A 142,614-nucleotide genomic window follows, 5' to 3' on the forward strand; every position below is an offset into this window, starting at 1 on the left:
CGCTGACAAAACTAGATCGACGACCCCCCACTTTTTTGGGGTCTAAATAATCGTCTCGTCGAGCCCTACCTTCTGGACTATACCCAGGATTTTTCCGGTGGAAAACAGCCAGTGTAATCCGGAATTTCTGAAAACCACGTGCTACCGAGATCGACTCCCAGGACACCTGGACAGGCGTGTGGCACACCAATAGAAGCGTCTTGACAAGGCGAATCTTTTGACACCTGGATCATCGAGATCAGACAACCCGGGACAACACAGTGAAGCTTTAAAGGTCGACAAAATTTTGAAAATCTTTGGTGTCATTTTCCAGCTAAAGTAAATCGACAACCCCCCTTTTTTATTTTTTTATTATAAAGTAGACCCCTTAAAATTAAATTCTCCAAATTTTTAGATTTTTTTGAATGTGTAGTTTATTAAGAAATTAATTTTGAATAGTGTACTAAATAATCAGTTCAATATAAATGGAGTTACACCCCCCTACCGATAATATTTTAAAAATTAATTTTGTTAAAAGTGTTCAAAAATAGACCTCTGAAGAAAGTTTAATTTTGTTTTCTAATTAATCTAGTTAATTTATAAAAACAAGGCTTTTTGCGGTTGGGCGGGAAAGTGACACCAAAGCAAACCCCTTTGAAGAGGGTAAAAAAATCACGGCGCGCAAATTATAATATAAGTATAGTATAGTTTAGGTCATAAGGAACACATTACTTTTTAAATGGTGAATTTTGGACAATTTTTCGAATCGCGATCTTCGTTAGCATCTTTGTTTACATCAGAGTTCACCCGCAAATTGAGGCTGTCGCGGAGATCGCGATCTGAAAATCTACTTTTTAGATAATAATAAATTCGAGATTTTCTTATAAGGACTGGATAGAGCGTGGTTAAAAACCACCCTCCACGTTTTTAAATTTTTGGAAAAACTCTTTTTTCAGCAGAAAAAATAGACCTAAACTTAAAAAATTTAATAACAAATTTTACCCGATATATCGGGCAGTGTTGAAAAGGGAAATAATGTTTTGCACGACCCAGGGCCGTATCCAGTAAACCAAGGGAGATAGACAAATTTTTGAGCTCGAATTCGACTTCAATTAGATAATTCAATCAACTAAAAATATTTTAGTATTCTTTGTCATAGAATAGACAACCATTATTTATAACAGGTACATAAGGGACTACAAAATTTTTTAAATCGACTTAGCTAGATTTAGAAATCTACTAAACTAACTTCGACTAAACTTCGACACTAAAAAAATATATCTTTATTAATTTATAATTTTAATTGCACTGTATTAACATTTACATTTGGACACTGACCCCCCTATACAGGGTCCGACAGACATATACACTCGACAACTTTCCCCGCTGTACTCGCACTGCATCACATCACACTTACATCACACTCTCTCACACACATACACACAATGTTCCATACACCAACAACATCTGGCGCTGCCAAAAAACCTCAAATTCCCAGCCCCGCTACCTCACCTTCGGTAATGCCGGACGCTGCCAGGACTTTCATTAAAAGACCGGAAACAAAAAGAAGGTCGCTTGATAATATGGACCTGTATAGAAAGCAGCAGCAGTACTATGCTGACACACCGAGCGACCAATTACTCCAGGAAGTGATGAAGACGTTTGAGGATATACCCTCAAAGGTTCAGCAGTACCCTCAGATGAGGCGGGACATCAAGTCCTTCCTGGAGTCACAATCGGACAAAAGTATCCGCATACTCTTTGAGTTGAGTAAGCGGATGAAGTGTCTGGAAGCAGCGGCGTCCGGGACTAGCATACATACAGTAGCGTCATCTTCTAACAAAGAAGAAAAACTGCTGGGAAAATTGCAAGAGGTGGAAAACACACTAACTTCACGGCTTAGTCAAATGGAAGTTAACCTGAAGCATGAAATATCAGAACTTAATATAGGAAACGACGATCGAGGCGCTGACATCCTCGAACATATGTTCAAAAATTTCGAAGAGACCAAAGCCGAAATAGTTAAATCGACCGAAGGTGTCGTGGGACGGACGCAGGCTCTCTTTGAAGATCTGGCTGGTACTGTCGCCAGAGACGTCGTCGAAGCCAAAACACAAATAAGCCAGATAACAAAAGGGTTGACAGCTGAGAGCAACATGGTTCCCCAAACATATGCCAGCGCCGCAGCAACAAAACCTGGGCGTCGTCCGGCGCTTCACTCGATGGCGGTGACCTTCGAGGACAATCAAGAGACTGCCGAAGAGGTACTCGCGAGAGTGAGGAAAGCGGTCGACGCCAGGGGTACTGGCCTTAAAATAAATAAAATAAGGAAGGCAAAGAATAGCACAGTCATACTCGGCTGCGATACGGAAGTGGAACTAGATAAGGTGAGAGAAAGGATAAAAAGCCACGGTGATGGGTTAATCGTAGCGCCCATGAAGAATAAGGACCCACTCGTCGTCCTTAAAGACGTCTTTATGGACAATGACGACAACGAAATGGTTAAGGCCCTTTACGCTCAAAACGCCGACATCTTCATGGGTCTATCACAAGAGGAGATGGATTTGACAATTAAATTTAAAAAGAGGACCAGAAATCCTAAGACCTCTCACGTTGTCATCCAGGTGAGACCGAAGGTATGGCAGAGGATGACGGAGGCTGGCGCCCTCTATCTGGACCTGCAAAGGGTCAGAGTGGAGGACCAGTCTCCGCTCATCCAATGCACGAAGTGCCTCGCCTTCGGCCACGGCCGCAAATTCTGCACCGGGAATGTAGACAAGTGTAGCCACTGCGGAGGCCCACACTTGCGCGAGGAATGCGCCGACTACATCGCGGGAATTAAACCGCAGTGCTGCAATTGCTTGCACTCCAGGTTGCAGAGTACGGATCACAACGCATTCAGTGTCGATTGCCCAACCCGCAAAAAGTGGGACTACCTGGCGCGATCAAACACTGCATATATATGACCCATACACTCAGCGGAACGCACACACATGACAAATATAAACACACACACACACACACACATACACACACACATACACACACACATACACACACACTGATATAAAAGTATATAATAAATATATATGGATATATCAACCCAGCAAGTCAAACAAACACTGAACACATATGCAAATGACTAAATAGAAAAAAGCCAAAGAAATAACCCCGCAATAAGAAATGACAATAAGTATATATACTAGAGTATATATATACTATTGACGAAGAAACAATGGAAATTATAGAAACACTGAGTCAAAATGTCACTATCCCTAAGTTTAAATAATAGTACCTAACTAAAAAGACATCCTTAGATAGAGTAAATACCGGAAGAAACCATAATAATAAGTTAAAAACATATTGTTAATAGAATAAGAAACAAAAACTGTACAAAACTAGATGTTAAGAATTATGAAAGAATGAAGACAATAAACTGTGAATAGAATAAGAAATAGATAGTAAACTCTAGACATAACAACATAATACTGTACTGTAAGAAAATTAAGTTAAAACATATTGATAAATAAAGTAAGAAACGAATAATTGTAAAGAACTAGATGTTAAGAATTATGAAAGAATGAAGACAAGAAACTGTGAATAGAATAAGAAATAGATAGTAAGCTGTAGACATAACATTATATAATTGTACTGTAAGAAAATTTAAGTTTAAAAATATTGTAGCTATGTTGTATTGGACAGTGTCGTCAAAGGTGTTAAGTAAAAAAGTTATGTAGTAACATCAGTAATCAACAACATTATGTAGTAACAGGTTACAATAAACGGTCACATACGTAGTACAATTATTACCCCAACAGATAAAAATACAAGGTAGTCAAATTAGCGGGAGTCCCACCCGGCAAAGAAAGTAAGGTGATGGATAAAAGAAATAGTATGAGGCATGTCAGTGCGAGAGGCATACAAGCGAGAAATAGTATGAATGTGTTACATAGAATAATAAGGTCCTGCCGAGCCTATGGGCGGGGAAAGGCGAAAAAAAAAAAAAAAAAAAAAAAAAAAAAAAAAAAAAAAAAAAAAAAAAAAAAAAAAAAAAAAAAAAAAAAAAAAAAAAAAAAAAAAAAAAAAAAAAAAAAAAAAAAAAAAAAAAAAAAAAACCTAACCTAACCTAACCTAACCTAACCTAACCTAACCTAACCTAACCTAACCTAACCTAACCTAACCTAACCTAACCTAACCTAACCTAACCTAACCTAACCTAACCTAACCTAACCTAACCTAACCTAACCTAACCTAACCTAACCTAACCTAACCTAACCTAACCTAACCTAACCTAACCTAACCTATAGAGTAAGGAATTAGATAAATAAAGATGTAGAGTTTAAGAACAAATCGTTAAAAATAGGATGTAAAAATCACTGTAAGAATAAAAAATCAAACAATGTACATAAAAAAGTCCTGTAAATATTATAATATATTATATAAGAAATAAGTAGAATAGTAAGAAATGTTAAACCTAGCAGCTAAAGCTCCGATTATGTTGGAGGTAGGACGCAACGCCCTGTGAGGACGGGTGTATTAAAAAAAAAAAAAAAAAAAAAACCTAACCTAACCTAACCTAACCTAACCTAACCTAACCTAACCTAACCTAACCTAACGTAACCTAACCTAACCTAACCTAACCTAACCTAACCTAACCAAACAAGAGACACCATCAGACGCTGCATGCTCCAGAACAAGAGTGTCTCCTTGTTCTGGATAAAGGCCCACGTAGGATTGGAGGGGAACGAAAGAGCCGACCAACTGGCCAAGGAAGCTGCTCTGCGGTCAAAACGAAAACCGGACTACGACCTGTGTCCGATATCATTCGTCAGGCGACAAATTCGATTGGAGACGCTTGACGAGTGGGATCGGAGATACAGGTCGGGGGAGACCGCATCAGGAACAAAATTGTTTTTCCCGAGTGCGTTGGGGGCATATGCGGTCGTGAGGGGGATGGAGCACTCCAGCATTACTACCCAGATACTAACAGGGCACGGTGGGTTCTCTGCATACCTGAAAAGATTCGGGTGTAAGGAGAGCTCATCGTGCACCTGCGATCCAGACGCGGAGGAAACGGTTCCGCACGTACTGCTGGAGTGCCCTATTTTTGCCCGGGAGCGCTATGACCTGGAACAGGAGCTGTGCGTCGAACTCAACAGGGCAGTTTTACCTGAACTAATGAAAGACAAAGAGTCAAAAAAGAAATTTATAGAATTCACTATTAAAGTAGCTCAAAAAGTAATAAATAAAAATAAGACCTAAGAAAACTGGGATGTCAATATATAATCAGTATATATTTGTAACACCCCAGAACCCCCCTAAGGATAGTAAAAAATTTTTTTTGGAAATAGGAACACTTTTATAACATTTGATAATTCATATTAAATTAACATTTAATTCATATTAAATTAACATTAAATTCATATTAATTGATTATTTGGAAACATTTCGTAAAATAAAACAATAAATATAAGAAAAGCAAAAATAAATATAAATGAAAAGTAAGGGCTCTGACTACGTTAGAGGACAATTATGTATTATAAAATAAACAAAAAAACCTAACCTAACCTAACGTAACCCAAACCTAACCCAAACCTAACCCAAACCTAACCCAAACCTAACCCAAACCTAACCCAAACCTAACCCAAACCTAACCCAAACCTAACCCAAACCTAACCCAAACGACAGCCGAGAAAAACGCAAAAAAAAAAAAAAAAAAAAAAAAAAAAAAAAAAAAAAAAAAAAAAAAAAAAAAAAAAAAAAAAAAAAAAAAAAAAAAAAAAAAACAAGAAACCACGTGGCACTTGGTCAGCAATCCAGGACACTGCGGCTATCTTTGATGATTTATTCTGATGCAGAACAACAAATAGCAGATTTAAACGTTTGCGGGTGGAAGAGAAGTTAAGCTTTCATAGAGTTATTGCCGTTTAAATTTTTCTAAAACTTTAAATAAAAATATCTCAAGAAAGCGATCGATGACACATAGTTTTTATTACTAATTTGAAAAGAACTAGTGTAGTTCAAACTCTCTACAAAAATTCAGATTTTTCGATCGACAAAATACAGAGATATTTATTTTTGAAAAATTCACCCCCAGCGAAACAACCCCCTGGAAGACTTAAAGAATGTTTTTGGCCATTTTTTGTATTTTTGTGCCTAATTTAAGAATTTATTTTTTATTTTTTACAAATTTAAAATTGAGGAGTTCTTTACAGACTGTGTTGTGGAAAGAATCTTACGCTATGTAAAAAGCCTTATCAATAGAGCCCAAACACGACCTATTTTGGCCTACATTTGACGATTTTAGGAAATTAGCGGCCATTTTGACCGCCATATTGGAAACCTAAAACAGGCTATAACTTTTTAACTCGTAGGCAGATTGAGACGAGGCTTTCGATATATTATTGTACCTAAAAATCTCTAATCTACATCCTCAAATTGACTCATGTTGACTATTGGGTAGAGTTTAGGGTACTGCACACTTTGTGACTGTTATTCAGAACCAAATCTGTGATTGACGTAGCTTCTGTTGGCAGCTGGCATTTCTGCCAATACTTTGACACGGACTCTCAGTAGAGCCCCTGTTTTTTTTAAGCTAATTTATAACGTTAGCTCCAATTTGGACGCGGATAATTGTGTTAGAAATAAGAAACTTAGTATTATGGTTTATTGACCAAGATTGACTCTACATAGAGCAAACATTTTGTGTACTGTATGTTCTCGTGACTTTCTCTGTCAAAGCTCAATCTGACGTGGATTTTCAATTAGCAGCTTTGCCACTACGCTGAGAAGGGCTCTAGGTAGAGTTATTAACGATTTCTCTTTTTCACACTTACCTGAGTTAACGGTGAAGTAAATTCTAAACGCACCATCGGCAAACACCATCTGAAACAGAAAAGAAACAGTTACACAATAATATAAAAATTTTCAAAATTATCTTGCGCCGTACTTGCCGTTAAAACAACACCTGAAAAAGAGAAAGAACAAATTAGCTGTAAAATTAAGACAAATTATTTTAAAACTTATACAAACCTCTTTTACCAATATTTCATATTTATTTATACCTCTCACTACATCATTACTAGTCGTCTCCTCTAAAACTAAACAATGCAGCGTACACCTATCAAAACGCTTAACCTCACCATTGACCTTGACCGAAGGTCCCCTTCCCAGGCCCAAAGGGCAGGACCTTCAGAGGCATTACTGCCTGTAACCTCTGCAGAAACAACTACATCGAAAGTTAGGCGAAGCATAGGAGAGTGGGAGACCGGAAAACCTGGAGTTGTCCCAGCATCCCAATCTCCTGAAGCATGGGGAAAGGGATTGAGTTCGCCAAGAAAGAACACAGCGTCCACGACAAGCAAGCCAAAGTCAAAGGCTCCTATGACCTAAAAGAGGAAGCCCCAAAGGCTCATTGGAAGTCGTAGAGAGCTCACAGTCGGGGAGAGCCAAATACGCATATAGGCTGGCGGAGGCCAAGGCGTGCGTCACGAAGGCAAAAATTAATCTTGGGAATGCTATAAATCTCAAGACAGAAATAAAAGCCGAGGTTACTATTGCGATCGACAGACTCTTCCAGCTTGTGAAAGAGGCTGAAGGTGTAAAAGGAAAGGAAAAAAGGAAGTGATTAGAGAATCAAAAAAGAAGAAAACTATAGAGGAAGGGCCGGCTGCGTGTGAAACAGCCGGCCGGTCAGTACCCACCGCGGCCGTCGGGCCCCAAGGCGGGACGGAAGACGAGGGCTCCCGGTTCCGACGGTGTATCTAACCGCGTTATTAAACTTCTACCCGTCCAACTCATCGTGATGTTGGCATCTATTTTCAATGCCGCTATGGCGAACTGTATCTTTCCCGCGGTGTGGAAAGAAGCGGACGTTATCGGCATACATAAACCCGGTAAACCAAAAAATCATCCGACGAGCTACCGCCCGATTAGCCTCCTCATGTCTCTAGGCAAACTGTATGAGCGTCTGCTCTACAAACGCCTCAGAGACTTCGTCTCATCCAAGGGCATTCTCATCGATGAACAATTCGGATTCCGTACAAATCACTCATGCGTTCAACAGGTGCACCGCCTCACGGAGCACATTCTTGTGGGGCTTAATCGACCAAAACCGTTATACACGGGAGCTCTCTTCTTCGACGTCGCAAAAGCGTTCGACAAAGTCTGGCACAATGGTTTGATTTTCAAACTATTCAACATGGGCGTGCCGGATAGTCTCGTGCTCATCATACGGGACTTCTTGTCGAACCGCTCTTTTCGATATCGAGTCGAGGGAACCCGCTCCTCCCCACGACCTCTCACAGCTGGAGTCCCGCAAGGCTCTGTCCTCTCACCCCTCCTATTTAGCTTATTCGTCAACGATATTCCCCGGTTGCCGCCGACCCATTTAGCTTTATTCACCGACGACACGACTGTTTACTATTCTAGTAGAAATAAGTCCCTAATCGCGAAGAAGCTTCAGAGCGCAGCCCTAGCCCTAGGACAGTGGTTCCGAAAATGGCGCATAGACATCAACCCAGCGAAAAGTACTGCGGTGCTATTTCAGAGGGGAAGCTCCACACGGATTTCCTCCCGGATTAGGAGGAGGAATCTTACACCCCCGATTACTCTCTTTAGACAACCCATACCCTGGGCCAGGAAGGTCAAGTACCTGGGCGTTACCCTGGATGCATCGATGACATTCCGCCCGCATATAAAATCAGTCCGGGACCGTGCCGCGTTTATTCTCGGTAGACTCTACCCCATGATCTGTAAGCGGAGTAAAATGTCCCTTCGGAACAAGGTGACACTTTACAAAACTTGCATAAGGCCCGTCATGACTTACGCGAGTGTGGTGTTCGCTCACGCGGCCCGCACACACATAGACACCCTCCAATCCCTACAATCCCGCTTTTGCAGGTTAGCTGTCGGGGCTCCGTGGTTCGTGAGGAACGTTGACCTACACGACGACCTGGGCCTCGAATCAATTCGGAAATACATGAAGTCAGCGTCGGAACGATACTTCGATAAGGCTATGCGTCATGATAATCGCCTTATCGTTGCCGCCGCTGACTACTCCCCGAATCCTGATCATGCAGGAGCCAGTCACCGTCGACGCCCTAGACACGTCCTTACGGATCCATCAGATCCAATAACCTTTGCATTAGATGCCTTCAGCTGTAATACTAGGGGCAGGCTTAGGGACCTCGGTAACCGTACTCGTCGAACTCGACAAAGAGGTCGACGTGCAACCTAACCCATGCATCAGCCCGCTGAGTTTCTCGCCGGATCTTCTCAGCGGGTCGCGATTCCGATCCGGTAGTAGATTCATTCGCGAAACAATTGCTCTTGAGTTGTTAGGTCTCCTTCGGAGGCGCTCGGGCAGTTGTTAGCAAATCCCACCCCTCTTGGCTGAGCCTTTGCTCGCCCACCTGTCCTGGTGAAACTGGAAAGGCCTTCGGGCCACCAGTAAACTTTCAATCATAAAAAAAAAAAAAAAAAAATTCAATTACAATTAGTTCAATAGCATCATAGTGTTTCTTCTTTACATCACATGGTAGCGAGCCGCTCTAGATAGAGTCTTAAGAACTAAGTAAAATTTTGTAGAGATGATTATTACACGAGAAGAATTAGCATCGGTCAGCGGTCGACCGGCTTGGCGGCACTGGTCTAATACTATCACCTAAGATACAAGTCAAATTGTTTTATCGCCTGCTCTTTCATAAAAGTGGCACTCTATACTCTATAGTCCAGGGGTCGGCAACCTGTTTGTCCTTAAGGGCGCAATACTAAATTTGAAAATCACAGAGGGCATTTTACAGATAATCAACAGGTTATTTATTTGTGCTACTTGCTTGAACATTTTGTATCAATTGCTTATTGAGCTATATTTGGGAAACATTTAACAATGCATTGTGAGGGTTGCACTACAAAATTATGCAAGGAAAAATTTAAGTGCAATAAATGTGCTTCAGAATACTGCTTTGATTGCCTGAATATTGCTCCCGCTTCAAGGAAACAATTAAGCGCTAAGCAAATTGCGTCTTTAAGCTGTCCTTCTTGTCAAAACGTTACGAAACGTAAAACTAACTGCAATACTCCGATCCACAAGCGTCCTGATTTGAATGACACTGTCAATGCTTCTTCCTCTTTTACTTCCTACGACTCGACTGCAGTGGATGCTTCCTCGGACATGGAATCGATCAGCGGGCAAGTGACCTTGGAGAGCATAGGGCAGCTTCTCGGTATGAAACTAGCGCCTGGCTCTTCGTTCATGACTCATTTGCGATCCTCGCTTAGGAAGGATATCACAGAAATGGTGTCTAAGGAGGTTAATCGTGCTGTTGAGGGCTTGAGAGTGGATTTCTCGCAAACGACGGATTTCATGTCTGCTGAGCAGAAAAGTATCCGATCCAAAATTTGTGATAAGGAAAAAGAAATCGAGTTACTCAGACTACAACTTAATAAAACCGGGGAATCTTTACACAGGCTTCAGAATCGAGTTTCTATGGTGGAGAAAATTTCTCGAGACCTCAATATTGAGATTCACGAAGTTCCGGAGAATAATCATGAGAACCTTAATCACTTATTTAAAAAACTTTGTGAGTGTTTGAGTGTCAACATATCTGATGCAGATATCAAATCTTGTCGTCGAGTTGCTAAAATGAATCCTGACTCGAGAAGGCCAAGAAATATACTAATCTCACTGTCATCCCAGCGTCTTCGTGATGAGGTTCTATCTGCGGTTACTAGGTATAACAAGTCTAATTCAAAAGATAAGCTTGGAACCGCTCACGTCGGCTTAACATGCGAGGTTTCAAGGATTTATGTATCTGAGCATCTTTCTCCTGAGGCTAAGGAACTTCATAGCATGGCTAGAAAACTGAGCAAAGAGAAAAATTATAAATTTGTTTGGGTTCGTTTTGGTCAAATTTATATTCGAAAGGACGAGAAATGTCCCGCAGTTCATATTAAAAATATTGAAATTATTAATAAACTGAGAAACGAGTAATTGCAAATAATTGTGCTATTGTATTTAATTATTATTATTTTTTCTTTCTTTAAAAACTTCTGTTATATTGATTATTAAGTATTTAGTTAAGTAGTTATATCTTTATTAATAATGAATTAGTGTATAACTTTAATATTAACATAATTTTAATTATGCTTTCAATATATTACCAGAATGTAAATAGGATGCGCAGTAAGCTTGTAGACTTTCGTTTGAATCTACTTACCAATAATTACGATGTAGTATGCCTGACGGAAACGAATCTTAATAAGTCAGTGTTTGACGGAGAAGTGTTCGACTCGCGTTATGCTGTCTTTAGGAGAGATCGTGTGGATTCCTCCTCTCATAAAATTGAGGGAGGTGGTGTTTTAATAGCAGTCCAGAAAAAATTTGAGGTTATTCGTCAGGCATCTTGGGATAGTAATATGGAGGATGTCTGGGTAACTCTGTTTATGAAAGGATCTTCGTCGCATCTTAACATATGCGTGTGTTATTTGCCTCCAGATTTAAATTATGATAAGCTGAATGAATTTTATTCTAATTGTCAGAAAATAATCTTGAACGATCATCCTGATGACGACTATTTGTTATTGGGAGATTTTAACCAACCAGATTACATCTTATCAAACTTAATATTTGTGCTGGAGATCAGCCTTGTACCAGTGGGAAACTCTGCTTACTGGAAGAGTTTATGAATTCTTGTAACTTAATACAGTTTAATTACATACAAAATAATATCGACCGCATTTTAGACTTAGTGCTCTCAAATCTTATTAATGTTAAAGTTGGTGATGTAGAATCAATGAGTAGGTTGGATAAGTATCATCCAGCGATCATAATAAGCTTATCACCCCAGCCAGTCTCAAGAAGTTTGGCAAAATGCAATAATAAACAATTAAATTTTAACAAATGTGATTACAATAAAATAAAAAATGACCTACGTTTCGTGGATTGGAGCATGCTTTTATCATCGTCATCGGATATTAATAAAAATACACAAATATTTTATGATATGTTATTCGAAATAATTGCTCGCCATACACCTTTGACCTCGTATAAATATAATACTTACCCTGTTTGGTTTAGTAAACCTCTAATTAATTGTATAATAGAAAAAAATAAGTATCATAAAATGTACAAAAAATTTGGAAATCCACGTGATTATGATGTGTTTTCAATGTTACGTCATCGTTGCAAAATGTTGACCAAAGAGTGCTATAAAAGATACATTGCAAGTACAGAAGAATCTTTACAGAAGGACACTAATGCATTTTGGAGATTTATTAACAACAGGAAAGGTCACGTTTCTATACCAAACGTGGTTACTTATGCTGGCGACTCCGCTTCTAACGGTCAGTCAATAAGTGAACTGTTTTCACGGTATTTCGGCTCTGTTTTTGTTAATGATCACAATCAAGATGATTTTCTCAATCATAGCTGCACGGAAATCGATAACCATATTTCTTCCATACTAACGCAAGTTTCAATAAGTGAGAGTGACATACAACGGAAAATTAAACAGTTAGATGGAAAGAAGGGTCCGGGCCCCGATAAACTTCCTCCTTCTTTTATTAAGACATGTGGAAAGGAACTTTCTGTTCCGCTTAACATTATTTTTAATAGTTCTCTTAGATCTGGTACTTTTCCAAGTTATTGGAAAACTGCGCACATTATTCCTATACACAAAAGTGGTGATAAATCTTGCTGTGAAAATTATAGACCCATTAGTATATTGTCGTGTTTTGCTAAACTGTTTGAGTCGTTAGTATATGTTTATCTTTACAACCATATGAAACCATTGATCTCTAGCCGGCAGCATGGTTTTGTTAAGAACCGATCTACGATTTCCAATCTCCTTGAGTATAAGCATTACCTGTGTCAAGCTTTTGCCACTAGAGGACAGGTTGATTCTATCTATACGGATTTCTCTAAGGCTTTTGATAAAGTTTGTCATCGATTACTTTGTCGCAAGTTGTTTTCATACGGTGTTCATGGAAATTTGTATCGATGGATTTGTTCGTATCTGGAGAATCGAAGTCAACTGGTGGCATTGAAGGGTTTTGTTTCTACTCCGGTGCAGGTTGGTTCTGGTGTTCCCCAGGGATCCCACTTAGGACCCCTCCTTTTTATTATTTTTATTAATGATTTGATTGAGAAATTATCTTGCAGTTGTCTTTTGTATGCCGACGATCTAAAGGTCTATAATGTTATCTCCCAGACATCCGATTGTCTCGCCTTACAAAAAGATTTGGACTTTGTATCGGAATGGTGCAAGGTCAATCACATGCATTTGAACATAAATAAATGTTCCATAATTACGTTCACTAATAAAAAACATAAAATTATTCATACATACACAATTGAGGGCGAGACACTAAAAAGACTATTCATAGTTAAAGATTTGGGTATCTACTTCGATGAAAAACTTTCATTTAGGGAACACTATGAACAGATTACTTCTAGGGCAAATAAGTTATTGGGGTTTGTATTGAGATCATCAAAAGATTTTAAGAATCCTCGGAGTGTTTTGTATCTGTACTTCAGTTTAGTGAGAAGTGTATTGGAATACGGCAGTCCAATATGGTCCCCTAATTACACAGTGCACATTAACACTATTGAGCGTGTGCAAATGAAGTGTTTAAGATTATTAAGTTATCGTATACAACCAGGCCGCTCTGAACTTAAATACGAGCAAAGACTATTAAACTATAACATGCAGTCACTAGAAGATCGACGTAAATGCACTGATCTGATATACTTATATAAGATAATTCACTCTCTGTTGGATTCGCCTGAACTGTTATCTCAGATTTCATTAAACATTAAATTTAGTGCTCGGAGGGTCAACCAAAACAATTTGTTTGCATTGCTAATTTACAAAAACAATATATCTTATTATAATCCCATTACCCGAATGTGTCGTACCTATAACGAACTGGCAAGGTCGTCACCTGAGTTAGATATTTTTACTTGTAGGTTAGTTACGTTTAGAAAAATGTTCAAGGGCATCCTCCACTTTATTAATAGGTAGGTTAATGTAATTGTTTAATGTACTATATTGTGAATAATTTTTTTTTCTTCCTTACATTATTCGTTAGATTAGTTTTTGTTATTGTGTTGTTTTGTCATAATTGTAAGGAACATTGTTATACAAATTCAGCACTATATGTCTTGTTTTGTCGTGCGCACATGTCTTATGTTGCAAGCCAGATTTTGTTTCTTTTTATTTGTGTTTTTTGTGTATCTTTAGCTTGTGATGTGTGTTGTGAGCCTAATAAAATAAATAAAATAAAATAAAATAAAAAAATATCAATAGGCATTAAAAAAACAGATTTTTTATAACTATTTTGTTGGTGTCATACATAATGTTACATATTTTATAATTCAATATGAAACTTGGGGGTCCATATTTTCAGCTAATTTCTTATAATTGGGGATATATTTAGAGTTCCCCGTCCTTAAGCAATTATCTAAATGTGAGTCATTAAGCTTTGTTCGGTATTGAAAGAAAACAATTATTTCGGATTACTTGGCAGTTTTAAATGCCCGGTCTACGCGTGGTCTAGTCGAAATACGATCACACACTAAAAAAATATACGTGCGTGTTATTAGATACGCTCAAGGTTAGCAAACTGCTAATCTATGCACAATCCTAAGCTCAACTGACTGCTTGTTGTATATCGCCGTTTGACAAGAGTAAGTAAATCGCTCTGGCTATCATAGATTTACATTAGTCCAGCGAGGGCGCATTAGAAATCGATCGGGGGCGCCGTGACGCCCGCGTGCGCCTCGTTGCCGACCCCCTGCTCTATACTATTACTAATTACTAGTCATTTATGTAAGAATCACAGGTGGGCAGTTTACGGGGGGAGGGGACCGCGCCCGCCATTATTTGGGCCAGCTTCTACAACATAAGATATTGTATAATCAGGTATCTCTGAATTCTCGTGACATTTGATGTAGGTACTGGATGTGACGCAGCACGGCAGCTGGTGTCGCGCCCCGAGGCCCGCTCTGCTGCTGCTCACGTCGCCGCGTCGCGTCGGTTCTCACACAGAATACAGATATTAGCGTACGGTCCCACTGCGTCGGTACATTTAACGCTTTAATTATGATTTCAAGTTTCAAGCCAGATGCCCGGGTGGGGTACCACTTACAGCGGGACCAGTCTATTTACTTATTGAATCAGTGTCTTGTTTATCGAAGCACTTGTGTGTTGTTGCTACTTCAAGCTGTTACGAAAAATTTACTTAATTAAAAGACATTTATTTTTATATATTATAAGATTTTAAATGGGAAAGTTTGTAAGTTTTCTGGTCAATCACGGAAATTGATCCAATTTAACACGTTGACAGCCATATAGGTCACCGGTGCCCTATGTGGCGCACTCAAGTAATTATGTCGATGGCAACAGCACTATAGCACCGGAACAGCTCGTACACTCTGGGAAAAACGAATCCGAAGATACTCAGAATTAATCTATTTCTAAGAGATAAATAGAAAAGAATACTAACAAAAATATGCAAATATCGAACTGAGAAATTATAAATTTTACAAACAGTTTACAAATACAGTGGATTTCATTAATAACGACCCGGTTATAACGACTTTTTGGTTATAGTGACGTCAAACTTACGTCCCTTGAATATAAAGCATACTTTCCTAAGAAATTCATTCGATTATAGTGATTTTGGATATAGCGTCAATTTCGGTTATAGCGACTTGTTTTATGAACCACTAGGTGACCCGGCGAACTTTGTTCCGCCTTAGAGGCAATAAATGAGCAGACTGATTTTATCAAGGTCAATTTTTTATTTGGATAATTAATGTAAATTCAAAAAGCAAGTATTTTAATGATATTTTATTGGCCATGTATTTTAGTTGTTATAATTATTATTATTATATTTTCTTGTTCTTCTTCAGTCCTTTCACTCGGAATGTTTCGAATCCTAGTTGCATTACGGCTTCGTCGGGAAAGATTTGATCGTGTTGGTCCCGACATGGCTTTTTTAATGATTACCTATCTCGGCACAATAAGCTAATAGAAACTCGAAACAAACACATCACCCAGTCAACTTCAAAATTCTACTATAATTAACCATAGACTACATTACATTTAGCTGTCAGTTGCTTTTTGTTATTCCATATGAGTTGCGTTTTGTTTATTCCACGTTGTATGTCACGTCCCACGGGAACGTGATAAAAAGTATCCCATGTCCTTCTCCTGGTTCTAAGCTACCTCCCCACAAATTTTCAGCCAAATCAGTTCAGCCGCTCTTGAGTTATAGATAGTGTAACTAACACGACTTTCTTTTATATATATAGATTTATGACAGATTCCCAGAACTCTCTTACGGATATTGCTTTTTTTTTTTTTTTTTTTTTTTTTATGATTGAAAGTTTACTGGTGGCCCGAAGGCCTTTCCAGTTTCACCAGGACAGGTGGGCGAGCAAAGGCTCAGCCAAGAGGGGTGGGATTTGCTAACAACTGCCCGAGCGCCTCCGAAGGAGACCTAACAACTCAAGAGCAATTGTTTCGCGAATGAATCTACTACCGGATCGGAATCGCGACCCGCTGAGAAGATCCGGCGAGAAACTCAGCGGGCTGATGCATGGGTTAGGTTGCACGTCGACCTCTTTGTCGAGTTCGACGAGTACGGTTACCGGGGTCCCTAAGCCTGCCCCTAGTATTAGAGCTGAAGGCATCTAATGCAAAGGTTATTGGATCTGATGGATCCGTAAGGACGTGTCTAGGGCGTCGACGGTGACTGGCTCCTGCATGATCAGGATTCGGGGAGTAGTCAGCGGCGGCAACGATAAGGCGATTATCATGACGCATAGCCTTATCGAAGTATCGTTCCGACGCTGACTTCATGTATTTCCGAATTGATTCGAGGCCCAGGTCGTCGTGTAGGTCAACGTTCCTCACGAACCACGGAGCCCCGACAGCTAACCTGCAAAAGCGGGATTGTAGGGATTGGAGGGTGTCTATGTGTGTGCGGGCCGCGTGAGCGAACACCACACTCGCGTAAGTCATGACGGGCCTTATGCAAGTTTTGTAAAGTGTCACCTTGTTCCGAAGGGACATTTTACTCCGCTTACAGATCATGGGGTAGAGTCTACCGAGAATAAACGCGGCACGGTCACGGACTGATTTTATATGCGGGCGGAATGTCATCGATGCATCCAGGGTAACGCCCAGGTACTTGACCTTCCTGGCCCAGGGTATGGGTTGTCTAAAGAGAGTAATCGGGGGTGTGAGATTCCTCCTCCTAATCCGGGAGGAAATCCGTGTGGAGCTTCCCCTCTGAAATAGCACCGCAGTACTTTTCGCTGGGTTGATGTCTATGCGCCATTTTCGGAACCACTGTCCTAGGGCTAGGGCTGCGCTCTGAAGCTTCTTCGCGATTAGGGACTTATTTCTACTAGAATAGTAAACAGTCGTGTCGTCGGCGAATAAAGCTAAATGGGTCGGCGGCGACCGGGGAATATCGTTGACGAATAAGCTAAATAGGAGGGGTGAGAGGACAGAGCCTTGCGGGACTCCAGCTGTGAGAGGTCGTGGGGAGGAGCGGGTTCCCTCGACTCGATATCGAAAAGAGCGGTTCGACAAGAAGTCCCGTATGATGAGCACGAGACTATCCGGCACGCCCATGTTGAATAGTTTGAAAATCAAACCATTGTGCCAGACTTTGTCGAACGCTTTTGCGACGTCGAAGAAGAGAGCTCCCGTGTATAACGGTTTTGGTCGATTAAGCCCCACAAGAATGTGCTCCGTGAGGCGGTGCAGCTGTTGAACGCATGAGTGATTTGTACGGAATCCGAATTGTTCATCGATGAGAATGCCCTTGGATGAGACGAAGTCTCTGAGGCGTTTGTAGAGCAGACGCTCATACAGTTTGCCTAGAGACATGAGGAGGCTAATCGGGCGGTAGCTCGTCGGATGATTTTTTGGTTTACCGGGTTTATGTATGCCGATAACGTCCGCTTCTTTCCACACCGCGGGAAAGATACAGTTCGCCATAGCGGCATTGAAAATAGATGCCAACATCACGATGAGTTGGACGGGTAGAAGTTTAATAACGCGGTTGGATATACCGTCGGAACCGGGAGCCTTGCGAGGACGTAGGTCTTTGATCAAGTCTTTAACTTCCATCGGGGTGACGGGTGGTAACGCATCAGAGGGTGGCAAGGAGGCTCTGCGTTCTACCTCACTGTCTACTAATTCTACATGAACAGGGTCCACGGATTGAGTGCTGGGCGTGCACTGGGTTTGCAATGTATCGGCCAGCAGCTCTGCTTTTTCGTCATCATCGAACGCCGCGAGTCGGCCTGAGGGGCCTACGAGGGGGGGCATAGTTACTACCGTATCCGATTTGAGAGTACGAGCTAAGCGGTAGTAAGACCTTTGAGAGGGCGCGAGTCCTTCTAAGAAATCAGACCATCTGGCATCTCGGACTTCGGTGATGCGAGACTTTACGTCGCGTTGTAGGGCACGCATTCGAATACGATTTTCCGCGGTAGGATACCTATCGTACGCACGGATCGAGGCGTTCTTAGCTCTAAGGAGTTCCCTAATATCGTCGGGCAATTTGAAGCGGTGAAGGAAGTCCTCCGCTACAACTTGCTTCGATGACCTATCTAATGTCGAGGTGATGTGTGACGTTACGATGTCTATGGCTTCAGCGGTATCCTGAGGAGACGGGATAGAGTCCGGACTAAACGGAAGCGATGGTGGATCAGATTCAGCCAGGCTGATGCCCAGCGTGTGCCAATCCACCACAGTCCTCGTGACGGGAACGGAATCGGGAGCGCGACCGAGCTTCATAACGACGGGACGGTGGTCTGAATCTAACTCTGAAACTACTTCGATCGAGTGTAAGCGCAGAGTTACGTTTTTTAATAACGCTATGTCGAGTATATCCGGGCGATGCGCGACATTTAGCGGGTAGTGAGTCGGGGTTAGCGGAGCGACGATATCGAAGGCGAGATCATCGACTAACGCGTCAAGCCGCCTGCCATTCGGGGTTGTGGTGTGTGAGTTCCACCTGATGTGTTTACAATTTAGGTCGCCCGCCAGAATGACAGAGCTCCCCATACCGAGCAGCGCCTCGATATCACTGCTTAGAACGATCTTATCCGGTGGAAGATAAACGGACGCGATAACGATCGGCGCGTGTCCCGTCAGTGAGATTCGGCACACTGATGCTTCGATATTAGCGAGCGCGGGAGGATCGAGCGGGACGCAATGCAGGGCTCTTCTATAGTAAATGACGGTACCACCACCACGGGCAGAGAGCCTGTCGTTCCTGACCATGTTATAGTTCGCGATTTTAGGGTCACGGATATTGCTATTGAGTCGGCAAAGGCACGAAGACTCATTCATAAAATTATTAAGCTTTCTTATCCTTTGTTTACATTCACAGATGGTCAAACAAATGCTTTGTTTGTATGTAGGAAACATACAAATAAAGCATTTGCTTGACTATCTGTGCTAAGTAGTCCTCTACTCAGCACGGGGAAACTTTTGTGAATATTGACGATAATGAAATTATTGAGTCTGTGATATTTATATTTAGATACATAATTAAAATTATAAAAGGCAACAATTAGCTACTGCAGAATTAATAAAAGCACATAAATAAAATAAAAATATTGAGTTTAACAATATATTTATTGTTGAATCATTTAAAAAGTAATATGACACTGATTACGACCCACATATAGTATAGTCTAGTATAGTATAGTAGCCATCCGTGTGAACGTGACTACAATATGTGCGTACGTCCCGCTCGGGTAACAGTAACCCTCATGTTTCCTTATTTCCAAAAGTCTGTATAAATATTTCGCGTGTCGTTTGTAATACTCGTAGTTCACGAGCGGGAGGGCTCCCGCGGACACTGGGGCCCGACCCCGGAGAGCGAGTCCACGCATGCGTCCTTAATTAGGTATTCGAGCGGCGCGGCGGCGTGGGGCTGCGTACGCGCAACGTCGGCGGCTCCTTTGTGCCCGCCGCGCCGCGAGCTCTCCCGCTCGCACACTGGAACTATTCACGAACTGTCCACTGTAGCTGGGGCCGCGCCGCCCTTTCAATATCAAACGATTACTCTTACCGGTCTAGATCAACGTACACTGGACGGACCTTACCAAGAAAATATTCGCTTTCGCCATTATCTTCTGTACTTTAAGGTTTATATTTGTATACGTGCCTTGGATGTATCGGAGGTGTTATTAGAGTGATGTAATGAAGAGCCTTAATTGTATATTCTACTTGTTCCGTCCGTCCCGAAAGATAAAAAGAGCACTGAGCAGTACTCGCTCGCTCGCTTTCATCGTATTTGTGGCGGCGCGGCGGGTTCTCGTTACATTTGTAACTTCCATCTGACCACTAACAAACACAGTACTTAAACGACAACGGAACCGATATTCATTGTCGTCTTGTTGTCTTTCTACCAGTCTTAGATCGGTATCGTCGTGGTTGCCGGAGTCGTGTCGACAACACTGGAAGCAAAGCCTGCTGTAATGCGGTCGGCCCGTGTCTGAAGACTTTACCGTGTGTACTGTGTTCCTGAGCTGAGAGGAGACGGCGCAGCAGCACGGCTGGTTCCTTTCTTAGCCTTTAAATTAAATATAATATTATAGTGTGGCGGACACTCGCTCGGCGCTCACTCGGCTCTCACTCGGCGCGCCAATTGGAGCGAGAGAGGTTAGACAAGAGCCGTCAACAGCGCCTCGACTCGCACTCGTGTCTCGTTTGTTTCGTTGTTGTTGTTCGTTCGTAGTCGAGTTCAGTCCCCGGAAGTCTCGCTGCGTGAGCGCACGTCGGTCGCACGTCGGACGCCCGTCGATCGCTCGTCGGTTATCAATGTTGTGTTTACGATCCTCGAGCGACATAGTGAGCTATGACTGAACATGACACAGAATACTTTTCAATATTCGTGATATTGATACAGTGAAGAGGTTACAATGGCTCGGATCGTTTGCGTGCTGCTGCTGGCGTGGCTCGCGGCCGCCGAGCAGGAGGAAGCAGAGGGCGGCAAGTGCGAGAGGATCACCCTGCCGCTCTGTCAGGAGCTAGGCTACAACTGGACCTCCATGCCCAACCTCATGGGTCACAAGGACCAAAAGGAAGCCGAACAAGCGGTAAGAAAGCGTTCTATTTGAAAACCTCTGAATGAATCCACTAACGTAGCTCTTTGTACGTGTTTCATACGGCTAGTTACAATGGGATCGATTCGCACTGTTAGGAGGTGAAGACATGTAACAAGCCAGCAAATGTAATGTATTATATATTGTTCGTATCTGTTGCTGTCGCTTCTTGGACGTTCACTCGACGCTGGGGGTGCCACTAAGGGTATACCAGGTTCTAAAAGCGCGGCCTGAGGTGGTATCGCCAACTGAACAGGACCACTTTGAGTTAGTTTAGTAGTTAACTTCATAGATATTACTAAACATTTCTTAAATTTTAAGAAAATGTTTAGTAAAAATTAATTTATTTCCATTCGACTTATCAAAATTATCGTGATTATTGGAATTTGGCCATACTCGTATAACGTATTTTAATAAAACACTTGCAAACCATAATAATGTAGGTATGTGTAGGAGACGAGAGGCACTGCGCCCTCGCCGCGAGATGTCGAGAATTTTTCATCTACTCGTATTGTCACGTTTGTAGGTAATATCAACGCAAACACACAGCCGCAGTTGCCATGGTAACCGTTGCCATGGATCTCGTCGGCTCCAGCCGTCGTTGGACCAGAGAGTCACACGAGCAATACTTTGTTTGAAGTTGACGCGGGTGAAGCCGCGGGAACAAGTGTGCTTGCTTGTGTGACCAGGCGCCCCAGGCCTCGTACCAGTAATCATTCTGATCCTACTCGAACCATGTTCCGCTGTTCCACGCTACTTTGTGCGCGGCACACAGTAGGTACTCGGCCTGCAGTGAGACGCTGCGTGGTGTCGTCTCAAACAAGGAGCCGCCAAGACAATCTGAGTGCGAATCAAATATAATTTCGTGGAACAATGTATATCGGTAACGTTTAGGCGGCGCACACCGGCGCGGCGGCGCGGTGGACTGGCTACAGACGACAGTCGTGAGCGATAACACAGTACAAACAAGCGCTCGCTTATCGAGGCGGAGATCAAAGGAGCCGCCGCGACCGGCCCCGTCTCTGCGCGTGAGGGGTCACGGAGCCCGCCGCGCCTGGCGAGCTCAGCAAGCAGCCGGCAGCAGACCGGCGCTTTCTTCGCAAGTCCAGAGCGCGGCCGCGGCGGAGCGTTGTTTTATATTTATAACTCTGTTATCGGAACGCCGCGCCGGTATCTCTGCCTTAAGTGGCGATGTGTATCGGTTAATGCCACGTTATCGGCGGCATCGCTTTAAGTCTGCATTATCTGATACCTCCAGTTATAATGTAGTCATTTCGCGAGACCGACAACTCTTTGATGGGCGGCTCGTGTTACCAGCTTCTATAGGTTCAAATGAGTTGCTGACAGTTAGTTACAGCACCGCACTCACTGTGGACAGGTGCTCTACTCGCACGCACACGCAGGCCCTGCGCGTCGGACTAATGTCGGACTAGTGGCGCACTCATCAACATAGTCATTGTAGAACTGATATTAATGACGAGGTTTACGAGACTATGCCCACGTAGTTTTGCATAAACCGACTGAGAACTCAGTAAGCACGAGCTGCAGCGGGCAGCGCTATCAGCTGGACCTTATCTGTAACAACAGCCCTAACATAAACCGAACGTAATATGCACGTAATATGCACACACCACATACATACATATTATTATATTGAATTCTGAAATAGGCCACATCTATTAATTAATTTTAGCAGCGTGAGGGAAGCGCCCGCGCGCCCCACGCGTCCGACCAGTTCGTGAATAACTTAGCACGTTTCGTAATAAAAAACTGGCTCGTCCGCGGCCGCCTACCTGCCGTAATTAGGGCCGGCAATTTGTGGCGCTCCGGGCCCGGCTCGCGGCCCTTTGACGCGCCGCCGACCTTGCTACGTTGCTTCTCTTCAATTTATACGAGTATTAGTTTGATATCTTGCAACCCCTGCACGTCGCTACTGTGCCCTCAGTAGTTTGGTAGTGCAAGAGTACGCCAAGTACGACCGATCGATCTGACCGAGAACTGAACATTCTAGTCTGACAGACGCCTGTTAGAACCAGTCAGTCTTGTTTTCTTTCTATGAGTGGTAATTACACGAATCCACCGGTTAATATGGAATCAGCACATAGCTCAGTGGCCGCAGCAGACCCGCGATATGCTCGACACGTTAATGCGCCCCTAGACGCGGCAGTCGCTCGCAACCAGGGTATGTACGAATACTTACAATATCCTGCAGCTATCTACGAATATGGTCAACTTAACATAAGAACCAGAATAAACAACCGGTGCTTGGGGTACCTATAAGCACTGTTAGTGGGTCGGGAGGATCCGAAATGGCCCGCGGTCTGCTCACAACACCATGCAGACCGTTGAGTCTCACATACCCCGCGCGCCCCTTTTGCGCGGGGACCTCGTAGGAGGTTCGGCCTTCTAACCGAAAAAAAAAAAAAAAAAAATGGATCCGAAATGACATGCTTTGGGCGACGTCGACTGATTACTATTCGGTTTGCAGGATCGGGAATGTACCTAGTTATCGGCGGCCACGATGAGAGGGTTCTTTTGTCCGTAGATACTTACTGATGGACTCGTGTAGGTCCATGCGTCATGGAGGGAGCAACCTTAATACTCTCCCTAAAGGCGGGCTGCTCCTACATTGTGACGTGGCCACGCAAACTCGACTTAATGTTTGGTTGCATAACTTCACGAATGAGCGCCCATATTAAAGCTATTAGGGACCATTTTAATCGGTTCGTAATTACGGTTTTAACAATCACAAATTACCTGCAATAAACTGACGGATAAATGTATAGCGGGTGGCGGAGCGGGAGGTGCGGGCTCGAGCGGCGAGATCAAACGAATACGAATACGGCAAGACGCGCGGCCGCTTTCGTTTTATTGCGACGATCCGGGGGTCGTTCACCCCACATACTCTCCAACACCCGCCTGCACCACTACGCTACATCCGACTCAGCTACGGGAGTACTTATATTACCACGAACAGTAACAATTATGTAGGTACATGTAGATATAAATCTGTGTAATCGCAAACTGAAACAAATGCATCGTGTACAAATAAGTAAAACTTGTTTGTTGGGTAGGTATTGCATAATTATGTTTATATCTACTTAGAACAACTCAGCACATAAGCGAAGAGCGAGCGGCAGCGCGGGGATCCCGAGTTCCCGGGGAGAGCTCCTGGAACAGTAATGTTGGAGATGCAGCGCGGCTTCTGGGATTCACTGTCAGTCGTCTAGTCGCCCCGGGACGCAACGAGTGACAGACTACTAGTCTATGGGCATCACCAGCCCGTAGAGCGTTTCCGTCGTGTGTGCCTGCCCACCTGCTACCTCGAGGTTGACAACGTACTTGATTAGCTCGAGACCTGTAATAATAATAATATAACTCTTTATTTAACACAACATGTACAGAGGAAGCATATAAAGCAATTAATAGACGGTGACATAAATTGGCGACCTTATCGCTGAAAGCGATCTCTTCCAGGCAACCTTGCAGGGAGAGGAATAAGCAAACTGGACGGTCCTATATCTTAATAAACTTACATAAAAATATATACTTAAGTATATACACATGTGAAAAATAAATACCATATAAGATAGACTTACATACGATTAAATACAAATAAATACTAAAAATACGCAAGTAAATACAAAATAAATAGCAACTTGTACAGCTAGGTATATCGTAGGAGAGCCATATTATTGTGCAAGGTAGTGCGATTTTAATCTGAACTTGAAAATTCTAACTTGAAAACTGTAACTTGTACTTGTAATGTTTTTGCAAAGAAGAGCTCGCGACCGGCTGTGACTGTGCCTGCGGGACACGAACAAGCACGGAGCCCCCCATTTACGTGATTACATTGGGTAATTTTATTAGAGGAATAGTCATATTTATTAGTAAGTTTGTCAATAATAAACGAAACAAACATAACAGCTGAACGGTGACCCCGCAGCGAAATTGTTGCCATTGCAACGCTCCGGAATGCTTCACCACGAGTTCGGTCCGGCGCGGGGCGGCGCGGGGTTACGCTTTAGCGAACTAAATTCGAACGATTCGAAAATCTCAGATCCTCAGTAGGTACCTACTATGAAGGGAATCTTGAAGGTGATCGCTTCCACTGTCATTAAGAATTGAAGCGCTTCCCGCCTAATCACGGCGCGCAGTCCTTTGTACCGCCGCCACCAATCGAACCAACAATACAATCCCGCAAGCGAAACTAGACTCTGTACCTCGCACATAACGTCCATCATGAAACGTGCGTTGTGTTCATACTCTGAATACCGGCAAGTATCATCGAAGCGTGTCCCGGAAAGCTATTATAGTCTTTATTTCATGTGAGCTAAAGTAGACATTAGAGTGCCTTGCGACGGTCACGACTATTATGAATTGGCCACGCTCCGTCGGCAGACGATCGGTTCAGTAACAATGCTAGGGATGCACGCCGGCCTGCCTGGTCTGCGTGCGACAACAGGACATCGTATTCAATATACATAGTCAGGTCATAAATTCTGTCACATGTTTAATGTAAAATAATTGAAACAAGTTTATTCATTATGTAACCATTAATATACCAAAATTAACTTAACAAAACATAGATTCTTATGACACTAAAGTTTATTCAAAATGGCCTCCGTGATTTTGAATACAGGCCTTCAATCTGCGCGGCCAGTCGTCTATCGCAGCACGAACGAGGTCCATGTCAATATCGGCGGCTGCCTTAATCAAGGATGTCTTGAGTGACTCCAAATTGGGATGAGGCTTTGAGCACGCCTTTTCCTCCAAGTGTTGCCATATCTTGTAATCTAACGGATTCAAATCTGGACTGGAGGAGGACCAGTCTTCGTGCCGGATGAAGTCGATTTCACGCGCCGCCAGCCAGTCTTGTGTGCTCTTCGCTCTATGAGCTGGCGCCGAATCTTGTTGGAATACCCAGTGCCTGTTATTGAACATGGTATGAGAAACAGGTACCACAAGGTTCGTCAGGACTGTATTTTGATACACAACTGCATTCGTTTTTACACCTTTCTCACAAAAATGTACCTCTGTTAAGCCCCAATAAGAAACTCCCAACCATACCATGAGCGAGGATGGAAAATGACCTCGTTGGACACGCGGAATAAGGTTGCTCGCTTCTTCACTACTGTGTGCGTACACCTTATCATTTTGTTTGTTGTAGCTCTCTTCTACGGTAAAAATTTTTTCATCCGAAAAAAGAATTTCCCGATATTTTTTTCCCGCGTACCGCTTCAACAAAGCGCGGCATCTCTTCAGTCTCAGGTCCATTAGACGAGCATTCAAACGATGTCCTGTTTTTCTTCGATATGCCCGAAGCCCTAAGTCTTCACTTAACACCCTTTTCACCGTGGTTCTGCTTAACCCCATCTGAAGGGCCAACAGTTTCTGCTTACGTTTGGGATTTCTTTGAATTCGCGCCTTCACAGCTTTTATCACTGCTGGAGTCCTAACAGACCGAGGGCGACCACTTCTTGACCTGTCATCTACACTAGAGTCTTCATTGTATCGTTTGATGGTACGATAAACGAATCTTTTGGTTGTATTCAAATTTTTCAGTATGTTAAAAATTTGAATTGGCGCGTAACCGCAACGATGCAACGCAATAACTGCAACACGGTCTTCTTTAAGCGTCCACTCCATATTTAAAAATGAGTAAAATTCTAAATGTATACTATTTTTATTTTCATGAACAATTCGAAATTCGAATTCAATAAACTTTTTTGTGGCCAGCATTCTAAAAGAAAAGTTTTTACTGTGTGACAATACTTATGACCTGACTAGGTATTATCTAATTTTAAACATCATTATTACTTTGACATCGGTGCATCTTGAAAGAGTAAAAAAAGTCACATAAAGGAAACTACGTTGTTAAATACATATAATAATTAAGTGGGAAATATTTTGTGGCCAAGCTCTCACGCCTGGCTTGTCGCGGAGCAGGCCCGGGAGGGACGCGAGCCCTCTCGAGAGCCCTCGGCCCGGAGTGCGGCTCCGAGCGGACTCGCAAGGCGCCCTTCACAAGTAAAGGCACAATGAAAACACTAACAGTGAAGACGCAGGACGCAGTAATGAATGCGACATTCAACTTGGTGCAGAAGAGCCGCCTAGCCGCCTAGCCGTGGAGGAGTCGCTCTGTCATGCCTCGAGGCAACCCTATACTAAATATTGTACTTTTAAGAAAGTGTCGAAACTTGTGTTCCCGATGACACGCGCACGATTTGATCAAAGATTGTTATATTGTTATATATATACCACGGGTGTAAATAATATAGTTCATAATGTGAGGCGTGTACAGTCCATACCATTACTTGCAACTTATCCCCTGCGCCGCGCCCGCGCCGATATATATTATAATTGTACATTCAAACAAAATAAACCAGAATAAGGGCGCCACCCGCGCCCTGAGGTGTCCAGGCATCTCTAATACCTCATGGAGTACTATATAGTATTATTAGTACTATATTTTATTTTGCTTGAAAATACAGTTTGGAATGAAATCAACTAAGCGTGTATGTGTTGCCGACCGAGAGGGCTGGTGGTCGTGGCGCCGACGACCGCCAGTCCGGCGTCCCGAGGGGGAGGGTGATGGGAGAGATGTGCTCCGCACTAAACGCTTCACTTTCCCCCCCTTGACTTTTCATGAGTTTTGTCTCATGCGAGGTTTGGACGTTGGTTGTTGAGAGACAGGAGGTTTTAGTCGGTTCGACTCCGACATGCCCCGCCCTCCATCCCCAGTGAAGGGCGGAAGTCCGGCGATTTCCTCCTGACAAAAAAAAAAAAAAAAAGCGTGTATGTGTGTAATGATCGTCGTACTGTAACAGATAAGAGCGACCGAGCGACAATGCGCATGCCGAGCCGCCGCCGACTGTTCTACTCACAGTACTCACAGTACTCACAGTACTCACGATACTCACAGTTCTGCTCGTAATGCGATACGAACTTGACACACTCGTGTGTACCTACACGAAACTTACACTACGAAGGAATAACTCCGATGGGCCGTATGCTCGTTGAGCTCTCTACGCAATATATGAAAAAAACGAAACGATAATATAATAGTATCGTCACAGTGTATTTCTCTTTCCTTTGTCGTATCAGTGTTGTCAGAGCGGTCGTGATCGTCATTCAGTATCATTGCTGTGTGCAGACGTTATGCGCCTCAGGAGCAATCGCCACTTCTCCCGGCTTGTGGTGAGCTTTGTACCTGTAAACAACCGCCAACTGCCGACAGTGTAATGAATATACAGTATAGCAGTGAGCGGCCGCGGGCAAAAACAAAACAAAGACGAACAGAACGATTCTTGGAGGCCATTGATTCGTTTGTACACCGGTGCGGTCGCGGGGCCCGGCTCGGCGTCCGCTCAGCCGTGACGACGCCGCGACGCCGAGTAGACAAACAACAGTACACGTTTATTTATCTTTTAAAATATTCAACAGGTCTGATTGCTCCTTTTGCTACGTCGGGGAATCCCATATATGGATATCCGGTTGATGGGGGATCAGGCCGGGCTATGTCGGACTCCAAACGGCTACCGACTAAACCCCATCGATCCGGGCCCCGTCACTGCTGCGGTTCACACTCGACTTTTGAAGCGAAACGATTAATTTTCCATATTCGTGATCGGACCCGTGACCTCTGTCAAGCAACTGACACATCCATACAATTAGTCAGACTAGATAATTCCGTTGATGACGTTGACGCTAACAGAAGGCGCTACCGAACGTAGAGTCAGCATCTCTCTCGGGTGTCCTGTTGTTGATGTTCTACCGACTGGATCGCTAATCAGTACCTGACTGTCATACACTGACACGAGCAGTGTGCGGCCCGGGGACCACAGCCGCAGTCTGGTCGTCGCTCTCTAGAGGCGTTACATGACATACAGTTGGTAGGTGGCGGATGGTAGGTGTCTGTCTACATAAAAAAAACCAGAGAGTTTTGTAGAGTCTCACCTTATTACGAAGAAACAATTCACTTCGCTTGCAAATCATGAGATAGAGGCGTCCTAGTATGAAAGGGATCAACATGTCATCCTTCTGTCGAAGGTGACGCCTAGATATCTGACCTTCGAGGCCCACGGTATGGGCTGGCTAAAAAGAGTAGTGGCGCTAACGGCGGAGGTGTTAACACGCCTATTAACCCCTTTTGAAGGACACCGCTGTGCTTTTCGTGGGGTTGATGTCAATGCGCCACTGCCACTTCCGTAACGACTGTCCCATGGTGGCTGCTGCGATCTGGACTCGCCGATGCAATAGCGACTTCTTCTTACACGAGTAGTACATAACCGTGTCATCAGCGAAGAGCGCTAGATAGGTCTCCGGGTATATTGTTGACATTATACAAGCAAAATAATAACCTTGCGGGACTCCGGCCGTCAGATGAGGGAGGCGTGAACGAGTTCCCTCTACCCGACATTGAAATGAACGGGTCGACAAGAAGTCTCGTATGATGAGCACGAGTCTGGCATTCCCATGTTGTACAGTTTGTAAATCAAACCGTTATGCCAGACTTTGTCGAACGCCTTTGCGATATCGAAGAAGAGGGCTCCGGTCGGGATGGGTTTCCGCCTATTTAGCTCTATTAGGATGTGCTCCGTGAGGCGGTGCAGTTGTTGAACGCGCGAGTGCTTGGCGCGAGTGCTTGGCGCGGAACCTAGACTGCTCGTCGATTAATAATTTCTTTTCGGTAATGAAGTCCCAGAGGTGTTTCTGTGAAGGAGTCGTTCGTATATCTTGCCTATCGCTGGGAGGAGACTAATCAGACTGTAACTAGCGGTTTCATTTTTCGGTTTGCCCGGCTTATGTATACCGATAACGTTCGCTTCTTTCCACACCGCGGGAAAGATACAGTTCGTCATAGCGACATTTAAAATGGTAGCTAACATTGCTATCAGTTGGACTGGTAAAACGCGACTTTAGCGCACGATTGCGGAAGCCATCGGAGCCGGGCGCCTTCCTATCGGCCAGCAACTCTGCCTTGTCATCGTCATCGTAAGCCGGTGGTTGGCCTGAAGGGCGTACGAGGGGAGGCATAGTAACGATAGTTTCGGACTTGAGAATCCTAGCTAGTCGCCAGTATGCTTGGTGAGTTAGCGTGAGTTCTTCTGAATAGGCTATAACAATCAAAAACCGTTAATAGACACATCGGTTTGTGTAACCGTAGCGGCGACTCTTTGATCTCCACGCGCCCGCGCACATCGCACGCGGCGCCTTTGATCTCGCTCTTCACAAACACGACTCGACGCAGTGACGTAGTGACGTACATCTTACTTTAGTTATAAATAGTTGACTGCGGAATAACACATTATTTTCTCGCCGGATCTTCTCAGTGAGTCGCCTTTCCGATCCCGTGATAAATTCTGCAAAGCACGGCTCTTGCTAGGGTTCGTGCTAGCAACGTCATCAGATTTGAACCCCGTGACCTACCTACTAGTTAAGGTTACGCTGATATGGTCTCTCTAGACCATCAGCTTAGGTAGGAAAAACTCCGTATTGACAACTCCGTAATAATATACATGACTAAGTACGGCCGGTATTCCCTATGTACACATTTCAACGACAATCCGTTTTGACAACGCGATGAGCTGGATCAGATCTCAGGTACATAACCTTTGTAACCGTTTGTAAAGAGCAACAGCAGAGTTCGATTGTATTGTGTTTCGCCGCGCAACGAAGAGGGACTCGGGATGATGCTGCGGAGATTCGTCTTATTCAAAGCCACTTCGTCCGCACGTATCTACCTCTGTGCGGAAATAGATTACATAGATAATATGTTTTTGTCGGTATGGAGTGGAGTAGTGCCCCCTACACCGCCTACTCTCACCTAAACTCTCTAATATAACATAAACAATAGCTTGTTAGAACGAAATGATGCAAAATAATAAATAGTAAAGGGTAGTATTAATATGTAGTAGTAGTAATCCGGTAATCCGGTGCGCTGTACGGAGTGAAGGACGGTTCGGGTCGGAGGCAGCCTCGCCGGACTCCACGCGCTGCTCCAGACGAGCGCTGTCGGTGGATGCTTTCGATCCTACATATTGTGTATACAAGTACATTCATTGACAGTATCCACTAACAATGCAACTATGTACCTACTTACATCATGTGAACCGTATCCCAACGACAGAACAACCATCGCTCGTGCTATGAGGATCAACTTAAACTGGTATACGTGCAATTCGTTTGAGAATGTTTACTTTGGCTGGCCCATTCAGATGTTCGATTCTAAGAATTACTTGTTTGCCGCCCCGAGGTCCTCCGAGCGAGCGAGCCAGCCAGCCGACCAGCCGGCCTGACCTGCGGCTCCGTCTTCCAACGACGGTGTCGAGGGTTTGCGTTGGTGGCGGTTGCGTTGGAAAATGTTCAGTACTGAAATTATTCAGTAAGTATGAAATAGACTATAGTGATGAAATAAGTTCTCATCACGAACGGGTTTGACGTGTGCGCGTGCGGTACAGCATGGGCACAGAGCGAGTTGAGTAGGTTGTAGGTATCTATAACGTTCCTCCCAAACTAATTAAAATGAACAATGTTTATGAGCACGACACCGACACGCTATCGTTTCAATCAACTTCAAAAATAACTTTAGTTGAACTATAATTCGTTCGAATGATTTATTTACAAGAGTCTCGACTCGACTCGAGCCGGCGCGGCAGCGCGCGGCGAGCCCGACGAGCCCGACGAGCGACAACAAAAGCCGGCGAGCGACAAAAAACTAATTAGGGGCCGGCCGAGAATATCCCAGTGATCTCACACGAGATGTCCCTTTGATCTCACGAAGACGCGACGCTGATATTACAGACTTGAGACGCTTTTGGTGGAGCGACAGTAGACACCCACTTCGCTATCCTGTGTCCTGCCAAGTCCTGCGCCGTGGACGCAGCGCCGCGGAGCCAGCTCGCTGAGATTACCGGATGGATGAAATGGAAAATTTAATTCAATAAAATAAAATTAATCCTCATCAGCTATAAAATTCTAAAATATTTGTGGAGGAACAAACACAACACAGAAAAGTATTCACATTGAACATCTTCAGTTCCTAAATTGCTTATAAATATTTTTCTGTTTGTAGGAACTATTAACTTTATTTCATTTTTATTTCTTAATACAGTACTTTGATAGACGTTCCTGATTTAATTACTCAAAAAAAAATGTTTTTTGGGAATTTATTTATATACCTTTTCCTTATTTACTATCCCGTACCTAATCGTTGGTAGCTTAAGGGGCTATTCCAACTTCGGGCGGACCGGTCCGTGAGCTCACGAGTTCAACCTGAGGGATCTGCTAACACTGGACCATCAAGAGCAGTGCTTCGCTGGAACTACTACCGGATCGGAATTGCGACCCACTGAGAAGATCCGGGGAGAAACTCAGTGGGTCGTGTCTATGGGCTAGGTCGGTGTATGACAAGTTACTGCGGACTTGACTAGTGTTCAGGCGTCGCTCGTGTACTGCTCAAGCGGCTCGGAGTGGAGCGCGGGGCGGGGCTGGCCAGCAGCGCACGGCACAGCGGCCGTCTCATCCTCTGCCTCACCACTTCTATTCACGCTCGTAGTTGTTTTCCTAATTGCACACTAAACACTTCCCCCCTCCCCCCCCCGCACTCCACCGCGCCCGCCGCGAGCTCTTGCCGCAAGCACGGCAATTATCTCAGAACAAAGACAGCGCGCCCGACTACGAATCCGGTTTTTTTGTGAACATTTAAGCGAATTATACATCGGTGACTCTGTTACTTCGTTATGATAATAACATTGACAATGGGCATGTACTTCGGTGCCTCATTCCCCGCTAATTCTGACGACGTACAGACGGTACATAATTTAACATTTAGTGACAATTCACAACTGTAATGAGAACCAGCGTTGGAAAACACCTTCAAGATATATATTGATATTACGAGTATGTATATAGAAAGTTGAATACTTATTGCGTTTTATTTCATAAAGATAATGAACGGCTTAAGATTAAAGTGTCATCGCCGGCGAGTCGTGGCGGCGTCAGTGAGCTTCGCGGTGGGAAATAAAATTAAATTCCAAACTGGTTAATTGGTTTTTTATGCTTCACTATGTGGTAAAAGATAAATAATTACAGGTTCAATCTCGAGATCCGATTAAGTAACGTTGAGTGGCCGGTGTCGATGCGTCGATTGTAGATTAATCAATTCATGACATCGATTCGATTCTCTACGGCCGTTTCAATCTCCGCTGTATCTATTACGATCTGCGATAAGATACAGCCGGCCGCTATCCGAGGACTTATCTTCCAACTGTATAACAATTTAATTGAACAATTCTAAAGAACGATACGAGTGCGCCCGTACGACACGCCTGTCGCGCCGCTGTCCGGGGGCGACAGGCAGCCGCGAGCTGCTGTGTGCTCACACACTGCAAGGAGCGCTCCTGGCGTCCTGGGAACAGTCCGCCTTGTCGTGCAGCGGCCAGCGGACGCTACAAGAATGTTCACGAACATTTATATTGAAACCTTGATTATGAATGCTTATGTATGCTTAGCTGCCTTGTCGTTTGTTTGTTTACCAGCTTCGCACTCCTTTATTACGATTACCTATACCTTTGTTTATGTAATTATATAATATTCTATAATAATGATAATAATAAAGCATTCTTTGCTGCTGATGTTTCTCGTGCAGTACGTTCGATGCCGAACTGGAGAAGTCCAGGACCGGACGGACTGCACAGTTACTGGATCAAGTGGATCCGGGGTTCACAAACGCCTGGCAACTCAATTGCAATAGGTTCTTGAGTTGGGATCACTCCCAGATTTCATGACATCTGATATCACTTATTTTATTTATAAATCTGGCAATACCTCGGGTCCTAAGAATTACAGACTAAAAATAATTACATGCTTACCTACCATCTATAAGGTTACATCCATTTTGAAAATCAAAATTCAAAATCACATTATTAATAATAACATCTTATCACCAACTCAGAATGGGTGTAAGGCTCACTCATTGACATGACCATTACTCAACAAGTTCGGTGGGGTAAGAGGAATGTTCTTAGGACTTGGATTGATTATAAGAAAGCGCATGACTCTGTGCCTCATACACGACTAATGATGTCTTAGAACTATATAAAAAATATATCATACTACGCTCCTTTCTTAGCTTATGAACGGGTCAATCAATGGTCTACGTTTCTTAGTCAACCAATGATTTGGTGACGACTTCTTCTGCTGCCCCGTATTGTTTGGCGCTTAATCCTTTAAGCATTTAAGCATTAAAGATACTTAAAGATTCAACGCTAGGCTACCGACTTTGCAGAGGAGCTGAGGCTATATCACATCTCTTGTTCATGGATGATCTCAAATTATTTGCATCCAAAAAATCTAACCTAATGAGTTTACTTAAAATAACCGACAATTTTAGTAAAGCCACTGAGATGAAATTTGGTGTTGATAAATGTGCGCTCATAGATGTAGGTACAGAGAGGTAAAGTTGTAAACCCAGATTGCTTACAACTTAACCATCTTCAAATCTCTTTGTGAATCGGAAACCTAAAAGTACCTTGATATTTATGTTCAAAGTGCTGAATATTGTTGACGCAGATATGAAACAATCGTTTAGAGATCGGTTCTTTGGTCGTCTTATAAAGATCTTAAAAAGCCATTTATTAAGCGGAAACAAGATTCGATCCTTTAATGGTTGGGCTATGCCTATTTTAACATACTCTTTTGGCATATTCAGCCAGCCCAGCTCTCAAGGTGGACACAATCGAGCTGGGCGCACTGGATCTGGATAGTAAAGTCAGGCGATTGTTAACGGCATATAGAATTTTGAAATACTGAAAGTTGTATATGCCTCAGAAATGTGGGTCGTGATATGTTGAACACCGAGAATCTGCATAACCGAGAGTTATACAACCTTAAGGAATAAGACTTAAACGTGAGCATGTATCGGGATGTCGTTACAGTCGATAAGGGACTAACTTCACTATCCTTAGCTAACAGTAATTGCACGAGGCTGAAGGTGGAGAGCATTTCGGATCGCATAGCCGTATGGAGGAGCAAGTAGTTACACGGTAGGTTCTACCGGGCTTTCACAGGGCCTGATGTAGACCTGATGTAGCTTCCGTGGCCTGGTTACGATTCAATAACCTCTTTGGGAAAACTGAAGGTTTCATTTTTGTAGTTATGGACGAAATTATCATGACGAACAACCACCGGAAATAATAATATGTATATACTAAAGGATGGGACGGTGGAAATTTTTTGGGCCTGCCAGCGTCCGGGAGAGTGTTAGACATATTGTTTCTAGCTGTTCTCGTGTTGCTAATGCCGAACTTTCATAGACATAGACGTGGCTAGGATTATCCATCTTCAACTTGTTCTGAATTATAGTTTCCTTGATTGTGCTGTACCTCATTACCAATACCAATCTCCACCTGTTCTCGAAAATGGTCACGTTACCACTGTACTGGGACCTATCTATTACCACAGATAGGTCTATGGTTGTCAATAAATCTGATATTGTGATAGTAGATCGGTCTGCGCATCGAGTGGTGTTGGTTGATATCACCATTCCTCATAACGAGAACCTCGCGAAGGCAGAAAAGGACAAATTAAAAAAATATTTATACCTGGCTCACGAGACAACCGCCATGTGGCATGTTAATTCAACCTTCATTGTTCCAATAGTTGTGTCGGTACACGGTTTGATAATTCATTTCGATAAAGCGACACGACACCAGAACCCTGACATTGTGGCCGCCGGTAACTACATAGCCGATCCTGCGGACCAAATGGTAAATAGTCGACGTCGCCCAAAACACGTAATCTCGGATATTCCCGATCCTCTAACGGTGGTTTTAGGTACCCCAAGCACCGGTCATCGTTCTCGTCGAACCCGTCACTTGCGACGAAGGGCTCGGCGAGTAAATTAACCCACAGACACAGCCCACTGAGTTTCTCGCCGGATCTTCTCAGTGGGTCGCGTTTCCGATGCGGTGGTAGATTCTGCGAAGAACGACTCATGCTAGGGCGTGAGTTCACCTACTAACCCGGCGACGCTGACATGGTCTCTCAAAACCATCAGCTTGGGTAGGAAAAAAATATTTAATAATGAAAAGTCTCAATCAATATCTTAAGAAACTTTCGTTATCCAGCTATATTAGGGGCCTGATACAGAAGGCAGTACAGGTAGGCATATTTGGTACGGCGCATATTGTGAGGAGGTTTCTCACTCTGGAGACCTAACCACTCGGCAATCTATTTCCTGTGTTCAGTTGCCCCCTTTTTAGGTTAGGTTAGGTTAGCTTATGAGCAGGATCCGAAGGCTGGTTCTGGCGTCTTGTCGATGGAACAAAGTACATTGCTGTCGTTCATGAGGCCCACGCGCCGACACCGAGTTATTAAGTTCCACTAATGTCATGTATTAATGGATAATCTGGATCTGTATAACAAGTGTGTAAATGTAATTTCAGATGTCACCGTTCAGCGACATCTTGGGCAGTGGGTGCTCGCTCCACGCTCGCTTCTTGTTGTGCTCGGCCTTCGCCCCACTGTGCTCGGAGGAGGTGTCGGGTTCCGTGAGCGCCTGCCGGGCGCTTTGCGAGACTGTCGCTGATGACTGCAAGGAACAGATAAAGATACTGTCGCCGACGGTGATGCTGGACTGCTCTGCTTTCCCGCTCCGAGCCAACCGAAAGCTGTGCATGCGGCCCCCCAACGCCAGCGAAGCCGAGCCCGAGCCGGCGCCCCCTTCCCGATGGCCCTTCCGCGAGCACGAGCCGCGCGCTGGGGGCTGTGCGCCGGGCCGGGCCCGCGCGCCCGCCGGCCAGTGCTGGCCCGCCTGCGGCCAGGATGCCGACTACACGCGCGAGGATAAGCGGACCGTGGACATCTGGATGAGTGCGCTCGCGTGGGCTTCGCTGCTGTCGACGTCGTTCGGTCTACTGACGTTCTGCGCGGAGCCCGGGCGGTACCGCTACCCGGAGCGGCCGGCCGTGTGGACGGCGGCGTGCCACGGCGCGGTGGCGCTGGCGCACGTGGCGCGCGGCTGGCTGGGCGCGGAGGCCGTGTCGTGCGCCGGCGCCACGCTGGCCGTGGACGGGCTGGGGGCGCCGGCGTGCGTCGCCTTCTTCGTACTCACGTACTACTTCACGCTGGCGGCGGACGCATGGTTCGCAAACGCGGCCGTCGCGTGGTATCTGACAGCCGCCAGCGAGTGGTCGACGGAGGCGCTGGAGCGGGCCGCCGCCTACCTGCACGCGGGCGCGTGGGGCTGGGCGGGCGCGTGGACGGCGGCGACGCTGGCCCTGCGGCGAGTGTCGGCGGACGAGCTGTCGGGCACGTGCGGCGTGGCGGAGGGTGCGACGGCGGCGCTGGTGGGCGTGCCACGGTGTGCCCTGCTGGTGACGGCGGCTGCGCTGGCGGCGGGGGCGGCGCCGGGCCTGGCGCGGGTGCGGCGGGCGCTGGACGCGGCCGGCTCGAGGCGCGTGGGTCGGCTGGCGGCGCGCGCTGGAGCGGCGGGTCTGGGGTACCTGGTGCTGGCGGCGGCGGGCACTGCGGCGCGCGTGTGGGGCGCGGGCGCGGCGTGGCGCGGCGTGTGGCTGTGCTGCGGCGTGGCGGCGGGGTCGTGGGCGTGGTCGCGCAAGTCTGCGGCGGTGTGGCGGCGCGCGCTGTGCCCGCCCCGCAAGGCGCCGTGCTGTGCGCCGCCGCTGCTGCGGGCGCCCCCGGGCTGCAAGCGGCCGCCCGTGTCCCGGGTGTGAGCGCGCGCGTGTGTGCGTGTGCGTGTGTGACTGTGTGCGGACTCGTGTGGGAGCGCAGTGTCATTGCCTTCTGTGAAGGCGTTCTCGATGTCGCTTGTAAATAATGTAATTTTTGTAATAATATACGGTTTGTTTTAAATATACAAAAGTCGTTTCATTTCAACATTAAATTTATTAGTAATTACAAATGTTCACAATATCCAATAACTAAACAGCAGTACAAGGGCGCGTCGGCAGTCCGCCGCTGCGGGCCGACAGTCCGAACAACTGATCTCGGCGAGCTGATGATTACTCATCTATTGTCTCTAAAAGTATTTGTTTTGTAATTTGATAAAACCTTAAAACGAATCAAATGTATGAAGATCCCGATTGAGATCAATCATTCAACAAATACAAATATTTTTTACACAATTTACTGATAGCTTCTTCACTTAAGTAAATTCGATGAATTCGTTTAAAAGTAAGTACAAAAATATAGATCTATAGACATAACAAGTGCCTCGTCAGAAGTGGAATGTGGTCTGGGCTCGGGGGGGCGAGGGGGCGGGGCGGGGCGCGCGGGGTCGGGGCGGGGCGCGGGGGGCGCACCGACACAGTGGGGCGGCGCCGCCGGGAGGAAACAGACGAACGACAGAAAGTGGCGAGGCTTTACCGCAGACGGCACTTTATTTTTTCTCTCCCTAGATTTAATTTTTTTTTTTGAGGGCTTTTATATAGGTTTCTCTTCTTATTTGCTGTTATTCTATTCTATTATATTAAGTTGAGCTGATGGTCCATCTAACCCCCGCCCCGCCCTGCCCCCCACCCCGGGGCGGACACGCGGTTCCGGAACGTCAATACGAAATCACGCCCGCTTGTACGGAGCAGTATATACATTAAGATGCAACAAATAATGATTTATATATATTCTATTGCGCCGGAGCGCTCAGACGGTCACAGCCAGGTCCCCCGGTCGCGGTCGGCGCGCTAGTTGCGGTCCGCGGTCAGCAGCGCGTCGAATGTGTCAGAGCCGCACGTCTCGTGGCTCGATCCGAAGTACGTGGAAAACGTAAACGTGGCAGAGTCCTCTCTCACGTTGTCAGTCGAACTGAACTGCGTCTTGTTGGTGCGCAGCGGGCTGGCACTCTCGCTGCACGACTTCCGGTCCGAGGGCGCGGCCTCCGTGTAGGGGTCCGAGAGGTACTCGGCGTACAGCGAGCACTGGTCGCCCATGTCCAGCAGCAGCGAGTGCGGGGGCCGCGCGGGGGGCGGCGCGGGGCGGGCGGGGGGCGGCGCGGGCCGGGCGGGGGGCGGCGCGGGCCGGGCGGGGGGCGGCGCCGGGCGGGCGGGGGGCGGCTCGCTAGACGCGCCTATCGGGGTCGATATCATCTGCAAGTGTTTATTTATAATAATTAACTTTTAAAGTGATTCACTCACATGACATACGACGCTATAGTATGAACATGTACCTCGTTTAACGGCTGAAGTAAAACAGACGAAGTCAATCCCATTTGGTCGTAAAGAGGGTTCCTGATGGGCACCATGCCGCTGACCGGGGGCGCGGCGGCCGCGGGCGGTGACTTGGGGCCGCACACAGGGGATTGTGCTGGAAGTACCTGGACAGGATCCCGGGAGGAGGTGGGCGGGACGATGGTGGGGAGCGACGCCGGGAGAGACTGCATGTGGCTCAGCGGGTTCGTGGGCAGCTTCACGTCGTCCGGCACTGTGGAGCGTCGTGAGCATGAGTACACGTGGGACACACGCCGCGGTGCGGGCTCGCGGGGACTCACCGTCGGGGAACATGTCCTGCTTGAGGGTCGGCAGGAACTCGCCGATGACCTCCCATGTCATGAACCAGAGCTCGTTGTAGCCCTCCTCGTTCCTAAATATCTGTTTTGTCAAAAAAAGGTTTATTATTTTACAACCTTAACAAACAAGTGTGCCGCGCCAGTGCGGAGGGCGCGGCGGGAACGAGACATAGTGTGGGACTGACGTGCACAGAGTCCATGACGAGGATGACGTTCTTGAGAGACTCCAGAGCCGCCTCGGCCAGCGCGTCGTGCTGGGTCTGCAGCAGGGAGCGCTGCACGTGCAGCATGCGGGTCCACAGCCGCGAGAACGTGGGGCGGCAGGCCAGCGCCGCCAGGTGCTGCAGCAGCACCTTGCAGGTGAGGGTGTTGGCGCGCGCGGCGGCGTCCGGCCGGCGACCCAGGCCGCCCAGCAGCGGGAACAGCACGGAGTAGAAGCAAGCCTCCCACGCCTCGCCGCCCATGCTGCTGAGCCCGGGCGCCAGCAGGGCGCGCTGCAGGTAGCGCATGGCACACCTCGACACCTGCTTCCGGCGGTCGGTGCAGAACAGCGCAATGGCCTGCAGCAGCGGGCTCCAGGCGATGTCCCAGAGGTCGTGGTCGGCCGGGCCCCGCTGCTCCGCCTCGTCGCGCCACCACGCGAAGATCTGCGCCGTGCGGCTGTGCAGCGTGTGCATCAGGTCCAGCACCTGCAACGGACGCGCTCGCGTGAGGGGACCTGCGCGGGCCCGCCGCGGCGGGGGCCGCACGGGGCGCGACTGACCTGTATGCTGATGAGGTGGTACTGGTCCACGTCCTCCGTCTCCTCGTCGCTGGAGTCGTCGCGGGTCCGGGACGAGCCGGATCGTGACTTGATGTCGTCGCGGCTCTTCTCTTGACCTGGCAATGTGATGAGGTGATGAATACACAGGACCGCCTGTCGCGCGGGGCGTGCGGGCGGCTAGGGTACCGTGTCGCATGGCGGCGCGCGCGACGATGCGCAGCGCGGCGACGGTGGCGCGGCAGTTGTAGGGGGTGACGTGCGCCAGGTCGCGCACCACCAGCGCCAAGGTCTCCACGCAGCGCTGCAGCACGGCCGGGTCCGCCCGCGCCGGCGGGTCCGCCTCGCGCTCCACCTGTTGCGTCCACCTCGTTTAGTGATCTGTACCCGTCTCGACGAAGCCAGCAGACGTCGCTTCACTTCTGTTCACTGATCTTGTTTAAATCGTTTCTCCCGTCATTTTTCATAATTATTATTTAATCAGTCTAAGTGTAATTCAATGCCAAGATCTGTATTGTATAACAATGTGATCTCAAGTTCGGCTGAAGGAGTTTGCAGTGCACTTTCTAACTATTTCCAATCTACTTTTCTTGACTGTGATAACCTCAGTTAATCTAACACCTAGAGTAGCCGATGAACAACTTGCCCCAATTTCTCACTTAAACAACATCTACTTGGACCAAGCTGAGATACATAAGTTAATTCTTAATCTTGATCTATCTTAATTAGCTGGTCCAGACAAGTTGCCTGTCAGATTTAGTATTGGTTGCTCTGATGGCATAGTTTGGCATTAGATGGCATCATCTGCTTCCTCTTTACTTGCGACGTGAGGTTGCCGACATTATATATTATTTAAAGATCGTTAAAGGTTTGGTTGATTACCCGGAGCTCTTATCCAAAGTTGACTTCAGTGCACAAAGAATATCTTTGGGCCATCGAAATCCAATTTCTTTGCCACTAGCTTCCACCAATTATAGGTAAAACTCATTGTTTTTACATGTTTTTTTTTTTATTGCTTAGATGGGTGGACGAGCTCACAGCCCACCTGGTGTTACTTGGTTAAGTGGTTACTGGAGCCCATAGATATCCACAACGTAAATGCGCCACCCACCTTATGAATAAGTTCTAAGGTCTCAAGTATAGTTACAACGGCTGCCCCACCCTTCAAACCGAAACGCATTACTACTTCACGGCAGAAATAGGCAGAGTGGTGGTACCCACCCGCGCGGACTCACAAGGGTTCCTACCACCAGTAATTACGCAAATTATAATTTTGAGCGTTTGATTTTTATTACACGATGTTATTCCTTCACCGTGGAAGTCAATCGTGAACATTTGTTGAGTACGTATTTCATTACAAAAATTGGTACCCGCCTGAGATTCGAACACCGGCGCATCGCTCAACACAAATGCATCGGACGTCTTATCCGTTAGGCCACGACGATTTCAAATCGGTGGTGACCACCACATGTCGGTGGTGACCTGAACAGACTTGGCAGGTTGTTAGATATTGACCCATTTTATTCCTCTATCAGGGGGAGAGACGTCAGCCTAGTGCCTGATGTTTCCCGGGTGATGAGGGGACATGTGCCGGTGATGTGTAGCACAACCACTGAAGTATGAAACCTATGGAAATGAAACGTCAACGAAAAATGCGTGCCACTGTGACGTCATCTGGCCGCTAAACATGGCGGTTTTAGTGCTGCCCAGAAGATTTTAATGTTATTAGGTTTTATCGATAAACGTTCTTGGTTCATTTTATTTTAAATATTGTTGAGTATTTATTATTTCTAGAATTTATACTTTAATAGGAAATAAAAGGAGTACAAATAAGTTTCCGCCATTTTTTGTCGGAAAAATAATATTGATTATGAAAGAACGGTAATTTGAATTTAATCGAAGTATTGTCCATCACTAGCAACTACTTTTTCCCATCTCTCAGGCAGAGTTCGGATTCCACGTCTGAAGAACTCCTCGTCTTTTGAGGCTATCCACGAATCAACCCAAATTTTCGGTATCTTCATATGATGTAAACCGCTGCTCCAACAGAGCATGTGCCATTGACCGGAACAGATGATAGTCAGATGGGGCAATGTCTGGTGAATACGGCGGGTGAGGTAGTATTTCCCAATTAAGTGTTTTTAAATAATTTTTCACCGGTACCGCTACATGCGGACGAGCATTATCATGGAGCAGAATAATTTTGTCATGTCTGGAGTAGTATTGAGGGCGTTTTTCCTTCAGAGCTCAACTCAATCTCATCAATTGCGTTCGATAGAGAGCTCCAGTGAGTGTTTCGCCTGGATTAAGCAACTCGTAATACACCACACTCAGCTGATCGCACCAAATACACAGCATGAGTTTTCTTCCATGAATATTAGGTTTTGCTGTGGATGTTGACGCGTGGCCAGGTAGTCCCCATGATTTTCTTCTTTTTGGATTATCATAATGTATCCACTTTTCATCACCAGTGACGATTCGATGTGAAAAAAACTTTTCTTTTGTGTCTAGCTAGCAGCAGTTCACTCATGCATAATCGGCGTTCAACATCTCTCAACTTTAATTCTTATGGAACCCAATTACCTTGTATATGAATCATTCCTAACGATTTTAAACGATGTGAGACTGCTTGCTGAGTGACTTCTAAAGTAAGTGCAAGTTCCTTTTGTGTTTGAGACGAATCTCCCTCCAATAATTCCGTCAATTCTGCATCCTCATAAATTTTTGGCCTTCCACTGCGATCTTTGTCTTCTACGTCAAAATCACCGTTTTTAAACTTTTGAAACTACTCACGACATGTTCTCTCACTCAAGGCAGCCTCATTATATGCTTTTACGAGCAATCGATGCGCCTCGGCTGCAGATTTTTTTAAATTAAAAAAGGTAAATTAAAAGTTCCCGCAAATGACGTTTATGTGGCTCAAATTTTGACATTTTTGAATAAAAAAATACGTATGATGCTAATACGGAGTTAATAATATGATAGGGTTATGTTCTTAAATGATCAACTTAATTTTCAAGCCGATTATCATCTGTGAATTCAAACGTAAGCCTTGTGCCACGCCATCTTTCTCAAAACGGCGGAAACTTATTTGCACACCTAATAAGTATATTGTTATGTGCAAAGATGATGTGATTTAGATGTGTGAAATCTAAGACAAGTTCGTGCTTCAAATAGAGTGCCAAGTAAACGATATGACGATTTTTAAAAGTTGCTACACTGATTTTATAAAGTTGTCGTTTGACAACTCAGTGACCGCAAAACATAAACATATGGCGTAGTACAATGCCATCTGCCCATTGATATGCTGTTTTGCATATCAAAATAAGAGTACGTGTTTCTTACCTCTCTATTACAATCTATTTTAGTTGTGTTGCTGACTCTAAAGGTGAATTTACATTACGAAATTAGTGGCATGAAATTAATTTCGTGACATTAGTTTTACCAACAGTTTCACGTGTAATTTATGCGGAATTTACATTACTAAATTAGTGTCATGCAACTAATTTCATAGTGTAGACGCGACGTGAAACTAATGTCGCGAGAGGGCCTGCGCTGTGCAGACGTGTGATTGTTAGTTGGGACGCGCTTCAAGCGTTGAAAATGGCAAACCAACGATGGAGTACAGAAAAAAAATTAGATCTTATTAATGAATATCAGCGACAAGGGTGTCTCTGGGACCCGAAACACCTACAGTAAAAAATCATCTTCACTAAATTCAATTATCTTCACTCATTCGAAAATAGTTTTTATAGCTCTCAGGATCTTCATCTGCTAATTCAGAGACTAACTTCATTGCACCTAAATGCCTTCTTGTTGACCATCCTCGAATCTACCGTCTTTTTTTCTTGATAGTCTTTTTTTAAATTTATAGGTATGCATTTCTTTAGCTACATTGAATATAGCAAATTATATATAGCTTTGATGCTGAAGGCGCCATGGTTACTGCGATACTGTGGATTTCGCGACACTAATTTTTTAACGAAATTACTTTCGCACATATCGAAACTACTTTCGTGAAACTGAGTTCAACATGCATGACACTAATTTGAATCACTCTCACTTGAGAGTGATTCAAATTTTAAGCGGACCGCGTGATAAAAAAAAGCACCTTCAGAACATTTATTTATGTAATTACAAACGTCATTTCTGGTGACTCCCTCTTTAAATCACTTAATTATTACAAATTTAACGAATTTACAATAGTTTTTACTCGCTACGGAATAAAACTATTTTATTTAAATAGTTCCGAAGAGAGATTTTGTCAGTAACCTTTTTCCCGAAATATCTAAACAGAATGTCTAAATATGTTTTGATGACACATTTTATTAAGAGGTATTTATGATTAGTGTCATGAGCAATAGATTCCGACCGAAAAATAGTGTCCGATTTTTCGGATGAGTGCTCCATAATGAATTTAAATATATTATTATATAGATAATAGTTTTGGGGCATCGACTTTCTTGAGATCCTATAAAATATGTTTTAATTATTATTTTTATATGTTTTAAACGGGGTAGCATGATAAAATAAGAAATTTTATATAAGCAATCATATTAAATCGATATCAAAGGCAATAAATAATGTACAACCCAAAACAGACGGCCGAACTGACTAAACTAAACATGGCGGATTTTCGGCCTCATTAGACATTTACGTATATTCATGTTTCATTTTATGTACGCACTGAAATACTGTTATATTGTTTTCCTGCGAGTTACAGTGCTGATTAAGAACGAGATAGATATATGTTTATGTGTGTGCCTTCAAAATGGGTGCTATTTGTATAAGCAATTGTACGTATAGAACAATATGTCGCGTCCCTACTTTATAGGTCTATGAGCATAACTGATTTTTATTAATTTGTGACATTTATATATATTTATATATAAATGTCACAAATTTGCTTATGTTGTTTCTTGCTTGCTGATTGTTTTCTATTCCTTTGTTTCTAACTAGTCAGGTCATAAGTACTGTCACACAGTAAAAACTTTTCTTTTAGAATGCTGGCCACAAAAAGTTTATTGAATTCGAATTTCGAATTGTTCATGAAAATAAAAATGTATACTTTTAGAATTTTACTCATTTTTAAATATGGAGTGGACGCTTAAAGAAGACCGTGTTGCAGTTATTGCGTTGCATCGTTGCGGTTACGCGCCAATTCAAATTGTTAACATACTCAAAAATTTGAATACAACCAAAAGATTCGTTTATCGTACCATCAAACGATACAATGAAGACTCTAGTGTAGATGACAGGTCAAGAAGTGGTCGCCCTCGGTCTGTTAGGACTCCAGCAGTGATAAAAGCTGTGAAGGCGCGAATTCAAAGAAATCCCAAACGTAAGCAGAAACTGTTGGCCCTTCAGATGGGGTTAAGCAGAACCACGGTGAAAAGGGTGTTAAGTGAAGACTTAGGGCTTCGGGCATATCGAAGAAAAACAGGACATCGTTTGAATGCTCGTCTAATGGACCTGAGACTGAAGAGATGCCGCGCTTTGTTGAAGCGGTACGCAGGAAAAAAATATCGGGAAATTCTTTTTTCGGATGAAAAAATTTTTACCGTAGAAGAGAGCTACAACAAACAAAATGATAAGGTGTACGCACACAGTAGTGAAGAAGCGAGCAACCTTATTCCGCGTGTCCAACGAGGTCATTTTCCATCCTCGCTCATGGTATGGTTGGGAGTTTCTTATTGGGGCTTAACAGAGGTACATTTTTGTGAGAAAGGTGTAAAAACGAATGCAGTTGTGTATCAAAATACAGTCCTGACGAACCTTGTGGTACCTGTTTCTCATACCATGTTCAATAACAGGCACTGGGTATTCCAACAAGATTCGGCGCCAGCTCATAGAGCGAAGAGCACACAAGACTGGCTGGCGGCGCGTGAAATCGACTTCATCCGGCACGAAGACTGGTCCTCCTCCAGTCCAGATTTGAATCCGTTAGATTACAAGATATGGCAACACTTGGAGGAAAAGGCGTGCTCAAAGCCTCATCCCAATTTGGAGTCACTCAAGACATCCTTGATTAAGGCAGCATATTGACATGGACCTCGGAGTTTATTTTGAATAAACTTTAGTGTCACAAGAATCTACGTTTTGTTAAGTTCATTTTGGTATATGAATGGTTACATAATGAATAAACTTGTTTCAATTATTTTACATTAAACATGTGACAGAATTTATGACCTGACTAGGTATGTTATTATTTCTCTAGTGTTTTAATTTGTTTATATTGGTGAGGACCTTTAATTGGCTTTTTGTTTCTATTATTTGTTATATTATTATATTATGTTAGTTGGCTGTTGGTTCTCCTTGTAGTAAATAAATAAATAATTCCTAATTGTTATAGAGAGCACGTACCAGGATCCAGCCGTGTGCGTGCGGCGACTGCGACAGCTCGTGGTCGGCGGCCTCCTCCTCCGAGCCCGACCGGCTGGACACTGTTGTCACAATTAATCTTGGTTAATTGAATATTCAGTGCCGCTCAGTCGACGCCGAGTCGCAGTAGACACTCACGGTCGAGCGCGGCGCTGTCCGCGGGCCACACGCCGGCGCCGGCCGCGCACAGCAGCGCCAGCACCAGCTGCCACTCCGCGCCGCCGTGCACGTTCTGCGCCGACGTCCGCACCACCTCGTGCAGCCCGCACGATATCTGATGCGGACACGGACACACGGGCTTTACTACGAGCGCGGGGGGCGACAACCTCTAGGTAGACACGTCTGTACGCGAGGGGACTGACCACGTCGGCGTGCCGGTGGAAGACGTCCTGCGGCAGAGTGAAGAGCAGCGCGAGGTGCTGCAGCACGGCGGCGGCGCACAGCTCGGCGCGCATGAGGCGCGCGGCACAGCGCAGCACGGCACACAGCACGCGCCGCGCCGCCCGCCCGCCGCCCCGCGCCGCCGCCCAGCGCAGCGCCGCCGCCTGCGCGCCCGCCGCCGCCGCCCACACGCGCGCCGCCCGGTCCCTGCAACACGCGCCGCTGTACTGTGTCGAGCGCGGATCGGTGCGCGGATCGGTGCGCGGCTCAGTGCGCGGATCGGTGCGCGGATCGGTGCTCGGATAGGTGCGCGGCTCAGTGCGCGGATCGGTGCGCGGATCGGTGCGCGGATCGCTGCGCGGCTCGGTGCTCGGATCGGTGCGCGGATCGGTGCGCGGATCGGTGCGCGGCTCGGTGCTCGGATCGGTGCGCGGATCGGTGCGCGGATCGGTGCGCGGCTCAGTGCGCGGATCGGTGCGCGGCTCAGTGCGCGGATCGGTGCGCGGATCGGTGCGCGGATCGGTGCTCGGATCGGTGCGCGCGCGGGGGGAGGGGGGAGGCTCACCGGTTCTGTATCAAGGTCTGTCCGAGCAGCTCCAGGAAGAACACGGCCATGTCCTCCAGCTCCGGGTTGAGCTGCAGGCTCTCGGCGTCCGGGGGCGCCCCCACCGTCACCATCGCGTCCACCAGCGCCTGGAATGCGCGCCGTATATGAATGACACCCCCGACGTCACACGGGGCGAGGGGGCGGGGGCAGGGGCGGTACCTGCAGGCTGTCGAGCGGCAGGAACTTGGTCTCGGTGACGAGCAGCGCGGGCAGGTTGCAGGCCGCCACGCACTTGGCCGCGGCGTCCATCAGCGCCCTCTCGTGCGGGGTGGGAGCTCGCATGCCTGCCAATGCAACTCAGCTGAATGATCCGCGCGACACAGCACGCGACACAGCACGCGACACAGCACGCGCATGCGCGGGGAGGCCCTCACCCGTCTCGCCGAGCGCGATGTAGGAGTAGAGGCTGGAGAGCAGCCCGGACTCCGGGCCCCGCGCGGTCTCCGGCAGCAGCGACACCTTGCCGTCCGGGGACAGGTAGTCCTCGGCTTCCACCATGCTCTGTAACCGTTGTGGTGACACAAATAGCAGCACTTCGTTTATAAATGGTCGAGTAATATATAAAACAAAATATATTTTTATAAATAAAGTTTATAAATGACGCCGAGGCGGGTCGCGTCTTGTCGGCAGGGGGCGCCTCGGTCGCGCCGTCGTGACGCGGAATGAAACTGACAAAGCTTAACGATCATGGACAAATTCGAACCAAAAACAAAGTAGCAATATTTGTGACCATAGTTATTTAATTAGTTTTGCTTATTTTTCATAAATTTAAAACAAGGAATCAAATGATAAAACCCAAATTAGGGTATCTAATAATTATAGAAAAGACGGGAATAAAATCAAAATGGAGATTTAAAAATCACACATCAAAAATGCTGGGAGTGTTCAACTCAGCCAAGCTTTTCACTGGTGGTAGGACCTCTTGGGAGTCCGCACGGGTAGGTACCACCACCCTGCCTGTTTCTGCCGTGAAGCGGTAATGCGTTTCGGTTCGAAGGATGGGGCAGCCGTTGTAACTATACCGAGACCTCGAGGTGGGTGGTGCATTTACGTTGTAGATGTCTATGGGCTCCAGTAACCACTTAACACCAGGAGGGCTGTGAGCACGCCCATCCATTTAAGCAATAATAAAAAAAAAGCTGCACTTCACGACCGGCCGTGAACACAGACACAAACACCAGCCCGGACTGGGTCTAAGGAGAGACATCGGTTCTCTCTGTGTCGTGTACTGTATACATATCCCATAGAGTGCTCTGAGGAACGGTTTGAGATCATGTTCTGTTCACCCGGCGCCGCGAGAGTCCATCCGTGCCGCATAGAGCCGCGACGTTCCCGGTATCCAGAGAACTTTTTCGCCATGTACCATCCGAATTTGGGATGACCTTCCCTCCTCCGTGTATCCCGAGCGCTATGACTTGTACTTCTTCAAACGAGGTTTGTGGAGACAGCAGCTTAGCTCCGTCTCTGACATTGCTGACGTCCGTGAGCGACGGTAACCACTCACCATCAGATCCGGATCACATTTGGTTTCAGACAAAATCTGGGCTCTTCGGTTTACGCAGTGGTTCTTGCAGCCGCCCTCTGGCCTCTGGTAGTCTTCAATCAGTCTTCTCCGTCTTCTCTCAGATGGAGCAGTTGAGTGGTGCGGGAGGCTCACCTGCGGCAGCAGGCGGCCCCGGTACAGCGCCCCCACCGCGCGCAGCACGTGCTCCCACGCCGCCCGCAGCGCGCCGCCGTGCCGCGCCACCATGCCGCACGCGCCGCCCAGCGCCAGCTGGCTCCGCGCCGACTGCCCCAGCGACACCCCTGCGACAAGCCAGCTCTCGCTTACTGACCGCGTCCTTCAGTGCGGACGCTCGCGTGCGTCGCGGCGCGTTACCTATGGCGATGTAGGAGGAGCTCTGGTGCTGCAGCAGGCCCGTGAACTTGACGAGCGTGAGCACGAGCGAGTCCAGCGTGAGCTCGTCCACGGGCAGCCGCGCCAGCAGCGCGCCGCAGCGCTCCAGCGCGGCCAGGCTGCGCGCGGCGGGCTCGCGCTCGAAGGCGGCGGACAGCGCGGCGACGGCGGGCGGCGCCAGCGCGGCGTGCACGCGCGCGGCGTAGGGGTGCGCGGGGGGCAGCGCGCGGTAGCGGGGGGCGCGGCGCTGCAGCACGCGCCACAGGTACGCGTCGCGCACCGGCCCCACGCGCTCCGCCGGCATCACCATCTCCTCGTTCCTGGGGGCGGCTCCATAATAACGCACCACCGCAATAACATCATATAATAAAATCAAACCTGCAAAAGTTATGATTTGATTGTGAACCCGCACTGGGAGGTACTGCCACCCTTTTTTTCTGTACCGGGGGCCGAATCTCCTGCGAGGAGCCGTGTCAGGAGTCACACCCCCTATGTGGCACTTGACGATCCGCAGATATTGGGAGCCGACCGCGGCCCCACAGAGCCTTCGAGATGAAACGAAGACTCTAGACGGTCGACCTGTCGGGCTGCCCAGGTGGTGCCGCCGGTGTCCCGGGATACCCCGTACCCCGCGGGGTCAAAACCAGCCTATCGGGTCGGGACGCGATATACCACAAACCGATCGCTCTTATAATTCGCGCTTCAGGAGTGATTCCTGAGCGGAACGCTAATGATGTGTTTCATGGTGGGCGGTGGCATCGACGTGGTTGATGTGTGCACTCACCAGCAGGCGGGCGGCCGGGGCCTCGCTGCGTTCGTGCAGCGCGCCGGTCTCTGAGAGACGAAGACAACTCACTTGATGGAGTAGTAGACCTGCTCGAGCATCGCCTGGTCGAAGTCGCCGGAGCCGTTGCACCCGCGAAGGTTTCTGACGAAGTCTTCGACGGTCATGGGCACGTTCAGCTTCTTGGCGTTGTGGTTATGCTGGTCCATGTTCAGCATGATGACTGCGTAGGCCAGTCTGAAGGCGGCGTCCGTGTTCGCGAATGGACATCCGTTTGTGGACTGCGCAGGGGGCATGGCGTCACGCTCTGCGCGGTGGGGGCGTCGCGGTGGGAGACCCCACGGTGGGGGGCCCCACGTATGACAGTACAAAAGCAGGTTGGCACAACGATCAATATAATAATTTCAGAATTTCAGATTCTAAACCAAACAACAGTTATCGAAAAGGGAATAAGAAATAAAAACTCATAAATTGGGTGATAATAAGTCGGGTGGAGGGGCGGGGCGGGGCGCGGCGGTCGCCGTAGCGAGGGCTTGTCGTTGAGCGACGTACATGCTCCACAAGAGTGAGTCGTAGCAATACATCCTGGGACCTGGATTCGTTTTTCGAGCTGAATCAGTATCGTGAATTATAATTAATTAACATTCCGACTGGCGTTAAGTGGACACCAAAAGCTGTCGGCGGTACAGTGTGATTACCGCCCGCCGCTCTGAGACATGAGCTCAACATGTGACCCTAACATTCGCGCAGACTCGGGCGGGCTGGCGACCTGCTGTACCACCGGTAATTATGAAAAATAATTGATTTGAGTTTAATTTTCATTATACGATGTTATAGATCCCGGAAGACGTTCGTGAACAGGAGTAAAGTACACATTTCCTTAGACGAAACAGACTTGTGGACGACACGTGGGCCGCGGCGTGTCGTGTCGGGGCGGGGCGGGGCGGGGCGGGGCGTGCGTACTGACGTGCCAGCGCTCGGCGAACTTCTCCATGACGAGGAAGATGAGCGGCGCCTCGCCGGGCAGCCGGAAGGTCTCTAGGTAGAGCCGCAGCGCCTGCTCGATGCGCAGACCGCCGAACTCGAAGCTGTCGGCGAAGGCGCCGAGCACGCTCGTGTCGCCGCAGTGCTCCGCCGACTCGCCGCGGGACGAGCGCTTGCAGATGTACTCGCCTGCGCAGCGCACCACATTACTGACCTCGCGAGCCGCGAGCTAGACGGGCCCCCGACTCTCAATTGTGAAGAATGAAACCTGTTGCATGGCTCTGGGATAGAGCTGCTTTTGACGTGACAAGCAGTCGTTCGACGAGCAGACGCCGGCGCGCGCCGCGGGTTTATTGACAGAAGAGCACACGGCCCACCGTCGCTCGAGGACATCAGCAATGCCACGGGCGCAGCCAAGGCCTGGCTCGGTTGAAAAAGACACGTCACCGTGGATGGGGTCCGTTCCTTCGTGTTCCATTGTTCACAGTACAATATAAAAGATACTCTAATCACAACTCACCTATCATTTTCTTGTCCAAGTCAGGATTTTCCCTCAAAAACATGGCCACTTCGTGAGGGTCTAGCGGTGTCGCCAGCACGCCGTGCTCCTGCAGGAACTGTATGCCGCGCTCCGGCTTCTGGTTGAAGAGCTCCGTGCCCTGCCTCACCCACTGCGACACACGGGGCGGTCAGCACAGCTCCCGGCCGCGGACTTGCCAGCCCTTGGCCGGGGACGCCGGGAACTAACCATACCTTTTTTAAGTTTCTGATGTTGTCTAACTCGGCGTCCGTGGGCAGCGGGTCCCGGGGCGCGAGCGTGACGTCATCGAGTCCGCCCAGCTCGAGCGACACGTGCGCACGCGGGCGGGGGGGCGCGTCCGAGCGGGAGGGCGCGTCCTGGCCGGGAGGCGCGTCCTGGCCGGGGGGTGCGTCCTGGCCGGGCTGCGCGTCGGCGAGCCGAATACCGACCTCGACCGTCTCCATGACGGCGAGCAGCGCCTCCGTGGACGGCGCGTGAATATTGTGAGCGGCGGAGGAGAGCACGTTGGTGGACAAGAGCTTGATCAAGTCTTCGAAGATGTTGGCGCAGTAGATGTCGCAGTCGTAGTTAAGATAGAGCTCGGCGCAGAAGCCAGGGATCCTGAACAGCTGGACGACGCTCTCCACGGCGAGGAGCTGGATCTCCTTCAGCTCGTAGATGGATTTGCTCGTGTCGGCAGACACTATCTCTATGATCTTCTTGAAGAACGCCTCGATTTGATATTTCAGATGGAAGCGGAGAGCTTCGTAAAGCAGGAAGGTGACTTGGAGGTCCAGAGCGAATATCGATATCCGCTCCGTGCTCAGCAACTGGAAATCAAAACAATAGATATTCAAGTCAGAAGTTTGTCCTTGTTAAGTCTTCCGGCTCGTTGGTCTCCGGGAGGCGTGCGCAGACGGCATTGCTTACACTTAAGAGGTTCCTGCAGAGCGGGTCCTTAACGAGTTGCAGCAGGGACGGACACCTGGCGATCTGATCCACGCCGACCTCCAGCGCCGTGCCCACCAGGGACAGGCCCAGCTGCACCATGGCCGACGTGTTCTGCTCGTCCAGGGGGTTGCACAGCGTGATGAGGAACCTGCGCACAGCAGTTACAGCTCGACGTGGCTACCGGCGGGAAACATTCTCGGAAATTGTAGACGAGCGGCGACTATAAAGTCTGCAGCGAAGCGGAACGAGTCAATTGCGAATTGTGACCTGAGCCTTAAGTGTTGAACAGAGTTGTAATTCATAGTTCGGTATCCAGCGCGGCCCGGACGGCCTGTGCGGGAGCAGGAGGGGGGTATCGTACCGGAAGAGTTCCCTGATGCAGGGCGCTCCGTAGGGGCGGAGGGTGACGGTGTCGTGCTGTGGAGTGAAGCGGATCCCTCTGTGGTTCACGAACTCCTCCGCGGCCTCTGCGTCGTGGTCCGCCTTGCTGCCGGTCGCGCCGTCCCCCTCCGCCGCTGCTGTTACCAACAACTATATATAACTTATATAGATAATTAATCCAAAATCCAAAAATAAACAATTGCACCATATGTTAACACCAATAAATAGTTTTAAGGAAATAAAATCCAGCTCCTCATATCAAGTTAAGCGCTGAGAGCCCTCCCCCCGTCGCCTGGAGCGCGCCGAGGGTCTCATCACTGAGGTCAGAGTGGCTTCGAAGGACCCAGCTCGCGGTACGACGGTCGCGGCTATAGTCCTGTTTAAATGAGAATAAAAAATGCCGGAACATATAAGTTTATGGCACAAGCGGCGGCCATGGACTGTGGATCAGTAAAAAGTAGCTCACTTGTCCGGTCCAACTCTTGTGGAGCGTCGGTCTGCGAGTCCGGCTGCGAGTCGGGGTCCGGCCGCGAGTCCGGCTGCGAGTCCGGGTCGGGTCGCGAGTCCGGCTGCGAGTCGGAGTGTGACTCCCCGGCGACGCACTTCTCTAGTAGCTGCGTGATGGTAGAGTTCTCGGCGGCGAGGTCCATGGAGGAGTGGCGCGCGTGCTTGGTGGAGGCGGGTGCCGACTCGACGGGCTCTATCGTTATTTCCGCTTCATTGATGAGGTTCTTGTCTTGACTAAGAAGCAAGGTTCACTATTTACTACACAAGACGTCTGCATTATAATTTAGAATTAGAATAACATTGAGAAAGATATTTCAAAATATAAATGTTATGGACGTATGTTAGGTTATGGACCTTGTCGGTTGAAATAAATGATATTCCTTGGAATTGTATATCTTTTTTGAAATAAATACATTTAAACTGTCAGTCCACAGCGCACAGCTTGCCGCGCGGGCACAGAATCTTGTTACCGCGGAAGGAATTCGATCGCGCTGTTGGAAATGTATTATATTAAGTTATTTTATGGATTAAGAATTTTGACAGTTTTAATCGAACTATGTCATTGAAAATGAGTAATGTTATAATTATGAATTTTATTATTGAAATCAAAGACCATTTGAACAAATCACGAAACCTATCACACTAGTTTCACCCTGAATATTTCGGTAAATAATTAAAAAGTTATACAAAGAGCTCAATGGCCGCGAGCTAGTTCACGAGAGGCGAGAGGGAGGCGGCACTCACAGCCGTTGCAGCGGATCGGTCCTGTCGGGCTCGGCGTGGTCCGCGGGCGCTGCAGCAGGACTGCCCCGCCCCCCGCCCGCGCCCTTCCTGTCGGCCACAGGACCTGTACAGTAATGGAGTCCGCGTGTAACGGAAGCATATTTGATTACACGTAACGCATCGCGTGAAGGCCTTGGCGGGCTGCGCTGTGGTCGCAATGTATAAATCACTCTATGTAAAAGTTGAAATGAGCATTGTCTGAGTATAAAACATAAATAAACAGTATAACTGGTAACATAACTAGCGATAGTTTTAACTTCGAGTTCGCTGCGTCCAAGAACCGCATCTTAGTGTTAAAATGCACCAAGAGATGTCGCTGCTCGAAATCTGAATCGCGCAATCGTTTAATGGACGAGCTGAATGACTAGGGCGGCCCCGGCCCGCTCTCGCCAAAAGGGTGTTTGCCGCTTGGATGGCACGCGGCCCCTCGGGGTCGTGGGGTATGGTTATCAAGACATACTCAACACATAATTTTTGTCGAGAGGAAGCAGTTGGCTACCTGCGTACCGGCGCTTCCCCCACGTACTACAAGGAGACTTGCGCAAAACATCACTTCCATCACTTCTACAGACAGGTGATATTACTCGAAAACATTACACATTACTCGGTGCGTTCAATAGATACTGTGACGAATACATTGTATCTATGCACCCGAATCATTACCTACCTAACCTAAGTGATGTGTTCATACTTTGTATTGTAATAAACTGTTATATTACTTGGCAGAGATTGACTTACGTAATAATATAATAATTTTATTTTTTACTTAATATAGTTTATTGTGGGATGAACGGATTTCATATGGCGACTTAGACTGCAAACTGAGCTCGACGATAATGTTAATATACGAGAGCAGTAGACGCATTGTTTCGGCGCGGTCTCCTCAAAATGCATCCAAAGAGGACTGTACTTTCATTTAGACGCCATTCTTTCTTTCACTTATTAAACACGCATTAAAACAAATAATAAAACTATCTTCAAACAACTGCTTAAGTAATTCAAACACAAAATGAATATATTAAATATTACTAAAGAATTACTAGCGATTTTACAAAAGTTGCGAATAAAAAATTAAGTAACTACTTGCGGGGAACTACCGGCTGGCCGCATGAAAAATATAAACACAAATACCTCTATTAAAATTCAGACGTACCATCGGTATAAAAATGTACCTAGCGGCCAGGGCATACGGTTCAAAATCACTAGGAATAATTCCGTGTCGCTTGCTCATTTATTTTGCGTAGATCGGTCTGTCTCGCTCGCTCGGTTCCGTTCGTGTATCGAGCAACATTACACGACAAAGAAAGAAACATGTTGGGTGATAGTGTGATGTTTGTTTCCTTCGCGTAATGTGTGATGTTGCATTACATCGTAGAGTAATATCACTCGCATTACTTACACATGTCTAACTACAAGTGCATGACGGCCGGAAGTGAAACTTATAACTTTACTCAATGCTTTTATCTTATCAACACACGGCATCGATGACATTAGTCAAATTAATTGCAAAGTTAATCACGGCCCAGTAGTCAGGGTGAGGGAGTCGATATCATCTAAGATGCAAAATGGTACTGACTACTGAGGGCACTGGCGCTCTTCTTTTTGGTAGTTTTCTCTCTCTTCTTCAGAGAGAGACTGCCCACTGTGGAGAAGTCGGTCGCGGCGCCGGGCTCCGGCGGGAAGTGCGCCAGGCGCGAGAACACGAGCTGCGTCATGTCGCGCAGGCACTGCTCCGCGAACCGTCGCAGCAGCTCTGGAATCCACCAAATCTATATCTCATTTGTTCTATGCTTCCTAGTATTGTAGTGAGCATGAACTAGTAATCTGAGCATACACAATATATTGACAAAAAGCACTATAATACTGTACAATGGTCATCAACTTTACCAACAGGTAATCTACCTGGGATGACCTGATTTGGCAATTGGAGATCTAATATGTGAATACCCAGACCACATGTCTGAATGTGTGGGGTAGAAGTAGTAAACGTAATTGTGTTACTAAGTCATCAGTTTTCATACAATATACATTCAATGAGTATCATACACTCATATAGTTTTATTAACCATAGATCTAAACACACCTGTGAGTCGTGTCTCAAAGCAGATCCGGAAACAGCTGAGCATGATCTCACAGACACTCTCATCAGTCAGCATGGCACCTTCTGGACTTAGCATAAGAGTGCGCAGCACCTGTAATACCATTTTTTTTTTGTTTTTTATTTTTTATTGCTTAGATGTCCATACATCTATCTCTATATCTATCTCTATCATTTCTCTACATCTACATCTCTACATCTATCTCTATCATCTATCTCGCCCATAACGAGCTCACAGTGTTATGTGGTTACCGGAACCCATAGTCTTCAAAGTAAAGGCCGCCACCCACCTTGAAATTTGATTTTACCCATGACACCCTTTAAACCGTAATCCATTACTGCTTCATGGCAATAATAGACAGGGTGGCGTTACCTACCCGTGCGAACTCACAAGACGTCCTACCACCAGTAATTACACAAATTATTATTTGGCCGTTTTTATTTTTATTACACTATGTTACTCCTTCACCGTGGAAGTCAATGTGAACATTTGTTTATTGCTTACATGGGTGGACGAGCTCACGGCCCACCAGGTGTTAAGTGGTTACTGGAGCTCATCCACGTCTACAACGTAAATGCCGCCACCCAACTTGAGATATAAGTTCTAAGGTCTCAGTATAATTACAACAGCTGCCTCACCCTTCAAAACTGAAATGCATTACTACTTCACGGCAGAAATAGGCAGGGTAGTGGTACCTATCCGTGTGGCCTCATAAGAGGTCCTACCACCAGTAATTACGTAAATTATAATATTGCGGGTTTCTTCACCGTGGAAGTCAATCACGAACATTTGTTAAGTACATATTTCATTAGAAAAAATGGTACTTGCCAGCGGGAGTCGAAAACCAGTACATCGCTAGATATGTATGTACAAGTTAAGAATTTCTTAGGTAAGGCATATAGCATTAGAAACCAAATAAGGTTTTCAACAGATGTCAACTAGCTTCACATCTAGGATAGCTCCTGCAAGGTTAAGGATGACACACTATTCCTAACTTGGAGTTCATCTGGTCTCCAGATTAGGTTTTAAGTAAGCCAATAAAAGATAACAATGTCACCAGACACCTAAGTCTAATGATAATATCTAAAGATGAATGTTATCAATACTAAGAAACTCATTATTAGTACCTGCAATATCTTCATGAGTACCACTCCATCTGAGCTATGGTCAGTGCCAACAAATCTAGCATGTGTGACTGCATCTGCAATGTCCTCAACAGTTGCTGGCACACTTGGATGGGCTGGATCTGAAATATATTTTAAGACTGTCAAACTCTTTGCTGAGACTGACGAGTATGATTACCAGGGTCCATAAGTTCCTAGTGTTAGAACTAAAGGCATCTAATGCAATGGTTATTGGATGTGATGGATCTGTAAGAATATGATTAGTAATGTCAGTTCATAGCAGTAGTAACAGGCTGTCAATCACAAGCACTCATGAAACCAGTTCAGATTATAATACATGTTTCATAGCCGGAGAGCTGCATAGATGCTTTGATGTGGTTTAAAACAGAGTAAAAAGTAAACTCATTAATCCTGTATATTATCTATAAATAATTAACGGATGGGTCTTTGGCTAAGGCATAATTTATTGTAACAGTCCTTAGATTATTTTGAACTTAAACTTTAAAAGTTTTAAAATTAACATGAAAGCTACCTTAATACCTAAGGATAGCAGTAGGCAGCAGCTTGACTCTGCTCCTGGCATTGCTGAAGTCCATGGGCGACGGTAACCACTTACCATCAGGTGGGCCGTCTGCTCGTCTACCTACAAAGGTAATAAAAAAATAAAAAATAAAAATTACACAAGCAACAAGTATTCTAACAGTGTTATTATAGGCTATAATATGTTGTATAACTTCAATTTGTAGTTTTATAATATATCAATTAGAATTAGATTGCATACCTATTAGACCATAAGACATAAACTTGTGCACCGCAGAGAGTGCAAGGTTAGTGACGGGGCCAGTTGTTTCTTTACTTCTGATTACTTCCAGAAAAGGGCTGAGATAAGTAGCTGGATCTAATAGCCGCAAGTCATCCACTTGGTACAGTATCGTCTTTAGGTCCTGGAAGGTTCGCATTAACATATCATATTCCTCATTAGGGAATGAATGCGAGCCCCATCTGGTACTCCGTCGCATTGCTGTGACCAGCATCGCCATCTCGCCTTGGACCACGAAAATTCCATTCCCGGGCATCGACATCGTTTTATCAATATGAAACTTAACTCATCAACATCAACAACTTATTAATAAAAAAAATTATTTGAGTAATTTCCGAAATAATTGGAAACAATGCATTATATCTCGCTTATTTACACATAGTTTATTAAATAATTTATAAGATAAATAGTTCAATGGAAATTCACAATCTGATTATCAGATTCCGTCACATTTATATTCTTGGTTCATATTGTGTTGACGTTTCAGGATTTTAGTTCAGCTATTGGCCACCGTGCGGAGACACAGTACTATCACAGTAGATCAAGACCACAGCCTGATAAAATCGGCGGTAGATTTGTACCTACTCTTTTCACGGCAAAAAAGGTACAATTCAAATATAATAAGTGTATAATCTATGAAGGTACATAATTATTGGCCGTTTTCGGACTTTTTGACGGGAACGCGAGGAGTTAAGTTGTGTGATTTGTTTTATTTTGTCTATTTAGTGTTTCTTCGGGTTTAAATGTGTAATAATGGTGGTTTATTAACTGTTTAATATCTGTGAAAGTGCACAAATGTGGAAGAATTAAAAAAAGCCGCTGGACGTAACTTCTCGGGATCCTCCAAAAAGTGCCACTGAAAAAATCTTAGGGAGTGAAATGAAATGAAGACGACTAATTTGAGACATTAATCAACTGGGATGAAATTAAATGAAATGAAATGGGATGAAATATAATCTCAGTAAAATGGTGGTCATTTAATAATATCATTTTTCATGAAAATATGAATATAAATTAAAATAAGACATGACTTAAAGGTCTCAGTTACCAGGTCATAAAATTCCTTAAAAAAAATGGCCGTTTTCCAATTACAGCACAAGAGCGCATTATGCGGCATAATGCTCAACTAAGCTTCAGCATAATTCGGCATTGTGCGTCACTGAGTCGCACTATGCTCTGTAATTAACCATTACTTAATGGCTAATTTAATACATACTTACACTGATATTAATAATGGCCAACATGAACAGCTTTCTTCGTTTTTTATTATTCATAAACTGTAAATAATTAAAACGGCGAATAAATCTTATTACTTGACACTGGCTAATGTACAAACCGTGCAACGAACAATAAAAAAAACTTGAAATTGCTTTTCAGTTAGAAACGAAGTTACTCTTTCTTTCTAAAATTTTGTAATAAATAATAAAAGCATGCATCCACAGTATCGATATATCTCTGCCAACGCAGTGGTCAGTATTTTCAAATTAACTTTTTTAAACTTCAAAAAAGAGTAGAAATTTGTAGGCGCAAGGTCTGGTGAGTACGGTAGATCAACAAAACATTCAATCCTAGCTCTTGTAGCTTAGAGGTGTTTGTTGCGTCGTATGAGCTAGAGCGCTGCCGTGTAGGAGTAGCTGGGATGAGCGATTAACCTGAAAGCTGACTGGAGATTTGCGAGTTTCTCCATTATTGTGTACTCATTCGCAGTAATCCTGGTGCCTAATGGTAAGAAGCCATGATGAATACCAGCACTAGACCACCAACACCAAACAATGACCGTGACTTATTTAGGGGTATGTTTTTGTTTGGAGCATTGCCTAAGTGCTGAATCAAGATCTAACCAACATGATGATCACTTGCGATTTTCAAAAATAATCCAGTTTTTACTGCAAGTGACAATGCGGTTCAAAATCCTTTCGTTTCTGGGTTTACTATGCAACGCGATGTATTACCTTATCGTATTTGTCGCGGTGGCGATCGTTCAGTCTGTGCGACATACCTTTTCAAGTTTTTTACCTTGCCAATTTGACGCAAATTAAATAATATTATTTTGATACTACCGTTGAAAACGCAGCGATAGATGGAGTGTCTTCACTATGGAGAGTTTTCACTATGGCCTTTAATTAGTCGCTCTTGACTATATGTAGTTTTCAAGCAAACAAAGTTACTTGCTACGCCTACGTATGTTGTGACTACATAATATCGAGGCATTCATTCGCGAACTAACTGCCCATAAGTTGATAGGTCTCCTCCGGAGTCACTCGGGTGCCTGTTATCAAATCCCATCGCTCCTGAATGAGCCTGCACTAACATGCGCGCGAACATTCGTACAATGTACAAATGTTCGCGCGCATGTGAGTGGCCGTCAGACATTCATTCGCAAACTTAGCGGCTGTGCAAATGGGTTCGGCACTCAATTTGCGAACCCGTTTGCGCTTCCTCATACACTTGTTTACGAATGTCTAACAAATTTCTCCTCCTTTTTAATTCGTCAATAGAACATTGAAGAGAAAAAGAGTTTTGAATTCTTTCCCAGACATCATTAACAGCCATGCTGTTTTTATGGGATTTCTTTTGATGAAGATACGCTACACAGTAGACGTCACGATCTATGAAAATAGCGAAACGTCCGTTGCCTTCGCAATCGTGGGCGCAACTGGTCACACGAATGTGTGGGAGACTACGCGAAGGATCGCGGCTCGCGCGCTTTTATGTCTGTTAAAAAACGACACAGTTTGGAAAACCGCGAATGCAGCGAAAACTTTGCATAATCATTTGCAAATGTCGTCCTACACTTGTGGGTTTGCGTATTCGTGCGAATGTGAGTGACCAGTATAACCCACCTGTTTTGGGGAAACTAGAAAAGCAACCGGGTAACAAATAATCCATCCTTCCTAAAAAAATGTATCCAGGCGTTATTATATAATAGCTCGGAAAATATTGAAATATTTAAGTGTCAAATGATTCAGTTTAAATATTTCTATAGACGAGAATTGTTGGTCTCCCGTATAGATGTGGTTTGTATATACGGGTCGTCCGGACTTGTGGCGTAATTGAGGTAAAGGTACGTAGGTACCTGAGTAGGCGCCGTCGGTGTTCGGATAATAAATTAAAATCGACACCTCGCACACTAATGGAATGTTTATTACAATTAACACTTAGTCCACACGAAAATACAACACAGTCTATAATTATTATTATAATAATGAAGAATAGAAGGTTACGAGCACAGAGAGATATAGTTTATAGGTAGTACACAGAAGCCACTTTACACGACAGTACAGTAACGCTAAACACAAAGAAAGCGCGTTATCACAAGAGATGCAAAAGCTTCGAAAACAATACAACAGTATATAATTAGCAGAAGCGACGTGCGTTCAGTACGAGGTAAGTTTCGACTGGGCGTGGCTAGCCGCGATCAGCTGCGCAGGAGTGCTTTGTCGATCTACCCGCGACATTCCGTCCAAGCGCGCGTGTCCACAGCGCGAACGAACGGGCGACCAGCTGATTGACGCGGCACGATAAATTGTCGTGTGTGTATGTCTGTTTTATATATAATGTAGTAATAATATATTAATAGATATGTAATATGTGTGAATGTATATTCTGTGTGTATTAATAATTATATGAAATAAATATATTATATAAGTTTTATATTGTGAAGAGTAAATGTGTATGTGCATGGAATGTGGGATAAGCCCACATCACTCCCCCCCAGAGACCTGGTTAGGGGCGATAAAAATCAGGAAATCTGACATGTCGACCAGAACGTGTAGTTATAGGTGCAGTTCTGTCAGGTGGTGGAGCTACCGAAACATCGGGTTCAGATATGACAGGTGAAAGTGTATTATCTAACAGGCCTTCATGAAGAGTAAGGTAATAGGCAGGTTTTAAACGGTCTATGGAGACGGACAGACTTACCTTTAATTAAAAGTTTGAACGTCTTGTCACGTCGTTCTAATACTTTATGAGGACCTGTATATGCTGGCGTAAGAGGAGGGCGCGAAGCATCTTCACGTAGGAAGACGTACTCCGCGTTCTTGAGCTCTTTGAAAATAAAAATCTTTTCTTTGTTATGGCGAGAGGCGGGAACCGGTTTTAATTTCTCGGCAAATGAGCGTAGACGAGCCGTAAAATCTGATAGATCAGTAGTACAGGCTGTGCTCGGCTCGAAAAATTCGCCGGGAAGTCTTAACGGCTCGCCGTAAAGTAACTCAACGGACGAAGTCTGTAAGTCCTCCTTGAATGCGCTACGGATACCAAGTAGTACAAAAGGTAGGACTTCTGACCAATTGTCGTTAGCGTGGCATACGATGGAAGCTTTTAGCTGCCTGTGAAAGCGTTCCACAAGACCGTTACACGCGGGATGGTAGGCAGTTGTGCGTTTATGCTGGAATCCAGTGGTTTTTGCCAGATACTGAAACAGCGCGGACTCGAATTGACGGCCGCGGTCTGTAACAATATCTGTCGGGCAACCGAATCGGGATATCCAGCCTGAAATCAGTGCCTTAGCCACCGTTTCTGCGGTAATATCGGGTATGGGCATGACTTCCGGCCATCGAGTGAACCGGTCTATAGCCGTGAGACAATACCTGTATCCCTGTGATACCGGGAGTGGGCCTATCAGGTCTATGTGGACATACCTGAAGCGTGCAGTTGGTGCGTCGAAAGTGCCCAATGGTGCAGACACGTGTCGACTAACCTTCGCGCGTTGGCATGATAAACATGACCTAGCCCAGTTTCGACAGTCTTTTCGGACCCCAGGCCAAACAAATCGATCGGCTACAAACTTGGCAGTCGCGGAAGCGCCGGGGTGACTTAGCGAGTGGAGACTTTGGAATACCTGTTTGCGGTAATCCTTTGTGATGAATGGCCTGGGTGTCGGTGTACTGATGTCACAGTACAAAGGATTACGGCATCCAGGATAGTCCATCTTTTTGAGACGGAGAGATAAGCTGTCCGTTAAATATTGAGCCAGTTCGGGATCGCAGTTTTGAGCGTTTGCGAGGTCGGCGAGACAAATTGGAGCCTCCAGTTCATCGACGCGAGATAAGGTGTCGGCCACAACGTTATTTTTGCCGGAGATGTGCCTTATATCGGTCGTGAACTGGGATATGAAGTCCAAGTGACGAAATTGCCTGGGCGAACAATTTTGCTTCCTTTCGTGGAAGGCAAAACTGATTGGCTTATGATCGGTGTAAATCGTGAAGTGTCTCGCTTCAAGCATATGACGGAAGTACTTGATCGCCTCGTAGATTGCAAGAAGTTCGCGATCATACGGGGAGTACTTATTCTGTGACGGACTCAGCTTACGGGAGAAAAAGCCTAGAGGCTCCCACGTGTCATTTTTCAGCTGTTGCAAAACAGCCCCTATAGCCAAATCAGATGCGTCTGTAACCAAAGACAGCTTAGCCTGACAATCTGGATGTGCCAGGAGTGCCGCGTTGGAGAGGCTTTCCTTGGTCTCTGCGAAAGCTTTCAGAGCAACGTCATTAAGGCTAATGGGAGTGGAGCCTTTGACTGAACCCATAAGTAGGGCGTTAAGAGGAGCTTGTATTTGGGCAGCATTAGGCAGAAACCGCCTATAAAAATTGGCCATACCTAAAAACCGTCTAAGCGTCCTAACGTCTTTGGGTGGGGGAAAGTTTTTGATGGCTTGTACCTTCTCGTCCAGTGGTTTGGTTCCGCTCTCCGAGATACGGTAACCTAGAAAAGTTACCTCGGGAGCCCCAAAAACACACTTGGACAAGTTGATTACCATCCCGTAGTTCCTAAGTCTGGTAAATACTTGGCGCAGATGCTGCTCATGCTGAATGCTGTCCCTGCTAAATATGAGAAAATCGTCCAAATAACAGTAAACGAAATCTAGCCCGCGCATCATCTCATCTACAAATCTTTGAAATGTTTGGCTAGCATTTCGTAGCCCAAATGTCATAAACGGGAATTCATACATTCCAAAGGGGGTGGTGATCGCGGTTTTTGGTATATCTTCGGCACAGACTGGTATTTGGTTGTAGGCTTTAACAAGGTCTATGGTGCTAAACGTACTACAACCAGTGATATTGTGCGCAAAGTCGTGTATATGACGTACTGGATACCTATCTGGGATAGTCCGGGCATTGAGTTGCCTATAGTCACCACAAGGGCGCCAACCGTTGTCTTTTTTCGGTGCCAGGTATAATGGTGATGACCATGGGCTATCGGACGGTCTAGCTGTACCATCAGCTAGCATGGACTCAAATTCCGCTTTTGCCACCTTCAGTTTCTCGGGCGCTAAACGCCTAGGTGCACAAGCGACTGGAGGCCCTGGTGTAGTCCTAATGTGGTGTTGTGTATTGTGGCTTACCGTACGTTGTGTACCAGCTGGTCGCGTAATTTCAGGAAAATCGTGCGAAAGCAAAGCATGGTAGTGGGAATCGCCAGTCGGAACCTTCACAGAAAGAATACCGTTAGTATTACAGGCCAGTGAAGCTGGAACAGACAGGGTAGTGGTGTCGTCAATTAATTTTCGATTCTTACAATCTACAATCAAGTTATAGTGACACAAAAAATCTACACCTATAATGGGCTTCGTCACGTCAGCCACTATAAATCTCCATGGGTAGTTGCGTCGGAGTCCAAGGTCCAGGTTGAGCTGCGAGTACCCATACGTGTCAATGGTTGATCCATTGGCTGCTGTCAGTTTGTAACTGGTAGGTGCACGACGCTCTCGTAGCTGGGTCCGTGGGAAAACGCAGAGGTCGCTACCGGTGTCGACCAAAAACTGGGTTTTCGTGGTGCGGTCAGTTACGAAGAGGCGACCTGGAGAGTTGAGGCAGTCGTCTGTCGCCATTATCGACTGCCTGTAGCATTTCCCGACTCGTTGTAGTCGCACGGCTTCTGGCATTTGCTTGCCTTAACCCCGAACTTCGCGTGGTACCAACAAACGGGGTACCGTCGATAATTGGAAGCAGATCGTGTTCTGCTGCGGGATGTCGTACGCCACCGAGGCCGAGAACGGTTCTGGGAGCGGTTTGTGGTGCGAGTCTGGTCTTCGAGTCTTAACGCGAGGCGTTCCACCATTTTCCTCAGCTCTGCGATCTCACTGGACTGGTTGATACTACTCTTCCCGCATGTTGAAGTGGCTGCGACGTTGCATGGAGTAGTTATTTCCTGTATTCGGTCAGCAAGGTCCGACAGCTGTTCTAGCGAATGGGTAGGCTGCGGTGCTAGTACCGTCTGGATACTGTTCGGCAGGCGGTTACTCCAGATAGTTTGGATAAACTCATGTGGGACGGACGGTCCGGCTAGGTCCATGAGATGCCTCAGAAACTGCGACGGTTTTCGGTCGCCTAACTCTTCATGAGTTAGCAATTGCTTGACCTTCTTTTCATGGGAGGCGGAAAGACGTCTGATGAGCTCGCTCTTAATTTTATCATAGCGATTGCTGGTCGGAGGATGCACGATAATATCCTTTACCGCCTTCGCGTGAGGAATGTCAAGGTTAGTGATAACATTATTGAACTTGATGTGGTCTTCTGTCATGCCATAGTTATCGAATTGGCCTTCTAGAAGTGCAAACCAAATTTCTGGGTCCTCTGGAGAAAACGGAGGCACCTTCAAATTAAACTTCCGAATGTCGGACGGCAAAATGTCGTTGTCGTGTATCGTGGAAACGCGCATTTTTTTCGTTCGTCGGGGTTTTACACTGCTACCTCCATGAGAACCAGCGGTCTCGACAGAATCACTGCTGCTCATTATGGTGTTCTTCAGGGGTCACCAGTATAGACGAGAATGAGTTGTCTCCAGTATAGGTGTGGTTGGAGTATGGGTCGTCCGGACTTGTAGCGTAATTGAGGTAAAGGTACGTAGGTACCTGAGTAGGCGCCGTCGGTGTTCGGATAATAAATTAAAATCGACACCTCGCACACTAATGGAATGTTTATTACAATTAACACTTAGTCCACACGAAAATACAACACAGTCTATAATTATTATTATAATAATGAAGAATAGAAGGTTACGAGCACAGAGAGATATAGTTTATAGGTAGTACACAGAAGCCACTTTACACGACAGTACAGTAACGCTAAACACAAAGAAAGCGCGTTATCACAAGAGATGCAAAAGCTTCGAAAACAATACAACAGTATATAATTAGCAGAAGCGACGTGCGTTCAGTACGAGGTAAGTTTCGACTGGGCGTGGCTAGCCGCGATCAGCTGCGCAGGAGTGCTTTGTCGATCTACCCGCGACATTCCGTCCAAGCGCGCGTGTCCACAGCGCGAACGAACGGGTGACCAGCTGATTGACGCGGCACGATAAATTGTCGTGTGTGTATGTCTGTTTTATATATAATGTAGTAATAATATATTAATAGATATGTAATATGTGTGAATGTATATTCTGTGTGTATTTATAATTATCTGAAATAAATATATTGTAAGGAATACCCTACAAAAAGGGTATAAAACCGGCACGCAGCTCTGTCACTCGCGCATTTGTCGGTTGACATTCGTCGAGAGAACATCTTTAAGTGTTAATTTAGGAAACACGAATTTTATAATAATGTTGAGGGTACAGTGCCTATAAATAGCAACGCCTTTGCTCGAAACATTCATTCGATCGGCGGCGTTCGTGAGAGAAGGTAGTCGTGGACATGGTGTGCGTGAGTCATTGTTTTAAGTCTCTGTAAACGTGTGCTAATTGTTATTTTTTTAAATGGTTTTTCTTCTGATTCCTAATATCAGAAGTGGGATAAAGGACTCAAATAGCCCACAGTAGCGTAAAACTCTGAACTTTGTTTTGTTTTACAAAGACTGCTTACTTTGATGCTTTCATACTTTATTTGTTATTTTTATTGTGTGAATGCAAATTTTAACTGTGATAATGAGACATACTGAAAATCCTAGTACACGGAGGCGACCGTCTCGAGATGATTCTCGTAATCGAAAACGACATGCTTTCGCGATCACAGAGATGATAGACAGAATCGCGATACGAACGATAGAGGTCGTACTTCACGGGATGGCTTGCGGATCAGAGACCAGCGTAATTCTCGCAGTACTGATGTGCGTCGGTCACGTGCTCGGGTTAGGCGCGGGTCGCGTAGTAGGGACTGCTCTCGTAGTGCCCGTCGCTCTCGTAGTGGAGGTCGAGATCGCGCTCGCGCACGATTGAACCTGTCGCGACACGTTCTAACGATAAGGCGCGCGCTGAACAGACCACCAATATTTTACGGATAGTTACGACTCCCATGTCGAATATCGTTGGTTCGCAACAAGGCCACGTAGAATCTAGTATACCTGGTTCTAATGCGTCTACCCTCTCCAGTGCTTTAATGGAAGCAATTAAAACTTTGCAACCCTCAAGGTCGCAAAATTATTACATATCGTATTTTGACCCATCGATTAATAATTGATAATCATTGAAGTTTGTGCGAAGAAGTAGAACGCGCCAGAGAAGTTAACGGGTGGAACGACCACGAATGCTTATCGCGAGTGGCATCATGTTTAAGGGACGATGCTAGGGTTTGGCTGAGTGAATGAGTTACTTCTGATAGAACTTTGAACTTTAATAGTGATACGGGGCATAATGGGCCCTCAGGTTAGAGCCGCGAACACTAATCTACTCACGATTTGATTTCATTTTTGGTGGAGGTCTCAGGCTAGGCCGAGTCCTTGTAGGTTTCAGGCATTAGTTGTCACCAGTGACGCGTAATATCAAACAAGTAGACGGGACTGTGTTGGCAAAATGGTCAATTAAACTTTTGAGATTCAGCTCATTCTGAACATCACAAAACGCAAGACAACAGACATCCGCCCTGCAGCTTCTGGTACAAAAGACGCCACCACACCTGTGGTGAGGACTCTAATTAATGATGTCACGACTGAGGTGTTTCGGAGCCGTGAAGTTCGTCGAGAACTAGGTCAAGGTAGAGCTTACCAATTGGTACCACGGAGTGTAAAGCGACATGATGCTCGCGTGGACGGGCACCGACGAGCAGCAGCCGTTTTTAATGTCGATAATCTTGTTTTGGTAATAACTCAGTCTACAGGAAATCTAGATCCGGCAATCCTTGGACCTTACCGAATGGTGAGGATGATGCCTCACGGGCATTGCGGTTAGCTCGAACCCCTCGATGGTTCATGCGGCAGTAACACGCAAGCGACGTGCCGGTAGCTGCATAATATCGGTCGGCAGGTAAACTTGATTCCGGCATGCGTGGCCCGTATAAGGTTGTCGAAATTCTACCCAGTGGACGCTATACTCTACCGATGCTCAGCGGCAGTTATGGCAAAAGTACACAGGCAGCTGCACAATATATGGCGTCGTGGCGGGGCGGGTGGACCCCTGAGACATGTGCTGCCTTCTTTGAGAGCAAGTAAAGTTAATAATGATCATTGTTCACAAATATACGTATTCCTATGGTGAACCTGAAGGGTGAGCTATAGATGACTGCTCTCTAGTTACGTATCCCTCACTCAGAGTCACGGTGAGATGCCTCAATACGATCGGCCTAGACTGGCGTATTGAGAAGCCTCGGCACGTTTGAGTATGGTCGGCGTGTCGGGAAGCTTCACACGTTTGAATAAACTCTGCGTGTGGAATGCACTCGTACGTTTTTAATACGATCTTCGTACGAGTGGGTCTGGGACCATTTTACGTATCCCTCACTCGTGTGATTAATTCTACACGGTGAGATGCCTCAATACAATTTGCCTAGGCTGGCGTATTGAGAAGCCTCGGCACGTTTGAGTATGGTCGGCGTGTCGGGAAGCTTCACACGTTTGAATAAACTCTGCGTGTGGAATGCACTCGTACGTTTTTAATACGATCTTCGTACGAGTGGGTCTGGGACCATTTTACGTATCCCTCACTCGTCTGATTAATTCTACACGGTGAGATGCCTCAATACAATCGGCCTAGGCTGGCGTATTGAGAAGCCTCGGCACGTTTGAGTATGTCGGCGTGTCGGGAAGCTTCACACGTTTGAATACGCTCTGCGTGCGGAATGCACTCATACGTTTTTAATACGATCTTCGTACGAGTGGGTCTGGGACCATTTTACGTATCCCTCACTCGTGTGATTAATTCTACACGGTGAGATGCCTCAATACAATCGGCCTAGGCTGGCGTATTGAGAAGCCTCGGCACGTTTGAGTATGGTCGGCGTGCCGGGAAGCTTCACACGTTTGAATAAACTCTGCGTGTGGAATGCACTCGTACGTTTTTAATACGATCTTCGTACGAGTGGGTCTGGGACCATTTTACAGGGATCACTGGTAACCAAATGCAGAAGACACTTAACGAAGGGCGACGCACACTGGCCCTTGGATAATAACAGGAATATGCGCATTAAGGATGATTGTGCTACTGCGCGCACTGCTCCCGTGCCGCTACCTGCACGCGCTCTCTCACTTCTGGCGTGCATACTGCGCGCACTGCTCGCGTGCCGCTGGCTGCGCGCGCTCTCTCACTTCTGGCGTGCAGACTGCGCGCACTGCTCGCGTGCCATAACTGCGCGCGCTCACCTACTTCTGGCGTGCATACTGCACGTGTTGCTCGCGTGCCGCTGGCTGCGCGCGCTCGCCTGCTTCAGGCGTGCATACTGCGCGTACTGCTCGCGTGCCGCTGGCTGCGCGCGCTCGCCTGCTTCAGACGTGCATACTGCGCGCACTGCTCGCGTGCCGCTGGCTGCGCGCGCTCATCTACTTCTTGCGTGCATACTGCACGTGTTGCTCGCGTGCCGCGCTGCCTGCGCGCGCTCATCTACTTATGGCGTGCATACTGCATGTGTTGCTCGAGGGCCACCGACTTCACGGTGCCGTACGACTGGCAGTGACGCAGAGGGCGACGTCGCTCGATCTGCGGCCTGCTGCTTCACTCGTTGGGGACTATAATGACTTTGGTCCACTAAGCCCGACGCAGGGAGTCACGAGTAAGGAGTAGTTCGTTTGCAGTCCTGCTGAGCTACTTATGCGCTCTGCCTGCATTTTCAGGATTATCTATCAGGACGGTCGAGCGGAACGCCCGCCACACGTGGTGCAGCCTCACATCGTGGTTGCAGACTGGAGCTGGGACGGCTGCCCTGCTGAACTTTCGGGAGGCGCGAACCTAACAAGATCTTTCGCACGCTTCCGCATCATCGTTACGAGTAGACCCCAGTTATGTGGTCGAGGACGAACCACAGTCAGGAGAGGCCGTGTAAGGAATACCCTACAAAAAGGGTATAAAACCGGCACGCAGCTCTGTCACTCGCGCATTTGTCGGTTGACATTCGTCGAGAGAACATCTTTAAGTGTTAATTTAGGAAACACGAATTTTATAATAATGTTGAGGGTACAGTGCCTATAAATAGCAACGCCTTTGCTCGAAACATTCATTCGATCGGCGGCGTTCGTGAGAGAAGGTAGTCGTGGACATGGTGTGCGTGAGTCATTGTTTTAAGTCTCTGTAAACGTGTGCTAATTGTTATTTTTTTAAATGGTTTTTCTTCTGATTCCTAATAATATTATATAAGTTTTATATTGTGAAGAGTAAATGTGTATGTGCATGGAATGTGGGATAAGCCCACATTTCAATAATGAATTTTTACAAGACGATGAGAAACACGTGGTATTACTTGTATGGTTCCAAATAAAAAAGATTTTAACATAATTTTAATAGCTGGCTGCTGGCAAAAAACCCAACACACTACAAGATTGCAAAACAGAAAAAAAAGAACGTGACACATGACATTAGCTTTTGACAGTTAAAAGTTATTTTATAGATGTTGGTAGCACTGTTCAGAAAGATGTCTGACGTTCGTGGTTTACTTTTCTCGCAATTTCAGAACTAATTAATCATAGTAGTGTCATTAAAACCATTTTATTGTAATATTTATTATTATTTCAACATATGTAAACGTGAGTGAGTCCTAATATTACAAATATTTTCGGTGCTATCTGTTTCTGGCATAGTTTAACTATAAATTTGCGTTGTCACGCGTGCAATGGCTATCGACACAGATTTGACACATTTTTCTTTTTGTGTCCGCGCGGTTATTCTTACCACATGTATCTCGTTACAGGCGATTACGTACACAAGACACAATGGTTAAAAAAAAGAGACAGAGCGACCCTGGAGAAAATGGAGACGAATCAACAGAGTCTTGCGAAGAGAACGTAAAATCCGCATGTCCTCACGTCGCGAAAGCAGTAGATCTGACTCGGCTAAAGAAAGCTATTAAAATCGGAGGATTTGAAAAAGAATGTTCAGAGTGCAAAAAAGTTGCAAAAACTGAGGTACTTGATCCAGATTTTGAAGAAGATTTGTCCTTGTGGATGTGTTTACGTTGTGGCACGCAACTCTGTGGCCGAACACGCAATAAACATGCTCTAAATCACTTCAACACGCCTCATTCTGACTGCCATGCTCTCGCTGCTAATTCCACCACCTGGGAAATCTACTGTTACAACTGTAATAATGAAGTTACTGCATCAACAGCCAAAAAACTCCATGAGTGCATAGAGTACCTCAAGAAGCAGTTCCTGGCCAGTAGCACTGTTAAATCATTGCCCCCTATTGAGTTACCATTTGAAACTAAAGACTTCTCTATTATAGAAACTATATCAAAGGATCCCCTATCAAAAGGAAAAGATAAGGCAATGGTTAATTTAGGCCGTGTTAGAGGTCTAAGTAATTTAGGAAATACATGTTTTTTTAATTCTGTTATGCAATGCTTAGTTCAAACCCCATATCTATTAAAAGTATTGCAAGAGATGTCTGTGCCAGGAGAAAAGTTCAAGTTACCAGGAGGAAAACTCAAGCTGAGAGGAGATGCAGGTGAATTAAAAGATGTTGATCTACCCCCTATAGCTGGCCAGTTGGGAGAGTGGGGAACATTAACAAGGACTTTAGCAGAAACATTAGAGGAATTACAGGGAGGTAAGATAATTTATTTAAATAAATTTTACTAGTATCAATCTGGTAAAATTGACAAATAAGTATTTTCTTATTCTTATTTAATTTTTTAAATATTATTAAGAAGTAATATCGGTATGTAAACAATGTAAGTAGGCAGAGGCTTCTACTTACCTTTAGCATTACTGATGCCCATTATGTATGCTGACCACTCTACTAAGGCTGTTGTTTGCTTAGTTGGGTAATTTAAAATAGACACTATTTTTCTACAGTCTACAACTTATTTAATAATTTGATTTGCCTAAAATTTAATTATAAGATCCATAATCTTCCTAAATTAAAGTATTCAATTTTCCATTATCTAGCATATATCTAATGTATATAGTTAACCTTTGGTAAAATATATTCATGATTTCTCTTAAGTGTAAATAACTGAAGTATGTACCCAATTAAAATTTAAACATATTATATTGCAATTAGCCACATATAGATGTGAAAAACCTTCATATTTTTCTTAGTCGGACACTCTTGTCTCTTGAAAGTATTTGTTAGATCACCCCTGTTCCCGAGGATTGCCCTCCTGGCAATGCCGCACACCACCTGCTTTTCAGATCTGGCAGTTCAAAGCGTTTCGAGTACACTGGACTAGGGTGGACTCAGTTATCTTTTTTATTAGGACAGTCCAGTGGATTGGTGATCAGCCACATGATCTCTTGTCTTCCACTCGGCCTTGGACTACCAGTCTCTCCATCGAGTCCTCTTTTCTGGAGATGTGATCAAAGAACTTTAAAACCAGTCGTTGCACAGTTGACGAAAGTCGGTCTTTGATACAAAGTTCTTTGACGATGGATGCATTGGTGTGGAATGCCATCCACGGGATCTTTAGGAGGCGTCTCCAGCACCACATATTCATTGCATCAATTTTATGGTCATTCCGCAATATTAGAGGCCAGGTTTCAGCTAAATAGAGAAAGATTGAAACCTCTATCATACTATTTAGATAAAATAACTTGTGTGGCTGATTTATTTAGTATCACATAACTTACAAGTTCAATTAAAGTCAATTTGTTAAAACATATACAGTGACATAAATAATTACTTGTCCTTGCTGATTGATTGGCTGATTAATTAAGGAAGAGTCTAAGCCATTTGGGGCTACATCTTGAGATTTTGACAGATAATATATGTTGTAAGTATCCACTATGAAAGAATTTTTGAAATTCCACCTCTAAGATATAAGTAACACTTTAAAACTAAGGTTAGAGAAAGATGCTATGAATAATACTTAAATAATTCCAGTAATGTTCTTAATAATACTGCAGAACATTCATCCATCTGAAGTCAGGGAAGATCTCTTGTAGATAATAATAGGGGTTAAATTATGAAATTGCCGTTCTATTGTAATAGGTAATTGACATAGAACCTTCATGGTTTGAAATTTTTGAGTGAAACTTCTTTCAAATGGTACCTATGAGGTTCTTCTTTTAAAAAATGTGCATTATTCGATTATCGACTTTCAGTTCTTTTTTTATTCAGCTTAGACAAAAAACATGGATACTTTGAAATTTAAGTGATTTTTGAAAACGAGTTCTGACGCGGAACTAATGCTGCAGAAACAGCTCGCAATATCGATGTTGCGTTTGAAGAGGGGACCGCTAATAAACGCACCGTGCGATTTTGGTTTAAACGCTTTCGTGATGGAAATTTTGATTTGAAGAATGAACAACGTGGAAGAAATGTGAACCACATGTGAATAACAATGAAGTAAAATAGATGCTGGAAGCCGATCCGAGTCAAACTACCCAGGAATTAGCGGCAGGTTTAACGTTACCTTACCAAAAATATCGCCTCATTTGCGTCAAATTAATAAAATATGTATGTGAAAAATGAGTGCCTCATGATTTGACTGATCTGCAGAAAGAAACGCGTGTTGAAACTTGTGTTGCCTTGTTGAATCGATACGGAAATGAAGGAATATTGGTTCGAATTGTGACATGTGATGAAAAATGGATTCTTTATGATAACCGTAAGCGAAAAATGCAATGGTTGAGCCCAAGTCAAACATCGCAACAGTGTCCTAAAGCAAAACTTACCAAAAAAAGGTAATGGTAACTGTTTGGTGGTCTCAGCATGCTGTTGTTCACTATAGCTTTCTCCGATCTGGTGAAGCTACAATGGCAGATGTCTATTACGGCAAACTCCGAACAACGATAGCAAAACTTCCAGTGAAATAGCCCTGACTCATGAATCGATCTTCACCATTATTGCTCCATAATAACGCGAGACCTCATACAGCACGAGAAACCGTTTTAACTGTACGCGAACTGCAATTAGACACCATTCGTCACCCTCCGCATTCGCCAGACCTTGCTCCAACGAACTACCATTTTTTCGTGTTTTGGACAATTTTCTACGTCATAAAAAGCTTTCTTCCCAGGAGGCTGTACAGAGCGCTTTCACAGTTTGTAGAATCTAGATCACCAGAGTTCTATCGCAAAGGCATAAATGACATTCCTATTGGATGGCAGCAATGTGTAGATCATAATGGTAGATATTTTGATTAAATAAATATGTTAAATGAAAAATATGAATTTCAATTTTTCAGTACAAATTAGCTATGACGTTGCTAACACGAACCCTAGCAAGAGCCGTGCTTCGCAGAATCTACCACCGGATCGGAAACGCGACCCACTGAGAAGATCCGGCGAGAAACTCAGTGGGCTGTGTCTGAGAGTTAATTTACTCGTCGAGCCCTTCGTCGCAAGCGACGGGTTCGACGAGAACGGTGACCGGTGCTTGAAGTACCTAAAAGCACCGTTAGTGGATCGGGAGGATCCGAGATGACGTGTTTTGGGCGACGTCGACTGCTTTCCATTCTGTCCGCAGGATCGGGAATGTAGTTACCGGCGGCCACGATGAGAGGGTTCTCGTGTCGTGCCGCTTTATCGAAGTGGCGCATCGATGCCGACTGAAGATACTTACTGATGGACTCTAAGTCCAGGTCGTCATGGAGGTCGACGTTCCTGACGAACCACGGGGCTCCGACGGCTATCCTGCAAAAAGGGGATTGAATAATTTGAAAGGATTTTAAGTGAGTGCGGGCCGCGTGAGCGAACACTACACTTGCATAAGTCATGACGGGGCGTATGCAAGCTTTGTAGTGTCACCTTTTTTCTAAGGGACATTTTACTTCGCCTGCATAACATCGGGTAGGGACAAATTAGCAATTTCATACTTTAACCCATCATATAATTGATTGAAAATGATATCAGTTGAGCGAAAAACTTATCAGAAATATACAAGTACAAGACCAAACCAACTGTAGTCAACTACTTCTATTATTTGAAAATAAATTCTTGTAATATGAAAGGTATTATGATGTGAATAATCACAAATTGTGTGTTTTTAATTAATCTTACAGATTAAATAATTGCGAAAAGAATTAAATTGACTAAATTTCAAAGTGAATTAAATGAGATTAATCAATTAGATAATAATATTAATCATGTGGAGTTTGTTTTACTAATCTAAATTTAAATGATCTCTTTTTAGCTTATCACCTGGTTACATTATTGTGTCTATGGAGATGTTTTACAAAATGCAAGATTTTTGTTTTAAGGACACATTAAAGGGGCAGAGCCAAGCCGCTGCGGTAGGCAGCGGCTTGGCTCTGCCCCTGGCATTGCTGAAGTCCATGGGCGACGGTAACCACTCACCATCAGGTGGGCCGTATGCCCGTCTGCCTACAAAGGCAATAAAAAAAAATAAAAAAAAATTCTTTGAAAATGCTTAAATTTTTAATTTAATAAATATAACAAAACAATCATTTTTACACTTACTTTACTTTAATTATGAAGTTGCTGTTTTATAATCCTGATTATTTGAAACTTAACCCGTCGCTTGTGAGAAGGACTCGGCTAGTAAATTGATCCAGAGACACAGCCCACTGAGTTTCGTCGCGTTTCCGATCCGGTGGTAGATTCTGCGAATCACTGCCCTTGCTAGGGCCAGTGGTAGCACGCTGGCAGAAATGCATTGTTACCATAAGTGCATTTTTTTATTCATAGAAATGAAAATATTTATGACAAAATAAGTCACTTTCTGTATATTAAATACAATTCCATACGTAAATACCTAATTTAAATAAAATATAATAGTAAAATAAAAATAGCCTTATTGCTCTTATAATTTATTATCACTTGTATAGCAAACAACAATCCTTGCCTACTCTGTTATTGGGCCTATGAACATCTCGATGTGGATGCCTAGACCCATTTTGATGGCTTGTCTATAAACTATAAGAATATACTTATTATTCCAGGTGAGGGTGGGGTTTACACTCCAAGGAAGTTATTATCGGCACTGGTTAATAAACTCCCTCAATTTGGAGGAGGAGACCAACATGATGCACATGAACTACTAAGGCATTTGCTAGAAGCTGTCAGGTAATTGATGTACATAACATAGTATGCAGAAAAATGCTTAAAATGTAATGATACTTTATTAATCTTATTTTTTAATATATTGAGCTGAACCGTGGCTATAGTATCAATAACCTAAGGGCCCGAGGGCGCACTTCTACGGAACTGCTGTGGAAGAGCAGCCGGTTAGCAGAGTGTCGCGTTCCGACCTGGCGTGCTGGTTCTAGTGGGCGGCACCGTCTGGGGTGGCCTGACGGGCTGCCGGCAGACCGGGGGTCGGGCGTCGGGACCCCGTACTTTGTCCGGGAGAGTTCAAGGGGAGTCGTTTAGTGCGTAGGGGTCTAAAACATCCTTGGGCCCGCGGTCGGCTGCCAACGTCTGCAGATTGTCAAGTACCACATATTCCTTGCGCGCGTGGACATCTCTTATCAGGTTCGGCCCCGGGTATGAGGCTCATTCAGTTAGACGCCTTAATGAAACAGACAACAAATTCGTTCAACTGATTTCAAACAATGAAACGCATCCAGTGTGCGAATTCAATGTGTGCGAGCAGTATGGATAAGTTTACGTCCTGGTACTAACTAGTGCTATTTTTTTATATACTTAGTCTGGCCATAAATACTATTACAAAGGAAAACAAAAAAAATCTATGGCAAATAACATTTATTACTTTTACAGTGTGTTAGTTTAATACATAAATATAAAACAATTTAAAGTATAAAAAGCTTATTCGAAGAGGTCTCCATTGGCTGCAATACAGTCCTTTAAACGTTGAGGCCAGTTATCAATAGAAACACGCACTCTTTCCATGGGAAAAATTTTCACTGCCAATCATACGGATTGTTTTAGGGACTCCAAATTATAATGGTGGTAAGAGCAAGCTCTAAAGCTGACCATAAATCATAATCCAGCGGATTAAGATCGGGACTAGACGACGGCCAGTCTTCAGCTCTGATGAAGTCCGAAACGTTCGTTTCCAACCAAGACTGCGTAGACCGAGCTTTATGACCTGGCGCCGAGTCTTGCTGGAAGGACCATTCTTGATTATTGAACATGGTGTTGTTAAGAGGCTTCACTACCTTCTCAAGAATGGTATCTTGATATACTTGTGCCGATGTTTTGATACCTTTTTCACAAAACTATGGCTCAGTCACTCCTTCATAGCTGATACTCCACCAAACCATCACCGAAGTCGGATAGTGCCCACGTTACACTCTGTCGACTAATTGGGAAGCTTCCTTAGAGCTTTGAGCATAAATACGGTCATTTTGTTTGTTAAAATGTTGCTCAATTGTAAATAATGTCTCATTCGTAAACTAAATTTTTCTATGACCTCCCTTTGCGTACCGCTTCAGTAGTTGTTTCGATTTTACCACTCTATTCTCTTTTAAATTATCAGTTAAGAAATGACCAGTACGTCTCTTATAGGCTGCAAGTCCTAAGTCATCTTTTAAAATACGCGACATGGTTCTAGGTGCTATCTTCATCTCCCGAGATAAAATCTTTTGCTTTCGCGCAGGATTTCTTCGAATTCTTTCCCTTACTGCTTTGACCACCTTTTTCGTACGAACACTACGTGGACGGCCAGATCTTTTTCTGTCACAAACAGAGGAGGTCTCATTGCAGCTATTGATAGCCCGGTACACAAACATTTTACTAATACCAAGCGTATGGAGAGTTTAAAAAATTGCATTTGGTTCCATACCTACTTTGTGTAATGCAATCACAGCGATTCGGTTCTCTTTATCACCCCACTCCATTTTAATATCGCAAAATATTGTACGATGTATTGGCGCTAAAATGAGAAAACTCAATGAGCAATCATATAAAAATGACAGACTCCAAATTCAAATGTAATATTTTATTTATTTAAATTGTAACAATATTTATGGCTAGACCAAGTATATTTTTTAGATGCTTGGACGAGCTCGCGGTCCACCTGGTGTTAAGTGGTTATCGGAACCCATAAATATCTACAACCTAAATGCTGCAGAAGTAGGTAGGGTGATGGTGCTTACTATCTGTGCGGGCTCTCAAGACGTCCTGTTTCTGCCGTAAAGCAGTAATGCGTTTCGCTTTTAAGAAAGGGGCAGCCGCCTTGTACTGTAAAAACTTCATGTCTCAAGGGGGTGGCGGTATTTATCACATACTTTGGAATAAATACGAAAAATTCGATTGTAGGTTTATAAGATCGTTGATATGTATGTATACGATATTTAACGTCATTGTTGATCGAGCTTTATAAATAAAGTTTACAGTACAAAGCATGTCGGAGTCTAGTCTTTAACTACCTGGATTTAAGTCATATTTGTATAACGTTACAAGGCGATTTATATTAGTCAACCCCCATTGCAAGCGGGGGTTAAGGAATTTTGCAACAACAATAATAATTAAAATAACATATAATAATATTGAACACAGATCAGAGGATCTACGCCGCTACCAATCGGTGATTCTGAGCAGTTTGGGAATGAATTCAAAGGTGGACCCTGCAAAAGTGGATGGAGAAGTCAAACAAAAGGTCAAGTTTTATGGTCAACAGGCTTCGGACACAATGCTCAGGCCCGAACAGGTAAGTCGCACGACAGCACACGGACCCGCCGCTCCCTGCTGTACCGGGCCCCACGGGATGCGGTGGACTCAGTGGCTTTCTTATTATTTCATTTGCAGGTATTCCGTGGCTTTCTAGTTTCGACCTTGGAATGTCAAGATTGCCTCCACCAATCAGACAGAGCTGAATATTTTTTGGATTTGTCTCTCCCAGTCGCGGCATGTCGTCCTCAACCCCCGGCCGTAGCCAGGAGAAAAACTCCTAATGGTACGATAATGCTTGTTTTAGTAATTTTTTATTGTTCATTAACCAACCCCGTACTGGTTTGTTCAGTGGACGCCCACAGCGCCCGGCTCGTCCGCGCGCCCCGCCCCACTGTCATAACCTGCCCTGAATCCTATCTTTGTTGACAGCTCACTAAATAATAGCAGAATTATATTGTAAATAACTCTTTGAATGAAAATTGAACTCTAATTAGAATTCATAGCATTAGCAATACTTTCAGGGAAATAAAAAAACTAAAGCATGCAACATCATTGATTCATGGCAATGTAAATACTGCATGATATTGACTAAGTAACATACTTTCAGAAGAAAATGCGTACAATACTCAAGAAGAGAATAAGCCTTCGAAGCATCAGCTCAAGAAAGAACGGATCGCCGCTCGGAAAGCAGCCCGGAAGAACAAAGGTACCCCCGCGCCGGGACCCGCGGCCGCCGCGCTCTCCTGTACATGTGCACTACATCCCTTCCTCTTCCGCAGGAGCCGCGGGCGAGGGCGGCGCCGACACCAGCGGGCCCGCCAAGGAGGACGGCAACTCCTCCTCCGAGCAGTCCGACGCCGACGTGGAGGACAACCTGGAGGAGCAGCCGCGGCCCGGCCCCGCGCTCGCGCACACCGCCGCCAACTTCGCCGTCTACCACATGGAGTCCGGCTACAACTCGGAGAAGGTCATCAGCGCAGACTCCATCCGCACCAGCCCCGTTCATCTCGACAAGGAGAAGGCCGACAACACTCCGGAACGCACCGACAAGGACGGGCCCCCCGTCGCCATCCCGCTCCAGTACGAGCCGCTCGAGAACCTGTCCAACCCTGATTCCGGAGTCGCCAGCCCCGAGGCCACCAAGCACAACTCCACCGAGACCGTCCACGACGAGCCCTCGCCCGTCAAGCCGGAGTACGAGAGGCCCGCCTCCAGAATATCCTTCGCACCGGAGTACACCAACGAACTCGTTTCCCGGGGGATCAGCGTCCAGGGGTGCCGCAACCTGCTGGAGAACAGCGTCGACAACAGCTACGACTCTCTCCTCGAAACCAAGACGCTCAACGAACTCAACGAGCAACTCGACAACCTGTACCTGGAGGAGCCTCCCCCTCCTGCGCCGCAGCCCCGGCCCGCGCCCCCCTCCCCGCGCTACGTGTGCGACGAGGACGAGTGCAGCGTGCACTCCTGCCTCGCGCAGTTCACGGCGCTCGAGCTGCTCACGGGCAACAACAAGGTCGGCTGCGAGCTGTGCACCGAGCGCGTCAACGGCAAGGGCGGGAAGACGATCTACACAAACGCGACGAAGCGGTTCCTGGTGTCCAGCCCGCCCGCCGTCCTCATCCTGCACCTCAAGCGGTTCCAGATCGGGCCGCGATGCATGTTCCGCAAGATGTCGAAGCACGTGGACTTCCCGACCGTCCTGGACCTGGCGCCCTTCTGCGCCATGGACAAGGTGCGCGGCCAGGCCTCGCTGCTGTACGCGCTGTACGGCGTGGTGGAGCACTCGGGCGGCATGCACGGCGGACACTACGTCGCCTACGTGAAGCTGCGGCGCGGCGCCCGCGGCTCGCCCTGCTTCCTGCCGCGCGGGGGCAACGCGCCGCCCCCGCCCCCCGAGCCCCCCGCCAGCCCCGACTCGGACCTGTCCGGCTACGAGTCCGGCGAGGCGGCGGCGGCCGAGCCCCCCGCCGGCCGCTGGTACTACGTGTCGGACAGCATGGTGTCGGAAGTCAGCGAAGACAAGGTGTTGAGGGCGCAGGCCTACCTGCTCTTCTACGAGAGGATATTATAGGCGCCCGCTCCACATCCCGTACTGTTCTCGGTTCGTTCACACCGCGCTGCACCACATGAACTCTATGTATCAAGTATGACGAAGAACGTCGTACATTCGTCAAACGAACTTGCATATGATAGGAATTTGCAGATAAATTATTCATTATTATTAATTAATTATTAATGATAATCAATATTTTAATATTAGTCGTTAATATAAAGTTGGACGACAGTGAGTGCGCGAAATAATTGAATACATCAGCATGCGGCGGGGCGGGGCGGCGGGGCGTCGGGGGCGGGGGCGGCCGACTCCTCGAGTTTGTTATCGAAGCGCGATCACTGCCTTGTAATGAAAAGACTTAATTATAAATATATTTGTTCAATTTAAATTAGTGCAATAGTTGTGTTATAATGAAAACTAAAGTAAAACTGCAAATGGACATCGTTCCGGACAGACTGCCGCAACCCGACGCGGGAGGCGCGTGTGCTCGCCCTCTGAGTGAACACTGAACAAGGAACGAGGAGGGATCGGCATCTCCGCATTCGGCACCAATGTCAGTTTATGATCGTTGTAGTTCTGCGTCCACTGTGTGTAGCGATGTCTGGCTGTGGTTATTAGTTTCTAATATTTTGTATTCAAGTGCATCTTTTACAAAAAGCAATTTTATTTCTTCTATATAATTTAGTATAGATTCAGATACTCAGTAGTACATATGAGCGTACATAACGCAGATCGATCCGCCGACGCCGACCAGTTCACTCGGTCATTTTAATTTTGTTAATTGTAGCTTACTTATGTCGCAACATAATATGTATAATTGGCTTATTTTTACAATGAATTCTCTATGTATTTCGTATTAAGAACCGATATCAAAATAAATGTATTGATAACAAACCTCTATAGTTTTATTTACAGTCAATGAAGGTCTGTTCTCTGTGGATAGACCTTCGTAGCCTACGCAGTGAACAATAAAACCAAAGAGATCACGGACAGCGTCAGTCCGTGCTGCTGCAGCCGGCCGGCGTTTCGCTTATTCACACAGAGCAGTAATGCCAATTACCCTTGAAAATTAAATCGCCATAAGATCAGAAACTTACGATGAACAAATGATTGCTTAGACCCGTGGTCTCATACTGCGGCCCGCCGAAGAGCAAATATTTAGAGTAGATAATGTGCTCAATTCCCAATAAAAACACGCTAAAGCTAAGTCGTCTGTTACTTTCATTTATTACAGCAAGAAAATGGACTTATGTGAATGGTGAAATTTTAATTGTCAAATATTCAATTCATTCATCTGGTAATAGTAAAATATAATAATAATATTAAATATGTCAATCGACTGGTGGTCAACTAAACAGTCCAAAAATGTGTGACCTGCAGTGTACACATTGTCCTATGTGGCCCTTAATCAGAAAAGTGTGACGACCACCGGCTCAGACGGAGCTGACCGAACGTTCGTGGCCCACCGCGGCGGTGTCCAGCGGCACCGACACCAACAGACATCAACCACGCTTGTGTATATGGGCGCAAAAAGCCATTATTGGCAATAATTAACATGATTTATAGTTTATTCTAGGTTCCTATTTATTTCTTATTAGTAAGATGTAACTGATATTCTACGGTATTGAATATTTAGTAGAAACTCTTTTGATGTGTACATTTTCGGAAGATGTTAATGTTTAAGTTATTGCTATTGTTTAAGAATAAATATTAAAAATAACTTATGTTAATTATTAGTGGGTATTTAATTATTTGTAATTTTAATATAATTAAAATAATTAATAATTGTTTATGCAAATCATGTTGGTGCCATCCATCACCAAACTGGGTAATGATGACAATGTTTATATTAGTTAATAGTAATTTCGGTATGTAAAATAAATTCATGTCAGAGTCATGTGAAATTCACTAAAATGTTTATTCTGAATATTGAGATACATTTCATGAATTGTTGCATAGTAATTCATACTTTTCATTTCATGCTGGTCATATTGAAGAAGTTTATCCATTTCAAGAAAATCCCTAATGATATTATGATGTTAGCTTCAAACTAAAAATATCTTACTGACGAGGACTTATACAGTCAGCGCGGTTTTGTGAATGATGGAACCACACGAGTCTGTAATTGTGCTCCCCGCGGGGCGAGCCGGTACCGCCAGGGGCCGCACACATGTAGGTGAGGTGTCCAACGACGCGGACTAGTTTGCCTTGTATATAGGTTAATGAATTTAAAAATCATTATGCACAATGTTTTTCTGAGTAAGCAAGTATTACAAGTAAGTACCTACTATATTATTACAGCAAGCAATAAATACCATGTGCGTTATATTTTTTGTTTATTGGTGTGAAACATCTATAGCCGCACGTAAACCCGATTTCTGGCGTGGCGACGCGTCGCCATGCGCAATCGACTGTGCGATTCTCTCTCACTCCGTCCGGCGTTAAGCCATCTCTCTCGCTACACTGAGCTCGGATACCTATAGTGTATACTCCGTAGTGTATACAGTGTTGTTTACTACAGTACACATAACCCGTGTTTTACTCGAAAACAAATTATTTTTTCGTAATATTTTATTTTATCATTATGACATATTTAGTTCCTATCACAATCTGTTCTTTTCTGCATATTACTTTTACAAAATAATGTCGATGTTTCACATCTGCCAGGCGTCCCGTGACGGCTCACATTTATTTATTTATTGCTTAGATGGGTGGAAGAGTTCACAGCCCACCCGATGCTAAGTGGTTTTTACAGCCCATGGACATCTACATTGTAAATTTCGCCACCTACCTCGAGATACGAGTTCTAAGGTCTCAGTATAGTTACAACGGCTGCTCCGTCCTTCAAACCGTAAACGCATTACAGCTTCACGGCAGAAATAGGCAGGGTGGTGGTACCTACCCGCGCGGACTCACAAGAGGTCCTACCAACATTGTAGTAACATGTTAATTATTTTATATTTTATTTTTATTGAAGGATTTAAACAAAAATCTTTTCTATACATAATTTAAAATGTATTTATATATATTTTAAAATATATTTACATATATTTTAAATTAAAACTGAGAAACGACCTCTTGACTATTTATATAGTCAAGAGGTCGTTTCTCTTATACACAGTATTCACTATTACAAGAGAAATGTGATTTAAGGATGGCAAATGAAAAAAAAACAATATTACACACCACAATAGAAGTTTCATTTCTTTCACGTGCACTTAGTTGGACGCGCACTATTTTTTACTTGTAATTTAGTTCATTTTACAAATATATTATGTTGTTCTGCTTTACTGTTCCTTTCCTTACTGTTAATTACTAGTTCAATAGAGGTAAATTGATTACCGTTGTCAGTATTACTTTACAGTACCTAACACTTTTCAGTATTATTGTATTGTTGTTTTTTTTTACATTATTGTTGCGCTTGTTTTTCGTTAATATAGTTTGGTTCACGTTTGAAAACCGGTTGGCGCGCTCAGCTGCTCACACAGCGCGCTGGGCGCGGCGGGCCAGCTGCGCGGCGTGCGCGCGCCCGTACGCGTGCAGCGCGCTCACCCGCGGCGCTCCCCCCGCTCCCCCCGCGCCCCCCGCGTACGTCACCTCGAACAGACAGTACAGCACCTGCAGACTCTCCTTAGCCTTCTGTAGCGCCTGGAAACCGAACCCTTCGTTGTGGTGCATCTGTCTCTGTGCGAGCTTGCCCCACACGTCGCTGTGGAGGCAATGAGTAGTGGGTGGACGGTGTGAATGATGACAATAGTGAATAGGGTGCAGTGACTGGGGCGCAGTTTCTGTGGTTCTAGGATTTTGATTGTTTCTTTGACTTCGATAGCGGTAGCGAGGGTAACGCGCGACCTCCCTGTCGGTAACACGGTTTGTTTGCGGTTCGCGGATTGAGCACTGCTCTTGGAAGTCTCGACGAAAGAGTCCCTCGCGTTTGGCTTACCGAGAGAGCGTTTGCCGTGAAAATGGCAGCGGTAAGGGAAAAGAACTTTGTTTAAGTTGTATAATGCTACAGCGGGGGGATATCAAACAAAGGGAGTTACTGTGAAAATTGCAGTTGAAAATTCTGGTACAAAAAAACGACAGATCACAAACGGAACACTGAGTTGCCGAACGAGTTCCGGGATCTGTAAAGGAGGTCCTGATTGATCCCGGGCGGCGATGCGTCGCAATTAAATGCAGGTAACAGTTTCCGAGCAGCACGTGAAGGGCGCATGCGCCGCGAACAAGCGAGGCCAGGTGATCGGGCGGTCGTAAAGCGTGTCCGCACTCGAGCGAGTACTACCGCTGGAATGACTTCCCTTTGTATACACAATGTTTGTGAGGTCGGGCACCACAGATAATCACAGTTGGCTTACGTAAAAGAAAAAGACATGGAAACGGGCCCAATAGAAATAGCGAAAGTGTCACGCGAAGTAAGTACAGAGCCGAGCCGCGGAGGGCGCTACTTGTCTGTGGGAGCGCGTCTGCTGCCTTAGCATCAGTTTATTTAATTAAACGGCTAGAAAGTAACAACAAGGATATATCGCGTTTGTTGGTCCAGTGGATGACGCACCTTATCCAGCTTGTCTCGGAGGTCTGGCCTGGAACCCATCTCCTTCTTGAGGCGGTACATCTGGTGCGGCGAGAGGCCGATGAGCTCGGAGAAGACGTCGCTGGCGAACTCCAGGTCCAGGGCGCCGCTGCCGTCCACGAGCGTGCAGCGGAGGCTCCAGCCGTCGCGCCCGACCGTCAGCTTTTGCAGCAGCTTTATGATCAGAGCTTTGACCGTGAACACTCTGCCCGCCCTGTCCGCTTCGGGCAGCTCCACGATCTGTTTGATATAGACGTAAGGCTCGCCGGGAACGACACATTGATGTTTGTGAAGCAGCGCGTCACAGCCGACTTCCACTTCTCTCAGATGGTCCTCATCTTCTGCAGCCATGAAGTCTTCATCATCGTAGTCGACTTTTAGACGTTTTTCTGGATTTTGAATAGTTTCAGGGAGAGGTCTCTTGGTGTGGTCCGACGGCGGCGCGGCGCGGGGGGCCGGCGGTCCCTCCGCTGGGTCGGGCAGCGCCGCGCGTTGGACGTTACACTCGAATGCGTCTCTTGTTTCTGAAACATTTTCACTAAATCTAATTACAAAGTTCACGCCCTAGCGGCAATAAATTGATAAGAGTCCTGGCCTTAAACCACAAGCCGCGTGCGAGCTACCGACGAGTGAGCAGCGGGGTGGACACTTGGAACGATTGCTTGCCGTGTGTGCGCGCGGGCGGCGGGCCCGTGCAGCCCGCGGTCAGCAGCAGGTGGCCTCGCCTGCACGTCACTGGACCTGCGCAGGTCGTACGTCGTACTTTATTCAGTCTCAAATCACCTTGATTAATTACAATGCAACAGTCAAAGATATTAAATTTAACGATATCGAAATAAATTAAGCAAATGAATAATAAAGCAGCTGTTTGCCGGCAGCCGACAGTGCTCTTTTCTGCAAGAGACGCTGACAGCTTACTATCGGATGCACTGTACGCTCGATGTTCAAAATCACGGCAATCCTGGCCGGTCTCGAACGTGGGATCCCGTATAAAGAGCAAAAGATAAAATACAGGAAACATCTGCACAAACCTTTAATCAACAGTTTGCTCTGTAGTGCCATGTTGGAGTGCAGACATCTTATTGGTTCGTACTCAATGGCAAAGAGCTCTTGATCCCCATCCGTCAGTTGAAGTTTTAACATTCTGAAGAGGGTATGAGTATTTAACGCCAGTTAAGACTGAACTTTTTGACCTCCAGAATTCGAATAACCATTTGACTATAGGGTATCCTTTATTTGCTGCCGATTGGCAGAGAAAACTTTGGGCCTGCAACCAGCTGCTAGAGCTGAGTTGATCCATGTGACACCCACACCCAGCTTTAACCTTGAGGGCATTAAAGTAATCCGATTCGCTTTCTAATGTCTACTGTACAGATCTTTGAAACAAATCCAGTATGTATGTGTGGACATGCCTTTAGCTGGATAAAAACAGTACACAACATCAAAGTTAACCACTTAACACCATCAGTGCAATAGAAAAAAGAAGTGGTTCAGTATTGGAAATTAAACACTGAATGGAATGTTTTATGCATACTTGCTTAACCTCCAGGAAGTCTGATAGGTTGTACCTACATCTCTATTGCAGCATCATCAACCACAAAATAAGAGACCTAGCATAATCCTGAATCAGATTAAAGGTAATTGTAAATCTAGAAAGTAGTTTCAATTATGTTTACAACACATAAAAATCTAAGAAAGTGTGTTAACAATGAAACCTGTGATTAGCTCTTTTATCCTCTTGTCTTGTTGTTGCCTCTACATTTTCCATATTCACCTTATGTAACTCCAAATACTGTTGATAAGCAGGGGTGCCTAAAATTAAATAATTTATTTTGTATAATTTGATAGCCAAGAGCCTGGAACTGGACAACTTCCATCCACTCAGTACTCTGGTTATCATGTGAGGCCAACGGGGATCATAGCTAATAAAAAAGAGAATAAGTAGCCTCAAAAATATACTACACCTTGATTTTTTTTTCACTGGGTAAACAAGATCATGGCCCACCTTATATCATGTAGTTAGCAGACCTCATTTTTACCCTAATTATGCAGGCTTATTGTGCTAGTGTTTGAGCGATCCGAGAGGATTTGAACTCGTGACATAAGATTCTGTAGGTGCGTTTAGAGACCGTTAGACTATTGATCTGTGATCTGGACAAATATAAATTGTGTTTATATAGGATCATCTTAAAATTAATCAGTAAGTCAGTCAGTCAGTAAGTAATGAAACTTAAAGAGGATAGACTGAAAATATTCGAACAGTCAGGCTATGTCAGAAAACGCTGTGCGAAAGAGAAGGCTGATCTTCTGGTCAAACTCTTCGCCTCAAACAAGACTATAGACGAGGGGGGTGCCACGCCACTGAACATTCGCCGGCGTGATAGCTCTCTGCCGGAGATCTGCTTTGCACAGTGTATAGTCAGGCAGGAGCGCCTGGCCCTGGACGTCCATAAGTCGAGTGGGCCAGATTGCATCCCTGCAGTGGTTTTGGCAACGTGCGTCCCTGAGCTGATACCTGCGCTAACGCGTCTGTATCATCTCTCGTACAGTAGCAGCAGGATTCCGTCTTCATGGAAGACTGCCCACGTCCACCTTATCCCCAAGAAGGTGACCGGTCGGACCAAACGAGCTATAGGCCTATCGCGATAGCTTCCTTGCTTCCCAAGATGATGGAGCGAATAATAAATAGGAAACTACTGAAGTATCTTCAGAATCGCCAGTTGATCAGTGACTGACAGTACGGTTTCCGTCACAGTCGCTCAGCTGGCGATCTTCTTGTATACCTTACAAACAGGTGGACTGAAGCTTTGGAGAGAAAGGGCCTTGAGCCTTGATGTCGCGAAGGCCTTCGACAGGGTCTGGCATAGCGAACTTCTGTCGAAGCTACCATTTTACGGAATCTCCGAGGGACTTGCAAGTGGATCGCTAGCTTTTTGGATAGGCGGAATATCACGGTCGTTCTAGACGGTGTCTGCTCCGATACCATGACCATTAACGGTTCTCTTCCCCACGCTTTTCGTCCTGTATATCAATGATATGCCGTCTATTAATGGCATGCATTGCTATGCGAATGACAGCACGGGGGATGCGTGATATATCGGCCATCAGAGTCTATCTCGGAGCGTGGTGCAAGAAAGATGATCAAAACCTGTCTGAAGTGTAGAATTTTCTGGGGCGAGTCTCCGAGAACCCATTGAAGGCAAAAGTTTGCGCGTTCACAGCGAAGAAGGACCCCTTTGTCATGATGTCACAATTTTTAGGAGTATCCCTGCAACCTGCCAAGAGTATTGGGATACTTGGGGTTGATATTTCGAGCGAGGTTCAATTTCGGAGTCATTTGGAGGGCAAAGTCAAGTTGGCGTCCAAAATGCTTGGCGTCCTCAACAGAGCGAAGCGGTACTTCAGGCCTGGATAAAGACTTTTACTTTACAAAGCACAAGTCCGGCTTCACTTCGCTTCTCTTTGTGTTTTTTCATACTATATGTTCCACGGGGAGTGCTCTGAGGAATTTATTGAGATGATTCCATCAGTATGATGGTAAAAACGAGATCGAGAAACGAGCGGGATCGCACCGCCCGCCACCAGAGTAAAGTTCATCCATACTACCTGGAGCCACTATGTACACGGTGCGTTTCTAGAGATCTTTTTGCCAAGTACAATCTGGCTTTGGAATGAGCTTCCCTTCATGGTCTTTCCAGTGCTATGACCGAAATGAAATTGAGTTGGTTTATATGCGATTGGGATCAACTGGAATGACGTTGAATATAATGAATGAGTGTTTCCTGAGCTCTATGTCATGTTCTTTTTCCAGCAAAGCTTGTGGAGAGTACTTAACAATAGGCAGCAGCTTGGCTCTGCCACTGGGGCATCTCTGTCCATGGGAGACAGTAACCACTCACCGTCAGTTTGACCATATGCTCGTCCACCTACAAGGGCAATAAAACTAAAAATAATAATTTGAACTGTGTCTTAAGGTAGGTGATTCGACGAGCAACACGCCGCCCTCGTCGCAGTCATAGGAGAGGACCTCTCGCTGCTCAGCAGCTCAGCAGCGCTCAGCAGCGACGCGTCCTGGAAAGCGATTCTCGACTTCTGCGAGTCCACCATATCGCAGAAGGAGGCGGTGGAACGAGAGAGGGAGAGCTCTTCCCTTTCCGCACCGATCCGTCGCCGTCGAGCCGGGGGCCGGAGGAGGGCATACGCCCGTACGTCTCGGCCCCTGTAGGTAGCGGCCGGTAATGGTCAAGGGGCAACCTGAGGGGGTAGAGGTCGCGCGGTGTGCTACCAGCACTCTAGCGCGCTGCCAAGGAGTTACGAAAGAGCGACCGGTTGGCGGTGTATCGCGTCCCGATCCGGCAGGCTGATTCTGGTCCAGCGAGGTATTCCGGGATACCAGCGGCACCGTCTGGGCGGCCTGACGGCTGCCGTACCGAGACGGCCGACGTTCCAGAGCCTTCGATTCGCCTCGAAGGCTCCGTCGGCTGGGCGTCCTTGGGGTGAGCCGCGCCGTCTGGTTGTAGTGTTGACCTCGGTAGCCCCCCTACCTCATCCGGGTTCTAGCCTCAGAGGGGATCGGACGTCGGGTGTAAGAGTGCAGGGGAGTCGTTTAGTGGGTGGGCCCTAAAATTCCTTGGGCCCGCGGTCTGCTCACAACACCATGCAGATCGTTGAGTCTCACATACCCCGCGCGCCCCTTATTCGCCTCGCGGGGACCTAGAAGGAGGTTGGGCGCAGGCCCGAAAAAAAAAAACAGGTGGAGGCATTAACAATATTTATATCTGTGGACTCTGGTGACCACTTAACATCAGGTGGGCCGTGAATCAACAACAACAATCAAAAGACATTACTCTAGGTTGTTGGGATGCACCTCGGTAGACTTACAATATACCCTACCAGTAATTTAGTGAAAGTAAATTTAGTTTGGGATATAACTGGTTAAAGAATGCTATTGCCTATTCTTTAGTAACCTTTATGAGATGGAGTGGTTCTATTTTATGCCTACTACACTTTTCAATCTGACATTGAGATCTTCACTTTATGATATAAGAATGATATTCAGTAATTTACCAATATCCTGTACAGACTTTATTTGTAGTAGGTAAACTCCATTAAGTATTTTATTATGTTCTTGAGATATATTTTTTGGCAGTGAGCCTGTGCACACCTCCTCCAAATCATTTAGCAACCACTGCTGTTTAGCTTCTTCCTGTATTTTATTCACGTCATCGCCATGTATTGCTCTTAAATATTCCACACAGCTATAAATGAAAAAAAAATTTTCATTTCAATATTTCAGAACAACTCAAGTTTACGTAAACATTAACCAGCATATCAATCTATTACTATTATGGCAAAGTTTCACTTAGGAATTAACTCACTCTTCCAACCATTCATCGACGGCATTCATGTAATTGGTAGCAAAGTGACTTCGAACCTTCGCCAGTAGATTTGTAGAAGACATTTTTTCGAACACCTTCGTTAAGATTGATAATAAATTTAATTACATATTTTTTTCACAGTTGATAAATATTATCACACACAATTACACAGTGGGTACACTAGGGATGTACGTTACCATTCGATTTTTATGAAGATCGATTCTATTCATACAAGCTAGCGATTTTTTAAATCGCTTCACTTCAATACGTACTTTATTAGAATCGATTCATAAGTTAAGTGAACCGAATCCTTTAGATCGTAGATATTATAAAAACATTGTTAAGAACAAAGATAGATTACAAATGAATGCCAACACTATATTATTTACATTATTAGTTTGTAATGTATATGACGGTACAAAGTGAAACAAGTCGATAGGCAAAAATAATGAAACATGATGCAGATAATTCTAAAAAGTCCTCGTTCATTTTATTTTGCTTTCGTTGTTTGTGCCGTAGGTACGTATCACCGTGTTTTTAGTATTGTGCCTATTGTGATTTTACCGATGCTCCACCTATTAAATTACAGTGTGAGGTCCAATTCCGTAAAGACTGATATTGGAGGAAAACGCAAAAACATGTCATGGTGTCGTAAGAACAAAAGGTACACCACAAACCTTTATACCCATATGAAAAGGCATCATCCTTTGTTTTTTTTTTTTTTTTTTTTTATTGCCCTTGTAGGCAGACGAGCATACGGCCCACCTGATGGTGAGTGGTTACCGTCGCCCATGGACTTCAGCAATGCCAGGGGCAGAGCCAAGCCGCTGCCTACCGCTTAGCACTCCCCATGGAACATACGGTACAAAATACAGAGGGAACCGAAGTCCCTCCGCAGACCCAGAGGCTCCAAACGATCCGTGAGAATGGGATTATCGACAATCCGAACGGCCCTCCTCTGTATGGAGTCAAATGGAAGAAGCTGGTATTTGGGAGCCCCGGCCCAGAGATGGGAGCAGTACTCCACGCGAGGCCGGACTTGTGCTTTATAAAGCAAAAGCCTTTGTCCAGGCGTGAAGTACCGCTTCGCTCTGTTGAGGACTCCCAGCATTTTGGACGCCAACTTGGCTTTGCCTTCCAAATGACTCCGAAACTGGACATCGCTCGAAATGTCGACCCCAAGTATCCCAATACTCTCGGAAGGTTGCAGGGATACTCCTTGGAATTGCGGCGCCATGACAAAGGGGTCCTTCTTCGCAGTGAACGCGCAAACTTGTGTCTTTATCGGGTTGAATTGAACCAAGTTCAATTCACCCCATTCGCAGACTCGCCCCAGAGAGTTCTCCACTTCAGACACAAGTTTTGATCGTCTCTCTTGCACCGCGCTCCGAGAGAGACTCTGATGGCCGATATATCGCGCATCCCCCGTGCTGTCATCCGCATAGCAATGCATGCCATCAATAGACAGCATGTCATTGATATACACTGATGAAAAGCGTGGGGGAGAGCACCGAACCTTGTGGAACGCCAGCGTTAATGGTCATGGTATCAGAACAGTCACCGTCTACAACGACCGTGATGCTCCGCCCATCCAAAAAGCTAGCGATCCACTTGCAGAGACCCTCGGGGATTCCGTAAGATGGTAGCTTCGATAGAAGTGCCCTATGCCAGACCCTGTCGAAGGCCTTCGCGATATCAAGGCTCACAGCAAGAGCCTCGCCCTTGCTCTCCAAGGCTTCAGCCCACCTGTGAGTAAGGTATACAAGAAGATCGCCAGCTGAGCGACCGTGACGGAAACCGTACTGTCGGTCACTGATCAGCTGGCGATCCTCAAGATACTTCAGGAGTTGTGTATTTATTATTCGCTCCATCACCTTGGAAAGCAAGGAAGTTATCGCGATAGGCCTATAGCTCGACGGGTCCGACCGGTCACCCTTCTTGGGGATAGGGTGGACGTGGGCGGTCTTCCATGAAGACGGAACCCTGTTAGCGCAATAAGAGAGGCGATACAAACGCGTTAGCGCAGGTGTCAGCTCAGGGGCGCACGTTTTCAGAACCACTGCGGGGATGCCGTCTGGCCCACTCGACTTATGGACGTCCAGGAGTCGGAGCTCCCGCCTAACTGCACACTGTGTGAAGCAGATATCCGGCAGGGAGCTATCACACTCGCAAACTAATGAAACGAAAAACCGAGATGAATATCCATTGGATAATTTACTACATTAACGGATCATGTAAATGTAAGTAACTTATATGTTTTATTATACGAAAAGCGTAACTTTTCTCATCGTCCTATAGATAAAAAAATAGTTTATGGAAGATTGATTTGTTTTGGCTATGATGTCATTGTTTTTATATTCACTTCAAACTTATGGCAAGAATAAAATTTATATAAATAAATATAGTAATATATAATTTATAAACAAGGTGTAACAAAATATTCACGGATTGTTTGGAACCTCTGGGTCTGAACAGAGCGAAGCGGTATTTCACGCCTGGACAAAGACTTTTGCTTTATAAAACATAAGTCCGGCCTCGCGTGGAGTACTGCTCCCATCTCTGGGCCGAGGCTCCCAAATACCAGCTTCTTCCATTTGACTCCATACAGAGAAGGGCCGTTCGAGTCGTCGATAATCCCATTCTCACGGATCGTTTGAAACCTCTGGGTCTGCGGAGGGACTTCAGTTCCCTCTGTATTTTGTACCGTATGTTTCATGGGGAATGCTCTGAGGAATTGTTTGAAATGATCCCCTCATCTCCTTTTTATCATCGCACCTCCCGCGACCGGAGTAGAGTTCATCCATATTATCTGGAACCGCTGCGTTCATTGACAGTGCGTTTCCGAAGGTCTTTTTTGCCACGTACCATCCGGCTATGGAGTGAGCTCCCCTCCACGGTGTTTCGCGAGCGCTATGACATGTCCTTCTTCAAACAAGGCTTGTGGAGAGTATTAAACGGTAGGAAGTGGCTTGGCTCTGCCCCTGGCATTGCTGAAGTCCATGGGCGACGGTAACCACTCACCATCAGGTGGGCCGTATACTCGTCCGCCTACAAGGGCAATAAAAAAAAATCATTCTTTACGTTTGGACGTGCAAGATTGGCATTTATAATTTCGAAATTGGATCCTTTTAAAAAGTCAGTTTTCAAGGCCAATGTTTTTATCCCTATTGTTTTTTAGTAAATTTCATTAAAGTTTGTATTTAATAAAAATAATGTTTTATTTTTTTAAATTATTGCAAATTTTGATTTGATTTTTGAATCGATTTGTAGGAGATCGATTCAACAGGATACGATACGATCCAAGAATCGATTTAAAGAGAAATCGTACATCCCTAAGGTACACTTAATCTTTGAGTATTAGTAGTTTTATTTTTCCAACTGGAAAGGCAAAAGTGTCGTACCATACAGCGTAATCTGTTGTAAATATATAGATTTGTCGGATTATGACTCAGACATCGGGAATTTAGCCGAGGTATACTACACGAATTTATCACTATTAAATAATCACTGATTGTAACGTAGTAATTTGAATGAACTATAAAAATTGAGACTGAACTGATTAAATGATAAGGTGAATGTTAACGGTCACACAGGGCAGTACATAGCTGTCACGGACTGTGTACATTGCATAGAGTTACTGTTGTAGGTACTTATTAACTCCATGGTACATTGACACCACTGAAGTATGAAACCTGACACCACAGAGTTAGGGCTCGTCGTCGAATAGTCGTCGAACCAACTATATTGATCAAAATTAATTAATCTGAGTGATAAAAATAAAGATATCTAGTAAGAGAGGCCAACTTAAGGGTGATCATTTGTTTAATTAATTATAAATAAATAAAATACGAACAAACAATTTTTACATTCGAACATTAACGAACAAATGACGAACAAATAATTAAAAATATATAATCTCAGTAAAATGGTGGTCATTTACTGAAATTTTTTCAGTGGACTTTTTGGAGGATCCCGAGAAGTTACGTCCAGCGGCTTTGTTTTATTTCCCACATTTGTGAACTTTCACGGATACTAAACAGTTAATAAGTCACTGTAATTACGTACCGTAAAATGTGGTGATTAGGGATTGAGAGGTGATTGGGGAAAAAACCAGGAAAATCTTTCGACGCTCAATATTAGTTTTATATTCGTTGCAAAATCTTCCTTTTTTGTAGTTTCAGAGTAGAATGTTGAAAGCTCACAAAACAACTCTGAATATGCATAATAATAGCTGCTAACTTATAAAAAATCGCGTTTCAAATTAACTTCCTGTGGTGGTAACTATTTTAGTGCTAAAAACTTTGCTCTTTTATTTATATGATAATAATAGAAGACGACTGTGGTTTATAAACGTTATTTAGTGTTTGAACCATCATATATATTAAAGGTAAGTCTCAGTTGTTATTGGTTTTAATGTATTTGATAAAATAAAAATACATGTAAGATCTGTTGTTTTTGGGGATATTGGGGACGTCGTAGGTACAAATAACAACCAAAAAGAGGTCAATTGGGATAAAAATAAGTGAAATGGAAACGACCTAAGTATAAATAGGTACAGGTTTTGCAGGGTTGTCTATATATTTTTTTAATTTGTTGGTAAGAATCTGATTTATTCATGTTTTTGTCCAGAACTTTTATTCAAAATTATAAATGTGTCATTTTATGGTATGGCCATGGAGTTCATAAGGCTTGGCAAATATTTCTATTATCAGTTACGTATTGTTTTCTATTTTTAGATATGCCTCGCGTTTACGTATCAAAGAGCGCAAAGCATTTTATGAGATATGGTCCCTTAATATTAAAAACAGCAATAGAAGCCTATGAAATTGGGAATAAGTCTTTAGTTGAAATAGCTAAGCAATTTAATATAAGTACGTCGATTTTGCACAGACATGTAACAAGAACAATGAAATCTCAAGGTGGACAAAAATGTCTTAAGTAATACATAATAAAATATTTAATATTTGTCCAGAGTAGGGGTATCCATCTGATTAATCCATGGAATAACCGACACACCTAATCTCTTAACCCAGATAAAAATATCAGCCCCTAAGTACTTACCAAGAATGAAGAAATATAAACCGCTTATAAGATAGCCCGCTTATTCGAATTTAGGTGCTTACTCTCCCTTAAACAGAATCCTTTGGGACTACAATAATGTCTTCGGTAGCGCGGTCTCCATCAATTTTCATTCGGAGTTGTCCGATTGCGCTGATCTAATTTTAAGTGATGAAATAGATGTTTTTTCTAATTGTCTAACAACTTACTGGAAAAATCTGTCGCGGATCATTTCCCAAGTAAATATAAATTAATCATAAGTAATTAAATGTAATCAGGTTTTAGTTATATATAATTTTTTTTTTGTTGTTGTCAATGCACTGTCTATTGCACCTATGATTGAGGTGACATCTGCCATGCACTTTTGTCAGTTTTTCAATGTTTTTTATTGATGATCACTTTGTTGGTGCAACTAAATAAATTAATTAAGCCAAGCAGTGCCAACCCTAGCAAGTTTCTCTATGAACACTAATTTCGTCCCCATTATGCACAATTACCGGGTAAATAGGGATTACACCTATTTTTGCTTTTTTTGTTTATACTGGAATGCTAGTTGCATAGTTTTAAGTGCCTTATTCACGATCCATCTTGCTGTACGTCCCGCCAAGGCCATGCACGATGCACGATGCAAAAGGATCATGAATAGGCTTGACGTACGTCGATAATTATTATTAATTGCGGCCTTGAGCTGACGTACAGCCGTGATGGATCGTGAATAAAGCGCTAAATGCATCGTGCATCGTGCATGGCCTTGGCGGGACGTACAGCAAGATGGATCGTGAATAAGGCACTTTAAATTGGATAACAAAGATGCCAAGACTCAATCATTTTGATCCTGATATAGCATTATATACATCAACAACTACCTTAAAATTGATCATAAAGTTGGAATTTGTCCCTAATCACTACATTTTACTGGTATATAAAACCTGAAGAAACATTATATAACAAAATAAAACAATTCACACAACTTCACTCTTCGCGTGCCCGCCAAAAAGTCCCGCCAAGTAGTAGTTTTATTTTTCCAAATGCAAAGGCAAAAGTATCACACCATACAGCTTAATCTTTTATATATATATTTTTATGAAATATGATATTATGAAACGAAATGAAGCTGATTAATTTAATATGAAACATGGCATAGCATGAATTGAAATGAGATATATCATCTCATTTCAATTCAATTTCAATGGGATATTTTTATGAAAAATGATAATATGGAGTGAAATGAAATTAAGAATTTGAGACATTAATCAACTGGGATGAAATTAAATGAAATGAGATGAGATGATATGGGATGAAATATAATCTCAGTAAAATGTTGGTCTTTTACTGAGATTTTTTCAGTGGACTTTTTGGAGGATTCCGAGAAGTAACGTCCAACGGCTTTGTTTCATTTTCCCATATTTGTGCACTGCCACAGATTTAAACAGTTCATAAACCACCGTTATTACATATTTAAACCTGAAGAAATACGTAATAGACAAAATAAAACAAATCTATCTATCTATCTCTTAGGTTTATGGCGTTTCCTTTTAGATTTCGCCAATGTCAAGTGTATTTAATACTCTGCTTTCTATAGCGGGCTTCGTGAACGAGCAAGGTCACAGATATTCACTAAGAATTATGTGAGTAGCTAAGAATGTTTGATGACAGGATCTCTGTTGATTTACCTAAAATAATATACATACAATATACATACAACATGTATATACAGGGGTTAGTTCGATAACAGACAGACAAACTACAGCTTAATATTATTATGGTTGATGAATGAACTAAGAATATAAACGAAAGGGGAGTTGACAAGGGAAAGAAAAGATTTGAGATCAATGGGGCGAGGAATATCAGGAGGAAGGAGATCATAGAGGGAGGAAGATAGACGAATAAAACAAATCACGCAACTTCACTCCTCATGTTCCCGCCAAAAAACCAATAAGACTTTCTAAAGGTCCTAGTTACCAGGTCCTAAAACCCCTTAAAAAAATGGATGGTTGGTTAGGCTGATTGACAACAAAAGACATTATTTTGCTAATGATTGTTGATTTAAATGAATATATTTAAATTAGTACCGTAAATCAAAAGCCTGTATTTAAGCTATACACCGTGGATAAAAAATATGAAGCGGCGAAATGCCGAACCTGGAAAGATCCGGCGCCCCATGAAGCGCACTAAAATTACCGAAGGAATGTACGGAAAGTGAGTATTTTCTTTGGAAAATATTAGAATAAGCTATATGAATATTACAAGACTAATAAAATATTCGAGCCATTTCATAATATATAAAAAATTAAAGTATTGTTGCTTGTTTGTGGGTAGAACTTTATTACAACGGCTGTAAGTCGTCTCCACTCGACAACTGTGAAATTATTACTGTTTATGTGTATTTTTATTTATTTACTTGGTTGGACAAGACTCCGTCATAATATAGCTTATTAACAAGACTATAGTTATTAAATTAAACCATTGAAAAGTAAACAAGTTAGTCACAGTAAGTTTTCACTTCAGTGTTTCCATCTGTATTCCGTTTCTACTTATTCACTAAATCCTACTTTTATAGCCCAAATACTGGCTGTGACAGAAGTTATTCGTACTTTAGCTTTACTACAAATTAATGAAACTCATCATACTCATTAATTGCATTAATAGCAAATTATATGAAAAACATTAATTCATGCACTTCATCTTCATCACTTGTCTACAACAAAAACTACTAGCAATTTTAGAGAATAACAGTAATGTACAGATATAAAATTATATTCAACTATAGACCATCAACAACAAGTATACTAAGTTTGTTCATCATGATTAGTAAGCCCACTGAGTTTCTCGCTGGATCTTCTTAGTGGGTTGCGTTGTAGATTCTGTGAAGCACGGCTCTTGCTAGGGTTTGTGTTAATAACATCGTCAGTTTTGAGCCCAGTGAGCTTAACTATTCGCTCGGCTTATCTAGAATAATTGCTCAAGGTGAATAGGTAGGAAAAAACAAATCCCAAAACAAAAATGATTAGTAATGACCTACCAATGCATACTGAGCAAATATACCCACTCATTTTTATTTAGAAAATTAACATTATTGTTTAATTTACATTATTACATTACATTACTTTATTATTTAAAAGATGGTTTTGATGACCTTCTCATAATGGTATTATATATCGACGCTTGAAAGGCAAACGTGACTAAGCGACAATGCGTGAACTTTACAGTAGACTAATTTAAAGTTGAAATACCTGAAGAAAAAAAAAATTGTAACGAATCTAGCTGTAGTAGAATCTAGCTAGTAGCTGTAGGATTGAAATGATTTTAATAGACCTAGAAATATATATATTTTTTCGCATCGAATATGGTTATTACCTATCATTTATGTACAAAGCAGTTATTGTCGCTTAGTCACGTTTGCCTTTCAAGTGTCGATATTCATTATGACTAAAAATCATACCATATCACCCCTAAACTAGCATACCCTCAACTAAAATATATTTCTTGGCAATTATGACTTATAAAAAAATACTTCTCTTTCTAACTTTTATTTGTAAAATATCTTTGTGAGTACATTTTTTGAGTTGAGTCGTTTTAATATAAAATTATTATTACTAGGCTAGTAATGATTATTATTATCTTTACTAGGCTATTAGTTGTGTGTTATTTGAGTAATGCTCTCCAGGAGTAGGTGAATTTTTACCAATATTGAATATAGACTACAAAAATGCATAAAATATTAAAATGTGATAAAAAAATGTAATATTTAAGAGATTAATGGAACTGTTGTTGCTTTTACCCTATTATAATGTTTGTTGTTTTTCGTAACATTTTCATTATTGTCACTGTCAGCCTAAAATAGTATAATAAATAGTTATTAGAATTACCTATAACATATATTTTAATTGGTTAATAAAGATATTGTAATTTATTGTGCAGCTCCATGTTATATCTGAAGTTTGTAATGTTGTGGGCGACAGTAGTGATGGTAGACTACATGCTGGAGTTTAGATTCGAGTTCCTCTGGCCCTTCTGGATGATGCTGAGATCAGTTTATGACTCCTACAAGTACCAGGGTCTTGTAAGTTGTATTTTTTCATACATTAAAACCACAATCCACACTTGTAATGCTATTGTGACATACAGGTAGTGTAATAGGGTGTAATAGGGTGGGCTGCAACTTGGCTGTGACCCTGGCAGTGCTGATGTTCATGAGCAACACTAACCACCCCAGCTGTATAACTGATCTGTCTACAAAGGCAACAGGATACTTACTAACAAAATCCCAAACATAGAGTTAACTGTAAGACATATGTAGTATAATTAGCATAGAGATCAAATTAAAGAAATTTTAAAAAATTTACCATCAGCACATAAAGTTACACTCTTTAAGCTGAAGCTCATCACTGCTTTATATGAGATAGGATTGGGGGGGTGTTTGAAATTAATTAAGGGGATCAGAATATAGTATCTGCCAATTAATAATGAGAGACTATTATCTGGTGGGAGCTTTGGGTTATATAGGAATCATACCATGCATGCCACTGATGACGACAAGGGCTTCATGGTTCAGGTGTCCTAGGTACTACAATAACCTTGGTAAGAATGCAACTCTCAATAGACTAGTTTGGGAGCTAAATAATTTGAACAGCAAGTATTCTTTGGACTTTTATACTGGCATTGTTGACAGCTTGCAGCCAGTACCTATAATTGTGTTGGCTTTTTGTTGGAGAGTAGTTTATGTGTTACTTGGAATGTATTATGCTTAAACATGTTAGCATTCAATAAATAAAATAAAATAAAAACATAAGAAAAGATACCATAAGCCTATATGTACACAAACATACAGTTAAACATCATAACTTGTTGTTTTCCAGGCATTTTCAATGTTCTTCATATGTGTAGCCTTAACTTCAGACATGATATGTTTCTTCTTCATCCCGGTGCAGTATATATTTTTTGCTGCAAGTACCTATGTGTGGGTCCAGTACGTGTGGTACACATGTAAGTACCATCAGTTTGTCCTGCATTGTTTAAGTGAGATAGGGTTTCATTAAAATAAAATTGATTATTTCCTATCTTGTTTTACACGATTTTGCTTTCACATGGTTTAAAAATGACCCAATTTGAAAATTTACAAAAATATGGTTCCATAATATTCCGTATTGACATATATATACATATTAAAATAATTTATTTCGCAACGCTACACACAATATCCATACAATATACAATACAATAACATACAATATACATTTATGAAAATACGTATCCTTCAAATGGCATACATATACATACGCAGACGCAAAGTAGTTCGTGAAAAAGTGAGCGAAAAAAACTTATATTTACAACCAAGAGTGCGAGTGTACCTTTCAGAATAAATAAGTTATAAATTTTATAGCTTTTTTGGAGTCTGTGTAAAATATGTGTCAAATAATACTGAAAAAAAATAAAAGAAATGTTATATCTTTCGAAACAATAAAGACAATATTGGATCGTTTACGTCTTTACGTAATGACGAGAGAATAACGGATCCTACATTTGTTTCCACGAGTGCAGTACCTTTGGTAGGCTTGGATAGCTATTTTAAGATGTTTCATTCCCGATCCTGCGGACAGAATGGAAAGCAGTCGACGTCGCCCTAAACACGTCATTTCGGATCCTCCCGATCCACTAACGGTGTTTTTGGGTACCTCAAGCACCGGTCATTGTTCCCGTCGAACCTGTCGCTTGCGACGAAGGGCTCAACGAGTAAATTAACCCTCAGACACAGCCCACGTGAGTTTCTCGCCGGATCTTCACAGTGGATCGCGTTTCCGATCCGGTGGTAAATTCTGCGAAGCACGGCTCTTGCTAGGGTTAGTGTTAGCAACGTCATGAGGTTTGAGCCCCGGGAGTCACCTACTAGTTAAGGCGACACTGATATAGCCTCTCAAGGCTATCAGCTTAGGTAGGAAATACAAAAAGAATAATAATAAGATGTTTTACTAAGGTAAATCACTGAATTGAGTACAAAATTTGATTATTTCGTTGTAAATAGCTTCACATAGGTAAATCAGAGATTTTCTTTAATACAGCTTTCTCGGTAACCTATCCTCAGTGTAAATAGGGATATGAATAGCAATTAACGGAGAGCGTGACCGCACAGTCGCGGAGAAGGGCGTGTGCGTGCCGACCGTGGCCATGTGCTGCGCCGCCGTGTACGTGGAGGGCGCGCTGCGCGGCGGGGAGCGCGGGGGCGAGCTGTGCCGGCCGCTGGCGGCGCACTGCGTGGGCTACCCCGCCGTCACGCTGGGCGTGGGGGTCAAGGCCTACGTGGGCCAGCGGCTGCGGCTGCGGCGGCAGCGCCAGGTGCGCGCGCTCAACGACTTCTACTTCCAGCTGATGCGGGACGCGCTGCCCGAGCTCGCGCCTCACCAGGTCGGCCCGACGACTCGCTCTAGATACAAACAAATCCTTTATATGTTGTACCAAATTTTAAAGACATTTCTAATAAAACACCCTAGAGTCAAACACAGTCTTCTACCAAAGAAGCGGAGTCGAGTACGACGGGAACGTCCCCCGGCGCGCCGGACGCCGCCGAGCCCAAACACATGAACGGCTCCTTGCGACGTCGCAATGGCAAACTAGAAATCAACGGACACTGTCCACTCGAACATGCCAATCTACATTTTAAGGTAAATACACCACCTCATCTATAATAGACAGCAGCGGTCTCAAGTTTTTTTTTTCCCCTTTTTTTTTGCTTTGATGGTTGGACGATCTCACAGCCCACCTGGTGTTAAGTGGTTACTGGAGCCCATAGACATCCACAACGTAAATGCGCCACCCACCTTGAGATATAAATTCTAAGATCTCACGCATAGTTACAACGGCTGCCCCACCCTTCAAACCGAAACGCATTACTGTTTCACGGCAGAAATAGGCAGAGTGGTGGTACCCACCCGCGCGGACTCACAAGAGGCCCTACCACCAGTAATTACGCAAATTATAATTTTTGCGGGTTTCATTTTTATTATAGTAAGCGGCACGTAAGTTGGCAAGGTTTTGGTGTAGTGGGGGTAATGTCACGCATAGTGCACATTGCAACAAAAAATGGTCACTTTTATTGCCCGCATATCATTTAATTTTATTTTATTTAATTTTTTATTTGCCATAATTTGTTTTTAAGCCTGTGTGTTTAGAAGAAAGTTAAAGAAAAGAGAGAAATTCGTGAAGTGTATTAGGTGTTATAAATAAAATACAATTAAAAGTTAAGAAGTTTAATTAAAAAAATATACTTCATATTAAAAATTATGTGTCGCCGTCGTCACTATCATTTTCTAATAGTGCTACCCCTTGGATTAAATTTATGGTAGCACCTGAGCTGGTGGAAGGAGTTGGCTCCTCATCGTTGACATAACGAAGAGTCGCTGTAAATAAATGAAGAGTGGCGTAAATAATAAAGCGCTCAGTGACTGAATCGACTATACGGTCATTGGTATTTGGTCCTGGCATTGCAAACAAATTTAAAAGAATAACACTCGTAACAAAAACTAAATTTAAAACAATAATAACAACTCGTAACAAAAACTCAATATAAACAAAGGGTTCCTACAATTTAGTAGGCGCATGTGTACTCAGGACCGAACGGAACGTGGGCGCGGTGCGGGAGGGGAGGGTCGACTGACTCACCAATCGCGCGCTCGGAACGGTGCTACGTCTTTCCCCGCGTCCCGCTTGACAACCAAAGAGACCTAAAAAACGACTTCTGCGCATCTGACGATTCTTGCCAAGTTACGTGCCGGGGACTATACACGATGTTATTCCTTCACCGTGGAAGTCAATCGTGAACATTTCTTGAGTACGTATTTCATTAGAAAAATTGGTACCCGCCAGCGGGATTCGAACACCGGTGCATCGCTTCAACACGATGAACCGGCCGTCTTATCCGTTAGGCCACGACGACTACAAAATGTTCCACTGAATTGAGAAAATTTCTTTTAATATCGTCGGCTTATTGCAAGAAGTCATTATGTGACATTTTCATTATTTTGGGAAAACGGCATTTTAGTTGGAATTAGTTAGTGGTTATGTTGATTAGCCCATATTTTCCTTAATACATTATTAAAGTGAGAAAAATTGAATGTTTTGGATTTGCTTAATATGTATATTAATTAAAACAAGTGAGAGTCGGTAGTCATATAAAATTATATATTATTTATAAATCAAAACTAAAACTTAATGACTTCTGGCTACTGTAAGTCGGTTTGATATGTGAATTAATTATTTCCTAAATTAAAATAAAACAACAAAATACTTATCAAACCTTATTGAAACAAACAAAAACGAATAAAAAAGTGTGTGTGTCCGCTCCGACGCACGACTGGAGTTTACTGGATATAAAAAATTAAACGAAACAATACGAGAAATAGTTCTATATTACGACAACACGATACACTACAGATTATTAACAAATTAACGAGACACAAAACAAACGACTAACAAATATATGAAAATACAATAATGAGAGAAACGCGCGATCAGTACGAGGCTTTGTGGCGGACTGCCGGCGCAGCAGCCCGGCGTCACCTGCGATAACGCGGCCGCGCGTTGGCTCCTGATTGGCGCGCGCACGCATCACGCAATCAGGAGCCAATCAGGCGCATAACGCATTTCGTGTGACATGCTAGTACGATTTTGGTCCCCATAATTTTCATACCCCGGGCCTATATATGTAAATCGATTCTAAAGGAGTAAACTCCAATAATTACATAACAATCAATAACAATTCTTTCATAACAGTTGACGTAAAAACTTGCAATAGCTAATATTGGCAAGTACTCACGACAACTTCGCAGTCTCAAGTTTTCGATAATATTTTATTTTATTTTATTGTTCAGATGGGTGTACGAGCTCACAGCCCACCTGGTGTTAAGTGGTTACTGGAGCCCATAGACATCTACAACGTAAATGCGCCACCCACCTTGAGATATAAGTTCTAAGTTTGAAGTCGTCGTGGCCTAAAGGATAAGACGTCCGGTGCATTCGTGTTGAGCGATGCGCCGGTATTCGAATCTCAGGCGGGTACTAATTTTTCTAATGAAATTCGTACTCAACAAATCTTCACGATTGACTTCCACGGTGAAGGAATAACATCGTGTATAAAAATCAAACCCGCCGGTCTCAAGTATAGTTACAACGGCTGCCCCACCCTTCAAGCCGAAACACATTACTGCTTCACGGCAGAAATAGGCGGGTGTGGTACCCACCCGTATGGACTCACAAGAGGTCCTACCACCAGTAATTACGCAAATTATAATTTTGCGTGTTTGATTTTTATTACATGATGTTATTCCTTCACCGTGGAAGACGATCGTGAACATATTTGGTTAAGTACGTATTTCATCAGAAAAATTGATACCCGCCTGCGGGATTAGAACACTGGTGCATCGCTATATACGAATGCACCGGACGTCTTATCCTTTAGGCCTCGACGGCTTCAATAATAAACTAAAAATAATTTTCTTCTCCCTGTTAGTCAATCAACCAATCATGTATTTTTTAATGAAAATTAGGAACTGAGCTTAAACACCATACAAAAATATAAAACAAATAAAAAAACATCTAGGTAAAAAAATATATGTATCAAAGGTTTCTTCTTCATTAAGATAATTTGGACCTTCTTTATCAGGTATATTATTATACCAATGGTCTAGCTCTGCAGGCTAGGTCTTTAAAATTGGAAACGTAGTCATACCTAAATTGAACAATGTTAGGCCGGTTTTTCCAAACTTGAAGCATTTAACTTTCAACGACTGTAGCTTCTGTCCTACAATTGACTTATTAAGCATTAATTTGTTTCTCAACTCTTTTAGGTTCAAGATATCAAGGTGGCTCATTACATAGGTTCATACGGCTTCATTGCTGTTTTTTTCTTGTTTAGGTTTCTGTTCAATCTAGCCAATCTTAAAACATTACAGAGGTCTATCAGAGAAAAAATTAGCATAAGACGCATTTGATTCTCGATAGCACTATGCATAATATCGACCTCCATAATAATATGTGTGTGGCCCAATTCTAAATACTTATGTTCAATCACCTCAAGGTGAATAATTTGAACTAAGTATAGCATTAAGCATAACAGAAACTGATTACGCTTTTGCATCAGCTCGTTGAGTTTCTCGCCGGATCTTCTTAGTGGGTCGTGATTCCGGTAGTAGATTTATTCGCGAAGCAGCTGCTCTTGAGTTGTTAGTTCTTCTTCGGAGGCGCTTGGACGGCTGTTAGCAAATCCCACCCCTCTTGGCTGAGCCTTTGCTACCCCACATGTCCTGGTGAAACTGGAAAGGTCTCCGGGCCACCAGTAACCCTTCAATTCTAAAAAAATATAAAAAAAGGTTGGTGTTAATGTGAATGCCACCACCTATCTTGAGACCCGAAATCTAAATCTAAATTGTTCCATATAACGGCTGCTCCACGCTTCAAACCAAACCGCACGGCTGCTTCTCTTCGATGGTGGTACCAACTCGTACGGGCTTGCCCTACGCCATACCAACCATCCTATCAGTAAATACAAGTTGGCAATCGTAGTCCACTGGTATGATTCTCAGATAACGATGTTGCCCGTTCTCCAGTGTATCATTTAACGTCTTTTACAGGTGTGGAAAGAATGACACTATTGTAGGTCAGGCGTTTGCTTGCTAGGTTATGTGAAGGTTGTTCGGAACTTCAATTGCTCCAACATCTTGTTTCCTCGTCCTTGTTTGAAACATTAATTTCGTTGCATTTTGTCAGAAATCATTAACTTCTATAACAGGCGTGGTAATCAACGTATCTCGCCGCAAACTGACCGAGCGAAGCAGTACTCTTTCGTCCCGCGCAAACCCACCCTCACCCGGGTTCGTCCTATGCCCCATGTTCCCTAGACAAGCTCTTTTGTCGCATTTCAACAAACCCTATATAACTCACTAAACTACAATCGAGGAACCACATAGCCTGCAAGAAGTTACTATGTTATTTTAATCGATGTTAACTTATTAAAATCATGCCATCAACAAAATGAAAAAATAATGTAAAAGAATAAATGATTTTATGGAAATCTTAATATTATGATTTAAATTATATTAATATCGATAAAAATCATTAAGATTACTTATTGTGCATTTGTGATGAAATGATTCATAACAGAAACTAACTAAATGTAAATAATGAATTTTATCGAAATACAATTTTAGGCTATATTATACTACACTTGTTTTGATAAAATTAATTAGATGCTGAAAATGAGTTCTGTAATGTAATGTATGCTGTTTACAAATAATTATCCATTTAATAAAAATAACTAGTGCTGCTTAGTGAATCTTTGTAAATGCCTGACTTCCAAAGTTGCAATTATCAATTTTCTACCAAAGACGTAACGGCTAAAATTGGCCAGCTAGGAATTAGTGTGTTTTTGCATTTTGTAGAATATGCAAAAATAAGCCCATTATAGATAAAAACGCATTTAGTGATTTTTTGCAGTTAATGAGTTCTTGCAATAAGCCGACGATATTACAGTTAGAGAGATTAGAGAAGCACTTGGCGAACCAGACGCAGACCCGCGAACGAGACAAGTGTCCGCACGCAGGGGCGCCCGCCAGCGCGTCCGCCAGCGCGCCCGCCGGCACGCCCGCCGGCACGCCCGCCGGCACGCCCGCCGGCACGCACGCCACGCCCGCAGCCGCGCCCGCCAGTGCGCACGCGCTTAGTAACGGCTCGCCCGCCGGCCTCGTCCCGCCAACTGACGATGAACACAAACATGATCATAGTAAAGGTAATCTGTAAACGTTATAATATTATTTTGAATCACAATCATTTAGTTTGCGTCGAAGTGCACGAGTGTGGGGAATTGACACAAAGTTACTGGTCGTGGCTTAGTAAGTATCCAACATTGATTGTATTCAATTTTCATTCCAGTTGATCCTAATCGCAGATAAATCAACTAATTTTATTTCGGTCATAGCGGTAGAAAGACCGTGGAGGGGAAATCATTTCAAAGCCGGATGATACGCGGCAACAAATATATTTGGAAACGCACTGCAGCGGGTAGTACTCTGGTAGCGGGAGCTGTGATGGTTAAAAGGAGCTGGAGGAATTATATTGAACTATACCATGGAATATACGGTACAAAACACAAAGTACAAACACAAACTTCCTCCGTGGACCAGAGGTTCCAAGCGATCTGCGACAACGGGACTATCGGCAACCCGAACAGTCCTCTTCTTTATGGAATCAAATGGAAGTAGCTGGTATTTGGGCATAGCCCCGGCCCAGAGGCGGGAGCAGTACTCCACTCGAGGCCGGACATGAGATTTGAAAACAAATTTTTGTTCAGTAGCTGGGTACCGCTTGGCTTTGTTGAGGACTCCCGGATTCTTGACCCCAATTTGACTTAATCTTCGAAATGACTCCGATACTGGAGTTCGCTCTAAACGTTAATTCCTAGAATTCTAATACTCGCGGGAGGTTGCAAGGTAATCCTTGGAATTGCGGTGTCAATACAAAATAATCCTTCTTCGCGGTGAAAGCGGAACTCTGTGTCCTTAACGGCTTTTTTTTTTTTTTATTGCTTAGCTGGGTGGACGAGCTCACAGCCCACCTGGTGTTAAGTGGTTACTGGAGCCCATAGACATCTACAACGTAAATGCGCCACCCACCTCGAGATATAAGTTCTAAGGTCTCAGTATAGTTACAACGGCTACCTCACCCTTCGAACCGAAACGCATTACTGCTTCACGGCGGAAATAGGCAGGGTGGTGGTACCTACTCGTGCGGACTCCCAAGAGGTCCTACCACCAGTGAACTCCCAAGAGGTCCTACCACCAGTGATTGCTGAAGAAGAAGTGAGGCTTGAATTGAAAATTCAATTGACTTCACTTGAAAACCCGACCCAAAGAGGTGTCCAGTTCCGCAGCGCGCTCCGTGCCGCCATCTATAGACAGGAGCAGAGTCCCTCGGGGATTGCGTGCGATTGTAAACTTCGACAGAAGGGCCTTACGCCAGCCGCACCGCGGCCCGGGACTCCACTGTGGAGGTCGTCACAAAAAAATATATTTTTAGACTGTTCTTTACAGTGTAATATTTTTAAACTATTTAACTCGACGAACTTATCAGTAATAATATTTCAACGGATGGGTCACTGGCTTCATCCGTCTCACCGGCATAACTACGGAACTGGCTCGGCGCCGGTACATCAACCAATTCTGGTCTACCCTTTTAACTTGCACAATCGAGAATTTTACCCCGCAAATTGACAGATAAGATTCTCAAAGTTTTTGCTCCGGCGACATTTTTTTGTTTTACCATCACGTTGTTTTAGTTTTTTTACCACGTGTAAAGCACGTGTAGTTGCCATCAGATCATCAGATGTTAAACATATAGTGCTGATAGAGGGTAGGGGGAGGGATTACAAAAGGGCAAAAAAAAAGTATTCACTTTACTTTACTGTAATACTGTAGGTACATATAAGCTTAGGCACAAGAAGCGGCATCTTTAGACCAGTTTTGTTATTATTGTTGGTTTCTCAATTTATAATCGAAAGCTTGTTTCTGTTAATAACGAAGTGTTAAAGCAAATAATTTTGTCATCCTCCAGGAGCTGGAAAAACTTCTAAATTTGAAAAAAAAGAGGTCAGTAGTACATTAAAAGAAGAGAGAAGAAGAAACAGAAACAGAGATAAGGATAAGGACAACATCGATAGTCATAAGGGAACAGAGCACGGTGAGCCCTTTGCATTGGCAGCTTCGAGAACTGACTGTATGTAGCGCGCTGGTGTAGTTGCTGCCCGGAGCCGCAGCACCCACCGACACCACCACTGTTTCCTGGCGAATGATTATTTTTAATTTATATATTTTTTTTTTCAGCTAGAGAACATTTATCAAAAGATAAAGACTTAGAAAGTACAAAGGATAATTTCAAAGTCAGAGAATATAACAGTATAAAAGAGAGGGAGAGAGAGAAGGAAAGAGAAACGAGGGAACGAGACAGAGAGAAGGAACGAGAACGCGATCGAGAACTCGAAACGGTCAGTGTAAAACTGTTCGCTCGCGGGGGACGCGCGACCCCCTCGAGCGGGCCCCCCTCACCGAGCCGCCTCCGCAGTGCCTGGAGGAGTTGCGCCGCGCCCGCTGCGAGCTGGACAGCGCGCGCGCCGCCGAGACGCACGCCCGCCGCGCGCTGCTGGCCGCCGACCGCCAGCGCCGCGCCACGCTGCAGCACAAGGTGGCGCTGGAGCGGCGCCTGGGCGACGAGAAGCGCGCGCGCGTCGCCGCCGAGGCCGAGCTGCCCGCGCTGCGCCGCGACCTGCAGCGCGCCGACGACTCGCTGGCCGCGCTGCAGCGCGAGCTGGCCCGCGCCACGGAGCAGCTGCGCGCGCTGGAGGCGGCGGGCCCGGGCGCCGCGGGGCTGCAGGCGCTGCAGGAGCGGGCGCTGCACCTGGAGCGCGCGCTGTCGGCCGAGACGCGCGTCAAGCTGGACCTGCTGTCCGCGCTGGGGGAGGCCAAGCGCAACATGCACATCCAGGAAGGTGCGCACATTTATGTTCTAATTTCAAATCTAACCAAATTGAACAGAGCCATCAGTGCTTACCGTGGGTGTCTGAACCTGCCCTAATTTCTAGGGCTGATATCCCGACAAGAGAAGGAGATATCCGAGCTGAAGGCGCAGATGGTGGCGGTGATGCCGCCCGAGTTCGTGCTGGACCCCGCGGCGCCGGTGTACATGCCGCGACAGCTCGCCTCCGATGTGTGAGCGCCCGTGAGCACCGACGCCACTCGCCGTTCGTGCGCGCTGAAAGCTCAAAATTCTACCGAACGTGATTTCTGAACATTCATTTTAAAACAAAGTTTAAGTTTGTCTCCATAGTCATTAGGCCGAAGCCGACGCGGAACTCGGCCGCGCCGCGGGACGCCTGGCGACTGTGGCCCACGGACCTCATTTGATTTCGTTGTACCAAACTGTTGTCGCGTGCTAAAGTCACTGTTTTGTTGTATTTGATGATTATTTTTAAGAATCGAGAAGCTCTCGTCCGGCGTCCTGCGCTCTCGAGCTGCGCGCCCGCGACCGACATGTGGGTGCTACGTCGCTACAGAGCTTTTATTTTCTTACAAAAAGTAATAACTAATAATGAACACCTTTCAACTTTATTTGTATTGATAAACTCATTGGGCGTAGCGGCCGCGCGCGCGCCCGCACTGCGCCCGCACCGCGCCCGCACACAGCTCGGGTGCACACTTACGTCTTCATAATGTTGTCGACACAGAATTGCTGAAATGCGAATCGGGACGGACGTAATGCTTGATGGCAATCCTGTCTTCTGTGTCTAAAGCGGTTCGAATTAACGTGTTCTTTTCAAATTTATGTGATACGAATTGTACAAATTTAAAATCTAAATCGTCTATTAGGCCGACTGTTGTGGTTTCTTTCGCGAGCGCGGGCTCGCAGTCCCGGGCCAGGTCGCGCCGGTCGTGTTGGCCGCGGAACGTGGAACTTGATTTTAATTAATCGAGAATTTAATAATTGTTCAATTCGTTTTATTGAGGAAGATAGATCTGATTTTTATAACGAAAGTGGGAATGTTTTTTTTTTACTAGGATTTATTTCAATAAACGAAATTAAAACAACATGCGTGTCATGTCGGACGCGGCCTCGGCGCCGGCACCACATCTGCATGTAGCTAATACTTCAGCACGACGCTTGTTCTGGTCGTGTGTCATGTCGCTGCCATCGGGTTTGGATTCTCTAGCTCGATGTGTGACAAGACAAAAGTGTTTTGCTGACATTCTGCGGCGCAAGACACTAGAGACACTAGGTGGCGCGACATTATGTGATTTTCAAGCGGGAAAAACTTTATTTTTTATTTCTTATTTCGATCAAAAGCTAAACTTTTTTTCCGAAGCCGGATTATGCTGCCCATTAATCTGTCGCCCGTCGACTAAGTAGACTGCGAGCCCAGCGCGGAGGCCGGGGCTCCTGGGTCCGGACGTACTTTCCGAACGAAGGAAACTTGACGGTCGCCAATTAATATAGTTTTTAACACCTTTACAGGTATTGACTCATTTTGTTTTTGACTTTCATATTTTAATGTCAAAATGAAAAATGTGTAGGAAATTATTATAATTGAAAATGTAGATTCTGTTTTGGAAATGGATTCAAGATCCGATATTCGTCAAATTTACTGTCGATAAAACGTCATTGTTGTCTGTTGGCACACAGAGCGGCCCTGACGTTCTCCCGGCCCTCCGCTGCTAATATCACGACACTCACTTCACCAGATAAATTTGACCCTATTATTCTTAATTTTTGGAAAAATTACAAACATAGAATCTCTTTTGTAGTAACTGTGTGAAATGAATTCACAAATTTCCTACTAATGTTATAATTCTACCAGCACCCAATAATTGAATTTGACAAATACACATTACTATTATACAAATGATTTAAAGTTAAAATAGCACCAGAGCACAGAGGGGCCGGGCTGGTCGGTCACGACACGGCTGTAAGTATTCTGCAGACTGCGTCCACCGACCTGCGTCTAACAGTAGTTTAAGTTTTACTTGCAGACTGTACTACCCTCGAAGTGCAACTTCCTTTTTGTTTGTAACGTGATTGTGAAAGGTACTTACTTAATTTAGTTTTAGATTTAACCGGAGATTAACAGTGTCGTGTAACAGAATTGTCCTACGTCATCACAGTGTAAAGACAAAGTGAGGGACGAAATTCTTTATTTTTGTTAACAAAATAGTGCTGGAGCTCAATGTGCACGGAGCGCAATGTGCACGCAGCACAATGTGCACGGAGCGCAATGTGCACGCAGCGCAATGTGCACGGAGCGCAATGTGCACGCAGCGCAATGTGCACGCAGCGGTGACAACGGACAGCACCGGCAGAGTGGTCCTCCGCGCGGGACGTCCACTGTGTCGGTTTGCGAAGTGAACGGATGCTGGTACAGCAATAAAACAATCAGGTTTAGCATTTCGTTTTATTTACTATTTCAATTAATTGTGCAGTGCAAGTACTGTCGCACCGACACTGCCTCCTCCCGACATCCTCCCTCGTCCAGCGCCGTCGCCATCCCCAGTCCGTACATTGTATTGCGGCTGACCCATCTTTCAAACGAACGGATGACTGCTTTGCGGCAAAAACAGACGGGATGCTGGTACCTTCCCTTCAAAGCTTACAATACCACAACATTGGTAATTACGCAAAATTATACATTTTGTTAGCTCGATTTTTATTCCACAGTTTAATTATTTTAATGTGCAAGTCTCTCGTGAATGTGTTCAATTCGAAGATTGGTAGGTATCTGATTATCTGTCCCTGTCTTAGTTATTCTTTGTTCCAATATTGTACTAAGGTGACTACAACATATGCTATATTCATTATAACAAAAAGTATAATTTGATAGATTCTTAAAGTATAAAATTTAATACAATTACATTTGTTAGGTCTTGCGTTTAGCACTATCACAGCAGATATCTGACATGCAGTACTGGTTAGTAGAATGTAAGATTTTTGTTACTTCTGTTTGTGGTGTGCTTTAGGTTTGGTATCATTTAGTCATAAGAACCTATTAAAGTTGTCAACATTTAAGATGGACACTTCTGAATTAAGTTTAGAAACATTTTTTAAATCATGCCATCTAATTTTTGAATTTGACTTTTCATAAGAAATTTGTTTCTTATGAAAAGAAGGTATATCATATTCACTGACTTAACCTAAATAATACAATATTTAATTGCAAATGTAAGTATCATTTTATGGTGTAACAATATATTTTGGCAATAATGTTTTAAAATGCTATTTGAATATTGAAGGAACATTTGTGTCAAATGTATTTCTTTTATAAAAATATTGGCTGGTTTTTAACCCACAATAGAAGACCTTAAAGGTTCCAGATTTTGGCAGAATTTCTGAAGAAGTTAAGATCGTGCTTGTAAGATCCCCCTCCAATTTACATTGAAAGTAAGGACAATTTAAGGACATAAACTTGGATTCAATGTATTATTTTGTACCGACTCGGCCTGAATTTCAAACCTAAACCATCATGTAATAGCCAGTGTTGCTGGTCTAATGAGTCTGTTCATTGGGAGGGTTGAACTTCAAATTTGCTTAGTGCTCATTACAGGTATTGAAATAATTTGACCCATGTGGTATACAGTATTCACTCACATTCACACAGATCACAGTGCTGCATCAGTCTGCCCATTATGAAGTTTCACTAAGTTTTTACAAATGTAATTGTGTAGATAGTGTTCAATATGCAAAATCTAATAATGTTCTTGTTATCTTAATATAAATAATATTATCAATATATTTCTAGTTGACTAAGATGATGCCCTGAATGAATTATCCAAAATGTTGGGTAAACTTTAGATTTGTCATTTCCCAGCCAAGTCTGATATCCTTGCTTCACTGATGAGGCTCTGTATATCAAGTTGTAACCTGAGAGCTTTCTGGAGGTCCATTTTTCTTAACTGTGATGCAATAAATTTCCCATAAATGTCAAATTCATCTTCTTTTGGGGTAGTGGAGTCAATACTACCCCTGAATGTGTCCTCAGAATTTTCTGTGCTTTGACTTCTCCATTTCATTTTTTTAGAATCTATAGGACATGGTTCTTTTATTTTCAATGAGTCATTTGGTTCCACTTTGATGAATGTGTATTCTTCATCCAAGAATGGATTAATATCAGAGTTCTCATTACTTATTTCTGTTTCAAGCCATATTTCAGAGTCATCTGGCTCCTCTGACTCCTAGAGTACATAATAAGTATTAATTCACTTTATAGTCCTAATTGAAAATAATAAAATATTGAAGTATGATTTTGAGATAGTATATGTGATGTATTTTTGAGATGGCGGGGATCTCCCATTTATTTGGCAATAAATCAAATTACGTGTTAATATGGGCCACCATGAGATATGAAGTGAGCTGCATTATTGGAATACAGATTCTACCTGATAAACAGTAATACATAGTCTTAACATTACTTTACTGAGGTGAGAAAATATAGTAGTACACTGTTGTAGTGCATTGTGGTTAAAATTTATACTATTATTTTCTAATTGAATAGTTGGAAAAGCTACAATATATAAGACTGACATGCATACTTTAAAGTAATTTGATTTTATTAAGTTTAAGAGGTAAGATTTTACATATACCAAATATAACATACATTTTGTACTTCAGCATTCTGTTGGGTACGTTTGTGCCAGTCATGAAACCACTTTAGGTTTGTTTTGTACTTGAAGTTCTGATTCGAACGTTGTTTAATCTTGTTTACTTCTTGAGTGTATGTCGACCTCAGATTTTTTATTTTAATCTTTAAATCTGAGACATTCATATCTATCCCGGTGAGTTCTTTGAAATCCGAAAGTATTTGTTTATATGATTTCATTCTATATTGTGCGTGTCTATTGTTGACATGCTTCGGGTTCCAGAGATTTTCATGTTTTAAGTATGTTTTAACGAACTGATGTGTTTGCTCTTCACTCCAACGCATTTTGTAATTTAAATCATTAGTAATTTTAAATGTTAAAGAGATAAAAGATATAGTTCGTATTCATAAAATAATTATTTATTTTGGTAGGTGTTCTATACCTACAACATAATATGACACTGACTTTAATTGACATTACGTACGTAGTTTGTTTCGTCCATGTGACAGGCAAAAACAACGTAGCCTATACACCCAAACTTTCTATAACAATGGTGGAAACCATGAAATAATATTTATTATCTATATATTGATACGTGAAGCAAAAACTTTGTATCCCTTTTTACAAAAATTGCGCGGACGGAGGAGTATGAAATTTCTCACACTTATAGAGAATATAGAGAAGAATTGCACAATGCTAACATTTTTTAAAAATAATGCATAAAAGATACATTAAATCAATAAAGAAAACATTACACACACTACATATAATGTATTTGACGCACACACGCATGCATACTATAGGTATTTATTGTCAAACTTTTGTTCTTGACGTCGTCAAATTGAGAATAGATTAAATATTGTTTGTCTTTGTTAATATTTTTTATAGTGTAGTCTTGGCGAAATTTGTGATTATAGAAGTATAAAATACAATCATAATAGTATACAAAGGACAATGCCCATTTTCTATGGGCGTTTGGGCCCCTAAAAAAAGTTGTTCTGTCATGATGGTTTTAACTTAATTTGATAGACAAAGAAATATCGTTTCATATTCAGAAAACGATTTTTATATTCTCACCCAGGTTTAAGAGAAATCTGTTTTTTTCTGCAGCTAAAATTAAGTTGTTAATTGTTTTCTTAGAAATCGATAATCGCTCTTATAATTATTTACAGTATTAAATAAGTTAATTGTGGTTAATGTTGCTAGAAATAAGCCCTTACGTACATTTTATTATTATTATGTCCTCATAATTATAATAAAATGAAATGAAAATCCGGAAGCCGGCAGGAGAATGAAGTTAGCCCCTCAAAAAATTTTTTTTTCCTATTTTCTACTTATTTTCTATTAATTCGTTTGTTCATCATTTGTTCTTCATTGTTCACTGTTAATAATTGTTTGTTCTGCATTTATTTATTTAAAAAATATATTTAAAAATATACCTACAAGTTAGCCCCCTAATGCAATTTTGAATATTTTTTCATCCTTAATGACTCGTAAATATTCATTATCGATTGTTCTTATATAAAACACGTTTGTTCTCTTTCAAAATTACTTGTTTTTTGTTTAATTAACTATTTGTATTAGTTGAATAAATGTATGCAAAATATGTGTACTGCGCATGCGTAAACTATATTTAATCGTAAAAAAAAACAATTATAAATCCTGAAGGATCAATTAATTGGTATACAGTTTAATTAAAAAAAAAAAAAAAAAAATGAAGTAATGTGCATTCGCGTAAAGTTAGACCAAATACATTTTTTCCATCCTCCTATCTATCGTTATGAAGGCATAAAAAAGATAGGTTAAGAGTTTACTTAAGTAATATAAACAAATTACTGCTTCACGGCGGAAATAGGCGGGGTGGTGGTACCTACCCGTGCGGACTCACAAGAGGTCCTACCACCAGTGATTACGCAAATTATAATTTTGCGGGTTTGGTTTTTATTACACGATGTTATTCCTTCACCGTGGAAGTCAATCGTGAACATTTGTTGAGTACGTATTGAACTAACAGGCTGGAGGCTAACAGATAATCATGTTGGCCTCCAATTTAAATGCCACTATTACGAACTGCATTTGCATTTAAAAGCCTGGATTCTAGTTCTTTGGACAATTTTTCATATAATTCTTTGATATTTACAAAATGAAAGCGGACTAATCTTAAATTGAAACATGAATTATCATAAATACTCTTGCTAGTGTTTGTTTTATGTCAAACCATATTTTGAAATTGACATCAAATTTTATGAATTAATTTATGTTGGCTAAATGATATGAAAAAGGCGGATTTTGGAGCAAAAATGCTAAACAGTAAGTTATATGAGAGAAAATAACCCTCTAATTAGTGACTCCGTATCACTATCAAGTCTTCGTGGCCTAAAAGAGAAGACGACCGGTACAATCGTGTATATAAGGTGAGGGAAAAAGTTTCTTCGCATTTTTAAAAAAAAAATCCACCCTCTTTTAATATAGTTTATTTACATTTAACTAAAGTATGTAGGTACCATTTTGTTCGATAACTTTTTGTCATCTTGTAGGTAGGGACATGATCCCATTTCTATAGAAATTTTGGGGCTTCTGATCAAAATACCGCGACAATTGGTTTTGGCAGTCCTCTCATGATGTTAACCTGACACTGCCTAAAGAATTCTGAAGAGATCGAAACAGGTGGAAATCTGCGATGGTGGAAGTCTGAAGGTGCAATGTCAGGACTATACGACGGATGCATTAACTCTTTCCAGCCAAGCTCTCTTAATTTTTGCTGAGTGACTAAACATGTGTGAGGTCATGCGTTATCATGATGAAAAACCACACCCCTTGTGTTGATTAATTCCGGCCGCTTTCTCTCCACTTCTTGCTTTAAACTTATCAGTTGTTCGCAGTAGAGCTCAGAATCGATGGTCCTGCCTGGTGGTAACAGCTCACATTGAATAATGCTTGCCCAATTCCACCACACACACAGCATCACCTTGTTGCGAGTTAACACGGGCTTCGCCAGTCTGTGAAGCCTGACCTGCCTTTGACCACGATCTTTTTCGCACGTTCATGTCGTACGTGATCCACTTTTCATCACCAGTAATCAGCTTCTTCAAAAATGGTTCGGTTTCATTACGTCGTAATAAAGAATTACAAATGTGTACACGGTTCATCAGATTTCTTTCAGTGAGCTCGTGAGGTGCCCAAATATCGAGCTTTTTTGTGTACCCAGTTTTTTTCAAATGCGCTAAAACTCTTTTGTGGTCAATTCCCAGTTCTTTAGCTACGTCGTAAGTACTGATATGCCGATCTTGCTCCACTTTTAAAAAAATGGCATCCATTTTATCCTTAATAGGGCGACCAGAGCGACGTGCATCTTTGATATTAAAATTTCCGGATTGAAAACACTTAAACCGAATTTGTGCTACTTTCACAGACACTGCACTAAGTCTATAAACATCGCATTCTTTTTTACCTTTTTTGTAGTAAAATTTTAAAATGTATCGAATTTCTTCATTAGATTCACTCATCTTAACAGTATGAAAAATGAATAAAAATCACACATTTTCCTAATTTGAATTTGGAATTATCTTCTTTAAAATTTAAACTTTCAATGATACCAAAACCAGCCCGATACAAATAGTTATAGCCAAAGAGATTTTATTACAAGTTCATACATAGGTACTATAATGCGAAAAGACTCAACCTATTATAATATATATTATGTTAAGGGGCTTAGGCGATTTAACTGAATTGAGGGTGGCCGTAAGATGTTAGTGATTAAGTTACCTAATCAAGTAATATGTAACTTTACGAATTGTGATTCTGAAGCATACTGCCTTGGGCCCTGGCATCCAATGAGGATATTCCAGCTCCTTGGCGTGAAGTTACAACTATAGTAGATTTATTTTATTCGTGTAGTTTGGGTCATAAAACATAGCCCGACTAGGGTGTTGAGCATGTTGCGCGGGCACAACGCCATTATCGACAAAAACAAATGAGTCATCGAAGGCAGGTACGGCGGCGGGGTGATATACGAAGGGTGGTGTGACATTGTTATGTTATGAGTCATTTGTACTTACCTGCAAATGCAAAAACACATTTCTCTTGTGTGTGTGAAATGTGTTTTTATGCATTCGTTCTCTGAATTTCTTTAGTGACACAATGGCTACTCCTTTGTTTTGTATCAAAACGGTAGAATTTATTCAAAATAATATTTACACGTGTTGTTATTAACAATGTGTTAAAATTTTTCACTGAAATAAGAATAGATCCCGAAAAGTTACAAAGTGTTAATTTTTGCCGTTCTCGTTAACTTGCTGCGGCGATATGTGGTGTAAGTGTTCGATTAGTGATTTTTTCTTTCATTTTTATCACTAACCCACAAAATGACAAAATTAAATACACTATCGATAACGCTTATCGACAACAATAATGCGCATCACTATGCCCGTCCATAAGGGTCGTGAGTGGAAGAGAGAGCGAAATACTCGCTTCACCGCTCCGATTTTTTATGACCCAAACTGCATGGACAAAATAATTCTACTATAGTAGGTACAAAGACGGTTTCCGGGACTCTAAAGCACGATCCTCGGAGTGAATTTCAACGAATATTAAAGTCACGATAAACGGAACTAATGGAATCCTAAAATAAATTAATTATACAAAATAAGCCTCAATGTACAAGAATCTACAGAGATCAGACAAACTTGAACACATTGTTACATTGACGAAAAAGTGTTGTCTTCAATTAATATTAGTTTACACACAAAACAAATCAAGTTGAGGGAGTTCATATAGAGTCCCATCTTTCTTTCGCCGTAAAGTCGTGTTTTATGTAATTAACACCACAGTTGAAACAATATAAATTTTATTGATGTAGCGGCATAAACAATTCTAGCAAATTATATTATATTAGTTATTTAACACATTATAAATTATTTTTATATTTTAAATATTTGGCGGTAAAAAGGTCTCGTGTCACAGACTATATTCTTTTTCCCACATCTCGTGCCAGGGCTGTCAGATGTAAAATTAAGATAATAGTATACCACCTTTAAAAAAGTTGTACATTTCGTAGTTTTGAATAAAAACAATAGTACACATCAAAAATATTTTTTACTATACATAATTACATATTCTTTTTATACAATACATTGCTTGTCATTTTAGCCATCATTTCTTTACTTGGTTTAAAATTAGCACATTTACCTGCTTCATTTAAAACATGTTGTTTGGCCAGCAAGGTACCATTGATACTTTCATTGGATAAACTATTTCTAATTTTAGTGAAAATTGGGATATCGACTTATACTCTTCAAAATGTCTATTAACATCGCCCCAAAAGTTATCAGGGCTTGTTGTCAAATTAATCTTTTTATTTATTGTATTTGGCAGATTTCGCCATTCTTTATCAATTTTTTGCATCTCATTCTCATTGCCTACAATTCGAGGGACCAATATCATCAAAGGCTGTAGGGATGGGATCTTATTTCTGTATGAGTTAGATAGGTATTGCATTTGTGGGCAGTAAGCATTGCAATTTTGATAAAATAGGGTCATTTAAATTATATCGCAAAAAGTCTCCAACCAATGAATTGAAGTCGTCGTGGCCTAAAGGATAAGACGTCCGGTGCATTCGTATCGAGCGATGCGCCGGTGTTCGAATCCCGCTGGCGGGTACCAATTTTTCTAATGAAATACGTACTCAACAAATGTTCACGATTGACTTCCACGGTGAAGGAATAACATCGTGCAATAAAAATCAAACCCGCAAAATTATAATTTGCGTAATTACTGGTGGTAGGACCTCTTGTGAGTCTGCACGGGTAGGTACCACCGCCCCGCCTATTTTTCTGCCGTGAAGCAGTAATGCGTTTCGGTTTGAAGGGTGGGGAAGCCGTTGTGACTATACTGAGACCTTAGAACTATATCTCAAGGTGTGTGGCGCATTTACGTTGTAGATGTCTATGGGCTCCAGTAACCACTTAACATCAGGTGGGCTGTGAGCTCGTCCACACATCTAAGCAATAAAAAATAAATAAATAAATAAATAAAATATCATCCTTCCACAGACTACAAAGTGAACATAAGCATTTATGTAGACCATAGACTTAGATGTTGACGAAGCGAGTTCGTTCGTTCTCTAACTGTATGTTGTTAACTCTATATTATCTTGTTAACTATATACTGTTACTGTAAATGTTTCCAAATAACTAGTCAGGTCATAAGTATTGTCACACAGTAAAAACTTTTCTTTTAGAATGCTGGCCACAAAAAAGTTTATTGAATTCGAATTTCGAATTGTTCATGAAAATAAAAATGTATACTTTTAGAATTTTACTCATTTTTAAATATGGAGTGGACGCTTAAAGAAGACCGTGTTGCAGTTATTGCGTTGCATCGTTGCGGTTACGCGCCAATTCAAATTTTTAACATACTGAAAATTTTGAATATAACCAAAAGATTCGTTTATCGTACCATCAAACGATACAATGAAGACTCTAGTGTAGATGACAGGTCAAGAAGTGGTCGCCCTCGGTCTGTTAGCACTCCAGCAGTGATAAAAGCTGTGAAGGCGCGAATTCAAAGAAATCCCAAACGTAAGCAGAAACTGTTGGCTCTTCAGATGGGGTTAAGCAGAACTACGGTGAAAAGGGTGTTAAATGAAGACTTAGGGCTTCGGGCATATTGAAGAAAAACAGGACATCGTTTGAATGCTCGTCTAATGGACCTGAGACTGAAGAGATGCCGCGCTTTGTTGAAGCGGTATGCGGGAAAAAAATATCGGGAAATTCTTTTTTCTGATGAAAAAATTTTTACCGTAGAAGAGAGCTACAACAAACAAAATGATAAGGTGTACGCACACAGTAGTGAAGAAGCGAGCAACCGTATTCCGTGTGTCCAACGAGGTCATTTTCCATCCTCGCTCATGGTATGGTTGGGAGTTTCTTATTGGGGCTTAACAGAGGTACATTTTTGTGAGAAAGGTGTAAAAACGAATGCAGTTATGTATCAAAATACAGTCCTGACGAACCTTGTGGAACCTGTTTCTCATACCATGTTCAATAATAGGCACTGGGTATTCCAACAAGATTCGGCGCCAGGTCATAGAGCGAAGAGCACACAAGACTGGCTGGCGGCGCGTGAAATCGACTTCATCCGGCACGAAGACTGGCCCTCCTCCAGTCCAGATTTGAATCCGTTAGATTACAAAATATGGCAACACTTGGAGGAAAAGGCGTGCTCAAAGCCTCATCCCAATTTGGAGTCACTCAAGACATCCTTGATTAAGGCAGCCGCCGATATTGACATGGACCTCGTTCGTGCTGCGATAGACGACTGGCCGCGCAGATTGAAGGCCTGTATTCAAAATCACGGAGGTCATTTTGAATAAACTTTAGTGTCATAAGAATCTATGTTTTGTTAAGTTCATTTTGGTATATGAATGGTTACATAACGAATAAACTTGTTTCAATTATTTTACATTAAACATGTGACAGAATTTATGACCTGACTAGGTATAGTATAAACTAGAATTTTTATACATTTAAATAAAAGGCAGCTAGGTTTTAAAAAGTATTATTTTAGCCGTACGACTTTCGTATTGCGATTGTACAAGGAAAAAAATTTGAAATAGTCGTACAAATACTATTTAAATGGTACATCTGACAGCGCTGTCTCGTGCGTTCCGGCTTACGCATCATAAAAATGTGCGTTCATAAACGCCACACCACCCCCCTACGGAGAAGGAGAATCCGCAGAAAAAGAGAAAAATGATCATAGGTCGAAAGGTTTGGAGAAGTGGACTCTGCGACCTGACCGGGTGGTATATTGAGGTGTATATGTAGGAGTAGCAGTTAGAGGTACCGAAGGCACGAGTTGACATGAAGGGACATTAGTAGCATCCGGTTCCACTCCGGTTGAGGCACAGAAACCCGCGGTGCTGGTGCTGGAACGAGATCTACTAAAGAATTTTCGACGAAAGCTGGCTTAATTCTGTCGACACTGACCGTCACCTATTTCCCTTTTACTTCAATCGACCACTTTTTTCCGTCCTCGGCTCTAGATATAACTCTATGAGGACCAGAGTAGGGTGGTTGAATTGAACGTCTAACCGAATCCTCCCTGAGCATGACATGGGTGGCGGTGGAAAGATTTTTGAATATGAAAGGTGATGGTTTAGTGTGTGAGGAACATGGAGTGGGACGCAATTTAGACATACGCTGTCTTAACTTTACGACAAAATCCGTCGGGTCCTCGAAGCCAGAAGGACCGGGAGGTACTAACAGTTCCCTTGGAAGCGTTAATGTTTCTCCGTAAAGCAATTTCCTTGGGCCCGCGGTTTGCTCACAACACCATGCAGATCGTTGAGTCTCACATACCTCGCGCGCCCCTTTTGCGCGGGGACCTCGTAGGAGGTTCGGCCCTCTACCCGAAAAAAAAAACAAGGTAATTACCAGACCTCTATCGCATAAAAAATACGAGATATCGAACCTAACAGAATTTTGGTATTGCATTAGAAAACAAAATGAAACGATGGAACACTATGCAAACATTAAAAAGTCTTAGTTGAAATTGTGATTACACTAATGACTTCCTGGAACGACAATTACGTGACAGTTTGCCACTGGATTGAATCATCAAGATTTAGAAACCGACTTGAAACAAAAATGACCTGTTTTAATTCAAATGGTAGACGGAATACCAAGAGAAGTAACCTTCCAACATCCAAAGGACAGGCAGAATAAGTCATACCACAAACAAGTATTAAAAGAATAAATAGGAGCAACACAAAAGATGTACCATTACATCAAAATACAACACGTGGAAAAAAAGAACCGCACAGCCCATCAGTGTTCAGCCAAAGACCATATTTGTAAAGACTGTAATACGAAGGGAGAGTTTGAGAGTTGTTGCATTAAGTCTGGACGGGCATACATCAGCTACACTAAAGAGAGCCGAAAATCAGTTAAAAAAATAACAAGACCTCATAGGTCGTCAATATCATCATCATCATCTATCAGTAATAACGAGAAAGAAAGCGATGATGATGTTATCTGCAGCGTCTTGGGTAAACGTAAGAGAGAATGAAAACAAATCGATGTACGGATCAATAACATACCTGCACTATGGATTGAGACCCCGGCTCTGCGTATTCAATAATAAAAACGAAATTATGGTATATTATTATTATATTAAGATCACCATTTTTACAACCCGCCCTGAAGCTTAAGAGCCTGGCCACAGCTCCTGGCGGTGCGTTTTGCGGTGCGTTGTGAGGCACGGTGGGCGGCGTGATTTGCGGGGGTATGCCACAGCTAGACTAGTTGCGACGGCGGCGGTGTCAGACGAGCACGTATTTAGAGAGCCCTATCAAATGTCCCTATCAAAAGTGGCTCGATATTACCTTGAAATAAGTGCGTTCTTAGCTGCAGATATTATTCAATCAAGAATAGGAGAGCACCCAGTTAGAAAAGGAGAGAACTTGGCGAATTTCACACTATTTATTAGGAATATAAGAACTATCCCGCGATAAATAGATTATTAATAGAAAATAGATTCAACCTTCACAGAGACTACCAGGTTCAAATCTCAATTTACCATACGTGTTAATTGGCAATGAAGCCTATCCTCATAAAAAATATTTGATGCGCTCATATCCACCGGGGGGTTTAAATGCGGAATAAATAATTTTCGAAAAAGATTATCCCGGGCAAGAGTCACAATTCAGTACGCGTTTGGTATTCTAAATTAAAACTAAATTAACTACTAACTAACTAAAACTATTCTAACTAAAGGCAAACAAAAAGCACGCGACATTGATTATAAAGGTTTCGTGCCTATTACACAATATTATAAGAGAAAGAGATGGAGACAGAGATGCAGATTTTCAGCAGTTTGTTTCTCAGTTTGGAGACTTCAATATTCACAATAGCGTATGCAGATCAAGACGGAATAATCGAGCAACGGTTCAAGCATCTAGAATACGAAATCAATTCCAATTTCAAATTTTATTTCAATAATCCTATCCAAGAGTATCTATGATACCACTACTACTAGAAAATTGTTGTTTTATTTCGTCCCACATTTTTTTGAAGTGAAACTTCTTTAGGCGCATGAGGGTAAAATTTTCACAGATGTAACGTCATGCAGGTATGCAACGGAAGTGTCGAAAATTTTTAATGCAGCGCCATCTATGAGATTTTTTAATACTAACGTGCGTATGAAACCTCTTGTAGTGAATTTCAATTTAGGATTATACGTGACGTTAAAATATCGATTCACAGAGGGCGCTACTTCATACTATAAAATATGATTTACAATTATTTACTAATGACAAAATTTTACATATACTTAGACATTTAGGATAATTGTATTTTAATTTTTGAAGGTTTCACTTCTAACACGTGTGAATTGCACACATGTTTCTTTTTTATAACATGCCTATATTTATGATGTGAATGTTTTGACATCCATATTTCTGATCTACTCAGTATTTCACTAATGGTGGCTTACTGGTGGTAGGACCTCTTATGAGTCCGCGCGGGTGGGTACCACCACCCTGCCTATTTCTGCTGTGAAGCAGTAATGCGTTTCGGTTTGAAGGGTGGGGCAGCCGTCGTTACTATACTTGAGACCTTAGAACTTGTATCTCAAGGTGGGTGGCGCATTTACGTTGTGGATGTCTATGGGCTCCAGTAACCACTTAACACCAGGTGGGCTGTGAGCTCGTCCACCCAGCTAAGCAATAACAAAAAAAAAAAATGAATTTTTCCACATCCATTATATTTTATTACTTCAACGCGCGGTAAAAACAAAATGATTTGTTTCGGTCGCGCGATGCCTCAATGCGTCCACCGACACCGCCGCACAGTGGGTCGATACTATGATTTTAGTGACTTAGGGACCAACTTTGTTTTTTAACATTTTTCTTTATGTAGATAGATAGAGCTCGTCGTTAATCTAAATAATAATTGTTTTAGGCAAAAATTACAAAAACTTTATAGTTTGGTCAGAAAAATGTGTTTTGTGATTTTTTTGTATGGAGCGGGTCACATTAAATTTAATTCCTGCTAAGTACCGTGAGGTCCCGCTTTGAAACATTATTTTCCTTACACCTTGTCTAGTCTACTATCATTTGATGCTATGAACATGTGCATAAAGTCATGTGCAAAAACTCTGCCAAATAAATGGATCGAAAAAAATGAATAAATACATAGAATAAAAACCTTTTTTTTCTTTTTCGTAAGTGCTTTTAAGTTAAATTTGATATGGATTTGTAAGTAAAAGCACGTAATGATACCCATATTTACATAATACCTAACAACAATACATTTGGTAGGTCTCTAATTAAGCAATCTCTCTAATTATTAGGAAAGTTAACATTATTTAATGAGGATAACTAGTTAAGCAGCCATTACTGGGTAGTAGAAAATATAGTAAACACTTGTTTGTCTCTGGAAGTATAAAGTGACCATGTTTATTATATACTAACTAGTGTTCGTTTATTCGTACTACTACTAACATCTCGTGATTGTCATTGTGATCTTCCTTTTTCCGTTATAATGAATAATTTTGTTAACAATTTAGAATTATTTATGATTTTAAGAGAGCAACTACAGTCGCTGTCTGATAATAAAAAACTCTTTCAATTCCTACAAAATCAAATAAACGTGACCGAAGAGAAAAGTATTGAGCTCCAAAAATTCTGTACGCACTTTTGTTCAAATATAAGTGCAATATGAAAACGAAGTAGTCGCATGTTAGCACAGTTTATAAGAAAAAAATGTGATTGGTTAGAATGTGCAATAAACTGGCCCGAAGGAATGATACCTGAAGCTATCAACACTGCACAGGAAAGGCTCGAGATTTCTAATACTGAAGATGTTGAAAATGTACCACCATCAAATGTACTACAGAAGCCTCGACATCTACTTTTACACCTCGAAAACCTTTTGAAGAATTGGCATCCAGGCAAAAACGAAGACGCATTGAACAAATTTACCAATCGCTTTCGTTACCCCCGGATGAAATGAAAGCTACTACAATTGCTAGTTTGAGAAACACTGGAAATGAAGATGTAGGAGAAATAATGAACCACTTGTCAAATCACCCAGAAGATCTAGAAAAAGTTAAGGAGTGCTTAAGTACAAGTAAAGTGAAAAGTAGTATATATTCTCCAGATAAGGCACTATTAGTTTCACTTAAATTAAGTAAGTGGCAGTATATAAACCTAAGAGAAGCAGCAAGTGAAAATGGGTCTGATTTATACCCTTCTTAATATAAAATTAAGCAAGAAAAGACCAAATGTTATCCAGGGAAAGACGAGGTAATTATTACTGAAGAAGGAGCTGCTATTAAAATGCAAGCATTACTAAACTTGAAATAAGTGTTGCAGATGTTTACAAAGATTGTTTAAAACAAAAAAATGAATTCAACTTATTTTCTACACTTGGCCATTGCCAATGAAGCTAAGATTTCAATAGGTTAATCAAGCAAAATAGACGAATTTTTTGGTACATATCCCATTCGTGTAACGCTTAGGCCCAAAATGGGGTTTCTCCTTTCTAGTAAATAATAGACACGTACGTTGCGTTCACCGTTTATTGACACACTGAAGTGAATACTTACTTACAAACATAACACCTCCACCCTTATTTACTACACATTATAAGCACAATTAATATATATATATATATATATATATATCTTAACTAAGCGTACATAACAAACTAAAGTAAAAAAAACAAAGAGAGGTTATAACTATAAACTTAATCTATTTCCTCGAATCCATATCTAACTGGTGGCTTGCGTATTCTTACAGGACGTTCACGTTTGGGTGTCACATTTTCATTGATACTCTTACCACCAGTACTACATGCTGCCTTGTCTATCGGCACTGTGGGTCTCATAGGGCTGCCACGAATAGGCGATACAGCATCCTGTGCCGGTGTGCTATTTTTTGGTGGTGAACTACTCTTCCCCGAATCGTTGACCACCGCCACTGGTTCCTCGCCACTTGTCATGGGAAATGATAGCGACTTACGTGATTGTGTTCTTAAGTCTAAATTTTGCGCGATCAGTTCGGGACTTATATTTTTACGAATCGACGCAAAGGTATCAACTTTATCTATATTTTTTGTAACCCTTAATTTTAGCTGATCGACGTGCCTATGATTCTCGGTTCCAAAACTAGATCGTACACAGTAATCACGACTACCTAATTGCTTGAGGATCGTCCCAGGTACCCATTTATCCAGACCTCGATAATCCCGATACCACACCTTAGTGCCCGGCTCGAGTTGTCGCTGCACACCCCCTGCGTTTTGCTCGCTCCGCTCTTGTTGCGCGATAACTCGAGATTGCCTTTCTGGTTTTAAATTATCTAATCTCATACGGAGACTTCGACCCTGTAATATATTGGCTGGACTATCGCCGGTAGTTGCATGTTCTGTATTTCTGTAGGCTAATAAAAATCTACACAGAGCTGTATCTACGTTTAAATTCTGTTTTAATGCCTTTTTAATCGCACGTTTACAAATTTTAACTGCATTTTCAGCGGCCCCATTAGAGGCGGAATGATAGGGAGCTGAATAAATATGTTTTATGCCATTATGAATCAGAAACTTCTGAAAATCAGAGCTCGAGAAAGGCGGTCCATTGTCACTGACCGTTTGCTTTGGAAGGCCGAATTTTGACCACAAGTCCCGCAGTACCGATATAACCGCTTGTGCCGTTGTCCTCTGCATTTTAATTGCCTCTATCCATTTGGAGCATGAATCCACTACAACTAGATAAGTGACTCCACCTATGGGGCCTAAGAAGTCTAAGTGTAACCTGGACCAGGGGCGTGAGGGCCAGGGCCACGAGCGGGGCGCGTGTGTAGAAGGTGCGTCTGCGACGGCAGCACACACGGTGCAAGCGCGACATTCCGTCTCGAGCGCTTCGTCAATTCCCGGCCACCAAACGTAACTACGTGCTAGCGATTTTGTTTTCACTATGCCCATATGCGGATCATGAAGCTCCGTTATTATTTTGTTTCTGCATGAAGAGGGTATAACCACACGATGACCCCACATTATACATCCTAACTCAATATAAAGTTCGTTTTTCCTATTATAATATGGTTTTAATTCATTAATTTCTATGTCTAAGGGCCATCCGTCCCTTATATAACTTAACACGCGACTTAAGATTGGATCACTACTAGTTTGTTTTTTAAGAACATTATAATCTATTAACAGAGCTTCTGTTGAGAAGTGTAAGTAGGTTTGCTCGGGTAAGTCTGTTTCCTCGGAAGCTACGTCATTTTTTTGAGACTCGATTAACCGTGAAAGTGCATCGGCTACATTTTTATCTGTCCTAACGTACTCGATTTCAAAGTCATATGCTGATAGTTTGATAGCCCAGCGCTGCAAGCGGCTAGCTGCCGCGCTCGGGATACCTATGTTAGGACCGAAAATGCTCACCAGAGGTTTGTGGTCGGTCCGTAGTATGAACTTTCTCCCATATAAGTATTGATGGAATTTTTCCACCGCGAAAACAATCGCCAATGCTTCCTTATGAATCTGACTGTAATGTAATTCATGAGTGGTGAGTGCGCGTGAAGCGTATGCAACGACGCGCTCCTGACATCCTGGCCCGCGCTGCGCCAACACGGCACCCAGACCACGCGCGCTCGCATCCACAGTCAACACCGACTCCAAAGACATATCAAAATGTGCGAGTGCTTTTGTACTACACAAAAACTTTTTAACATTCAGGAAAGCAGCATTCTGTTCATTTCCCCACATCCAGTGCTTACCTTTTTTTAAAAGGGCATATAAAGGTGATAAATGTGCACTCAAATCTTGTATGAACTTCGAATAGAAGTTTACCATACCGATGAAAGATTTTAATTCTGTCACGTTATTTGGGTGTGGCATTGTTGCTATTGATTTGACTTTCTCTGGGTCTACACGAACCCCATTTTGATCTATTATGAACCCTAAATACCTCACTTCTGTTACCATGAACTCGCACTTACTCCTTTTAATTTTTAAGCCATACCTTTCTAATATATCTAATACTTCTTTTATAGACTTTAAATGACTGTCTAGGTCCTGATTTCTAATCAATATGTCATCATAGAAAACTACTACATTTGGGACATTTTTAAACATATTTACCATTAGTTTTTGAAAAATGCCTGGGCTCGAAGCTAACCCGTAGACGAGGCGGGAATATTTAAATAATCCTCTATGTGTATTGATAACCGTGTACTCGCTAGAATGTTCTGATAAGACTATTTGATTATAAGCTTGAGATAAATCAAGCTTAGTAAAAAATTTATTTCCGCTGAGATTACTGAATAAGTCCTCCATTTTTGGAACCGGAAATCTGTCGATTGCTAATACTTTGTTAAGGGTTACCTTATAGTCCGCACATATTCTCAGACCGCCGTCCGCTTTGCGTACTACGACAAGTGGCGTGGCCCAGTCGGAGTGGTCCACCGGTTTGATGACGCCGGCGGCCAGCATCGCGTCGAGCTCGGCATCGACGCGCTCGCGCAGCGCATACGGCAGCGGTCGCGCGCGGCAGTAGATAGGCACCGCATCCGGCCGCACGATTAACTCTGCTGTGCCCCCCGTATATTTACCCAATGTGCCGTCGAACAAGGATTTATGTCTAGAAACAATTTCATTAATTAATTTATTATAGTCTCGTGCGTGTTCGGTTACAAAGTTACTGTGTTGTATTTTAAAACTCGTAGGTTTTGATATTTTTATAGGAATATTCAATTCAGCTAACCATTGTCGGCCCAATAGATTAGTCGTTCCTTTGTGTATGACATACAAGTCTAACATTTTTGAAACACCTTGGTACTTCACTATAGTGTTTATAAACCCTAAAGGCCGAATGATTGAGCCATCGTAAAATTTTAAATTTAATAAGCATGCCTGTAACTTCTCCTTAGAAAAATATTTATCATAAACATTCTTGCTAATACAAGATAACGCCGATCCAGTATCGACCTCCATCTTGAGCAAGCAATTTTGGACTTTAACTTTAATACACACCGGTTTATAATTACTCAATGTCATTTGGTACATAGGCTCATTTTCTTCTCCACACCCGTCCTGTTCATTATTGAAGTTGTTGTATGTGTCATCGTTGTTTTGATCGTATAATAAGTGCAAAGGAGCCCGCTCTCGGCCTCCTCGTCCCGCACCGCGCTGCCCGCGCCACGATCGCCTGTTGCCGCCTGCACCCCGGTTCCCCCGGCGCCCGGTGCATGGTGAACCCCCGGCTGCCTCCGCCTGGTTCTTAAGCCCTTTTTTGGGGCACATTCTTCGTAGATGGCCGGTTTCATGACATGAACTGCACACGTAGTCTTTGTATATGCAATCCTTTGCTTGGTGTCTCCTGTCTCCACATCTTGAACATTCATTGAAGTTAATTTTGTTAACCTCCTCAATTGGCGTACGTTCCACTGCAATCGCATCCCTCTCCGCAGCTTCTAAAGACAAAGCTAACGTAACTGCACGCTTATATTCTAATTTCTCCTCGGCAAATAACCTTTGCCGTATGATTTCGCTCTTTAATCCACAAACCATTTGATCACGCAGATTTTCATCCAGCGACGAGCCGAACTCACAATTTTTTGATAATTTTTTTAATTCTGTGACGTAGTCAGCTATTGACTCATTCAGCTGCCGACGTTGTCGAAACTTGTATCTTTCCGCCAAGATTGAGGGCTTCGGTTGCAGGTGAGCTGCCAACATCGCCACGGCATTAGCATAAGTTAACTGTGACGGCTTCGAAGGGCTGGCTAATGTCGATAATAAATCGTACGCTTCCTCACCCATAACGGAAATTAATGTGGGTAATTTTAAATCGTCAGTCACTTTATTCACCAAAAAGTACATTTCTAATCTGTCAACATATGAGGACCAATTTCCACTGTTTACCGCGAATTCTTTCAACTGCCCGACTGACATTATGTTCATATAATTTTAATTAGTTCAAACAAGAAACAAACAAGCCACAAATTGATTTTTTTTCCGCGTTCGCCACTAGTAAATAATAGACACGTACGTTGCGTTCACCGTTTATTGACACACTGAAGTGAATACTTACTTACAAACATAACACTTTCCAACCTGTTGTCGTAATGAAAAATGCCCAACTAATATTATTAGGCTTACATTGGAGTGAAGTTCTTGAAATAGAGTTTCCAAAACCAGTATACTGCATCGAAACGTCAACACCGATGACTCTTAAAAAAATACTGGATAAACATGTACAACTCTTTGATGGAAAATTAGGAAAAGTTAACAATTATTACGTAAACATACATGTCAAACCAGTAGCTGAACCGATCCACCTTTTTGCACGTTCTAAAATATTCAGCATAAAAAAATATATAGAAAGGGAGTTAGATCGTCTGATCTCAGAAGGGATAGTAGAAAAAGTAGATCCTAATATTACACTCATTGAATGGGCTACACCCACAGTTAACAGGGGAAGTTAGGATATGTGGAGACTACAGAACTACACTTAATCCAGTACTTATCAAACTTCTACATCCAGTTACAATTTTCGATCAACTACGTCAACATCTCGCAAACGGTAAATTATTTTCAAAAATAGACCTTAAAGACGCATTCTTACAATTTGAAATAGCACCGGATTCGAAAAAGTACTTGACGTTGTCAACATATAAAGGGGTATTTCCCATAAAATACCTAGTCTTGCCATAAATACTGAGACAAAGGAAAAAAAATATTCTATTGCAAATAACATTTGTTACTTTTACAGTGTGTTAGTTTAATCATTCATCATCATTATCCTGCCCTTCTCCCAGTCACCTGGGGTCGGCGCAACATGTTTTCTCCTTCCATACTCTTCTATCACATACCATTTCTTCGCTCACTCCCCTCTTACCCATATAGTCTTTCACACAATCTATCCATTTCTTCTTAGGTCTACCTCTTCCTCTATATCCTTCCACATTCATAGTTAACACTCTCTTACCAACCTCATTTTGATTTCGTCTCATCACATGTCCATACCATCCCAAACGCGCACTCCTCAGCTTCTCTGTCACAGGTGCCACTTTCAGACTTCCTCTAACATATTTATTCCGTATTCTGTCCATTCTCGTTACTCCACACATCCATCGCAAGTCCTCCTCTTCTTCCAATTCCTACCGGGAGACTACGCCTTGAGAAAGACGCGCGAGGCGCTGCGCGGCGTCTACCACGCAGGACCCGCCCCGCAAAACCGACTACCGACTAAACCCCATCGAGCTCCACCACTCCGACTCCACGAAACCTACGGTACCGCACAATGCGCACCGCAATGCATGCGTCGCCGGTACCCGTCCTGACAATAGGACGGGATCCCATCCCCGGGAAGATCCCGCAGGACGTCGTGTCGGGAGACACACCGTGAGTGGCGCATAGGAGCCACCTTGCGCCGCCTCACCACGGAACCGACAGCAGAGCACCGGGCGCCCCCGCACCTAGTACCCAACAGTCCCTACGGGAGATTAACGGGAGCATCGTGCCCGCGTCGCCCACCCCGCCTTCTTCGCTGAGGAGCCGAAGAGGGATCCCACTTCCTTTCGCGCTCCTCACCTTTGGATAACAGACCCTAGGTATCGGAAGTCTTGACATACTGGCAAAGGTGTTCCGTCGAGGGAAATGGGTGTAAAATTGGAGAGACCACCAAAATCACAGAACAGATGTTCGGTTTTCGATCTGCTGATTTTTAGGCCAACACTCTTCAACTTGCATCGCCATTTCTCCAGTATGTTTTGGACCTCGAGCCCGTTTTCTCCGACGAGCACTATGTCATCGGCAAACAGCATACACCAAGGGGGCTCTTCCTGTATCTCCGATGTCAAGGCATCCATCACAAGCAGGAAGAGATAGGGACTTAGTGCAGACCCTTGGTGTAAGCCCACTGCCACATTGAACTCGTCGGAATTCCCGGCGGCGGTTCGTACATACGTTCTGGCTCGACTGTACATGGCACAGATTAACCTCACATACTTACCAGGTATACTTTACTCATTCAATGCCCACCACAAAACTGCTCTAGGTACTCGGTCGTACGCTTTTTTCAGATCAACGAACACCATATGCAGATTCCTGTGCACGTCGCGATGTTTTTCGCACACTTGGCGGAGTGCAAATATGGCGTCCGTTGTCCCGCGACCAGGCATGAACCCGAACTGGTTTTGGGTGATCTCACTTTCATCTCGCAATCGCTTTTTTATCACCTTCTCCCAAACTTTCATACTATGAGACATAAGCTTTATTCCCCGATAACTGCCACAGTCTTGCACATCCACTTTATTTTTGTATATGGGCACCAGCGTACTGGTGCTCCATTCCGTAGGGATCACTTCTTCTTGCAGCAGCTTATTGAAGAATAAAGTCAGCCACTTATATCCGTCTTCTCTCAGTATCTTCCATACTTCCACTGGTATACCATCTGGTCCTTCCGATGTTCCGCTTTTCATACTTCTCACTGCTTCTCTAACTTCATACATACTAATCTCATTCACAAGTCCGACGTTCTCTGGCTTCCTATTAATCACTCTATTCCAGTCGTTCTCCTCGTTCATTAATTTTTCAAAATATATCTTCCAGCGCTCTTTTATTTCGTCATCTTTCATTAGAACTTTACCTGTCTCATTTTTCATACATCTGACATGCTTAATATCTTTCGCTCTTTCTTCTCTAGCTGAGCGTCAGACCTGGCTATAGCAACCGCTTTAGTGGCCTTTTTCTTACATTCTCTATACTCATTCTTCCTAGCTTGCTTCTCACTTTCATTTCCTCTTTCTAGTTGCCACTTTTTGAATGTATTCTTCTTTTCTTTCAACTCTCTCTGTACATTCTCATTCCACCACCATGTATCCTTGTCAATTATACCTTTCCCTTTTGATTCGCCGAGCACAGCCTTAGCTGTCTTCCTGAGACTATTTGCCATTTCATCCCAACAATCATTCGCAGATTTCTCTTTCATATCCTTCATTTCAAATATGTTTTCTATCATTATTTCCCTAAATCGACCAGCATACTCATCTGACTCTAGCATACGCCATCTAATTTTTGGTGAGAGACGGTTTCTCCTCCTTAGGTACTTGTAACTGATCGTAATGTCCATTAGTAATAGTCTATGCTGCGTCACCAATGCTTCACCCGGCAGTACTTTGCAGTTTTTGACACATACCAACTTACTTCTCTTAATCAGAAAATAGTCGATCTGTGTCGCGTGGTTACCACTCTTATAGGTGATAAGGTGTTCAGGCCGTTTCTGGAACCACGTATTCTCCACTGCCAGGTTAAAGGTGGTCGCAGCTTGGAGCAGCTGGTCTCCATCATCATTACGACTGCCATACCCCCATCCTCCATGCACCCTTTCATAGCCCTCATTTGTAGCTCCCACATGTGTTAAAATCACCTCCTATACAAATCTCTTCATTCTCTGGAATGCGAATCATAACACTATCAAAATCCTGCCAAATTTTTTCTTTCAGGTCTTCCTTGCATCCGGACTGAGGCGCGTACACACTTATAACATTCAAAAAAACACTTTCACAAATTATTTTTACGGTTATTATCCTATCACTCGTTCTTATGACATGCGCCACACAATCTTTCAAATCCTTATCTAACACTACTCCCACACCATTCCTTCTTCCATCACTTCCACTATAATACAGCTTATATCCTTCACCAATCTCTCTAGCTTTCGCTCCTTTCCACCTAGTCTCTTGCAGACATGCTATATTTATTCTTCTCCTCTTTAACAAATCTACTAGCTCCCTTCCTTTCCCAGTCATACTGCCCACATTCCAGCTTGCATACCTCAATCTTATCTCTCTCACATTTTGGGCTTGCGTCTTACGTCGCACCCGCCCGTGGGGCGACAACCCTCGTCCACTTTCCACAGTGACCGGGTGCTGCCCCTGCGCGTCGCCTGCTGGGGACGCCCTAGCCCTGGTGCTCTTCTTTTTATTTCTTCTCATGTTGCTCTAAGTTTTGGCAAATTTTGTGTTAGTTATTAAACTAACACAAAATTTGAATATCGCTACACACTAACACTCAATTTTAATATCGCAAAATATTGTACGATGTATTGGCGCCAAAATGAGAATACTCAATGAGCAATCATATAAAAATGCCAGATTCCAAATTCAAATGTAATATTTTGTTTATTTTTAATTGTAACAGTATTTATGGCCAGACTAAGTATAATGCCTTTTGGAATATCGATTGCTCCTTCCATTTTCCAACATTTTCTGGATCAACTGCTAGGTGATATCACCAATGTAGCTGTATATTTCGACGACATAGCTATATCAGGGAAAGATCTTACGGAACATTTACAAATTTTATCTATTGTATTCGATTCCTTACACGGGCCTGAAAGTTAACTCAAAAAAATGTAAGTTCTTACAGAATCAGATTGAATACCCAAGTCACATAATATATGAACATGGCATCCACCCAACCAAATCCTAAATTGACGCCATAACCAAGGCCCCAGTACCGTGTAATGCCAAAGAACTACGATCATTTTTAGGACTAAACTTTTACGAGCGGTTTGTACCACATCTTTCACGGGATTTGTTCGGATCTTCATGATCTAACTAAAGAAGATAAATAGATGGCGTTGGATTGATCATGAAAACAGAATATTTGAAGATACAAAGAAATGCATAACTTCTTCACAATCATTAATTGCCTTTGACGAGAAATGTCCCCTTTATTTAGCATGTGACGCTTCCGAAAAGGGATTGGGTGCAGTATTATTCCACAAGGACTCGAACATAGAACAACCAAATACTTTTGCTTCAAGAAAACTACGACTAGCGGAAATGAAATATTCCGTTATTGATCGAGAGGCTTTGGCAATAGTATTTGGTATATAAAAACTTGATCAGTACTCGAGAGTAACGAAATTTAATCTAGTTACAGACCATAAGCCTCTTATACATATTAGGGGAGCAAGCCACAACCTTCCTAAGCTAGCCAATAACCGATTGGTAAGATGGGCCCTAGTAGTGGGAAGTTATCAATATGACATTTACTACAGGAAAGGTGAAAATAAGCCTTTCCAGATTACCAAACACTGAAACGGAACCTTCCGAGACAGAAGAGCTTGTACATAAAATAGAACTACGTCTTCTGAGCATTCGAATGACTGACCTTAACCTATCAGAACAGTTTCTTGTGAAAACAACTTCAAAAGACTTCAACTTCATATACTTATAACAGTTTGTCAAAATTTAAAAACCGGCTGGGGAGAATCAGAATACAATCCAGAAATGAAACCATTCTACAGAAACCGGTCTGAATTATCTGTTGAGAATAAGATACTTATGAGGCAAGGACGCATCATTATACCTACATCACTCCGAAAAGCCATTCTTACATACCTTCACCAAGGACATCCTAGCATTTCTGCCATAAAAGCACTTTCATGTTACTAATTCTGGTGGCCTAACCTTGATGAAGACATAGAATTATTTGTTTAAGACATAGAATATTCATAAGACAGCGGTAGGCAGCGGCTTGGCTCTGCCCCTGGCATTGCTGAAGTCCATGGGCGACGGTAACCACTCACCATCAGGTGGGCCGTATGCTCGTCTGCATACAAGGGCAATAAAAAAAAAAAAAAAAAAAACAGAAATGTAACAGATGCCAACAGAACCGTCCTTGTAACCCTGAACTTCCTGTATTTTTCTGATCCATGCCAAAAGAAGTATAGGAGAGAATCCATATCGACTTTGCTGGACCGTTCGAAGGATCGTATTGGTTGGTACTGTGCCACGCTCTCTCCAAATGGGCAGAAATACGACCGATGAAACACATCAACATTAGATCACTTGTCTTACATTAGAAATCATATTTTGTACATTTGCTTTACCAAAAATTATTATATCCGATAATGGACCTCAATTTACATCTCATGGATTTGAAGAATATTGCACAAAACAGTGTATCTTACATGTCACATCATCTCCATATTGTTACGCTCTAGGGTTCGGGATAAATAAAATTATAGCGAATTACACGTTAACACTGTATTTATCACTTAGAACACTTCACAAATACTTTAAAATTCTCAGTTCACTTCTTCCGCTTCGCTAAAGGTGATCCGTTCGTTGTTTCGCTTCGAGTAGTTCCGACTACTGACCGACTGCGTGCCAGTAAATCTCTGTAACGCTTTTATAGCCGATACCATATCCCTATAATTATCGAGAATATTCCACACAAGTCGAGTATTATTTCCGCTATCTGACAATAAATGACGTTGTACTTCTCGAGCGTTCTAGATTCTACTAGATCCTTCGATATTCGTTCGACTATTCGGCGATAGATGGCGTTACTCTGACCGGCGTAACAATATCATTCTCGGGATCCTGTACAAAACGCCTATTTCATATGTAAGGACCTAATAGTTGCTATGGTACCCTGTCTATTAAGTTATTAGGAAAAGAAAAATTAAGAGACCAGAGCTATCATATCATGGAGTAATAATAAACATTTTATCTTTCACTGGTGGGCCTGCACAGGTAGTCCAACCACCCTCAGCTATTGGCTTAGCTATTATATAGAAGAATTTGTAAAGTGATAATAATATTAAAAGATGAAACCAATGATGTAGTTCGAAAATTTCTGTGACCTGAAACAACTTACATAAATTAAATTACTAAAATTAACTTTCTTAGAAGAACATGATTTATTTTATCTTTATTTCAATACTTAATTATGTAAATTTTTTGAAGCTTAATGATAATCTATTCTAATACATGTATATTGTGATATACCTACATAATATATTACTAGTACTAGGAAAGTATTCAAATATTTATCATTCACACTGATTCGCTTTATAGGCCTTTCATTTCAAATGGTTCACAAAAAGCTAGTCACTGTTTAGTTTGGAATGTATCCTCTTTTTCATTATTGGGAAAAGTAAATAATAGTTTTTTTTGTTCACAATACTTATTGGGAGTTTTCTTGATCATTGAATAAATTATTATTATTATTATTAGTAAGTCTAACTCTTACCATATTTAGTTTCTAGAGAAATGAGTGTATTTAAAAAATCAACAAATCTTGAAAATTTGTTGGACAATGTTAATTTAATGCGTGTCTTCAGCCATCCATTCATGTATTTTTTTCTTTGGTTTTAATTAATACTGTGGGTGATTTTAATTATCATTCAGCTCAGCAAGTCGAGTTTCACTGATGAGGTTTTGTATATCTAGCTGTAATTTAAGAGCACTGTGGAGGTTCATGTTCCGCAGCTGATTTGCTACATGTTTACCATACACGTCAAACTCATCATCTTTATTCAAACATTCATAAATAGAGTCAGTAGAGTTTGAAGATTTTCTTTTATTTTTTTTCTTTTTGTTTTTTTTATAACATTTGTCTACAGGTGAGCTGCTCTCTAGTTTCACATGTGGATCTTCAGATATAATATTTTGCTCCATATAATCATCATCATTTTCAGATATCAGCTGGTTAGGATGCAGTTCATCATCTTTGCCGTTGTGCTCTTTTTCAGTCCATTCTTGACAAGATGAGTCTACCTCTGGAGGCTGAAAAAATTGATAACAGAAAATTATTATTTTTCATCTAACCATTATTAAATATTCAGAAGTTAACACACTTTAGTCTTCAGTTCTGATTAATGACATTAAATTAAGTTAATTTTGTGTGATTCTCTTGAAAAATATTTTTTTGTATAACTGACTAAATAAAACTTTTGTTAAGATATCGTATGAGAATAGTTGCCATGTGAATAGTGTCAAGAAATCAACAGTTTTTATATATTTAGCAATAATCACAGCAGCAGTTTCACTGGTCAAGCAGAATTATATCTAATTCTGTTGTGGAATACTACCTAACTTTATCATGATCAAAACCAAAATTAATCAGTCTAGAAATCAAATAATAATACAGTTTTGGTATGATTTAGCAAAGAAAACTATAATAAAATACTTGAGATTTTTTTGTTAAATAAATACAAAGCTTCAAAGATGACCGGCCATCTGTACAATAAGTACAAATAGGCGTTCTACAAAGCAGGTATGGTTGTATAAACTTTGAAAAACTAAATTAATTCTAACACTCACACTTGTAGTATTAGCATTTCGACATCCAGAGATATTTTTTAAGCAGCGATCCATGTCGGGGAACCAACTGAGAGATGGTTCATAAATTTTGTCTGGGTTAGATTTAATTAATATTTTGTGTACTTGTTGAGTATAAGTTGTTCGGAGGTTGCGGATTTTATTTTTTACATAAGATTTGTTTAAATGTATCTTAGTGGCAGCCTTAAAGTCTTGCGATAACTTTTCGTATGCTTTTTCCCTTTCATATTGAATTTTATATTTCGAATGTGAAGGGTTCCATAAACATTCGTGGTTTAGATACAATTTAACGAATTTTAAAGTTACTTCGTCTCTCCAACGCATATTCGTTCTGCAGGTTCTGCTGAAGAACTATGCAAAATGCTTTTTTTTTAAAGGATTTTATGACCTGGTTACTAAGACCTTTAAGTCATGTCTTATTTTAATTTATATTCTAATTTTTATGAAAAATGATAATATGAAATGAAATGAAGATGATTAATTTGAGACGTTAATCAACTGGGATGAAATTAAATGTGAGTGAGATGAGATGATATGGGATGAAATGTAATCTCAATAAAATGGTGGTCATTTACTGAGACTTTTTCAGTGGACTTTTTGGAGGATCCCGAGAAGTTACGCCCAGCGGCTTTGTTTCGTTTTCCCACATTTGTGCACTTTCACAGATATTAAACAGTTAATAAACCACCGTCATAACACATTTAAACCGGAAGAAACACCAAATAGACAAAATAAAACAAAGCACACAACTTCACTCCTCGCGTTCCCACCAAAAAGTCCCATGCAAAATACATTTTTGTTTTTTTTATTGGAGTCTATGGCCTGGTATCTAGACCTTTAGGCCAACTGCAAATTGCAATTATGCATAGATAAGATAACACACTTCATATTAAGTGTGTAATCAATGACACAATTGCATGTTACTGTTGCGTATAAATGGGCTCACTGAATTTGGCCCCTTTTTTTTTGATTTTCGCATTTTTTTAATTTTTTATTATTTGTTCGTTACCTTCACCTTTCTCCCTGTGAAAGAAATGTTGTACATCGACTAATCAACGTGAAAAAATAAGACATAGTTTTTCAAGTACATATAGTTTTGACACAAAGTTGACCCACTTTTGGGCATTGTCCTTTATATATTTTAATATTTTTATGTATTATTTAAAAAATATATAGTGAATCATTCTCTATTATAAGAGAAATTTGATTTAAAGATGAATAATGAAAAAAACCGCAATACTACACACCGCAAAAGAAGTTTCACTTCTTTGACGTACACCAAGTTGCACGCGCAACATTTTTTTCACCTGCTTCTTTCTCTTCTGTCGTTCCGTTTCAGATCCACAGAACAGAGTATATGTATGTAGATATGTACAGATATAACAGGGATATCAATGAACAATACTTAAGTATACTGAACGCTGGTGTCAATGGCGTCCCAGGAAGCATATTGCAACTTTGAAAAAATTCAGAAGCGCGCTACTCATGTGTGAAATCCATTAAAGGGTCAACAAACGTTAGAATCAAGTTAATCATTTGTAGTACGACCGGCTTACGTCTTCAAAAGGTTAAATTTTGCCATTGCAAAAATTGCAACCACCCACAGATTCGCACTTCTGTTTCACTGGCAATTTATTGAGGGTTCCATGCAACACTGATTTAAATGTTTACTCTACGTTGCGCGTTGCCGAGCTCTGTTCAATGGCAGCTAATAAATTCTTATTAATCTATTGTAGATTCTGATTCTAGAAATGGAGTCTTATTGCTACTTATTAGATC

The 142,614-nt window shown here is 43.2% G+C and overlaps 11 protein-coding genes, 3 long non-coding RNA genes and 2 other non-coding genes across 30 annotated transcripts; 5 read left to right on the forward strand and 11 right to left on the reverse strand.

Annotated features, from left to right (window-relative positions):
• Positions 1–3,970: 3,970 nt before the first annotated feature.
• On the reverse strand, positions 3,971–32,139 carry LOC134200883 (uncharacterized). 9 transcript variants are annotated; one of them, XR_009975994.1, is made up of 2 exons: positions 32,123–32,139; positions 3,971–4,095 (listed from the first exon to the last, which is right to left on the reverse strand). It is a non-coding gene; the product is annotated as an uncharacterized LOC134200883 (long non-coding RNA). The 9 variants fall into 9 exon arrangements; XR_009975991.1 differs by having other exon boundaries at positions 3,971–4,100; XR_009975995.1 differs by lacking the exon at positions 32,123–32,139 and adding an exon at positions 28,407–28,424.
• Mir2831-1 (microRNA mir-2831-1) lies at positions 19,393–19,467 on the reverse strand. Its single transcript, NR_107426.1, has one exon. It is a non-coding gene; the product is annotated as a microRNA mir-2831-1 (primary transcript).
• Positions 19,632–38,005, forward strand: LOC101745514 (frizzled-10). Of its 2 annotated transcripts, none has more exons than XM_021346479.3 (2): positions 19,632–21,115; positions 36,571–38,005. In XM_021346479.3, the coding sequence occupies exons 1-2, from the start codon at positions 20,939–20,941 to the stop codon at positions 37,855–37,857; spliced, it is 1,464 nt and encodes a 487-aa protein (XP_021202154.2). In that variant the 5' UTR covers positions 19,632–20,938; the 3' UTR covers positions 37,858–38,005. The 2 variants fall into 2 exon arrangements, with proteins under 2 accessions (XP_021202154.2, XP_062530736.1); XM_062674752.1 differs by lacking the exon at positions 19,632–21,115 and adding an exon at positions 27,021–33,025.
• Positions 38,006–38,009: 4 nt separating this feature from the next.
• LOC101745658 (Golgi-specific brefeldin A-resistance guanine nucleotide exchange factor 1) lies at positions 38,010–59,219 on the reverse strand. 2 transcript variants are annotated; one of them, XM_062674719.1, is made up of 27 exons: positions 58,585–59,219; positions 57,807–57,925; positions 56,664–56,772; positions 56,157–56,333; positions 54,542–54,644; positions 53,757–54,031; positions 53,271–53,424; positions 52,889–53,057; positions 52,192–52,788; positions 51,959–52,109; positions 51,422–51,627; positions 50,527–50,735; positions 49,653–49,990; positions 49,431–49,579; positions 48,148–48,274; positions 47,933–48,057; positions 47,732–47,859; positions 47,148–47,373; positions 46,924–47,059; positions 46,768–46,847; positions 40,594–40,759; positions 40,408–40,523; positions 39,830–40,333; positions 39,627–39,726; positions 39,306–39,559; positions 39,176–39,225; positions 38,010–39,112 (listed from the first exon to the last, which is right to left on the reverse strand). In XM_062674719.1, exons 1-27 carry the CDS (start codon positions 58,883–58,885, stop codon positions 38,824–38,826), a joined length of 5,358 nt encoding a protein of 1,785 aa, XP_062530703.1. In that variant the 5' UTR covers positions 58,886–59,219; the 3' UTR covers positions 38,010–38,823. The 2 variants fall into 2 exon arrangements, with proteins under 2 accessions (XP_062530703.1, XP_062530697.1); XM_062674713.1 differs by having other exon boundaries at positions 53,271–53,427.
• On the forward strand, positions 54,971–55,097 carry LOC119631212 (U11 spliceosomal RNA). The gene has a single exon (XR_005246595.1). It is a non-coding gene; the product is annotated as a U11 spliceosomal RNA (small nuclear RNA).
• Positions 59,220–65,454: 6,235 nt separating the features above from the next.
• Positions 65,455–66,360, reverse strand: LOC101745807 (uncharacterized). The gene has a single exon (XM_004923927.2). It carries the CDS (start codon positions 66,358–66,360, stop codon positions 65,455–65,457), a length of 906 nt encoding a protein of 301 aa, XP_004923984.2.
• A 4,990-nt stretch (positions 66,361–71,350) lies between these two features.
• On the forward strand, positions 71,351–82,413 carry LOC101745949 (ubiquitin carboxyl-terminal hydrolase 16/45). Of its 3 annotated transcripts, none has more exons than XM_012688504.4 (7): positions 71,351–71,510; positions 71,675–72,531; positions 76,829–76,952; positions 79,350–79,500; positions 79,599–79,746; positions 80,071–80,169; positions 80,243–82,413. In XM_012688504.4, the coding sequence occupies exons 2-7, from the start codon at positions 71,697–71,699 to the stop codon at positions 81,535–81,537; spliced, it is 2,652 nt and encodes an 883-aa protein (XP_012543958.3). In that variant the 5' UTR covers positions 71,351–71,510; positions 71,675–71,696; the 3' UTR covers positions 81,538–82,413. The 3 variants fall into 3 exon arrangements, with proteins under 3 accessions (XP_012543958.3, XP_037874520.2, XP_037874518.2); XM_038018592.2 differs by having other exon boundaries at positions 80,074–80,169; XM_038018590.2 differs by having other exon boundaries at positions 71,364–71,514.
• LOC134200892 (uncharacterized) lies at positions 77,575–79,351 on the reverse strand. The gene is made up of 2 exons (XR_009975998.1): positions 78,634–79,351; positions 77,575–78,524 (listed from the first exon to the last, which is right to left on the reverse strand). It is a non-coding gene; the product is annotated as an uncharacterized LOC134200892 (long non-coding RNA).
• A 2,099-nt stretch (positions 82,414–84,512) lies between the features above and the next one.
• RMI1 (RecQ mediated genome instability 1) lies at positions 84,513–91,683 on the reverse strand. Of its 2 annotated transcripts, none has more exons than XM_062674066.1 (7): positions 91,471–91,683; positions 91,160–91,350; positions 87,808–87,904; positions 87,124–87,236; positions 86,759–86,833; positions 86,075–86,616; positions 84,513–85,228 (listed from the first exon to the last, which is right to left on the reverse strand). In XM_062674066.1, exons 1-7 carry the CDS (start codon positions 91,551–91,553, stop codon positions 85,151–85,153), a joined length of 1,179 nt encoding a protein of 392 aa, XP_062530050.1. In that variant the 5' UTR covers positions 91,554–91,683; the 3' UTR covers positions 84,513–85,150. The 2 variants fall into 2 exon arrangements, with proteins under 2 accessions (XP_062530050.1, NP_001266291.1); NM_001279362.1 differs by having other exon boundaries at positions 85,000–85,167; positions 91,471–91,553.
• A 6,810-nt stretch (positions 91,684–98,493) lies between these two features.
• On the forward strand, positions 98,494–113,499 carry LOC101746093 (macoilin-2). The gene is made up of 10 exons (XM_038019009.2): positions 98,494–98,727; positions 100,450–100,591; positions 101,388–101,514; positions 102,659–102,930; positions 103,017–103,187; positions 108,049–108,304; positions 110,125–110,250; positions 110,394–110,554; positions 110,632–111,055; positions 111,149–113,499. Exons 1-10 carry the CDS (start codon positions 98,648–98,650, stop codon positions 111,277–111,279), a joined length of 1,890 nt encoding a protein of 629 aa, XP_037874937.1. The 5' UTR covers positions 98,494–98,647; the 3' UTR covers positions 111,280–113,499.
• On the reverse strand, positions 113,496–116,170 carry LOC101738199 (uncharacterized). Its single transcript, XM_004923875.5, has 2 exons — positions 115,706–116,170; positions 113,496–115,283 (listed from the first exon to the last, which is right to left on the reverse strand). Exons 1-2 carry the CDS (start codon positions 116,030–116,032, stop codon positions 114,909–114,911), a joined length of 702 nt encoding a protein of 233 aa, XP_004923932.2. The 5' UTR covers positions 116,033–116,170; the 3' UTR covers positions 113,496–114,908.
• Positions 116,171–117,833: 1,663 nt separating this feature from the next.
• LOC134200890 (uncharacterized) lies at positions 117,834–119,243 on the forward strand. Its single transcript, XR_009975997.1, has 2 exons — positions 117,834–118,102; positions 118,226–119,243. It is a non-coding gene; the product is annotated as an uncharacterized LOC134200890 (long non-coding RNA).
• Positions 119,244–128,437: 9,194 nt separating this feature from the next.
• On the reverse strand, positions 128,438–132,646 carry LOC119630692 (uncharacterized protein K02A2.6-like). Its single transcript, XM_038020987.1, has one exon. It carries the CDS (start codon positions 132,644–132,646, stop codon positions 128,438–128,440), a length of 4,209 nt encoding a protein of 1,402 aa, XP_037876915.1.
• Positions 132,647–134,283: 1,637 nt separating this feature from the next.
• On the reverse strand, positions 134,284–134,682 carry LOC119630693 (uncharacterized). The gene has a single exon (XM_038020994.1). The coding sequence runs from the start codon at positions 134,680–134,682 to the stop codon at positions 134,284–134,286; it is 399 nt and encodes a 132-aa protein (XP_037876922.1).
• A 674-nt stretch (positions 134,683–135,356) lies between these two features.
• Positions 135,357–136,692, reverse strand: LOC101746905 (uncharacterized). Its single transcript, XM_038021016.1, has 2 exons — positions 136,552–136,692; positions 135,357–136,127 (listed from the first exon to the last, which is right to left on the reverse strand). The coding sequence occupies exons 1-2, from the start codon at positions 136,690–136,692 to the stop codon at positions 135,357–135,359; spliced, it is 912 nt and encodes a 303-aa protein (XP_037876944.1).
• Positions 136,693–138,738: 2,046 nt separating this feature from the next.
• Positions 138,739–141,622, reverse strand: LOC101736238 (uncharacterized). Of its 2 annotated transcripts, XR_005246193.2 has the most exons (3): positions 140,818–141,622; positions 139,745–140,280; positions 138,739–139,355 (listed from the first exon to the last, which is right to left on the reverse strand). XR_005246193.2 is itself a non-coding variant. In XM_004929547.5 (2 exons), exons 1-2 carry the CDS (start codon positions 141,157–141,159, stop codon positions 139,888–139,890), a joined length of 735 nt encoding a protein of 244 aa, XP_004929604.2. In that variant the 5' UTR covers positions 141,160–141,622; the 3' UTR covers positions 138,739–139,887. The 2 variants fall into 2 exon arrangements, 1 of the variants encoding a protein (XP_004929604.2); XM_004929547.5 differs by having other exon boundaries at positions 138,739–140,280.
• Positions 141,623–142,614: the final 992 nt, after the last annotated feature.

This window comes from Bombyx mori, chromosome 3 (genome assembly GCF_030269925.1).
Source record: "Bombyx mori chromosome 3, ASM3026992v2".
Classification (NCBI taxonomy): domain Eukaryota; kingdom Metazoa; phylum Arthropoda; class Insecta; order Lepidoptera; family Bombycidae; genus Bombyx; species Bombyx mori.

Bases quoted from the DNA above. Each gene is read 5' to 3' on its own strand.
- LOC101745514 (XM_021346479.3), top strand. From the start codon at position 20,939: ATGGCTCGGATCGTTTGCGTGCTGCTGCTGGCGTGGCTCGCGGCCGCC. The intron at 21,116-36,570 runs GTAAGAAAGCGT...ATGTAATTTCAG, and splicing joins AAAAGGAAGCCGAACAAGCG to ATGTCACCGTTCAGCGACAT.
- LOC101745658 (XM_062674713.1), bottom strand. From the start codon at position 58,885: ATGTCGATGCCCGGGAATGGAATTTTCGTGGTCCAAGGCGAGATGGCG. The intron at 57,926-58,584 runs GTATGCAATCTA...AATATATTTCAG, and splicing joins TATGTCTTATGGTCTAATAG to ATCCAGCCCATCCAAGTGTG. The intron at 40,524-40,593 runs GTACCCTAGCCG...TCACATTGCCAG, and splicing joins GCGCGCCGCCATGCGACACG to GTCAAGAGAAGAGCCGCGAC.
- LOC101745807 (XM_004923927.2), bottom strand. From the start codon at position 66,360: ATGAGCAGCAGTGATTCTGTCGAGACCGCTGGTTCTCATGGAGGTAGC.
- LOC101745949 (XM_012688504.4), top strand. From the start codon at position 71,697: ATGGTTAAAAAAAAGAGACAGAGCGACCCTGGAGAAAATGGAGACGAA. The intron at 76,953-79,349 runs GTAATTGATGTA...TATTGAACACAG, and splicing joins CATTTGCTAGAAGCTGTCAG to ATCAGAGGATCTACGCCGCT. The intron at 79,501-79,598 runs GTAAGTCGCACG...TTTCATTTGCAG, and splicing joins CAATGCTCAGGCCCGAACAG to GTATTCCGTGGCTTTCTAGT.
- RMI1 (NM_001279362.1), bottom strand. From the start codon at position 91,553: ATGTCTTCTACAAATCTACTGGCGAAGGTTCGAAGTCACTTTGCTACC. The intron at 87,905-91,159 runs GTAAATTACTGA...ATTTAATTTTAG, and splicing joins AAAGTCTGTACAGGATATTG to GCACCCCTGCTTATCAACAG. The intron at 85,168-86,074 runs GTGCGTCATCCA...TTCGGTTTCCAG, and splicing joins TCCGAGACAAGCTGGATAAG to GCGCTACAGAAGGCTAAGGA.
- LOC101746093 (XM_038019009.2), top strand. From the start codon at position 98,648: ATGAAGCGGCGAAATGCCGAACCTGGAAAGATCCGGCGCCCCATGAAG. The intron at 103,188-108,048 runs GTAAATACACCA...ACGATATTACAG, and splicing joins ATGCCAATCTACATTTTAAG to TTAGAGAGATTAGAGAAGCA. The intron at 110,251-110,393 runs GTGAGCCCTTTG...TTTTTTTTTCAG, and splicing joins TCATAAGGGAACAGAGCACG to CTAGAGAACATTTATCAAAA.
- LOC101738199 (XM_004923875.5), bottom strand. From the start codon at position 116,032: ATGCGTTGGAGTGAAGAGCAAACACATCAGTTCGTTAAAACATACTTA. The intron at 115,284-115,705 runs GTATGTTATATT...TATGTACTCTAG, and splicing joins AGAATGCTGAAGTACAAAAT to GAGTCAGAGGAGCCAGATGA.
- LOC119630692 (XM_038020987.1), bottom strand. From the start codon at position 132,646: ATGTCAGTCGGGCAGTTGAAAGAATTCGCGGTAAACAGTGGAAATTGG.
- LOC119630693 (XM_038020994.1), bottom strand. From the start codon at position 134,682: ATGTACAGTCGAGCCAGAACGTATGTACGAACCGCCGCCGGGAATTCC.
- LOC101746905 (XM_038021016.1), bottom strand. From the start codon at position 136,692: ATGAGAAGAAATAAAAAGAAGAGCACCAGGGCTAGGGCGTCCCCAGCA. The intron at 136,128-136,551 runs GTGAGAGAGATA...AGATTTGTATAG, and splicing joins GTAAGACGCAAGCCCAAAAT to GAGGTGATTTTAACACATGT.
- LOC101736238 (XM_004929547.5), bottom strand. From the start codon at position 141,159: ATGCGTTGGAGAGACGAAGTAACTTTAAAATTCGTTAAATTGTATCTA. The intron at 140,281-140,817 runs GTGAGTGTTAGA...CAATTTTTTCAG, and splicing joins GAAATGCTAATACTACAAGT to CCTCCAGAGGTAGACTCATC.